The sequence below is a fragment of the Chenopodium quinoa genome, unplaced genomic scaffold, assembly GCF_001683475.1.
Source record: "Chenopodium quinoa cultivar QQ74 unplaced genomic scaffold, ASM168347v1, whole genome shotgun sequence".
NCBI lineage: Eukaryota > Viridiplantae > Streptophyta > Magnoliopsida > Caryophyllales > Amaranthaceae > Chenopodium > Chenopodium quinoa.
The window spans coordinates 2,494,472-2,638,650 of record NW_018744072.1 but is presented as its reverse complement, the minus strand read 5'-3'; the positions used below and the strand labels follow the sequence as shown (position 1 = coordinate 2,638,650).

Sequence of the window (144,179 nt, the reverse complement as noted above, 5' to 3'; positions counted from 1 at the left end):
AGAATAGTAGAATAGAGAGAAAGATAGGAGTGAAGATAGAGATAGTGATAGGATGTTGTAATTGATTTCTTAATCAAAATATTACAGCTCCTTTTGTTTTAATATGCCTTAGCAACTCACTACAGTCACACAACCTATAACAGAAAAGATTCTTTTCTAACAGCCAGAAAAATAACAAACTTGAAAACAGAATTGAAAGTAACAACTTAACAGATTTCCCACCAAAGTCAGCAGCACTAGTTTTGATTAAAAACCTCCTATATCGTTTTGATTAAAAACCTCCTGTCGCATACCCTCCCCCTTTAAGAATGACTTGCCCTCAAGTCCAGGGAAGATAACAGCAGGAAATTGAGCCCCAACATCATGAACAATACCTCATGAATGGGCTTATTCTTGTTGGAGTAATGGCTTTAATACCTTGTTGAAGATCCTTTGGGATCCAATATTTGATATTATGAGTTGTTTAAAACAACTTTTGTAACCCCCTAATTAATGGTGCATTATGAAGGTATTAGTATACTTATGTTGGAGGTTACTAACTATTCAATTGATATTATCAATTGATTGTTGAGAGACTTGTAACATCTTTAGGATTACAAGTAGTCTATATAAAGCCATTTTTATGGTTGGTAAGAGACACATTACATGATGTTGTGTTCTTCTTCTTGATTATTGAGCAAAAGCTTGTATGGCTCCAATCCCTCACCCTTAAGTACATGAGTGTGTGGGAGTGATGTTAACCTTGGAGAACGAGCCAGCGGCCATAACGTTTTGTACCTTGGACGGACTGAATCTCGTTTTCAAGGCAGTAGTTTTCCCACGACATCACATATCCAAAATCTTCAAATCTTATTTTTAATTTATCCTCCCTACTTCATTCATCTCCACTCTCTTTATTTGTAGCCTTGATATAGCCTTTATTTCCTACAATTTGAAAACAAGATTTGATATCTTTGGCTACTATATAAATCGTGTCTTGATCGGGAGGTGTATATTTGTGGCTTTGTGATCTGCAATATGTGGATATTGGAGGAAAAATACCGGTGGGAAGTTGTGATATACTACAACAAATTTTGACAAATGGGAGGTTCTTCCTAAACTAACTCTTATTTAAGTTAAACAATATGTTTGAATGATGTTCAACATGTGTCATTTTATGAAACTCTTGCTTCTAGTACCGTTTTTCAACAATGTTAAAGAAATTTATTTCCTAAAATTGACAAAAATAAATAATAGCATGTTGTCATAGGATATATATGTTGGAAATAAGATGCTAGAATTGTGAAGGACCATTGGCAGTATCTGTTATTGCCAAATACGTTAGTGTAATTAAGTACATCCTTTTATTGCCTAGATGATTTGATCATGATATGGTATCATATATACAAGCGTAAGTATGTCTTAATCTATAATTACTAAGGTGAAGAACTACAAGCATGACTCTTAGTAACTGTTATATGGTGAATGAGTATGATGTTTGTGATCATTGCTGATGAATAATATTCATTTTAATTGCATATCTATAGATGATTTAATTTGTTTAGTGTTGATAATCATCGTAATTTTTCATATGGCTGATTACTTTATAAGCCATGTCTTCTTAATATGAGTATGAAGTGACTTTTTGTTTAAAGGAATTTATATGAGTTTTAGTCCTTTTATTAGCAAAATGTGGGGAGTGTAAATAATGAATTTTATCACCACTAATTTTTAATTCTAGTACCCATGTATTACATTGTGTAGCAAATTAAAAGACCGAGGAGAAATTGAGTTAGGAACTAAGATGAGTTTAATTTGTTTATTTGAATTGTATGACTCATCACTAGTTCATGTAGTAACTCTTTACATCTCTCCATTATTGGAGTACTTAATTTGCATATCTAAAATATTTTTGTAACGGCAATATTAATGCTCATTAATCTTGTAACTTCCTTGGTAATTGGATCATAGAATTATCTTTCTTGATTATAACGGTTACAAAATTTACTGGTGACTTGGTGAGTTAAACTTTCTCTATAATGAGTTTTATGAGCATAAATATTTATTGACTATGATGGTTACAAAAGTGTGTTGCTTGAATCCTTGAATTTATCGGTCATGTGACCATTGACAATAATTCTCATATAAATGTTGTATGTGGCTGGTTTATACGATTACATTGAAGTTTACTAATTAAAGTGGATTGCATGCATGCATGATATATCCAATATACTTTAGTTGTTCTAAAATTTGTGGAATTTAGAGCAAAGTGACTAAATTATTTAAAACCATTGTGTCATTATGAGATATTTTCGACAATTCTTACACGTGGTTGTGTTTTCCTAATTAAGGATATTTATAATCTTATGAAATGTAGTGCTAATTGAGTTGCACTAGAGTAATTCACCATTTTTGGTTATAAGAAGGTTGAGTTTTAACTAAACTCTATATGAAATCATAACCCAATATTTGGGTGGTCCTATAGAGGCGGACTTGATGAATTCATCGCTTTGATAGTGTGAGGTTGAGCAAAGGCTGTTAATGATTTCATATCCCAGGGTCTGAGTGGTTTATGTGATAAACTTGATGAAATCACCTACATGAGTGTGAAGGTTTGGCCGTCTTTTATGGCGTTTTCTCTAGAGCACTCATGAGACCCAAGGTTGAACGCATGGCCTTATTAAAAGCGCTAAATATTATCGAGACATAACATGTGTTGTGGGGTCTCAACTTAAATCTTAGAGTTCAAGACTCGTTCACTCTTAAGATCAAGAGTTTTGGGAGTTCAAGACTTGTTCACTCCTAGAACTTGTAAGTTGTTGCCTCACTTTACTAAGCGTTTGATTCAATTATATCGACGTTAAGTGTTTCGTCTCTTCTTTTGCTCAAGTTAGGTTTCCCTCATATGTATCCTTTCAAAGCCATTTGTGGGTGATTGTTGGAGTAGGCTTTAAAAACCTTGTTGAAGATTCCCTTGGGACCCAATCTTTGATATTATGAATTGTTTAAAAACAACTTTTGTAACTCCCTAATTGATGGTGCATTATGAAGGTGTTAGTATACTTATGTTGGAGGTTACTAATAACTATTCAATTGATATTATCAATTGATTGTTGTGAGACTTGTAACATATTTGGGATTACAAGTAGTCTATATAAAGCCATTTTTATGGTTAGTAAGAGACACATTACATGTTGTTGTGTTCTTCTTCTTGATTGTTGAGCAAACGTTGTATGACTCCAATCCCTCACCCTTAAGTACATGAGTGTGTGGGAGTGATGTTAACCTTGGGGAACGAGCCAGTGGCCATAACATTTTGTACCTTGGACGGGTTGAATCTCGTTCTCAAGGCAGTGGTTTTCCCACGACATAACATACCCAAAATCTTCAAATCATATTTTTAATTTATCCTCCCTACTTTATTCATCTCCACTCTCTTTATTAGTAACCTTGATATAGCCTTTATTTCCTACAATTCTGCCATTGCATAGTACAATTCTTTAGATCTTCCTGCCTTTTGAATAGGGCTCTAGCCAAGCAGGGGCAGACTATAGAAAGGGCATATAAGGGCTTGGCCCCTGATACATTTGGGAATTTTTTTTTGCAATGAGTAGGAGTACAATAAAAGCTTGAAGTGTGAGCTCTCAGTCCAATAAGGTAAAAGAACGTGTAAAAAGCCAACAAATTGCATAATAATGAGTATGACTAAATTCCTTTATGTTTTACCTAGGAAACCAATTCCATTTCCCAATTAAAAAGTTTGACACGTACTCTTCCCTATTTGCTTCCTACTACTCTCACAAATAAGTAGTATATTTTTTAAGATCCGCCACTGTGGCCAAGTACTGCCATTGGCACCGAGGGAAAGTTTTCATGAGTCTCTTCCAAGGTATGGATTATAGTTTCTGGGTAAGCTGCCCCTAAAAGTTTTCAGCTGCCAAACATGAAAAATGTCATGGTTTTGTGTTCCTTTAGGCAAATGTGGCAAGTGTAATGGTGGAGGCTGATTGTAAACAACTTCATAGGGTGTAAGTTGTATTGCAGAATAAATATGAGGCTGAGGCATGACATACTTATTCTCAAATTGTTAAAAAATACTCCCATGTTGCTTCATGTTCTGGACAACCTTCCCCGGGAACCAAGTATTGCACTTGAGCCTTGTGCTGAAACTGTACCACTTGGTTGTCAAAGATTGCAACTGGTTGAACACTTAGCCCTTTAGTGTTTTGCCTTGAAAAACTATAGTGATGTGTATGGCAGTAGGTAAAATGCCTCCAAATCCCTTAAGTTGAGATACCTGGTAGACATCAAGTGTCTTGGCATCATTTAGAAGCTTTAACTTATAAGCTACCTTTCCAAAAGTTGACCCAATCTAAAATGGATCAGTATATAGTAAAGCCAATTTCTGATTGCTCATTTTCTGCAGAGATTGCAGCTTGTAAGGTGGCCATTGGAGCCATACCCAATCACAAACCCCGAAAATTCTTTCAGTCTTGGGTCTATCAGCCTGCATTCGTTGTCGAGCTCTTTTTAAGTGAAACTTAAGATCAGCAATCAATAGCTCCCTTCTATGCATGCTTCTATTTATTTTTGCATCATGACTCTTCCCTACAGACTTAGTAAAGCCTGTTTGAGGTGTTCTGGTTAAGGCCAAGTTATTTGGTGTTACAGTAGGTGTTAGTAGTAGAGGTGCTTTAGTGTAGGGCAGCAAGAGTGTGGATTGTGTGTTTGGTTCAAGTTTAGTCCAAGAGGAATTAGACTTATAGGGTTTAAGGCATAATTCAAAGGATTCAAAGGCTACTTCTGTAACCTTAAATATTCAATTGCAGCTACAACAATAGTTAGCTTAAAAGCCTTCACAAATGGTTTCCCATTTGATTTCAACCCTCCAATAAAAACTCCCTAAGATATGATCATCAAGTAATACATGGCTATTCATCAACATTACTGATTGCAGATTCTCAAAACCATCCACATATTCTTCAATAATAGAATTATGTTGTTGCAACTTGTTAAATTTCTCAACTACATCGAGATTAGAATTATCTTTAAACCTAGCATATAAATCAATTACAGAATCATTCTAGTCAATATTCAAAGTTCCTCTAGGTGAAAGGTAATCCTTCATCCAACTTTCAGCCTTATCTACCATATTAAGAAAAGCTAAGTCTACCTTCTTCTCATCAGTAATTTTACACAGATTAAAATACTTGCAGCAATTTTTCACCCAAATTCTAGGGTTAGATCCATTGAATTTAGGAAATTCGAGTTCTGGATTCATACCTAAGGTCTCGGTTGGAATGGACCTATCACAAGGAGTCGAAGGTGAAGTATCCGGCTAATTCGAAGAAGAATCCGAACATTTACTCACATTAGTTTGGATAGATTGCACCAGATTCATCAATTCGTTGAACTTCTGATTAAACATCTTGCTCCGATCGTCCATCTTTTTCTCCAGATTTCGAAGGTGTTCTTCTACCTAAAGATTCCTACAAGTCTGAAATATAATAGAAGAATGCAACGGTTGGCTCTGATACCACTGATAAGGGAGGAATCCTTATCTAAGCTCTGATTTGTAGAGCTTAAGGGATTTCAAGAATTTGAGACATAGAAAGAGCCGGAAGAAGAAGAAGAATAGCATAATAAAGAGAAAGATAGGAGAGAAGATAGAGATAAGATATTGTAATTGATTTCTTAATCAAAATATTACTACTCCTTCTATTTTAATATGCCTTAGCAACTCACTACAGTCGATTCTTTTCTAACAGCCAAAAAATATTACCTCAGTATCATATTAGTTGCAACTTTGGGGTATTATTTGTGAAATAAAAAATATTCCAAAGTTGCAATTAATATGAAACGAAGGTAGTAACAAACTTGAAAACAGAATTGAAAATAACAACTTAACAGATTTCCCACCAAAGTCAGCAGCACTAGATTTGATTTAAAACCTCCTATATCGTTTTGTTTTAGAACCTCCTGTATCATAATATTGAAAATAACAACTTAACAGATTTCCTGTTTATTTTTTTATTACAGCTTTTTTTTTATAAACTACCGTTTTTTTAACACTTTTTAAAATGAAAGTATGAAAATACTTTACATACACTATTTTATTACTTCTATATATCTATCTCCTCACGTGGTTCTTAATCCCCACTCTTGCACCACTCACACTTTTTTTTTTTTTAAAAAAAATATTTCTCTTCTCTTACATTCCTTATTTTTTTTTTAAATTTTTTTTTTAATTCCCAATAAACTCTGCTACTTATACACTATTTTAAAAATTCAACTCAAATTCCAGTCGGCAGAGTAACTCTCAGTTAAATTTTTATAGCATAAAATTTCGTGCCAATAAAAATGGAGTATAAAGTTTAGAATTTATTGAGTATAAATAAAATATTTTACAACTACTGAACTACTCGGAGAATATATATGTATATATATGTTTCTTTTGAAAAAAAGGAAAAAGAAGAGAAAAAAAAAAGGATATTATTAATTTATTATGCATACACAAAGTGGATGCATGGGAGTATCACTCATGTACGGAGTACGTAATAAAGGCTTCTAGAGGGAAATTGTAGCGAGGCATGCATGAGTCATGATGCATGTTTTGTTTGTTTGAATCAGATTGTATCATCAACAGTACAATTTAACTTTTACTACGGCATTTAAGGCCCCTGTTCTTTTGAGCTGCTGAGATCTGCTCTATCGAGCCTACTCTGCTTAGTATTAATAATTTGCTGATACATGTTCTGCTCTGCTCTGCTTTGCTCAGAAATTCAAAAAAACAGGGCCTTAGAGACTCTAAAGACCATACACTTGCTTTTATCACTTTTATTATTCAACTAAACCTCACAAATTATATTTCTTTTACTTTATGTTTAATTAGTTAACTTCTACTATATATCTAGCTAGGAATGATACTCTAATTCGAATTCGACCCTAGACTAGACTGGCTCGATCCAATTTGAAGAAAAATTCCGAATGAAATCTAAGAAAAATAATCGGAATCCGAGTTCGTTTTAAAAAATCTAACTTTGAGTTAGAGGAGAATCGAAGTCGAATTCTACTATCCAAACCGATTTCAACTTTTACATGTACTTGTACATTTTTAGTCATTACCTTATGATTTATAGGCGCCACTCCTTGACATTGATTATGTAGTTAGTTGCTTTTGATAATTGGGTCAAAATAAAATAAAAGTTGGGGTCAGAAATAGAGCTAGAATTTTTAGTCGGATTGGAGTCTGATTATCGAAGTTTAAGCCGGGGCGAATTAAAAATTCGACGGCTTATAGAATTGGAGTCGAATTTTACCGAACCCGTCCCGTTGCCATCTGAATCTTATCCAATCACCTTCTTAAGTACCCTGTATACGAATACGTGTAAAAGACAAATCAAATGCTTGGAGACGAAAAGGAGTCCGAGTAACAATTTTTAAATACGGAGTAAAAGCCTAGGAAACTTGAGCCATCAGAATATCAAATTGTTTGGAAAAAGATACAAATGGCCGCAAATTAAGAAGAAGAAAAAAAAAAAAGACGACTTAGATGATGTCAACGATTACAGTCAAAATATGTCGGCATTGTGTACTGTGAACTGTCACATGAATAATATCATGATAGTATTAGATGCTACAGTTGATTTGACAACCATCACGTACAACTATTCAACTGTCTTTTTATTTTATTTTATTTTATTTCTTATTATTATTGTAGTCGCTTTTTTCAAGCTTAAGGTTACTTTAAACCTTAACTTTTTTTCCTAAATGTGGAATCATCTCATCCTCTACTTATTATCTGAAAACAATTAATTAGAATTATTACATAAGTTAAAGCGGCTGAAATTATAATTTTATGATCATTGGATGGAATATAATTATTGTGAGGTTTGGAAATTATACACTAACAAAACTTCCTAGAAACTTCTTGCGAAATATATTTATGTTGATAATCATCACATTCTATAAGATAAGATAGAGGTGTCGTTAATTAGTGAAGACTTTAGTTTGACATAATTAGATTAGGTCTTCAATTTGGTTTAGGAATGATTGTGATTAATTCGAATCAAGCTAGCTAGTGTCATATATGTATCTATTAAATTTTAATATCTCGTCCCTTTGTCAACTAATATAAGTTGTATTAATCTTTTGGTTAGTTCACTTCTAGTTCAATTGAAAAAAAGTTATCTACCCGTCAGTTCGAGTTGAATGTTGTTCAAGTAATGAATATTATATAATGAGTTAGTTAATAGTTTTTTGACAAATCTAATCAAATAATAAGTAGCTTTTGTCAAAATTATTGGTGCATTACGTGCTTAGTATACCTCCACATACATCAAATAGCTCATAAATAATAGTACAAGTACGTATTTGATTATTGTATCTTTCATACAATCAATTAAAATAAAGGACATAGTAATTGTTTTTCAAACTTATTATTTTGTCCAAAATACATTAAGAACTTAAATTTACAACAACATAAAACATTATTTTAGCTAAAATAAGTCAAAATAAATTCGTACAACAAATCCATAACACATAATTTAACTATCAAAGGATAATAATGTAATTTCAACAACAAAAGAGTATAATTAACACACTAGTTGGAAATGATATTTATTTGTCTACAACAATTATCATGATCGCAAGGTGCCAGCAAAGGGCCTCGTCAGAGTCTACATCACAGCAACTTGGTACGATATCCAATTATATAAGATTAATAGATATTAATCTTAATTAATTTAAGGTAGACCACAACATATAATATAATCTCTCGCATTTAATTAAATAAAATAAATAATCTATGGCCAGTTGGATTTTGTTTTGTAGCACATCTGAATGTGGTTAATAATAATATAATGACATAGTTGTGTTTATATTAATACTAATTCATAAAATCATAACTACGACCCACATGTTATATGTACGTATTAGGAAAAGACACATAAAACATTTCATCTTATATTATTTTTAAATTATATGATTGGTCGTACTTGTTGCAGATATTCAAGGGTCCAACCAATATAATGTTTGACTAATGACTAGTAGCCCTTAATTGTGCTTGATTTACGGGTTATATTTCGAGTGATGTAAGTACTTAAGTATGCTTAAATTAACGCATACTACGTGCTTAGGTATTGGCCAATAATTAAATATTAAGGGTCTTATCTTTTAAGATTTATGGCTAAGTAATGTACACGAAGTCTTGAACCTTCTTAAGTCCTTAGTCAACGATGCATGTACTAGCTGGCTACGTTATCACTTGGTAGATAAGTTGTAATGAAGTACATAGTAGTGTAGGGGAAATTCTAAGCCTCGACTAGCTATAGTCCAAAAAGGACTCAATAAAGGTTATTTTCATAAATTGACCAAAAAACAAAAAACAAAAAAAAAAAAAACCCTATCTGTATACTAAAATTTAGTACCAACAAGATATATAGGCAATACCATCCGTAGTAGTATCTAAATACCATCCTACGATAAATTGGTATCGTTCTAGTACTGCGGTTGGTATCATATTTAATAAGTATCGTTGTTGGTATATGTTATTATATTGTTGGTATCCTAACCACGTCTATTTTGTATTTGTTGGTATCCTAGCTACGTCGATTTGGTATCAGAGCCATACGGTTAAATGTTAAACTAAGTTGTTAATAAAGTTGATGATTAAGTAAAACTGGAGAATACTAGGCCTTCTACTGAGTTTAAGAAACCTGATTTTAAGAATTATTATCATATTCCTGAAAATACTAATAATTTTGGTCCAATCCTTAATTATATAGTAGATCAAATCGGTGAATTAATCAGAAGTTGATAACATACATGCTTGTTGTATTAATGTTGAAAATAAGATATCAATAACCACAACTGATGTAAATAAAAAAGTTAGTGATCTAAAAGAATAAGTTCAACTTGCTTTAACAAACGAAGTTAGACATCAATCCAATAAAGAAGTATCATCGAATAAGGAAAAAATCGTCCCTTATAAATATAAATGTCCTTTTCAAAATTTAGATTAAAAAATAAAAAGTTTACGGTATCACTCCCTAAAAGACCTACTAGTAACCAAGAAAAAAAACAAAGAAACTAAAGATGAGCCATCATTTTCAGGATAAAACGATTAAAGAATTGCAAATCTTGTTTGATAAAGAAGAAGACCCTGATAAGCTAAACGATATCATGAAAATAATTTCTGAAAAAGGGATTGCTTCTGATAATAAAGTAGAGGAGAATAATTATGTTACTTTAGAAGAAGAGTTATATCAACAAATGGGATTAATGAAGTTAGATGATCTAGACTTTTTGCCTATTAAAGTTGTCCAACAAAAGATTGAAAGAAAACTAGGTAAAAGGGTAATGGATAATAATGATGTTGGAGAAGAAATAATTAATGAAAATATTAATGTAAACAATGTTATCCAAAGACCTAGGTATCAAGGAGAAGGAAGTTGCACACGACCAAGATACATACCAGGGAAGACTACCCGGTTAAGTGTTAAGGTCATGCCTAACCAAATACCTAAACAAGAAGAAGTGACTCTTGAACTTATAAGTCAAAATGGTTATAAGGTTAAGTTAGATGGTGTAAGAGATAGACAAGATGTTTTAGATCAGTGGAAAAAGAGCATGAGCAGTGTACTCAATTTAAACACTGAATGGACTTCTGAAAATTTCTTAAACTATATTGAGCATAGTTTTTATGGTTGTGTAGAAGACTAGTATGATGGTATAGATGAAGAAGTCAAAATTACATTAAGAGCTAGTGAATCTCTTAAAAGAATGTATAGACAGTTATGTCAATACAATGAGTTAGAATTCATTGGTCCTAGAGCTGATCCTAATGAAAAACGAATGGAATATCAATGAAAGATAAGTAAATTGTCTATCTGTAATATGAAATATGTAGAGAACAATATTATGGAATTTGAAACTTATTATTATAAAATTGGTGAAAATGAAACAAATCTTGGAATGTTCTATGATAAATTACCAAGTCCTCTTAATGAAGAAATTAGTGAGAAATATCAAGAATGGAGAGAGAAATTCTTAGCTAGGGATGCCCTAGGTAATAAAACTGCTTTTCTAAGAAAATGGATTGAAAAGAAATGTAGAGAGGTTGTAGAAACTCAACAAATGAAGAGACGATTTCTCACTTGTTGGGATTTCCCAAATAATTATGGATGTGAAAGAAAAAAACTATAATAAGAGAAGGTATTATAAGAAAAATAAGTTTGACAGATCAAGAGGAGAAACCTATAAGAAGAAGTACTATAAACATAAATATAGAAACCCAGTAGATTTTTCAGAAAGGCAACATATTGTCCTGAGAAAAAGAAAACATGCAAGTGTTGGTCTTGTGGAGATCTAGGACATTATGCTAATGAATGTAAAAAAACTAATCATAAACTAATGGAAGCCTTAGGTGGTTGGGACTACATAGAAATACTAGAAGAAAAGGCTTTAGATTTAGCTTTTAAGTAATAATAAAGGAATAGTAGAAATAATAGAAGAAGAAAATGAGTATAATGAAGAACCTGAAGACAGTGAGTTTGAAGATCAAAATTATGAAGAGATAAATAATATGATGGAAGGGGAAGTATTAGAAAACTCAGAATCAGATGATGAGGATGAGGAGAAAAATAAAATGACTATAGGTCAACTAAAAAGAGCTGAGTATTCAATTAAAGATAAAGACCTAGATCAAATGAACAAAGAAAGTTGGAATTTTCCCCAAATTACTAAAGATAAATTATTTAAAACTTCTTTCTTTAAAACTAGAACTAAATATGTATGTGAAGAAATGGAAGGAAGTATAGTAATCGAGGATTGTGAATAGAAAGCAGCAGAAATTAATATCATAAACTGGAAAAGCATTAAGAACCATAAAGAAAAAGGAAATTATAGTTACATTTGTATTGGTGTTGTACAAGTATACATAACTCCTTTACAAGATTTTGGCAAGGATGTTAAATGTTTAAGCTTTGTTTGTGATATTAGACACAAGGAGTTCTATGATCAAATAATTAGTGGTATCACATGCAACTTAAGTCAAGGAACAATAAGTTACATATGTGAACCTAGATATTATGTGAGCTTAGAAGATTCATTTGCTTCAAAGTTTCTAGCTATCAAGTTATTAACAGATGAAGTAAAAATGCATAAAGGAACTCGACCTATACAGTTAAGATGGAAGGTAGTCCATAAGTTGGTTAACGCTATAGATTCATCTTTCAAGAAACAAAAAGTAGAATGAGCAAGGAGGAGGCCCTAAGAAGAAAATTACACCTGTAAAAGTAAATCCTAATAAGATTGAAATTAGAAAAACTTGAGAAGAATTCTTCACGAATCCTGCTATTAATAATAGGTCAATTAAGTTGTTAATTGATGAATCATGATTGCTTCATATTGGAATAACTACAAAGCCTAAAATGCAGAGGAGTATGAGTCTTAGATCACTAAGTCTAAGTAGACAAAATTCAACTATAATAAAGATGAAAAAAGCTGAGGAAAAGCCAGAAGAGGATGAAGAAGAAATATTAGCCTTAATAAAGAAGTTAAATGAAAAATATGAAACTAAGAAAGCCTTAAGACAACCAGCAAGACATAGTATAGATATTGGTTCATATTCTAATTTAGAAATAAATGAAGATAATCCTATTATTGACAAAAGAAAGGTAATTGGATATAAGACTAAAACTGTGAGTGAACCAGTTTATGAAGATGAAGTTAATATGCAGATGGAAGTTTGTAATTAAATATCCAGTAATAATCCTAATAGCATATATATTCTAATTGATATATGCATTGAAGATTATAATAAATATAATTATGTGCACATATTGATAGCGGTTGTTCTACATGTTTTAGAAAAAAATCATTATTTCCAGAATTTTTGTGAAAAAAGGCTAAAAATCCTATGTAAGTTAGAATTGCTAATAATAGTGTTATGATGCATACGGAAATAATTGAAGCATTACCATTAGAAATTGGAGGAGTTCAAAGTGTTATTCCTATTTTATGGGCTACCGATCAGCCTAGTCATGATATGATAATAGGAAATAATTTTCAAAGATTATATTCTCCATGCACTCAAACCATTAACCAAATAATCTTTACTATTAATGGTCATTCTGTCCCTATACAGAAAATAACAAAAGCTTATACTCATCAGACAATGGAGTTTATGCACAGCGAGCGTGGTGATAGGGTTACACCTACACAACGAGAGGTTGCACTTAGAATTTCTTAGTGTGATTCATCATTAATAGATCAGATAAGTAAGCAGCAAGAAAAATTATGTGAAAAATTATATTCAACAAATCCATTAGAACATTGGGAAAAGGATAAGGCATTTGCTAAGATAACTCTAACAAATCCTAATAAGATTATTAGAGTAAGACAAATGGTTTATACCTACCAAAATATATTGGAATTTGATGAACAAATAAAAGAATTGTTGAATAAAAAGTTAATTAGGAATAGCAAGAGTCCTCAAAATAGTCCAGCATTCATGGTAAGAAATCATGCAGAAGAAAAAAGAGGTAAAGCTAGAATGGTCATTAATTATAAACAGCTAAATGACAATACTGTTTTTGATGGCTATTACATTCCTAATAAAACTGTGTTATTTAATAGAATACGAGCCATATGGTTTTCTAAGATGGATTGTAAGAGTGGTTACTGGCAAAGTAAAATGGAAGAAGAAAGCATTCCATTAACTGCATTTAGTGCTCCTCAAGGGCACTATGAATGGTTAGTGATGTCTTTTCGATTAAAAAAATGCTCCACAGATATTTCATAGAAGAATGGATAATATTTTTAGGGAACTTAATCATTGTTGTTTAGTCTACATAGATGATATTCTAATATTCTCAAAAGATTTAGAACAACATAAGAATGATCTTAAAGCGGTAACTCAAAAATGTGTTGAGCATGGTATAATCCTTGGAAAAGATAAATGTGTTTATGCTAAACAAGAAATTGAGTTTCTTAGATTAGAAATTAAAGCAGGACAAATAATCTTGCAAAACCATATTCTGGAAAGATTGAAAATTTTCCAGATTAAATTGAAGATAGAAAATAATCTTGCTCTGTTAAGGAAACCATTACAACAAAAACTCAAGAAAGAAATAACTTGGAACTAGAAGGAAAGTGATTCCATAATTGTTCAAGATTTAAAAGCTATGTGTAAAGATCTTCCTGTACTAACACTACCTACTAGTGAAGATGATTTAGTCCTTGAAACAGATGCTAGTAATGAGCACTGGAGTGTTTTGTTAAAAATCAAAGAAGGAGAAAGACTCCACAGATACAGTAGTGGAAGTTTTAATAAAGCTAAGTTAAACTATCCTACAATGCAAAAGGAAATTCTTGCAGCCATTAGAGGGATCGAGAAGTTTTTAATCTTCTTAGCCCCTAAACAGTTCTTAATAAGAACAAATTGCAAAGGCATACTTGGTTTTGTTAAAAAAATTTATCTAATATGCAAGCGCAAGGGAGACTCCTGCGTTGACAATTATGGCTTAACCAATTCTCTTTTACTGTTGAACATATACAGGGATCGAAGAATTCTTTGACAGATAGCTTGACCAGAGAATTAGCCAATGACGAAGAAGCACAAGACATCAGAAAAACCAACTGCCCATCAACTAGAAAAGATGGAGGCAGAGAGAAAAACTCTTATTGAAGAAACTAATAAAGTAATGGAGCGGGTTTCACCCTTCACTTGGGCCTTGATGGACGCCATGATTGTTTCATAAAAAAAGAGATCTCGAGATGGTTTGATTAAAAGTTTTTATGTAGTAGTTCGAAGGTTCCTAATGTACGAAGTAAGGGTCATTATCCTGCGACTTATTCCTGATATTCAGGATATAATACTAAATAAAATAAAATATAACAATTTTAGATTTTGGTACAATTTAGTTGTATCAAGGTCATACAAGTTGTATGATGTTTATGATCTATGGGGAAGTAGAATAATGTTCAACACTAATTTTAGAGTGGGTACTGTGTTGATTCGTCCATATTCTCTGGAATGGAGGACACCATATATGGCAGAGCACTACAGATCTTGGGATTATGGAATGGTTCATAGCATTGTACCATTTCCTAATAATAATACTACTTTCTTTGAGAATCTCACAAAATTCCAGAGGTATGTATTTTGAAGAATTTACGATGCAACAAGATACAAAGGAAGAGTTGAACAAGTCCAAGTGCAAAGTGCAAACATCGAAATGGTTGAAGGAAAAGTTAGCTCTCCACATTTCCTGATCATGTTTGAAGATGTTCATCGCAAAGTCAAAGATCCAATCTATATCTAGCAGAGACGAGTAAAGATCCTACGGAGGCAAGAGCTTATGGATTTTTCTATATTGCTCAGTATCTTAACTAGTTCATAGCTATAAAGGAAGAACCACCAGTCATAATACATGTGGGGAATACTATAATAGTAGCACCAGAATGGTTAAGAAATTATTTAGAAGAAGGAGTATTACATGGTGAATTAGTGTATGATTATCTTGAACAAGTTAAAGCTGAGAGATATTTATCCTAAGAGGGAAAAGAGCACTTATTGGAGATCTTTGTCACATGGGATGAATCCTATGCTGCCAAATGTGTGATAGATCTCGGTATAGAAGAAGACAACCAAATGTATGTCCATTATGAAGACAGTGAGGGTGGTCTACAAGATATGATGATGAACGAGAAATGGAATCCTGAGCCCACACCAGCAATAATGTATCCTACTTTAACTATTGTAGCACGTTTTATTTGTTTTAAAGTATCTTTAGAAAAGCAGTGAACAATATTCACTTGCTGAGTCATGGTTTTCTGTAAGCCATAGAAAGTGTTGGTAACCTTTGTGAGCCTTCCCCTATATAAAGGGCATTAGGCAAAGAAGTGAAGGCAGGGTAGGAAGAGTTAGATAAAGAATTTCTCTAAAAGCATCAGAGAGTCCTCTAGAGAAAAATACTCACCTTAAGAGACAGATTGGTTCTCCATCTCTCTTAAAGTAGAGAAAACTCGAGTTCAGCTTATGTCTGTTTAAGCTTTCAGTTAGTGTGTTGTGATATATGAGTGTTTTAATCTTTTCAAGTTAAATAAAAGTTTCGTTCAAGAAGGGAACGTTATCCCCTTGAACCCTATATATCAAATGAGTTATCTTTCCGTTTAAGAAGTTCCATCATAAACACAGTAAGAATGGTTTGGTTAGAGATTACGATCTAAGGTAAGAAACAAATTAGATTTTTTCTATGCTTGATCTAAAGAAGACAGGGTTGGTGTTAGCTACCTTAGTAAAGCCGGAAGCTCAAAACGTCGGAGGTTCCATTGTCGACTAAGTTCAGGTATTGGTCAAAACTCTCTAGTTAAAGAATTTTGATTGCGAAGCATGGTGGACTGTTAAACTGTTAAGAAAATTTATTTTGATATATAAGTAGTAAAGTTGTGATAACTAGTACCGTTAAAAGTCATTAATCGAGAAATAAGTGAACATTAATTGATATTAATATATAAATAGTATTATATAAAGGTTCGTTGGTATCAAAAGAAATACCATTTAGGAGTTCGTTGGTATAAAAGAAGAATACCAACTAGGCTTGTCTTGGTTATTGTTGGTATACCAACGGCATTAAAAATAATACCAGACGAATACCGCCAAGAGTGTCGGTAGGTAGAGTCCAAGAGGACGCAACGTAGTAGAGGTTGAGAAATCCTCAATATTGTAGTACATAATAGTTGTGGCCTTGTGGGTTGGTTTTTCCACTCGTTAAAATAGTTTATCGAGTTGATTTTGGGTTGAGTAACTTTTGAACAAGGTTGTTTTTTCTTATTCAATCACGAGTCGAATATACTTTATCATGACCTAAAATGTTTAACTATGAGTTGATTGAAATGTTTTACTCTTTCAAATTTTGGTGCTCATTTTAATATATATTTTTATTTTTATTTTCAATATACATTGCGTTGTCATTAACCTATACTAAAATAAAATCCTTCCATAACACTCATTACCTCGTAAAAAATTTCCTTGCCTTTTTCGCTTCTTTTTTTTTTGGCAAAATCTTTTAGTAAATTATTTATACCTTATGATATTTTCTTTCCAGTTTGACAATCATATTCCATATATACCCAAATGAAATATTTTTTAATATCTTTTATATACTTTATATTTTGTAATAATATTGTCAAAAATATTTAATAACCGTGCATTGCACGGGATTTTAACCTAGTTCAAGTCTAAGTGCAAATCAGATTGGACCGGTTAAGTCGTTAAGATGATACCGGATCTAAAAACTGATTCAAAACCCGAACATACATGGCTTGTTTAAAATTTTGTTTAGATATTTTAATAAAGGTTAGAACTAAAATTACTTCAATTTTCATAAGCAAGTTTAATTTGTATTTCTTTTTTTGACAACGGGCAGAATAGGAGTCTAGCTCCCCAGACTCGAGATTACAAGATAAACAAGAAGAGAGTTTAGCTCTCTTTACTAAACTAACACAAGAACACTATACTAGGGAGAGGGGATACAACTTTCATAACTTGCTCAAAGCTTGTTCCTTTGCGCTTTTTGGACCTGCAAAAACGATACCTGGAGTATATTTTACCTTTTTGGTTCTTTGCCCTTGACATGTGTGGATATATATGCTTCCTTGTCTTGGCAGGGAACACGTAGGTAAATGGTGAATGATAAGGTTGCACTTGGTCAGGTTCAAGAGCCATAGGGTCATCTTCATTAGAACCTACGGATTCCACTTCAGCAATGTCAGATGGTAAGATAGTCTCTCGCAGGAATTTTACTCCCCTCCTCTATACTTGAACCTTCATTGCAGTTGTCAGCTAGGCATGGAGAAATAGGCTCATCTTTCTTCTCGATAGCAGTAGTGTTGGGCTTACCACAACCACCAATATGGTTGATTGCTTTATAATCAGGTGAGATCTTGACCTTTTCCTTTCTGGTCTTTTTGTCGCGTCTCCTCCCAACTGGACTTACCTTCCTATTAGGAATGGACAAGGTTTTTTGACCTTTGGGACCCTTTTCCTTATAAATATCAAAATGTCTATACTGTGTAGTCGTGTCCTTCATCCGTACAGTCATCCATAAGTCAACAGAATTGTTAAAGAAACTCAAAGTCTTTCCTTGTGAGAGTTTCGAGAAAGACAAATCAGAGATCTTTAGGGACCGACTTCTATTCATTCTATTAGAGAAAACATGAACTTTCCCCTATTTCGTTGTCCTTAACATGTCTTAATTGCTGATTGTTAAGAGTGTTGCTTAATCCTTCCTCCTCAGTTTCCAAATAAGCATAAGTGCATAAGCATTGTGAGTGGGAATAGTGCTCTCTAATGCCATATCACTAGCAACATCAGTGACATATGAGCTTGTAACACCACTCTGCTTGTCGGTACAAGATGGTCGGTTACACACTAGGCTAGCTGACGGCTCATTGCTTTTCCCCTTTTTACTGTAGATGGATTAAGTCAGGATGGACTCCTCCGTACTCCTCTTGCAATCGACCTTGCTAGTCTTGCGAATTAGGCCTTTTACTTTCTCCAACTCACGAAGAATGTCCTGATTGTTAGGCTCAACCCTAGCTGCCTTGCCAAGATCCTCAACAACCTCTTTTAGTTGGTACAGTCTAGTTTCAGCTAAGGCTCTTCTATAAAAAGTTTTGACATTGCTACTATCAAGTATAATGACTAAGGAATTTGTAATTACTCCGTATATAAGAAATTTTCCTACAAAATATTTTATTTTGGTGCTTTTTTCCCCCTCACATAAGAGCATCCACATTGGTGGGAAAATAGGCTCCTCATTTGCCAAAAAATGGAAATGGGGACCTACTCACCAATGTTACTCCTTTCCCATTTGATAAATATTTTTGGAAGGTTAATTTGATGGGAAGCCTCCCAAAAATTCAGGTGTGCCCAATTTGCACACTTGGTGGGGTTTGGAAAGTAGGAGAGAGAAAAGGTGGTGAAGTATGGAAAAATAGGAGAGAGAAAGTAAATGGGGAGGTTAATGAATGTAGATATGAAATTGTAAAATGGGAAGGGTATGTGATAAAGTTAATGTAAAGTGATGTGGACTAATGAGGTGAGGAGAGAGAAATTATGAAGAGCCCCATGAATGTTGATGCTTTAAAAGCCCGCAATATAAGGTTTTGATAGGAACAATTTTGCATAGATAGAGTATTAGAGACTTAGAGGCAGTTATACATGTTATAATTGATGTAAGGTTGTTAGAATGACGACTATTATTTTATGCAGTTCATTAGATGTGCTCCGTGATGCTTTCCTAATAGCTTATGATAGTATTGTAAATGGTCTTTTTAACTCTATGTTTCACCAGTTCTTGCTATAAGTCATGTAGCGCAGCTGGGAGAAAACAAAACATAAAATATTTGGTATCCAATCAGACCATTTAATCTTATGTTTTCGTCTATTTCATAAATCAATTTTACATATTTTGCTTAAAATTTTATAATTTTCAAATGACTTTTAGTTACGAAGGATGAAAATTATAATCTCACTATACAATCCTATAATTTTCAAGTTGTTCATGTTATCATTTATGTAGTGTTCTGCACTCCATATGTTCCTAATAACCAAACATAATTGTCTAATGACTCGGTAGTGGTAGTTCGTTTGTTGGTTGAAGAGTGCCCTTTGACCTCCCCTTATATTCATAATCAACTTGTTGACTGGTTAAATAACTATGGTGTCAATAGCTCAATGCTAAGTAGAGGATGGTCATTTTTAAAGCGGTCTCAAACAATCTTCGAGTCGTTTTATTGGAGAATTTAAATGGAGTGGGTAGGGTGCGTTTTGTTCCTTCGAATAGGACTTAGTGTTATTTTTGTTTGTTTCTTTGCTTTTATTTTTGCTCTGTTTTGTTTGTTTCTTTGCTTTTATTTTTGCTTGCTTTGCTTCGTTTAGGGTTCGTTTGACATTGATGTGGTTTTCAATTTTTTGGTTTTTTGTTTTTCAAAACCATATGATATACTACCTCCGTTTATTTTAGTTGACATGTTTTGATTTTAGCACTATTCACACACTCCACTTTGACCGTGTTTTGTGGTTTATACATAATGAAAAATATGGTCATTTGGGATCTTGTTAGATTCGTCACGATATATATTTTCAAAATATCAAATTTTCATAATTTTTTCTTATCTGTAATTAAAGATATGAATGGTTGAACTTGTGCGTTGGCAAACGTGACTAAAGAAACGTGCCAACTAAAAAGATTCGGAGGAAGTATGTCATATAATGAATCAAAAATTAGTTAAACTTATAAAAATTATAATAACTTTGAAAACTGACAACAGAAAAGTGGAAACACCTTTTTCTTGTTTCCTATTTTGGGTTTTTTTGTTATAAAAAAAAACTAAAAACTGAAAAACAAAAAACAATGTTGTTTTCTGTTTTTTTTAAACAAAAAACCAAAACAAGAAACAAGAAAAAGGTGTTTCCACTTTTTTGTTGTCAGTTTTCACAATTATCATGATTTTAATAGGTTTGACTAATTTTTTATTCATTATATGACATATATCATACGGCTATGAAAAACAAAAAACTGAAAAACTGAAAAACAAAAAACAATGTTGTTTTCTGTTTTTTTTAAACAAAAAACCAAAACAAGAAACAAGAAAAAGGTGTTTCCACTTTTTTGTTTGTTTTTGTCTTGGGGTTGCCCCACTTGTTCGACAAATTTTTCCCTACCTTCTAGTCTAGGAAGCTTCCCCTACACCCCCCATGTAACTACGTCGTTTTATTCCCTGCCAATTTTGTTTATTTTTTTTTATCCTTTTTTTTTTCTTCTTTACTTTCCATTCAAGCAAGTATATAAGGTTTTTTCTAGACCTAATTTCCTTCTTTTTCTCTCTCCTCATTTTCACCAATTTTAATTTCTCTCTCCTCTTTTCACCGATTTCACTTTCGCTCTCCTACATTTTTTGATTTTCTTTTTTTCAATTTTTATCTTTCTTCTTCCATGGAGATTTCTAGCTCAATTGCATTTGATCATGACTGTGACTCTATTTTTCCTCCTGAAGTTGGTTTACTCGACTCGTTTAAGAATCAATGTGAGTAATTTGTCACTCAATCAATCGATTTTGATTATGCTCTGTTTTTCGCTTGTAATTGTACGTTATAATTTTTGATTTCATAGTTTTTGTTGTATTGATTTTACTTTTTATAATGCTCTGTTTTGCTAATTGTTATTGATGACATTTTTTGATTCATAGTTTTGGTTGCATTGTTGTTCTATGTCAATTGTTATTTGTCTTGTTGTTCTTATTTTATATTTTTTATTGTAATGTTAATATTTGATTGATGTTTTTTTCCAGTTTTGTGCATTTTATCTGAATATCTATAGCTTAAAATTTTTTGCTATTCAACTATTTTCACCATTTTTTTACGTCATATAAAATTAATCTTATTTAAAATAATGCTCACTTATGTCATATTAAATGTTCATTTACGTTTTATATATTTATTCTGTAGTAAGTTATATGTTTATTGTAGTTATTTTGTTTTGTTGTGTTGTTTATAAGGTTCATTTATGTAATCATATATGTTTATTTATATATATACTTGTGCTATGGATGTTTTACATGTGACTTTTAATGATTATTAGTGTTTTGTTGTTTCAAAACTGATGTCCATTTATGTAATGATAAATAATCATTAACATTTCACATGTGGTAATTTTTTTTTTTTTGGTAAGTAAGATAATTTTATTACCAAAAAAGCAAATTACAACTTACAAAAAAATGGGGTTGTAACCTCCAAACTACACAAGCCTTAAAAAGGCACTCAACCACCAAAAAACAACCCCTAATCCTAGATGAGACCACCTTCTAGGAAGGGTGCCTCAAAAGGAAAAGGGAACAATCTGAACTCAGGTAATGTGGCACCTTCTAGGAAGAGTACACATCACAAGGAGCAGGACTGAACACCAACAAACAGACCAAAACAACCACCCAAACTAGGGAAACTGGCCTATACAGGAACAATGAGATACAGATGATGTATCCACTTACATAAAGCTCTATTCCATTTACAATTCACTAATTGTTTAATCCTATCTATAATCTCTATACAAACAGCCATGCACAAGAGTCTTGGATGCAAAACAGCCTTGTTCCAGTAAGCTTGATTCCTAGCTAGCCATAAGTGATAGACCATAGTAGATAGAACAGCAAGACCAATTTTCTGAGCTTGAACAGGTTTGAGTTTCCTCTTCCAGTGTTTCCACGAAGCATCAATATCATAATGGATTTCTTTGACATTTAACCATTTGCAGATCAGGTCCAGACAATGCTTACTGCAAGTGCACTTGAAAAATAGGTGCTCTTTCGTTTCCATTTCCAGGCCACACAGAAGGCAGGAGCTGTCAGGACATACCCCATAATTAAGCAGCTTATCCCTAGTTCTAAGCCTGCCCTGGATAGCAAGCTAGGTAATAAACGAGTGTTTTGGGACATTGAATCTGTTCCAGACCCAGGTATCCCAATTCACAGCCTCCAAATCACGCTGTATCCATTTATAAGCCACACCAAGCTGATATTTACTGTTCATCCAGCCATTGTTCAGAAAGCCATTCTTTAATTCCTCCTTCACAGCACACACACGTTTCCAAGCCCAACCATCACATCTTTTAGGAGTATAGGTCCACCAATCAGCATGCTTAATATACACATAGTGCACCCATTTAACCCATAGGGAATCTTCCTTTTTAGCTATTTTCCAAACATACTTGCCCAAAGCAACTTTGTTCCAGCTGCTACAGTCCCTCACCCCCAATCCTCCATTTTTTGTAGGCTTACAAACCCAATCCCATGAGATAGGAGGAACCTTAGACAAAACAACATTCCCACACCATAAGAAAGCCCTGTAGAGTTGGGAAATTCTGTGCATAATAGCTTTAGGGAGCAAGACCACCTGAGCCCAATAAGTGTGCAAACTCATTAACACATCATTCACAAGAACCACCCTAGCTGCATAAGACAGATTCCTGCTAGACCAGCAGGTGATCTTAGCTAACATCTTATTTATAAGGCTGCCAAAATCTGTGACCCTCAAATACTTAGCATTAAGAGGGATGCCAAGATATCTGAAAGGGGTTTGGCCTTTAGAGAACTGAGTATCTTCCATGATTGACTGCTGTAACTCAGTATTCATGCTACCAAAGTAAATAACAGTCTTGTCAACATTAGCACTCAAACCAGAACATTGCTTAAAGACCTTTAGAACCCTAGCCATTAGCAGCACAGAAGATATATCCCCATGACAAAAAAGCATTAAATCATCCGAAAAAATCAAATGATTAAGACTCAAACTCTTGCATCTCTGATGGTACTTGAACTGTGTTAACCTCCCTGTTTTAATTAGGAGCCTAGACAACTATTCCATAACCAACACAAAAATCAATGGAGATAGAGGGTCTCCCTGTCTAACTCCCTGCTTCCCTTTAAAGAAACCAAACATGCCTCCATCAATCATAATGGAAAAGGAGGGAGAAGATACACACAACATAATCCAAGAAATGAACATAGGAGGGAAATTTAAAGCACTTAACATATCCTTAATAAAACTCCAGTGGACAGAATCATAGGCCTTTCTCAAGTCAACTTTTATTATGCATCTAGAAGCCATTCTCTTATTGTTATAGCTTTTTAACATATCTTGACAGATCAAGATGTTATCCAGAATAGACCCACCCTTAACAAAAGCCCCTTGCATCTCAAAAACAAGAAAAGGCAAAACCTCCTTCAATCTTTCACAAAGCATTTTAGAAATGACTTTGTAAACAACATTACAACAAGCAATAGGACGAAATTGACTCACCTCCTCAACACAGTCAACTTTTGGAACCAGGATAAGAACAGTGTTGTTTATTTATTTTAGCAGTTTACCAGAGGCAAAGAAATCAAGAGCAGCCTTTGTAAAATCAGAACCCACCACCTCCCAAGAAGCCTTGAAAAATTTGCTAGAAAAACCATCCGGACCCGGGGCCTTATCATCATCAATTTTCCAGAGAGCATCTTTCACATCCTTCTCATTAAATGGCCTACACAACTTATCCTGCATCTCCGAGTTCAAAACAGCACCCTCACTAATTACACTAGGATGAATATGCTTTTTAGGCTTAGAGTTTGACCCAAGAAAATTCTGATAATACTCAACAAAAGCAGAAGCTATCTGATCAGGGTCCCTAAGCCAAACCCCATGTGAATCTTTGATAATGTGTATACTGTTCTGCAATCTTCTCTTTTTAATACAAGCATGAAAGAACTCAGAGTTTACATCTCCCTCCTTCAACTAGTGTAACTTTGCTTTGTGCTTCAGAAACTTCATTTTTTTCGAATGAGCATCAGCATATAGTCTCCTAGTTTCAATTTCTTTCTCAATCAAAACAGCATTACCTGGATCAGACACAAGCTCCATCTGACACTTATACAAATCAGCAGCCAACTGGGAATCCTTACTTAAAATATCAGAAAAATTCAGCAAATTCATTTGCTTTAAGGCATTTTTCACTACATTAAGCTTTTTGATTACTGTGAACATAGCAGTGCCCTGCACAGGGGTACTCCAAGCCTCTCTCACAGCATCTAAGAATCCAGGACAATCCACTTAGGCATTGAAAAATTTAAAAGGCTTTTTACCATTGTCCTTATGATCAAACAGGAAGATGATACAAGGGAAATGGTCCATGAGACCTTCAGGCATAAACGTAGCTCTTGCCTCACAGAACTTATCAACCCAATTAGCATTCACAAGAACTCTATCTATCCTAGTACAGACTCTACTCCCTGCATCCTGTTTGTTATTCCAAGTATAAAAAGGCCCACCTGTATTCCAGTCCATCAACAAACTGTCTTGAATACACTCTCTAAACTGTTCTACTTCTTTCAAATCAACAGTAGAACCCACCCTATCCCCAAGGTTCAAAACATTATTAAAGTCTCCACAAACAAACCATGGGTCTTGAGTGTTCTTAATGATATCCACAATATCCTTCCACAACGCAACTCTCTCTTCACTCAAATTTCCACCATAAACAAAAGAACCACAAAAATTGAACCCGGTACTTCTATGCACAATTTTACAGTGAATTAGCTTAGAAGAAACTCGCAGAATATTCACCTGAAAAACAGAAGGGGTCCAAATAACCCAAATCCTACCTTTCCTACTATAAGCATAATTTGCCACAGCAGACCATTCATCACCCAACCTACTAAATACCTCACCAAATTTAGCACTTTTAACTTTTGTTTCAAGAAGTCCAAACAAGCCAAGTTTATGTTGTCTAAGGAACCATAGCACATCACTGGTTTTGTTAGGCATGTTCAGACCTCTCACATTCCAGAAACCACACTTATCCATGAATGGTATAAGTGCAAGCACCCCCTTGACCTGTGTTGTACAAAGTAGCCTCCTGCACCATCCTTGGCCCCTCACTGACTCTTACATTCTACATAACCACCTGATCATCATTCTCCTCTAAATCATCTGAGTTTTGATTTTTGCGTTCATGTTGCATAACATTTTGAACTGCTAGCCTCCTAACAGGCCTCCATTCTCTCACAACCCTCCTAGCAGGAGCATATGCTCCATTTCTCTACCTCTGATGTTGCTATTGTCTATGATTTGGACATCTTGGCCCCTCATGTGGTAATTGTACTGTATTTATCAAATGCATTATTGTAATTGAACATTATTGCTATTGTATGTGTTTATTTGTTACATTTCTTATTATTGCAGTGGAAAAAAGGATGTTGTTATTTTTGAACAAGTAACTAGTTCTGATTTTTTGGGGAAACAATTTCCTTTTGAAGATGTGGCTTATGAAATGTTTAATGAATATTCTTTTACGAAAGGTTTTGGAATTAGAATTGGGAAGAGTAAAAGGCAAATAGATGATTCATTTTCTATGAAAAGATTTGTTTGCACTAATGAGGGTTTTAAAGATGATAAGTGTAGGAATAATAGGTCCTATGAGAGACTTGACACGAGGACTGGTTACTTAGCTTTTGTGCAGTTTGCTATTGATCATTCAGGTGTATAAACATGTACAAGACATGAGATGGTCCATAATCATGAATCGATTCCTGTTGACAAGAGACATTTAATAAGGTCTCAAAGGAATATTTCTAAGGAACATATTAAATTCATTTCCACACTTAGATTGAGTGGAGTTAAAGTTTCTAATTCTGTGAGAGCTTTGAAGAAGGAGGTTGGAGGGTCTCCTAACCTTTGTTTTACAGCTCCGGATGCTTATAATGCTATTTCGGCTTACAAGAGAGCTAAACTTGAGCGAGGGGACAACAATCAACTAATCAATTTTTTTTCAAAGAGACAAATTGATGAAGCATATTCTATTACGACTTTGAACAAGATGAAAATGGTGCATTGGTTAGTTTTTTTTTTGAGAGATGGAAGGATGATGAGAGATTATCATTACTTTGGTGATTTGTTAGTCTTTGATACTATGTATAGGACCAACAACTATGGTATGATTTGTGCTCCATTTGTTGGTATGAATCATCATGCAAATAACTTGATGTTTGGCATGGGATTTGTACTTAATGAAAGAACGAAATCATTTGAGTGGTTATTTGATACCTTTCTAACTTCTATGATGGGAAGAAAATGTCCTATTACAATAATGACTTATCAAGCTCAAGCCATTGCAGTTGGTATAAGAAATGTTTTCCTCCCAAGTTTTCATCATAGATTATGTGTGTGGCATATTGAACAAAATTCCAAGAAACACATTGGGGCATTGAGAGCTTTGGATGGTTTCACTGATTTTAATTATTTGGTTATTTGCTGAAGTACCGTGAAACTCCAGAATTTGAGTATTATTGGAAAAGGTATTTCTATTATTCTTGAGTTTTTATACTTCTTACTTTGGATTATATTATTTTATGAATTTGAACATTTACTATTGTATATATGTTCAAAAAGTATTACGTTTGCTTGTTATTAGTTAAAAAAAGTTCTTTGTATCATATATTTTCCTAAATGTGAATATTCATTTTCTTGAATCCGTACATTAATCCTTGTATAGGTAGTATAATGTTTTATGCTTATTTTAATTGTTAAATACTTGTTTATAGAATTAAATTTAATATGAACATTTAATGTTTTTTTACATGTTTATTGTTAATGATCATTATTGCTATTCTTAATGTTCAAGTATGGTATACAGAATGGTGATGAAATACGATTGTGCAAAGGTTGATTAGCCGTGTGATTTGTATAAAATCAAAGAGATGTGGTGTCCATAAGCAATATTGGTCTGGAGATGTGCTTTGATTTCATCTCAACGTAGTGAGACAACTAACAAATCAGTTTCTCAAAGGCTTAACAAGACACAAGGTCTATGTGATTTCTATCAAGTGTTCCTTGATGTTGTTCATGAGTGGATAAGCAAGGAAAAAGGGAAATATTATAATACTATCAGAGGTAATCATCATCTGGCTTTTGCATATATTGAGATTCTCGTTCATGCTAGATCATTATATACGATTCAAGCATATGTGGTTTTTGAAGAAGAGTTCATTAAGGAACTGCATGTGATAATAAGGAATCTGGTTTGAATTTTCCTGAATATTCATATCATTTGTGGAGACCTGGGAAAGATTTAATCAAGCATGAAGTTGTTTTTAATAAAGAAACACATGCAATATGTGTACATGCATGTTTTTTAGTGAGATAGGTTTGCTTTGTTCTCATGCTCTTCGGATTTATCACATGAATTGTGTTCATAAGATTCTAGATGAGTATATAGTTAAGAGGTGGACTAAGGCTGCCATGTGTAGTCATGGTCTTGATGAACCTATATTGAAGTCCAATGTTGTATCTACAAGTGTTTGGAGGTCACAAACACCAAGGAAACTTGTCAAGTTGGTAACAAGTTGTCAACACTCTTTGAATGCTAGAGCAGAGGTTGAATGCTTTGTCAATCTTTTAAAAGAAAAGATTGAGAGTGTTACAGGTGCCATTGATTTTAATGAGCCTGTTAAAGGTATTGAAATTGTTGATCATGAAGTTAAAAATCCACCAAAATCAAGGCCTACTGGTGAGAGGAATTATAGGCCTAAGAGTAATTTAGAGAAGGCTTACAACAAAGCTAAGGGTTAGTGGATGAAGAAAAAGTCAGTATACACTCCTTATAAAAGGGCTAAAGGTCAAACAGTTGTTTAGGTAATAATGAACATTTATGTTATTTTGGTTGATCTTTATTGCCAAATAATTGAACATTTTTGTTTTACCTTAGGACTTGGATGAGAATGGGTGTCCTATCTCTTATGCTAATTCTCTTACCAATCCCAATGAATTGATTGTGATTAAAAATCCAACTAGTCAGGTAAATGTGAATTTATTTTCTTTTTTATTTATTTCTCTGTTTTTTAAATTTCAGAAATATTTAAAAGATTTTTCTATTTTTTATTGAAGGCTGGTAATAATAAATCAGCTGTTGTAGAAGATATTCCTTCTTCTTCTTCTAAAGAATATGATGATAGTGTTTCAAATGACTTTGAACAGGAATTATGTAAATGATTATATATTTATTTTCAGTTGTACATTTATGTTTAAATTATTTAACATTGGTTTTTTCTTATTTTATTAAAGGAATATAGAGAAATCTCTCTGCAATCAAACATTTCTGTTGATCTATATATATATCCTCTATTGTGAAGGTGAAATATTATTCATCTACATTCTTATTTTCAAATTAGTTTATTAAGTGTCTTAAATCTAATCATTTTGGTATCAAGGTAAAAATTTTGATGTTGGTCAAGGTGTTACGATTGCTCAAGTTGCTTCTACAGTTCCTAAAATGCTCAAGTTTCTGCTACAGTTCCAACAAATACTCAATTTCCTCCGAAGAAATCCAAAAATGTACATTTTCCCACAGTTGTTCAAGTAGCTCCTACTGTTCAAAACAGTGCTCAAGCTCCTCCTAAAATTCCTAGAAATTTTCAAAATGCTTCAAATATTCCAAGAAAGGTTCAAGTTGCTCCTACTGTTTCAAGGAATGTTCAAGATTCTCCTAGTGTTCCAAGAAGTATTCAAGGTGGTTCTGGACAGATTTCGGATAGATTTCTACCAAGTATGATATTGTTAGCTTTTTTTGATACACGTAGCTAAAAAATTGGCTAATAATGGTAAATAAGAGAGTACATCAATATACAATTACTTTTAAATTTACAACTATCAAAATATTCAATTGTCTCAATTGTTAAAGAGATGTTCAAGTTGCTCCAAGTGTTTTCATATACAATGTTGAATGTTATATTTTTAGCATATTAAAGAACTATGAATGTGTTTCTATTGCCTTAAAAAAATGAATGTGTTTCTATTAAATAATATTCTTTTTCAACTTAATTGTGTAACTGGACAATTTTATATTTGAAAATGAACAAAAACGAAAAAAGAAATTATAAATACAAAATACGAAATTGTCATATATTTTTAGTATCACCCAATTTCATATTAATTATATTTATCAAATATTGTTTTAGTTACAATATTTAAAAAAAAAAGCAAGAATTACTAAATTGAAATTTTAGTTACAAATAAAATCTATAAGTTCTATTATCAGATTTGAACATATATATGTTTATAAATGAACATATAGTATCATGGTTTGCAAATTTCCTTGCTCCTCTTCTATTGATCCTAGATTCGGTGTTCTCTTCAAATAGCATTAGTTGAGCTGTGTACTGCATTCTCAGCTTCCTGATTTGGTCAATCTGTTGATGAAAGTAAATTATTATTTAGTATTATATAGATGAACAATATGTGTTGAGTAGTCGAATATTCAGCCAACTTACATTATTTGGTTTCAAGTCACAAATCCATTCTTCACTTGGATCAGCAGTAAAAGTTTCCATATGCTTCATTATGTATACTCCACAGTTAGTGTGCTCAGCATTACTACGCCACTTCATCTTTTCTAAAACAACTTCATAGCTTTCAATTGAATCTCCATCTTCATAGCCCATGTGTTTTATGTATGCTCCTAGAGCGTTTAACTGAAATAAAGAGAATGAATTAAGAATGTTAGAAAATTATATTAATAATTATTCTCTGAATTTAAGAATATTATAGTAATAAGTTTACTTATTATCATTTGTGGTTGGTCAGAATACTTCGTTGGGACAGTTACATGTTGTGGCAGTTTTCTATTGTTAATAATATGAATTTAGTTTTCCATATGATTGATGCACAAGAGATAAAAATGTTAAGAAGTTGCTACTGGGAATAATGAAATGTTATTGAGCATTTACCTAAGCATAATTGAACAATTTTAATTGAAATATTTAGCAATACCTGTTTGTATCCAACAATGTTATCAATCTTATACAGCTTCAACTCGTTTTCAATTCTTTCTATGAAGCTTTTAATTTTTTTTCTCCATAGTTGAGCCTTTTGGACAAACTTTATCTGTACATATGATTTGCTGTGATTTGAAAATGCATATTTATTAATGAACTTTTTAAAATGCAAATTTAATATTATATAGAAATACAAACAATCATATAAAACAACATTAAAATTATGATTAATGGATGTCAACTTACATGAGCATTGTTGAGAAGAAAATCTTGCTTTTTAGCTTTTTATAATTAAAAATAGTTGCACATGCATCTATCACATAATCAGTCACTTGATCATCATCTCCAAGTGTTTTCATTTCTTTTCTATTGATGAGATTCAATCCATCAAAATATAGAAGTGCATTGCATTTGAACATTAGGCTATATCAACATGAACACATTTTTCAGATCCCATAATTAAACATAAGGTATATCATAATAATTAATTACCTGTCATTTTTTGCATTGAAAGCAAAGTCTGACACAATTTGGTTCATTATTATCTCATCTTTGAAAAGATCTTTGTACTTGACCATGTATGGAGACCAGAAAGCAAGAGGAAGTTTTTGTGTTTGACGTAGTTGTCTTGTTGTTGCATTGAAAAAAGTTCAATTTAATTAAACACATACTTCTTTACATAAATGAATAGTTAAAATGTATATGAGGAATTTTGAAATTATACCTTTCATCTATTTCCTTTTGAGATTTTCTAGGATTTTCAACAATAATCGACTCTTTCTTTGAATCTTTCTTTGTTTCACTGTAAAAAAAATTAAAAACAAATGAACATTTAAATTTCCAGAAATGATGAATTACAAAAGAAATTTTGAACATAATACCTTGGCTTTGTTTCCTTGTTTCTCTTCTCAATACTCCTAAACATATTAAATAATACAAATGATCATTTATCTTTTCCAAAATGATCATTTATATTTTTCAAATCATTAGGTTATCATATATGTATTTTTTAATTTGGTGACCTTTGAGGATGATATATCCTTCTCCTTGTGGTCACTTAAATGTCAAACAATATCAGTACATATCTAAAAAGATCAGGCATATAATACTTTATGTGCAATTTCAAGTCAGTAAATGAAAGACATTCATATAATTTAACCATACAATATTATACATGAACATAAAATAGTTTTTGAAGCACCAGTTAAATACAATAGTTCCATAACTTAAATTGTTCCATTCTAGATAAATCATCCTTACCAATTACATAACCTTAATTGTCCAATTATTAAATATTACATAATCTCTAATAAGACAGATCTTCAAGTTTGTTTTTACCCCTTGCTTCCTCCATTCTTGTTTGAGTCATCAAACACATCATTCATACTTGGACATGCTGAGGAGGCTAAGATCTTAGAAAAATCATCAGCAGTTTCCTTGTTTTCAGTTTCCATTTCAGTTGGTGTATTGGGATCATCAATTTTTGCACCAATTTCTGCATTAGATGCTGCAAATAAAAAAATTTATAATTATAATATGAACATTGTTTCTTTAAATATGAATATTTTATTTTTTATAAGTGAACATTGCACCATTCTTTGAAATTCCTTCAACATTTTCTTGTGATGCTGCTGAACTTGAACCTCCATCTTTGTCTGATGATTTAGTATTAATTAGCATTATAACATACATAAACTTATTATTGCTAGAAATGAACATTTACAATTTGGATATGTACATTTGATTCTATATAAGTGAACATTTTACCATTTTTTGAAATTCCTCAAACTTGTGGTGCTTCTGAACTTGAACCTCCAACTTTGTCAGATGATTTAAGTATATATGAACTTATTAGTGTTGGAAATGAACAATTACTATTCTGAAATGTACATTTTATTTTACATGAGTAACCATTTTACCTTTTTTTGGAATTCCTCCAACATCTTCTAGTGGTGCTTCTGAACTTGAAGCTCTAACTGTTTCTGATTTTAATTATAAATGGTTATTATATGTAACATTCATGAACATTTTATAAATTACACATAAGTAAGTTACTTACTTTGAACCTTGTTGGATGGAATATCAATACTACTTGTTGTTGAAGTTGGATGTCCTTCTTCTGTTTAAATAAAATATAACTTGCTAAATTATTTGGTTTAAAATATAGTAATTAGTATATTGGTTTACTTACCAGTTAGCATAGGAGATGGTGGAGTCAAATTCATCCCCAAACTAAAAGCTTTTTTGATATTATATTCCTTCTCTTTTTCTTTTTTATTTTTTTCTTTTTCACTTGCTGCTTAAAGATCCCTTTCTTCTTGTGCAATGGCATTCAAAAAATCTTCTGAACCATAGATTTCTTCATCTTGGCTCAGAATAGATTGCTCCCTTGCCATTTTTCTCAAAACTTCATCCACTTTTTTAACCAATTCATTATCTGGAAATAATTCTTTTGCCTTCACCAATTTTGCATAAAGTTTTGATAAAGATCCACAAACTTCATTTCACCAATGTGACAAAATCATCCATAAAGATCTACAATATACAGAACCATATAAAAAAAGGAAAAATAAGACAAGACATTTAACATTTTAATATTAAACATCTAATTATATATGAATGAACATTTTACAAACCTTAGGACTGATTTCAGTTTCCTCTTCTATTCTTGGAAGGATTTTACCATACCCAAGCCTCAAGTCATTTTTTGTTTTTAGTCTTTCAAGGGCCATATCTCTAGTCCAACAAGATATGATTGGAATTGTTTTTGGGGGTTTCTTGTTCAACCTTTGAACTCTGTCAAAGTAGAACAATTGCAACAAAACCCATGTTGATGAGCATTTATACTAACTCAAATGAACGTTTATACTAATTCAAATGAACGTTTAATGTAATCTACATGAACAAAATAGATGAATAATTATTAGTATTCAACTCATGTAAAAATATTTTTAATAATGAACAATTAATCTAATGCAAATGAACATTTATTAAATTAATATAGTTCATTATGGACTTACCATAAGAAATTGCAATGAACCTTTGAAAAATCCTTTGCTCTCTTTCTTTCTCCATAAAATATGGCGGTTGATTAGTGAATCAAAAACATATTGACACTAATTCAAGTTTCTTATTTTTTTTCTTTGTCCATCATAAAGTGAAGAAACTTGTAATGTCATTGGTTGTTTTGAATACACTTAATTAAAGAGTTCACAGCCACTACCACAAAATTAGTGACAAAATCCTCTTCCGTTGGCCTTTTCTTTTCAAATTTTTTGTTGATGTATTGTGAAATTATTTGGTTTATTGAAGGAATTTTCCCTCCCCACTTTCTCTTCCACTTCCTCATGCATAAACCAAATTCTTCACTTGCTCTATCAGATTTGGCTTCAATAATAGGTATTTCTCCTATTGGCAACCCATATACAACCCTCAGATCATCTACTTCAATCTTAATTCCACCTCCCTTAGGCAGTTCAAAAGTCATGCTATTCTCTTCAAAGCTATTCAAAAGCCAATGGCTGAATTGCTTATCAATCTGAGGCAGTTTTATATCTAACAATTGCCCAAGACCTAAATCATGAACCATTTTCTTTTGATTAACACTCATATTTTTGACCCATGTCATGAACTTCACCTGACCTCCTCTAGTACTTGCCTTTTCTTCTTCATCATCTTCTTCGACCTTTTCAATTAATTCTTTCTTAACTATACCTTTTCCCTTAGAAACAACCTTATGAATTGGCTCCTTGCCATAAACTACCGACCTATTTTCTGATTTTGCTTTCTTCAATATTAGTTGTTCCTCCTCTAATTCAACATCTTCCTCACTCTCTCCATCATTCTCTTTTTGAGCATTAAAATTTGGATCCTCACTATCTTCTCCACTGTCAGTGGTGTTATCGGAAGATTCTTCCTCAGAGGGTTCATCATAAAGTACTTGTTCAATTATTTTCCTCTTCTTCACATTCTTCTCTGGAGGTTTTTGAATTGTTTCTGTATTTTATAATGAACAACAAAGTAAAAATATATATGATTGTCTACTTTATTGTAAATGAACAATTATTAAGAGTTGAGATATTTAACCTTCTTTCTTTCCAATTTTTTTTCTTCCTACTTTTGCAGTAGAGGTTCCATCGCTGGTTTCTTTATCTTCAGCTTTCCTCTTTCCAACAATTTTCTTCCCAATGCTTGCAACTTATGTGAACATATCAAATGAACATTTCGAACAATGCATATGAATAGTTCATATAATGAAACTGAACAATTATTTTAAAGTAGTAAAATTATACCTTCCTTTTTTTCCAAAACTCCTTTGCTAATGGATTTTGAACCACCTAAAACATATAATATTCTCAGTTTCTTTATCTTATATTAAATATACACAGTTCAATATATATACAATAAATTAAATATTAATGAACATTAAGCTAAATTAATATGAAAAATAATTACCTTTCTTGGTAGCAGGAGCAATTGCCTTTTGTTGCACCTTTTTATTAGGGACATTATCGGCAATAGTGGCAGTGTTCGAAGCAGTTTCTTGTTTTGCCTTTGCTTTCAGAGGAGTTTTCTTATCTTTTGAAGCTTCAATAAGAACACTCTCATTTCCAACAGGCACATTTGCAGCAACATTGGCACCAAGCAAATCAAAATCTGCACAATTAGGGCCTACACTTATTATTTTATTGCATTAATTTGATATTTTCTTAATGTATATTATCATTATTACCTTTTACTTGACTTCTTGTTTTTCTTTGAGTTGTACTCTCTTCTAGTGCATCATTTTTCTTCTTCAACAATCTCCTTGCAACCATTTTCCTTCTTGGTTGCTTTACAGATTGGGATGATTCTTCACTTCTCTGTGATGAAATATTTTCATCATCATCATTTATGCCAACCAATACATTTAATAACTCCTTCTCTCTAAACTCTCCTTTCTCTAATTCTGTTTCATCCTCAATCGTGATTTCTTCAAACCATTTCTTCTGATTTCCTTTATTTGTATTTTGTTGACCTGAATAAATCAATATATTAAAAACATTTTATACAAAATGATATGAAAGTGTTCATTATACTTACTAGATATGAACATTTTACCTTTCTGTGCTGTCTCATCATGGGTCTCAGTTTTCTCACCTTCTGTATAAATCAATTTTGGAATTAGAATAATCAATATTTAAGTAAAATTCAAAACAAAAAGTTCATTAAATTTTATAAATATGAACATATACTTTCTTTGGTTTTTCTTCAGGGCTTTTCTCCTTTGTTTCAAGGATTTTTTCAGGGTTTTTCTCCTTTGTTTCAGGAATTTTTTTAGGGATTTTCTCCTTGGCTTTAGGTTTATTGGTCTTTGCTTCAGTTGTTTTTTCACCTCCTGTAAAAATTTGATGTATTATAATAAAAACTTTATAAACATTCAAAAGAAAATATTCATTATATTTTCTATAACTTCTCAACATCCTTCTCAATTTTCTTTTTTACAGACCCTTTTTCAGATTTCTCCATGTTTTTGTACATCTTGATTGCCTTTTCCCTTCTCTTCAGATTTTGCATAATTATGATAGTTGATTCTTTGTACTTCCTGTAAATGTGAGATAGTATTATATAATTATCATATATGGACAAACTTTATGTAAGATCATTTAGTTATTTGTAATAGAACATACTTTGGGTTATTCTTCATATCTAAATGTATATCTTCCATCTAGCTAAAATTTTTTATATATAAGTAATAATATTAGAATGATTATTTATATAATTTATAGATAAATAGGAATATCATAATCGCAAAACAATTATTCTTGTAGTTGATATGTCTATTTTATATGGTGATTTACCCTCATCCCTTGGTCATATTTAGGAGTATTTTTGGCTCTAGGAGCTACTTTTATTACTAATATGCGTTTTTTAGTGTTTTTGTAGCTTTGGTATTGTTTTATAGGAAATTGCAGATTTGGAGCGATTTCCCGGACTTATTTGAGTCACTACTAGCATTGGATTAAGATCGCATTCATATGACCACATTCCGAAGCCCAAGACCACATTGGAGCAATCAAACCGGTGATTAAGGGCTCGGTGAAGAAGAAGAGAATGAGGCAATGGACCGAGTCTTAAAGACTCAAAGAGGAAATGCGGATTGGGCTAAGAAATAGCCCAATCAAAGAAATCCATGATGCCTGAGAGCTCACCCGACCGGGGAAGCTCTCGCCCTAAGGTGCGCCCGACCGGACGTGAGAAGAAGTATCCACCAACCGAAGGCGGGCCCGACCGAGCGAGATGGCGCCCGACCGGGCGTGTGTTTTTGAGGGCCGTTTAGCGACTTTTAATCTTTGTTTTAGCTTAGGATTTCTAACTTGAGTATACGTACACTTTGTTAAGCGAGATACTTACGTCTTTCATTAGTTAAATTCCAAATTTTTAGTTTTAAGCTTTTGATTAATACTCTTGTTCTCTCAACTCTTTTGGTTTATGCAAATTATTATTTCCGTTTATTTTGGTAACAATTTCTTTCCCTTTTATTTTTCGGTAATTTAATTGCTTTGATTAATCATGTCTTGTTTTATTGCTTTGTTTGGTTTAGATTTTAATATGTATGAGTAGTTTTATTTCTAGGGTTTGTGGGGATCCATAAATAATATGAAGAGGTAATTTATTATTGTTGATTGTCAATGCTTGATTGATTTCCTATTGATTGATTTAATGCTATGCAATTAGATTTGGCCAGGTTTAATTGTATGAGTTATGCAATATTGATTCGAGAGATGAGAATTGATGTTTAGGCTTAGTTTCAATAGGCAGGTTAATTTATAAATGGTTAAGTCAAGATTCGAGAGATGAGATTAAATACCGGTAGATTAATTTTGTGATTGTAATACGTAGCGAAAGCCCTTTAATTATGATCTGATTAATTGATGCATTGATGATTGATTATTGTGTTTTACCTTGGAATATTATTTATTGGTGAACCTATACCCTAGGCTTTGATTTATTGATTTATCCTTAGTTTTAATTGCTTTAATTTATTTATTCTCCTTAGTTTCATTCTCTCAAAACAACTTGGTTACTTGATAGTTTAGATTATACTAATTATTTAGGAATAGAAAGACTTATTTCCCTGGGATTGGACCTTACTTCCCCATCTGCTTTAGCTAGAGGACTTAGGTAATTCTTTTGATTTGGTGATACGACTTTAGCCTGTCAGTAGTATAATTTATTTACCTCTTTAAAGTTTTTGTCTGTGATTGATCATCAGCTATGGGTATTTCCACGATTGGTTGTACTTGATCATCAACTGTTGGTTTTCTGATAAACCATTTGATATATTTATCAATTTATAATTGTAAATAAGCAAAATATGAAAAACAAACATAAAGTGTACTGAAAATGAACATGTCATATATCTCACTTTGGATTTATGGATTCAGAAGGAATTTGATCGACAATACTTGATGTATTCTTCTCTTGCTCACCAAAAATAATATAATTGTCAACAGTCAAATGATGAAAACAAAATATTAGACAATAATTTCTATAAAATTGTACTAGAGATTTATACCTCGTTGATTGATTTGTCTCTGGCCTTGACTTTGAAAGTTTAAATGTCACTTTCAACTTTTTTCGTTCGCTAAAATTTTAAGAATTATTACAATTATAAGTTTATGAATTCAATGAAATTATTGTATGATTAAAATTATGAACGAATATCACAATTTATAAATATATCTACTTACTTGGGATGTAATATGTATCTTTCATAATATGGTTCCAACCCTTTTTTCACATGATTATAATCTAATTCATTGTCTATAATTGATGACACTCCCTTCAATAGAACTATAGGTATAGAATTTCCATCTCTAAAGTTCAGCAAGTATTTCACTTTATGTGGTACATCACTACAAAATTGAGGTGAAATTATGTGTTTAGAAAAGTGTATATTTAAAAAAGTTTATATATGTATGTGGAAATGTACATTTGCGATTAGTCTATAATTGGTTACAAATTTCTTAAGGTTTAAATTGCATGATTTGTTTCAATTTCTATTAAGAAAACATTGATTTGTTTTGTAGACATAGGTGATAATTTTTTATTTCATAAATGTTCATATGAGTTCCTGAAAATGAACATTTTAAATGAACAATCAAATAAGCAAATATGAACATTTTTGTGACCATTAAGCAAATCAAATGAGCTAAATTATGAACATATGTATATAAGTAAACATGTAAAAGTACTCATACTACTAAAATGAACATATAGCATTTTGTAATTGTTCATTTTACCTTGGCTTTGGAGACATTTTTGTGTCATCTGTATGGCTGTACCACATGACTTTTTTATTTCATTCAAAAGTTCTTGATTTACTACTAGAAACTTTTGTTCGCGGTTTTCTTCACATTCTTTGATTTTTTTTTATTTTTTTATTTTTGAACTATTTCCTTCGCACTACCAAAAAAAAAAAACAAAATGATATACGATACTTCATACTCAAAAATCAAAATGTACTTGTTTAGATTACTAATTTTTAAATGAAAATTACTAAAATGCAATAGTTCATACTCTTTTTCCATGTTTTATGCTTTGATGATGTTCCTGTAACACAATTGCAACAAAAAATTATTAAAATTAGGGTTTATACTCTTTTTCGAACTAAATAAGAACAAAATCACTTATTTCTTCGAATTTTGACCTTGATCTGTTGAATTTTGTAGTTATTGGACAATTTTTTTGATAATTTGTCACAAATTCGTAGAAATTTTCGGATTTGAAAATGCAAAAACTGGTTTAGAGAGATAAAATGCAGAAAATGGGTTGGGAGAGAGAAAGTAAAATGTATAAAATGGGTTAGGAGAGAGAAAATAAAATGAGAAAGACGGTTTGATTTTTTTTTTTTTAATTATATATATATATATATAAGGGGTAAAATTAGTACAATTATTGTGCAGTTACTAATTTTGGAGGAAGGGGTGTTAAACGAAATGACGCGTTTAGGGAGGGGTGTAGGGGAACATGCCTAGACTAGTGTCTAGCCTAATAATTACACTATTCACCAACAAAAAATAGTTTACTACCATTTCCTTCAAAAAATAAAATAAGTAGTTGAATTAAAAGGGCCAAAGCCAAATCCCAAGCCCAAAAGCCCAAATCCTAAAGCCCAAATTGTCTAAGCCAGATATTTGTTTGAAACTGTGGCTAAACCTCATTATCTCAGTTTTTTCATCCTCTCAAAAACACACACAAAAAATGGCGATTTCTGCAAATTCTTCGCTTCATCTTTCTTCCTCCTTTTGCAGAGATGTTTTTCCAACCTCTTTATCTTCCATTTGCCCTCTTTATGGTTATTTTCTTGCTTCCATTTTTTAAATTTTTTTGGGGTGAAATTTAGAATTGTGAATGAATAATAAATTTTCAATTATATTAACTAAATTATGGTGTTGATTGTTAGGTGGTTCGATTTCCAGAAAAGGGTCGGTTGTTTTTGCAAGGAGGTTATTTGGGTTGGAGGAAGCCATGCGAATTCAGAGGTACAACTTATTCAATTTTCTGCTACTATTTCTTCTAATTTGATATCATTACTGTGGGTTATATCTTTAATATATAAACAAATTAAAGATGTAAAGTAATTTCTTCTAATTTACTTAGTAAAGTAGTTTATATCTTACTCTTATATTTAATTAGTTATAAAAGCCAACATTACAAAAGCTTGACACATTTGGATTTAAGGAAAAGAAATTAGTTTTGGAGGTAATTAACAGTGCGTGTTCTATTCAATTTTACTTATGTGAAAATATCTTACCTTATTTGAACTAATTAGATTTTATTAAAAGTTATTTTAGTTATAATTTGTACTTGAGTAATCCTTATCGAACTTAATTTTCTTCAGATGGACTTATTTGAACTTGAAATAAGTGAAAATAAGATAAACAAAACAAATTTAAAATATAAAAAAACATTTAATGAACTGTTCTTCATTTCAAGCGGAATAATAATAGAAGTTATTAAGAAAAACGATGTATACTAAGTAAATAAACACTATAAGCTTAAATGACAATTAAGAAGGAAATATTAATTTCTTTTCAATTACTTTAGCATTTCCTTTTCTTTTTACATTTTGGAGATGCTCAAGAGGTGCATTTCTATTTTTGGTGTCAACATGATTATCAATTTCAAGTTTTAATGCAGATTCTTTTATCATGTCAATTCTTGGAATTTGGGTCATTGGTTAGTTGTCAAGTCAGATGAAGTTGAAGTAATCAAATTATTAATTTTACGAGGCTAGTTATTATTATGAGGGCACCCCATTACACCAGGGTCGAAGCTAGGATATTAAAGTCGAAGGGGTTGGTTGATACCATAATATAAACCTAAAATTGGTTAGTGTTACAAAGGAAAATTTAATTGAATCGTACTTTGGGTCTTTTAATATAGCAAAATAATTAATTAGGAATTCTATTTATATAATGAATCCTTATAGTCTAACATATTATGAAGTATCTTCTTATATTTTCTTGCTCTTTCAAATAATAATCGTAAATAAATTTATGCAGTAAGAGCTCATGGAGTATTTTTATCACATAATTAATACTTTTGGGGTTGATTAATTTCAAATGTTGAAGTAAATCTATTTGTACCTCTATAAATTTGGGTTAACTCTCTTTATTATTAATGAAATTAGTCTTGAAATCAAAGTTTAATATCAATAATTAACGTAAAATTCTTTTGTTACTGACTATTAAGCTTTTTATAAAAGAATCTAGTGATGTTATTTCATCATACAATCTACCAAAAACAACAATAATTATTAGTAATTCCTGAAAAAAAAAAACAATAACTATCAATAATTGGACTTTTAGAGTATTTGGTATTTGGGTTAAGCGTGAAGCCCATCAATCTACCAAAAAAAATGGTAAGTGATGTGCTAAGGGGAATCGATCATGGAATCTAAGATCCATTAAGTTAGATGCTTTTATCACCATGCTTGGTACCGCTGTGGCCAATACAACAATGTGTTGTTTAGCCGAAAAGATTTATTCATATTCAAACGTTCGTAGGGGCCGGATGCAAAAAATAAAGGTTGTCGAGCTTGGTCACGGGGGCCAGGCCTACACCGGCCCCCCCTTTGGCTTTGCCTTGCATTACACTAAGGCCATGTCGAATTTGAGTAATAATCAGGGGTATATAATTAGGGGAAGTTCCAAGGAGATTCATTAATAGGTGAAAAATTACTTTTTACAAGTTAGGGAATCTAGTAACAAATTCTTTCACTCTTCTCAAAAATTGAAATCCATTTCTCCAACCCCTCTCTCTTTCTCCTCCCTTCATTCAAGTTCCCCACACAAAGTAGTCAATTGCTATTAAAAGTGGTTTGAGTCTTGAACTCTTAGCTAGTTAGAGATTTATGGCAATGAGATTTGAAGAAGTGATACTAGAATATTTGAGATGAATAGAGGTCAAAGATAACGGGTGGAAAAGTTATATGGGTGAGGGTGGGTATGATATCCTCATTTTGAGGTAAAGATAAAGAAGTATCGTTAATTTCTTCATGCTCTTTCCAAGTTCGAAGTACCATTCAACAATTTGCTTGTGTGGGTGGGGATCCGGTATTTTCGGAATCCTTATGTAAGGATTTACAAAAAAAATTCTTTCAACAAATTGTTTTTAGCACATTTTGATGTCACTGCTGAATGCGATTGGCGCCGGCTCATTCTTCAACAGGCACGTGGTCAGGGTTGTGCCCTTCGGATTGAGCTGACATCCGTTACGGTCGTTATTCGATTCAAAGAATCACCATTTTTCTATTTTTGTTTGGGTCAGAAGAGTCCTCCGAATTTTCTAGTCTTGATTAATGATCGGTTTCTTTTTTTCGCATATTGAGTTACTTCATATGTTTATCTCTCTTGCATTCCACCATCTCAAAATTTTTAGAGATTTTAACCCTTTACTTCTGCCCCTCATATTCATTGCGATCCATAATGGTAGATACTTCATACTTCGTATAAACAAAGGCATATCACAATGCATCTTGGTTAAATTTGTTAAATATTCAAGGGTGTATTAGTCTAGAGCTTAAAATGTTCTATGTTACAAACCAAATCTATATATATATATATATATATATATAAGAATGTTATTATTTATCTTTTAACCATAACCCTTTAAATCTTTAATCCTCAATTTTTGTATATTCTCCCCCACCCCCTCTACCAAAAAAAAAACAAAAAAAAAAAAAAAAAAAACCCTTACAGTGTACCACATGCACAAGATATAACATTTGTAAAGAAAACCAATCTTATATGGTTATTGGAAAAATTAGTTATGGGAGAGTTATTGGGGGATAAATAGCTAGATTATTGGGGATTAAAAAAAGACGAAGTGTGTAGATTTTGAGTATTTGAAGTTTGAAAGGTTGTGGTTAAAAGTTGGAAAAACCATCCCTTTAATTATTATACTTCCTCCTTTTTTTTAAATATTGCACAAGAAAATTTCTCAAATATTGCACCATATCCATTTTAGGAAAACAAATATTTGTGTTTTGTTGTTCACACTAAATATACCCTACATACCCTTCTTTTATAACATTTATTTCTATGGTTATGTCTACAATCACATGGACAAATTTGTACTTTTACCTTTCTCTCTCCTCCTTTTTTCCACTACTAAAAAATTTGTGCCAAACCCTTATGGTGTAATCTTAAAAGAACGGAGGAAGTATTAGATACCTAAATAACTTCCCATAACTTTCTATAACTTCTAATAGTGTTTTCCTTTCCAAGTATCTGTGCTCGGATACATTTTAGTATACTACTAGTATAATTGCTTTACACTCCCTCGGTTTTTTTTTTAAGGTATACATTTCTCTTAAACATCCGTTTATTTTAAGTGGCACTTCTCCTTTTCGGAAACATTGTACCATTTTAAATCATATTTCACTCTAATTTGGTTCTCCTACATTTTAAATTACTTCTCTCTCCTCCTAGTCCCTGCTTCTACATTCTTCATTATTTTTTCATCTCACATCCTAATATTTAATTTTTCAACAAACCACTCTTATACACTATATATTTCTCCTAAAACTCAACGTGAAAATTAGTGTGTCACTTTAAAAAACGGAGAGAGTATTAATAAAAATATCTAATGTATATATTACGTAAGGGATGCAGGAGAAAGATTTTTGTGGATGACTATTCGGAATAATCACTTTTGATTTGTGTATCCGACTCACTTATGGGATTAAAGAATATTTGTAAAACGGAGAGAGTATTAATCAAAAAGAATTTTTGTAATTTTTATTTTTGTAGGCAAAAGCTAATGTGATTAAACAAAAAAATTAAGTGATCTAGAGATCACAATAATTAAACACCGGACTTACATCTAATGTGGTATATAAACATCCAAAAGACTTAAAAGAAAAAAAAATTATTTGCAAGTTTTCCACTGATTATACAGTTACGTATATATCAATCAAATTTTAAGTTCCCTTAATATAATTGTGTCTTAGTGAAAATATTTTTCAATAGATTTTGTCTTGCGCTAGTTCTTCATTGAGTTGAAATGAATGAATATTGTTTTATATGGATAGGGTAACTTTTAGCTTGAGGGTATGGAAGATGATGTCCACGAACATAATCTATGTGAGTTCTACATAGACTTTCTTTATCTTAGTGATATGTAGTGGAAAATATAAGGGGTAAATTTATGGGGGAATATTTATGTATTATTTTGCCAATGTTGGACAATGCATGGAAAGAGTAGCTAGTATAATGAGCACAAAATTTATAGTTTTGTGTAATTTTCCTGAATGTTGCTTTATGTGGGCGCCAAGTTTTTTACCCTTCACTCACAATTTCCAACATTGGCAAATACTCAAAAAAATTTCCTCCAATCTTTTCCCCCTTTTATCTTCACTATTATTGTTTTGTCACAATAGTATTGGAAGTCTATGTGGGGCCCACATAAACTATGACTATGTGTATCATCTTTCTATATACTTTACAGTTTACACTAATGGTGGTGAAGGGACTGAGATTAGAGTGAAGTGGGACTATGGGAATGATCCCATTGCTGTTTCTGGATAGTAGGAATTGTTTAGTTCTATAAACTATTGTACTCCTAACTGACTAGTAAATGTGCAGGGAAAAAGAACTCCAAGATAAAAAGCCAGTAAAACGATCCCCATTAAGGCGAGGAAAAGTATCGCCCCGTCTTCCTGTGCCTGATCACATACAGAAACCCCCTTATGTTGGCTCCAATAAATTGCCTGAACTTTCAAATGAATATCAAATTCATGATTCTGAAGGTATCTCTCATATGAGAGCAGCAGGTGAACTTGCTGCTCGTGTTCTGGATTATGCAGGAACTTTGGTTAGGGTGAGACTCGTGAGAGATCAATATTGGCATTGTTGATTCCTTGTTGAATTTTTTTTTTTTCATGCATTGTGTCAGCATGCGGTAAACCTATACATGTTGTCAAGCTGTTATCATGTTTACTGCTTTTAGCTACTTATTGTTCTCAATCTTCTCATTTATGCCAACTTTTCAATTCCGGTTGCCTGATTGTGCAGTCATGTTTGCCTTTGGGTTTTGCATGCAAGTGGAAACATATCAAAATTATTCTTGTAAAACTTCTAAGTAGGAAAATAAATTTGCTTGTCCTACACTTGGTAGGTTTTAATATCCTCTTGAATAAAGCCTTTTTTCCCCTCAACCTGCTTCATCATTTAGAATTCTGGGGTACTAAAATTAGCAAAAGTAGAGGCGCACACCTTATCTTTTTTTTTGGCTTATGTTCCTTCTATTTGGAAGTTTGATGCTTATATTTTAATGTGGTAAGGGGTCCTAATCTAGAGTATTATTCATGGGGTAAACCTATCCTTTTCTTATAGTTCAAGCTCCAAATTATTGTGTTGTTATACTTTACTGAAACCTAAGATAAACACGTGTAGTGATTAGTGATTTTCTTATGAGATTTTGTCAAGTAGATTTTTTTTTTTTTTTTTCAAGCTTCTAGTTTAATTTTATTTATGTAGTTTTCTCCTATGAATTTGGACTGCTGTTGTAAATTGGTGGAGAGAAAGCTCCAATGTTGCAGCACACTAAAATTAAGACACCCACTGATCTTAATTACTTGAATGAAGCCTAACCTATATTAACCTTCAAATAATCCACACAAGAAAGTTAAGGGTGTAGACCAATTGAACAGAAACTTTGTGATGAAGAGAAAGAAAAATGGAATATGTATATATATATCGGAGAACCAATTCAGTCCATGGTGGGACGATCTACCATATAAGCCATACATCTAAGGAGGCAGATAGTGGACTATTTTTGGGTGAGGAAGAAGTATGCACTTGATTTTCATTAACTTATAAAAGGCCTATGAGCCTATGAGGAGGTCTCTAAATAATTTTACTTGGCTAGAAATAAGTATTGAGGTATTAAAAACAATTAAACAAATGTAAGGACTTGTGTAGTAGTAACGTAGGATTTTCCTATTGATTGTTCTAGGCTACATGTAGTCCTCCCTTTGCAATAGTTTTAAAGGAATTATATTTTGGTGGATAAGACTAGCAGTAGAGTTTATTATAAATTACAGCATTGGAGGCAAAAGTTAGATTTTTGATGGTTTCAAGTAAGTTCTCTCAAGTAAGTTCTAGGCTTGTCAAATAGCGAGTCAAATGAGTATGTAGCTACATTAGATGTATAGATTGCCCATTAGTGGGTGTTTTATGTACCTTCAATTGGTTGAAAAGAGGAGTGTAGATCTTGAATAAGGATGGAGGCACAAGTTAGAACCTTGATGATTTTGAATAAGTTATAGAAAATGAGTACATGGAGTATTGATTTGAGTATTTGACATTTAATTAGAGAGTCAAATGATGATGTGGTAATATTGGATGGTAATGTTTTTCATGAGTGGGTGTTTTAAGTATCAAATATGCATAGTGAGCAAATAAGTTCATATAAGTGAAAATCAAGCAAATAGAACACACCCTAAGATATTGTGCAACCATAGCATACCTTTAAGGTTAAGGGGAAAATTCTATAAAATGGCTATCAACCCAATGTTTTTGAGTTGTTATATGGGTTGGAATGTTTGGCAATTAGAAAAGGTTTTTACTACAAAGATTGTAATATAGAAGTGTGAAAACACCTGAAAGGATAGGATTTTAAATGAAGGAGTTTGGATTTTTGATGATACTCCTATTTGTCATGTGTGGGCATGGTGTGTGCCTTTGAGCTTTGGTAAAGGTATACTAGCATATTATTTTGACCTAAGGAAAGGTTGGTACTTGTAAAAATTTGAATTAGCTATACAGTGTGGGTGTTTTTATGTCATTATTAGATTATTGTATCGTATATGGGAAAAAGTTTAGTATCTTTAGGCATGTTGAGAGCCACAAACTTTAATTTTAGAATTACTATTATTACATTACTTAGATTAAAATTTGATATAAGTTTGAGAGGTTATTATTAAGTATGATTCTCATCCTCTATATATTTAGTTAAAGAGAAGCTATATATGTAACATGTTTATTCCATCGTAATCAGCACAAGAGTAGAAAGAAAAGAAAGAAAAAAAATTAAGGAAGCATAATAGTGAAGAAAAGAGAGAATGAGAATTAATAAAGAGAATTTTATTATTTGGGTTGTAACCCACATTTATTCCTCCTATATATCTCATAATTATTTGAGTTAGCAATTTGTAAATTGATATAACTCCTACATTTAGTATCAGAGCCACGGTATTTTAATCAAAATCACAAAATGTCTACCAACTTTGTTCAGCCACAAGTACCCCAATTATCTAAAGACCAATATGAAGATTGGTGTATTAAAATGAAAGCATTATTTGGTTCCCAAGATTTGTGGGAAATTGTTAATGATGGGTTTGAAAATCCATCGGATGAAACAAAAGCGGCGTTAACTAAAGAAAAGGAAGATGAGTTGAAAGAAAATCTGAATAAGGATCAAAGAGCACTATTTTTTATCTACGCAGGATTAAACCGCGAAACATTTGTGAAAATCTCAAATGCAACCACAAGCAAGGAAGCTTGGGATAATCTTGCAACTATAATTTAGGGAGTTAGAGAGAGTTTGAAAAATTCAGCTACAATTACTACGAGGTGAATTTGAGGAAATCAAAATGACTAGTAATGAATGAGTCAATCTCGAAATTTTTTTCTTGCCTACTTACAAATGTTCACCAACGAAAATTAAATGGAGAAAAGATTGAAGTTAAAAAGATTGTTGAGAAAGTACTTCGATCATGCAATAAAAGATTTAACCATGTATTACCTGTGATAAAAGAATCAAAAGATATTGATTCATTATCAATAGAAGAACTTATGGGATCCCTTCAAGTGCATGAACAAAGAATTCAGAAGAATGATGAACCAGGGAGCAAGCACTTGAATCAAAGTTGTCATTAAATGAACAAAGAGGTGGAAATCGACGAGGCGGATTTCGTGGACCAGGAAGAGGTCGTGGTAACTACCAACCTCGCAACCAAAGTAATGAGAGAAGTTTTGGCGAAGGGAGAGGGTTAAAAAGAGAGGAAAGAGTTTTAAAGAACGCGGTAAATCAAAAGACATTCAATGCTATAATTGTCAAAAATATGGACATTATGCATTGGAGCAAACAAAAGGATCAAGGCAATCGATTAAATTTTGCTAAATCATCAAGAAACAATGAAGAAAGTCCAACATTGTTACTAGCACATGAAGAAGCTAGTAATCCAGCAAGACATGTTGTTTTTCAATTCCGGAGCTAGCAACCATGTGTGGGAGAAAAGAATTTTTTATTGACCTTGATTAGAAGATTCAAGGTTATGTAAGTTTGGAAGACTCATCCAAATTACAAGTTGAAGGTAAAGGAAAATTACGATTTATTCTTAAGAATGGAAATGAAGAATTCATTTATAATGTTTATTATGTGCCTAATATGAAAAGTAACATTCTCAGTATTGGACAACTTTTGGAAAAAGGATATATTGTTCATATGGAGGGTAATAATCTTCAACTAAAAGATAATAGTGGAAGAATTATTGCTCAATCGAAAATGGCGAAGAATTGCATGTTTCCGCTGCAACTTAACATCGAGGTTCAAAAGTGTTTCTACGATGTTATGGAGAATGAGTCATGGAAATAGCATAAACGTTTTGGGCATTTGCATTTCAATGGCCTAAAACTTTTGCAATAAAAGAATATGATGCATGGATTACCTACCATTGAAGACCCTAAACAAGTTTGTGAAATATGCACAACGGGAAAACAAGCTAGACTTCCATTCCAAAAAGGATTATCATGGAGAGCTAAAGCACCATTAGAATTGGTATACACAGATATATGTGCACCATTGGAGCCAATATCTTTGGGAGGTAATCGCTATTTTATTACCTTCAATGATGATTATAGTAGAAAATTGTGGGTGTATATGCTGAAGGAAAAGTCGCTGCATTTGATACATTCGTACAATTTTGATGTAAGTTGAAAACACTTAGGTCTGATCGAGGGGGCAAATATACATCAAATATATCCAAATATTTCTGTAGAGCTGTAGGAATTAGACAACAATTTACAGCCTCCTATACACCACAACAAAATGGAATTGCTGAATGGAAGAATCAAACAATTCTAGACATGACGCGAAACATTTTGAAAGAAAGAGGATTGCCAAAGCAATTCTGGGTAGAAGTTGTTTCATGGACAACTTATAATCTAAATTGTTGTCCTACAAAGAGTGTAAAGAATATGACACCACAAGAAGCATGGAGTGGTGAGAAGCCAAATGTTAAACATTTTCGAGTATTTAGGTGCATAGCTTATGCTCAAATACCCGAGGCAAAGTGAAATAAGTTAGATGATCGAGGTGAAAAATGTATCTTCATTGGATACAATTCACAATCCAAAGCTTATAAATGGGATGATCAAGAAAAAGAAAAAGAGAAAATTGTGTTTGAACACTATTTTGATATTACAGAGAAGAGTTCTGAAAAAACTCAACCAAGGACTCTAACAAATAATAATGATACATCATCATCATCCCCATCAATTGAAGGATCGAATACAACATAAAAAACAGCTGTTAAAATGAGCATATATGAAGAAACAAATGAAGTTAATGAAGTTGATTTATTCTAATTATATGCAGACCACGAACCCATTAATTTTGAAGAAGCATTAGGAGAAGAGGAATGGAGATCCTCTATGAAAGAGGAGATCCGATCAATAGAGAAAAATGATACATGGGAGTTGGCTACATTACCAAAGGGCCATAAGGCTATAGGTGTAAAATGGGTTTATAAGATAAAAAGAGGTGTAGATCGAAGCATTAAAAGATACAAGGCAAGACTTGTAGCAAAAGGATACAAGCAAAAGTATGGTGTTGATTATGATGAAGTATTTGCTCCTGTAGCTCGTTTAGACACTCTCACATGCCGCACATCACAAATGGAAGATATATCAACTTGATGTTAAGTTAGCATTTTAAAATGGAATTTTAGAAGAAGTTTATGTGGAACAACCAGAAGGTTTTGTCATCAAGGGAAAAGAAGATAAAGTGCTTCGTTTGAAAAAGGCACTTTATGGTCTAAAGCAAGTCCCACGAGCTTGGAATACACATATAGACGGATACTTGATCCAGAATGGTTTTATCAAGTGTTCGTATGAACATGCAGTCTATGTGAAGATTAATGGTGATAATATACCATAGTAAGCTTATATGTTGATGATCTATTATTCACCGGCAACCGTCAAAGTATGTTTGATGATTTCAAAGCGGCAATGTTCAAAGAATTTGAAATGACAGATTGTGGGCTAATGAACTTCTTTCTAGGCATTGAGGTAAAGCAATGTGAAGATGTACTTTTTATTTCACAAAAGAAATATGCAAAAGAAATACTTGAGAAATTTAAAATGGGCTCATGCAAACCCATGAGCACTCCCGTCGCAACAGGGTTGACAAAAGTTGGAGAAGGAAAATTGATTGATCCAAATTTATATAAGAGTCTAGTTGGAAGTCTGAGATACTTAACTATCATTGTATATGGAGTCGGGCTTGTTAGCAGATACAAAGAATCAAAGAATCGCATTGGTGCACTACAAAGAGAATAGTTAGGTATATTAAAGGTACCTTAGATTATGGGATGTTTTACTCTTATGGAGATGAAGCAACGTTATACGGCTATTTCAGATAGTGAAAAAGTACAGCAGGATATGCGTTTTATCTAGGATCAACTGCTTTCACATGGAGTTCGAAATAACAACCAGTTGTGGCATTGTCAAGTTGCGAAGCAGAATATATAGCATCTTCATCTGCCATATGTGAAGGGTTATGGTGAAAGAAATTGGTCATGCTCAAGAAGGACCAACTACGATCTATGTAGATAATATGTCAGCAATAAAACTTGCTAAGAATCCAGTACAACATTGAAGAAGCAAGTATATTGATACTCGATTTCATTATTTCGAGATCAAATTAAACAAGGAACAATCACTCTGAAGCAAGTAGCTGACATATTTACAAAGCCCCTATCTTATGAAACATTTAAAAAACTAAGAGAGTTTCTCGGGATGAAAATTAAAGTTTATGGGGGTGTGTTGAGAGCCACAAACTTTAATTTTAGAATTACTATTAATACTTATATTAGAATTTGATATAAGTTTGAGAGGTTATTATCAAGTATGATTCTCATCCTCTATATATTTAGTTAAAGGGAAGCTATATATGTAACATGTTTATTCCACTGTAATCAGTAAAAGAGTAGAAAGAAAAGAAAGAAAAAAAATAAGGAAGCATAATAGTGAAGAAAAGAGAGATTGAGAATTAATAAAGAGAATTTTATTATTTGGGTTGTAACATACATTTATTCCTCCTATATATCTCCTTATTATTATTTGAGTTAGCAATTTGTAAATTGATATAACTCCTACAGGGCATTGGGTTGTGGGGATCATTACTTTTGTTCACAGAAGAGGGGAGTTTTTTTTTTTTTTTAATTATTTTCATAGAACTCGGGAAAAAAAGTGGGACCTATAAAATACGGGACCTATGAATGGGACCATTCTATTGGCTGAAAAAATGGACGTGTCTGTCCACTACCTAGGGACAACTCTACAAGTAAAGCATGTCAACACGGAGGGAGTATGTGCCTAACTAGAAGGCACTGAGATGGATACAGGGACAAATACGGGACGTGGGCGGGAACGGAAAACGGCAAAATTAAAAATGTAAAAAACAGGAGCGGCAAAAAAAAATGTAAAAATTCAGAAATTTAAATCCATACTTAAGTCATAACCACAAATTCAAAGGCAATTTGGATTTTAGAGTTGTATTATGTGTTAACCAACCCCCCTACTCGTGCTACTACCAACACTGTGAGAGTCCATTCAGGTATAGCTACTGTATTATTTTCAAAAATAAAAATAAAAAATCTTAAGCTGAAAGAACAGATTAAAATAAATAAATAAAAAAAAAAAGGAAGTAGCTTTCTCAAAATAAAATAAAAAAGGAAGTAGAAAGAAAAGAAAAACAAAGGCAAGAAGAGACTACTGGTCGCCGGAGACTGAAGATCTGACCGGTGTTTTGGTTTGGTCGACTAAATTGCATGCCCTAATTAAAATTTTCAACTAAAAGTAACTAAGTATATTCTATATTGGGCCCTTCTTTATTTTTGAATTGGGATTGAGCTCTTGGAATTGCTCTTGGGGACGGCCAAAAAGAGGTGAACGTCCCCTGAATTTGCGCAGTCCGTACCCAATTTTGATTGCCATACCCAATTTTTTGGAAACGTCCCGGGGACGTATTTTTGCCGTCCCCGTCCTCTAGCCGTCCCCGGTATGGGAAACGGCCATAAAGTGCCGTACCCGTCCTTCCTAGGTGCCTAATATGAATGAATAACGCTTATTACTTGGCATTTGCATTTTAGTGGCCTTATACTATTACAATTGAAAACATGTTACATGGATTGCTTACTATTGATAATTTTAAATAAGATTGTGTAATATTCACTATTGGAAATCAAACTAGACTTTTACTTGTATTGTAGAAAGGGCTTTCATGGGGAGCAAAAGCACCATTAGAATTAGTAGTTTCTATAGAGGTGATCCTAAAGCCAATATCTCCATAAATATACATACTCTCCATTGAGATAATGTAAAAAGGGAAAAAGGCCAAAAGAGAAGATTAGCTTATTTTTTTATTTTTAATATAAGTTTGAGCCAGAAATTGCCTCTTAAAATAATATATTTGACTGTATTGTGTATAAAGGAATGATTGTATACTTTCACCTCCACAAACCATGCCTTTGTGAGATATGTAGTTTTTTGCTAGGTTCAAAATTTAGAGTGACTTGTTATTTACTTTAAAGCGCTACACCGCTACATAAATTCTTGATCATGTAACTTACTGTTACCTACGAATTTTATCAGCCATCGGTGACTACAGATGAAATTGATAAAGCTGTACACCAGATGATCATTGATGCTGGAGCTTATCCTTCACCTCTAGGCTATGGTGGGTTTCCAAAGAGCGTATGTACTTCAGTCAATGAGTGCATGTGTCATGGCATACCTGATTCTCGGCAGCTACAGGTTCATTGATTGTGGTAATTACCTTTTTCTGGATTCACTAACCATTTTGACTTTCGACTTATCCTGATTTTTTTTTTCTTTCGAATGCAGGATGGAGACATAATAAACATTGATGTGACAGTTTACTTAAATGTACCTTCTTGTCCTCTCGTGTTCATAGATTTGATTTGTGGGCTGTCTTAAAAATAACTGTGTACATAATTTTTAGCCTCTTCAGTGCTTAATTTAGTAATGCAACCTCTATGTTGCTATGTCCTCTATCTGGTGTTTACCTACAACTGTTTGTCATACATTCGTCTGTTTTGTCTGTACATAATAGACTACACTGGATTTTATCTCAAACTTTTTTTTTTTGATAGTTTATAGATTTATAATCTGTATTATGGTATAATAGTAGAATTGATTGGTTAAAATTGACATCTTTTTCATAAGAGTCACCGAAGGCTTGCTGTTTGTGAAGAGTAATATTTGTGTTTTCCAGGTCAATGAGACAATGAGTGTTTAATCCTTTGTTTATTATTTTTAACTAGGGTTATCATGGAGACACATCAAAGACATATTTATGTGGTAATGTCAATGATGCAATGAAACGGCTTGTGAAGGTATAGTCTTGTTGTGGATGAATTCTTTAAGGTTTACATGTTTTCAAATGCTTGAGATCATTATTCCTCTTGGAATACACTTTAAAAAATGTTGATGTAAGTGCTTGTTTTTGCTGATTATTGTAGTAGCTGTGGCAAATGTCTTGTATGTTCTGCTTCTTAATTGGCCTTGTAATATTTACTTGATCTACTCTTAGGTAACACAAGAATGTTTAGAGAAAGGAATAGCTGTATGCAAAGACGGCGCTAGCTTCAGGAAAATTGGAAAGGTTATCAGGTACCTGCTTGGAAAATTTTAGTGCTTAGTCAACTACTGTATGAAAAATGTGGATCTTGGAATATATATGTTAGAAGTGTACTGTACTTTAGGAACAATTTTCAGTAACAGCTATGTAATATTCTCTTATTTCAGTAATTGAAAGCATCTTCGGCAAAAAAAAAACCCCTCTCTTTTTTAGTTTCTTACCTGTTTATTCTGTGAGGGTTCTAACTTAAATCTTTTGGAAACAAATTCCTGAGGTATGACAAGGAAATGATTACCAATGAATTGATCACTACAATGTTTTACCTTACAACAAAAGGCGAGGCAATGATGTGTCTAAACTTTTTGTGTATCTGGCTTTTATTGATCTAGTGGACAAAATAGTTTGTGTCATATGATCATCATATTTCAGTTTAATAGATTATTTATTATTCCCTGGTCTTCAGCTAATTTTAAATAGTGTAGTGTGGCCCATGGTTAGAATTGTGATATCTTGGTAGACTTATGTGATCACCCAACAGAGATATGATGTTACATTAATATCAATTGAGTTTTAATTTGGACCAACATAATGGATTGCCTAAATTAATCAAGGAATGGCTAAAGTGTGTATTTTAAACTTTCAAGTGTTCATGATTTGATTCCCGATTTGAAGGAGGTTTGCTTTTTTCTTGACGGCATATCAGACCTCATATTTAGGCCTTGTTTTGTTCACTTTATTTTTGCTTATTAGATCTCATCTGAACTTAATTTTTCTGATTTAATCTTATCTAATTTGATTGTCTAATTTGACCAAACTTTGAACTTATATGTAAGCTAATCTATAAAGAAAAAAATAAATATATCAAGTGGGGTCTTATTAGATTCATAATAATGTGCATTTTATTAATATGTAATTTTCATAATTTTTTTCATCACACAATTAAAGATATTAAGTGATTAAAAACTGCACATAAAACGATATTGTTTGTTTATGACTTATTTTTTTCTTGTATGAACTTAATTTTTCTTATCTGATCTGATTTGAACTTATTTTTTCTGATATGATCTGAATTAAGTAATAAGGTCTTGAAATTAGTTGAACTAAACATAGCCTTAATTTTGCCATATTTTAGTAGATTGGCTTGTTTGCATCTACTAATTAATGGCCACTTGCATCACATGTTTAAGCCAGCTGATAGAAATGGTGTAATTTGTGCAATCTTGTCTTATTTTCCAGTGATTTATGCTAGAAATTTAGTCCAAAATGTTTCTGATTGGTTATGTCTAATGTTGTTTTCAAATATGCTTAACAGTGAGCATGCTGAGAAGCATAATTATGGTGTGGTGGATCGTTTTGTTGGCCATGGTGTTGGAACTGTGTTTCATTCCGAGCCAATTATTTACCATCATAGTGAGTACTTTGTATACAATCTTTATTATCAACTACCAAAACCATGGAGATGATGCTTTTCGCTTACTCTTATCAGAGTTTATAGATTATATATATACCATCTGTGATTGATAAAGTTAAATCATTGAGAAATGAATATCTAATGTTTTACTGTCTCAGATGTATCACTTGGCAGCCCCTCCCTTTATTGGTACTTTTAGAATGCAGCAGGTTTTTTGTTTCTTATTTTAGTGTGCGTAGGTTAACTGACTGTGGCTAACTTGGCTAACTTTGAGGTTGAAGTGTTGCTTAAGGACCATGGAGAGACTTAAAGATAGAGACATCAAAGAAAGTCATTGAAGTATCGGGTTTTAAAGAGCTATGCTTTGGAAATTAAAGATTAGCAACAGCAATTCAGTATATATTAAGGAGACCATTGGTTACCATGGGTTTTTTTATGCTGCTAATATTGTTAGTTAATTTTTCTTATATAAATTTGCAACAACTTAAGGTGAATTAAAGAGAAAAGTTATAACGGAATTCTAGATTTTGCAATTTATACTTACAAACACTCTTATAGGCTGTCTCACTATGGCTATATCAGACATGAAGTTCCAATGTGGGTATGAGCATCTGGCTTTACATATTAGGCCTAAAGCTTACTACGAGTACATTTTTGGTAAATGGGCAAATGTAGCACTTGTCAGTTGTCACATACCCTATTGTATTTTTGTTGTTCAGTGCATGTATCAACGGTGTGTAGTAACCTTTTATTGATATATATGTATCTTTTTGTGATTCATATAGCTTAAAGTACGCAAGAAACTGTATGCAGTATGGTAACTCTTCATTCCTAAATGTTTCACTCACACAATCAGTTCGATCACTAAAAAATATTATCTTGCTTTGATGCTTCATTGCCTCTCTCTAAATTTATTCTGTATGATAAATTGACAGGAAATAATCATCGAGGTGAAATGGTTGAAGGTCAAACGTTTACAATCGGTAAGGGTATCTGATCTATTTCAATATGGATATCTAAACCTGGTGTCTGAATTTAACTAGTGATACAACCAAGCATGCACAATGTTTCACCATCTTGCACCCACAAGAAGAATGTATATTTTACATTTCTCCAATTGGTTTAAAGTTTGAATTTATATTTAGGGTTTTTCTAAACTATGCTCCCGTGGTTGTTGAGTTTCTAAGTCATGCTTTTACAAAATTGCAAGATGTATCCTCCAACTTAAGATGTTTATTTAACCTTACCCTCTGACGTTAACCCAACGTTAGTGGTTGTGTTAACTGATAATTACCCTACTTTGGAGAGAAATTTCACGCCCAAATTGGGTTAGAGTTATACAAGATGATTAACATTAAGCATTTTTTCCACATTTTCTCATCTACATTTTCTTCTTTCTTCTAAAAACAACTATTGATGTGTCAAACTCTTGGTGTACTTCTTCTTTTTTTCTCATCCGTTTCTATTACTTCCTGTGTTTTTTTACAATTACTAACATCTAGTTAACGTCAGAGGGTGCGGTTGATTAAACCTTAAGTTTGGGGGCACAACTTGTAATTTTGAAAAAGCATGGGCACACCTTAGAAACCCAACAACCTCAATAGCATAGAAATCCCTTATTTTTATTTATTAGAAAGAAACTAGGAGTATGCTTCTGTTCTTTTGCATTGATATGATGCTATGGTTTGCATTACTTTGTTTATTGAGCTTACATTTATCTATCTTCACTATGAACCTAGCTCCAAAATCATTATTATTCATGCCAGAGAACACCTCAGTATGTTTCTCAGTGAATCTTATTTCACTCTTTTTAAATGCAGAACCGATTCTTACGATGGGAAGCATCGATTGTATTACATGGGGTGATAACTGGACGGCTGTTACAGATGATGGCAGGCCTGCTGCACAGTTTGAGCATAGTATCTTGATTACAAAGACTGGTGCTGAAATTTTAACCAAGTGTTGAACTAAATGCCACGGAATCTGTGCTGTGTGCATTGCATGTATACATTAAATGTATCTATGCTGTATATAATTTTTCGCTATGCTCCAAGTCCGTATGTTTATGAACCAAACAAAGCTAAGTGTGGTGATAAGCTGTGACCAACCTAGAGGTCGTGGGATCAAACCCCTTTAGTCCTCTTGGCAATGGTTTTCTGTACCTCCCCCTCCCTCGAAAGTTCAACTAGGTTGGGATCCCTCTGGGTCCTGGCAATGGCAATCTGATAGAGTGGTGATAGGCAAATAAAATATTTTGTTATCATTACTCATATTGCAGATTCTGTAATTTGTTGTAGTCCTGCTGTATGCAAATAATCATTTTGTAGGTTTCCAAAATTAAGGAATAACATTTTGAAGGAATAATGTTTGTGAATTTTTTTTATTTTTTTTTCCTTTTTGTTGCATAGTCTTTTAACTTTCGAGGATTAGTGTCTTCAAAGATTCTACCTATTTGCACAACTATTATGGCCAATAAAAAAGGGTCTTACTATTAACCAATTTGGCTTAAAAGGTCCCAGTGAAATTTGGTATTAATTTTTTGTTTTTTGGAAATTATCATTGGTACATATCTAGTATGACGTATTGACTTTTCTCATTGATCTGAACTTTTTGCCTTCCTACTCTTACACTTGTGGTTCGGTCTTTTTCCCAATTGTGACTAACACTATTAATAACTAGCAAATTAAGCTAACTAATCAAGGTTAAGAGTATAATACCCTTTTTAAACATCTAATTATTTGGGCCGGGCAATGTTCCGGGTCACTACTTTTTTTCTTATAATTAAATTGTTATACATATTAATATTTTGTATCAAAAAATATAACATAAAATATCACATAGCTTGGTGGTTAGAACTTCGCTTCTAAAATTAGAGGTTGCATGATCAGACCTTGTAGAGAACTTTTTTTTATTATAAGTGCATGGGGTCATTTTAGCCCTTAAGGGTCTATATTGACCTCAAAATTAGCAAAAAAAAATAACGCAAATGTCTCGTATGCGTGTCAAGAAATTTCTCGATATGCATGTCGGTATTTTTTTCGTGTTAATAATTGTTCAGTTAAGCTCTTAGGGGTCCTTTTGGCCATGTATGGACCTATTCGAGCTCGAAATTAACAAAAAAAATATTGTGAAAAATTCCTCGATTTACGTGGTCACAGTATAAATCGAGACTTTTATAGGATTCTTCAAAAATTCTAACCCATTCAAAAATTAACAATGCTCACAGCGTTAGAAATAATTACTATGATGACTTGTTTCTCAAAAGTATAAACAACTAGATGAAGCCCGTACGATGTACGGTTTATTTGTATTTTTTAAAACAAATATTTTTTTGTATTTGCGTGATAAATTTGTTATTTTATTCGTTGTATGTTGTATATCATTTAATATTTTATTTTAAAATAAATTGTGAATTTCCGGTAAAACAGATAAAGTTCCTAATTTCAAAAGATAATATATTATATTTCTTAAATTTAAACTTTAAAATCTCATTCGCCAAATTTTCTTATGTGGCATTTGAATTATTTAATTCTTAAAGAATTTACAAATCTCTTATTTGATTGGCTATCACTAAAATTTACTATCTTACATGGTGCGTTAAGAAAATTTTATTCTACGTGGCTCTCTAAATACTCGGAAAAAAACTCCCCTTTATATATATACCTCGGATACCCATTTTAAAGAGTGCACTTATTTGTGGACATGTTTTGTATTATTATTATAATTATAATTATCATAATAATAACAATAATAAAAATTTTATTATTAGTATTTATATTTTTTAAAATGTTAGATACAAAAAGAGAGTAGAAATACTACCTATTATTCTTTTTTCACGTTTGTTATTATTTTTCGTTTTTATAAGTTGCATTATATTCACTTGGTTTACTACGACCCATGTTTGTGAATTATACATAAATATATATAATTAAAATATTGTTTATCAAAGTTCTATGTTGACATAGGGCTAAATTTCAATGGGACACTAAAATAATAGAGGGATGTATAATTTTGTGAAAAGAAGAGTGCGTCGGTAAAAAAAAAAAAAAAAAAAAAAAAAAAAAAAAAAAAAGGGTTATATTATTGGTTTAATTGGACCATTTGTAATATAATGGGTGGTAAATGGGCTACGGAGGCTTTGTAAAACCCTTAAAGTTCTAAGATCTTGCTAACATTGATCTGAATTCACTTTAAGATTCCCTTGTATTATACAGTTTATGTTGTGTCCTAATTTTAGTAGTTTTTTACTTCTTTAATTTCATTAACAAAATCACAAAAATACACAAAAATATTACAATCGAATATGAAGAATACCTTATTCAAAAGTTTTAATAATGGTAAATCAATGGTAGACTAAAAAAAATTAATGATACATGGCCATATTTATAATTATAAATACGTGGTTATTCGTATAAGAGTAAAATTCTATTGTTAATTGGATATTCATATCAATTATAATATGTAGTGTGTTGCTTTATGTAAAATTCTATTGTCAATATAAAAAGATAATAATTATAAAATATTTATGTATACTTTTTTTTTTATTTATAAATTATAAATAATGAAAACTGCCACTAATGGTCGTCGAAAACGACCGGTTTAGGGCCTAAGTGGTCGAAAACGGTGGCCATACACCGGTCGTTTTCGACCCTTAGCGGTCGTTTATGGTGGTCGTTTTTAGGGGTGTGAAAAATGGCCACCGTTTTTGGTGGCTGTTGTGGTTGGGTTGCTGGTTTTAGGGAGAGGACAGAGTGGGGGTAGAGAATCCGGCGGTTGGGGCTGGGAACAGCGGTGTTAGGGTGGGGTAGTGGCGGCGACGTGCTGCCGACGGTGGCCGGAGTGGGTGGCTGGGTTAGTTTTAGGGGTTTTGTTTTATTTTTAATTTTTTTATTAATTTGGACCAATAATATGTTGACACGTATAATTTGGACCAATAATATGTTGACACGTAGGCATTATGGGTCCCACTACGGATTCCATGTTAAGTGGTGGTAAAACCTTTTTTTTTTTTTTGTAGTGTTAAATAATTTTTTTTATTTTTTTTTGGTTATTTTTTTGTGGTGTTAACAACCATTTTCGTGTTTTTTTTGTGGTGTTACAATTCAAAATTTTCTTTATTTTATATCTTATAAATGTTACTCTGTATGGCATATCTTTAAATAGTACAATACACATATCTTCCTACTATAGCATATTTCTTGGACAAAAATAACATTATTGTATTTTAATTTTAATTTTCAGCTATATATGTATTACTTATTTATTTTTTCCACTACCACAAAGTGTATTAAATGCACAATTATTTAAGTTCCGATACAATTTTTATTTTCTCAATATTTTGATTAGAATATTTTTTTATTATCAAATGGGAGAGCTTTTTTTTTAATGTTTTAATTGGTTTCTCGCCTAATTATAATACGAAGGACATAAGAAAATAAAGGGAGTATAACAATATAGCTTAAGATTGTGTCAAAAAAAACAATATTGCTTAACTTTACAAATCCAGATCTATATATGCATGAAATCATGTGCGAAGTAAGATAATTTGATTAATTAAAACTTCATCTTTTTATATTAATCTCCAATATTTTCTTGTTATTATATTTTGTTAGGGAAAAAAATTAACCAAATATCATTAAAACGGGGCTATTATTCCTTTCGATTTGGTGTAACACATAATTTAAAATACTTATTTGGCTAATAAAAAGGAAAATTATACTCATTTGTCATTGAATTTTTTAATCGACTCTTTCGTTATATATATTCCATGTTTTATTTTATTATGTATACGAAATAAGAACAAAATAAATACGAAGTATGTTATATTTATATTTTGTCCATGTTATTTATTTTTTAAAAAAAATATTTTTAAATTAATATAGTAAAACTACCTTGTATGACACGGATCCCAACCTAGTTTTAAATTAATTGTCACAATTGTGCATTGACAAGGAAACAGATAATCTGGATAGGATAGAGTATAATAAAGCGGCCATATTTGCCAAAAACCCCTAAATAACAAAGCCTTACCATACAACCTCCATTAGAATAAATTACATGATTAGTACCTCATTAATCTCATTACAAAGTTTTTTTAAAAAAACAGCTCATTCACTTTGTCTTTTATTGATCATCTAACACTAATCACTTTAATTAAGCCCTTAATTAGTGTAATTAGGGGCAACAGCATGTGGCTCACAAGCTTTAGCAACAGGAGAAGGCTCAACAGCAGGAGAAGGAGTCACAGCTTTTGTCACCAATTCTGAAGGTAAATCCTTAATCCCTTTTAACTTAAATGTGTAAAATAATTTAAATGGGAAAATTAACTGCTGTAATTTTACTGTCCCATAAACTCCTTCAAAAACTCCCGTACCTCCAGTAACAGTCAAACACGTGTCCTCGTATGTTAAGTAGGGGCCTTGAACTGACAGGTGTCCGTAGTCCCCAAAGTAGAAGCTGTAGATTGCCTCGTATCTGTCACCTTTTTTTTCCGGTACATGTTGGATTAAAATGCATAGTCCTGCTGTCACTCCTAACCGTTTCTGCAGGTCACCGGTGTAAATCTTGTTGCTGAATGGTACGAGGTCTCCAAGTGAGTTAACCTGTTTCTGACTTAGTCTTAGGTATGCTGGACTTCCTCTGTCTCTCTCGTTTATCTCATACACACACAACTCTTGTACCTTAGCTGAATACACATTCATTATTCAATTAGACAAGTTAAGAGTATGTATGTACATTATGCGATACGTTGGTGTAGCGGCGTACCATGCACACGATATATTCAGTACTCGTTATTTGGTTTTTTAATAAACTCAAAGCTCTCCGATAAATAAAAAAATAAAAAATAAAATCTTGGGTTTACAATCAGCGGTGGATCTTGAACAAAAAAATTAAGGGGTCGGATTTGAACGGTTCAAATAGCTTGTTAGAAGTATACTCTATAAATACTTAACTAATGTGTCAGAACTTCTTAAACTTTTATCGTTACCTTTTAGTTGAAATGTTTTGATTTTATACATATTCATATGAGCTTAAAAAAAAAAAAAAAAAAAAAAAAAAAAAAAAAAACATTACTCATATGAGTTACTTTGACTTCTTTTGGGATTTATACTTAAGAAGAAACACATATAGTACAGTCATCTTAGTTCTTGTCAAATTCGCCTCTGTATTTTTCCAAACGTATAATGACAAATCTAATTTTGAAATTATATACTGACAAATGATGAGCCTAAAGAGAGGACTGGCCTTTGGTCCTTGCAAACCTCAACGAAGATCCTCCACTATGTAAGATGTACCTTGATGGAGATGTATAATGAAAGTTGGCGCAAATCACTAGCGAAATTATTGTGTGTTGTTAGTGGATTTTATTTAAGTCAAGGTACAGTGTGGACCGTAGAGCACTTAAAGGTTGAACTACATTAGTTCTAGTCTCATTCAAATTTTGATTTATGTTCTCCATTTATGCAACATCAATTACATCATTACTGATCAAATTGGCAAATAAACTCTCTAAAAATTTATGTATACTTCTTACATTTTAAAAATAATTGACAAACTTGTACTTGATAAAATATATCAACTCTCTAAAGAGCAAACATCATGATATTTTCGTAATTATATTAACAAACATGGACCCTTATTTAATAAAAATAATGTTGATTTATTTACAAAGATGATGAACTTGATAAACATATCAAAGGTGATCAACTTTTATTTTTAAGGTCAACCTATTGTATTATATTAACAAATATGTCAAGTTTAATCCTGTCAACTAGCACTAAATACAATCGGATGTATAATACATTCCCGAGCATTTAGCATATTTCCTGGATCTAGATTAACCTTATCTAGTCATCATAAGCACTTCAATATTAAACAAGGAAATCTAACAAAAAACATGCATACACTCATTATAACAAAAATTAAGCAAAAAAAATTATTAATAAGATGAGACAATTTTGAAATAATTACTGAACTAATCTAAAAAGGGAGAAGATCGATGACATACTATTACTTGGTCGTGAATCAACAGGTTCAGGCTCAGGCTCAGGCTGAAGGTCGGACTTGGTTTTTTTGAAGTAAAAACCAGTGATTGAATGTTGTTATTAGTGATCATTTTCAGAGATTGAGATGAAAATGAGTGGCAAATCTTAAGGTTTTGGGGAAGTAAAGATGATATTTTTGTTTTTGAGGGATTACATTTGAGAGATGATAGAGCTTTCATGGATGCCATTAATGATGAGGAAGCCATTTTTTATAAAAACAGAACTCAAAAAGGAAGAAAGAAAATGGAGAAAAAATTGAATAGTTAAGGTTGGAGGTATAAGAAGTGTAGATAATTGTTGATCTTATATAGAACGTGAAAGTCAATTTGTTATGTTTAATGTTTAGATGCTCTTTCCATCTAGTTTCTTCCCATGTGTGTGTTTCTTTCCTCTATACCTCTATACGTGTACAATTAATATTTCCTTTGTTTCTTTTGTTTTTCTTATTTTGATTTTTAAAAGATTAGATTCGGAGGTATAGATAGGCAAGTGTGAGTCTTAAAAACCATGCAAAGTCAATATGGGAACAAAATGCAAAAGGAGCATTTTGAATTTCTTTTTTCGTTCAATACTCCCTTTGTTCTTTAAAAATGTACTTGTATTCATTTACTTTTGTAGTTTTGTTTGTAAATAAATATGTATGTTATTATTGACTTGAAATTATTGTTATTGAACTTAAATTATTTTCACTTAACCGAAAGTCTTCTTACCAAACCAAAAATATTTTTACTGATTAAAACTTATTTTTATTGATTCTTTGTTATTTTTTTAACCAAATTAAATATATAATAAATGGATCTTATTTTAAAGAACTTTTTGAAACGAATTATATGATGGAAATAAAACCGAGTTTTACGATATTTATTAAAAGTTATGATTAAGTTTGTATATAATGAAATGTTAGAAGTATATATAGTGATAATAAAATTCAATACAACAATTTTATCTTAAAAAAATCTATTCTAGAATCGTTTATTTAGCATCATATGTCTGACACAATAATACATATTTGTTGCCTATATAGTGCGACACTCAGCGAAAAACTAAAATGATAAGTGTCGTTGTCTCGTAACCTGATTGCGAGACCGACTTTATTTATTAGTGATATAATATTAGATTTTAAATATGTGCGGAACATTTATGTAGAAAACAAACGTGGTATTACGAATTACTCGATGTTAATAAATAGCGAATAAAGTCAATATAAAATTATTTCATCAACTCGACCAAAACCATAGAATAATAAACGAGCAATACATTAATTCGCGTAATATCTTGTTGTGTAGCGTGACTATGTCTATAATAAACGTCATTGGTGTCCAAAACTCACCAACCATCGATATAATTTGATGAGAAGTGGTAAATTAAGCATATGTTTAGACTTTAATATTAGCCGTCTGATTAATCATTTTTATGATTAATTAATATTGCTAACTAAATCCAACGATGGTAACTGTTTCGAACATATGGCAACTGACGAAGTTACAAAAGGTAAACCTATAGAAGTTGTTTTAAATATAGGTGAATTTATAGCACTTGGCATATTGTTTGTTTTTTAATGAGCAACTAGTATTCAACCCGTGCGATGCACGGGTTAAATTTGTATTGAATTATTATTGAAAGAGTAAAATGTGATAATATTACAACACCAAATTATAGTGATAGAAGTTAATACAAAAGTTAAGCACAAATTGTGAATTTAATGTTGCCTATCTATGCACAACTTATTTCATTCTACAACATTCAATGACCTGTAAACAAAAAAAAAACAAAAAAAAAAATCAATGACCTATAGTGATGATGAGTAACAATATACTAATGTACTATACATACAAATTCAATACATATATGTGCTGTTGAAAAACCAACCTTAGTTCATGTACCATATCAATTTGATTATGCCAAGTGTAGTGATTAAAACTTAAAGATTAAAACTTGTATGATATAAAAGGATTTGAAATATTTATGCCTTTAGGTTGAATAAAATTATTTTTCAAATTTGTATACAAATATATAAAAGGAAAAATTACTTTAAATAATACCACCTTTCACCCGTCCGCTAAACAAGTCGATCTTTTGATTATCTCCAAATAATACCACCTTTGGGGGGTGTCCGCTTTAAACAAGTCATGACCTGTTGTTGACTTGATTAATAGGTATATGGGACACAAGTCAATGTTTAATTGGGTTAAAAAAATTTATTTTGTTTTTTATTTAATATTTTATTTTTTAATAGGTAATAATATTAATTATTATTATTATTATTATTGTAAAAAAAAAAAAAATAACTCCAAGGATGGGTTTTTGGTGGTTTTGCGGGGAATGAGGGTTATGGGGAAGGGGAGTTCGGTGGTTCAGGCCTGCGCCGAGGAAGGGTGAAGGGAAACCGGTGGTCAGCCACCGGAGTAGCAGCCCACAACGCTAGCCAGAACATTTCCGGTCGAAGCACGAGCCCACGACGCCGCCATCCAGAACGTTCTCGGTCAGCGCACGACGTCTTCGGCAACTTCAACCACTAATGTTGTTGCTGCTACCCTTCCCCGAAAAAGCCCTTAATCTGAAGGTGGTGGTCGCGGCCAGGCCGAAAACCCACCACGACCACCGTCTGCCTTTATCGTTGCAACAATTGCACGACCACCTACCGGAACTCAAAGTTTGAAAACCGTGCAACAGTTGCACGATTTTCCAGCGATTCCTCGATCGCTCGCCGGAAACTACTCGCTGCCTTACTTCGTCGCCGGGGGAAAAGTAATCCGGATGAAGTGGCCGGCGCCAGGGGCTGGGAGAGAAAGGAGCGCCGGTGGTGGCTGGTGGATGGTGGAGGAGTTTTTTTTTTAAAGAAAATTTTAAAAAATATTTTAATTGTTAATTAACCATAATTAAAGTTGTTGTTAATAGTTAATTACATTGTTAAACGAATTTATTAAAAAGAAAAAAAAAATTAACCGGTTATTCAGGTTATAGGTAAAATGACTTGTTTAAAACGGACACCCCCCAAAGGTGGTATTATTTAGAGATAATCAAAAGGTTGACTTGTTTTTAGCGGACGGGTGAAAGGTGATATTATTTAAAGCAATTTTTCCTATGTAAAATTCAATAGGTTTACATGTACAAGCTATAGGAACTAAGAATGACAATATTCTCGATCACCTCCCAAACTATTCCATGATCAGGATTCTCCAAACCTTTTGCAATTCATCTCTAACTTTCTGCAACTAAAATTCACTAGCAATTATTAATGATCGTAAAACTATATAAAACATGCTAACTTTCAACATAATTTCTCCTTGTGATTATTCTCATCATAACCTTTACATCATAATTCAATTACTTGTAATCTACACGACCAATTAGTTACATTCTCTTCATCGAACTTAAAAGTCAAAATTTGGAGTATAAGATTAAAACTAAAAGTCATATACTCACCACGACAGCGACTTCCTTGTCCCGTAAATCTTCCAGATTGGCCAAGAAAGACTTATCAACAGTTTTCTGAAACAACAAGCAAATACTTAGCCAATACACGAATGAGGCAATATGACTATGCATATAAAAGTTTCATATGAGTAAACTAAATATTCTGTAAATTGATTAAATTTATATCATCATATTTTTGAAACTTACATGTTGAGAAAGTCGACATCCTAAACAATTATTAATACAATCCACTAAACGTTTAGCATGTCCATATCCAAAAATACAAAATACTAAGTGCACAAGAGAAATGAATACAAACCAAATAAGCTGACCAATTTTTCATCCCATTCATTAAAATATTTCTGTATAAAATGATTTTAATAGAAATATTCATTAAAGTATTTCTTAAAAAAAATAAAACCATCAAATAATATTACTCTTTATGTCACCCACAAAAAAAAAAAAAAAAAAAAAAAAAAAAAAAAAAAAAAAAAAACAGAGAAAGAGAGAGAAAAAGTTTAAATCAAAGAACAAAATCAAAGAACGAACAACATTATTCATGATGGAAGATATCAAATGAACTAAAACTTTCCATCATCCCTACAATTAAATAAATTTGGATAGCAACCAAGCTTCATAAACATTTACTAACCACATATGTTCAATCCTTTTAATACTGTAAAGATAAAATGATTTTTTTTTTTTTTTTAAAAAAACACATATGATCGAAAGAAATTCAACCTTAATCACATATATATATGCAACACTTAGAAGAAATCGGGCAATATAGAAATTGAAAAGAAACATGCAAGACAATATGTTCTCATAAATATGTTAAGTATTTTTTTAAAAAAATAAATTAAAGGAAAAAAAACAACAGTTGAATCAAAATAATGGAATACCTTTACAAATAAAATAATTGATTGATCCCAATCGGGGAAGAGAAATAGTAATCTAACACATATTTAATAAAGATTTGAAAAGAAAAAAGAAAAAGAGAAAAAGAGAAAAAAAAAAAAAAAAAAAAAAAAAAAAACTAAAATTGAATTGGGGAAGAAAAATAAATTCATTACCAATTAATGAAAACAGAAACTTTGCCGGGCAAAATCCATGTATCATAGCCCTGCACCCAAAAACATCATTTTAAGAATTGTCATCAACACCATCAACATTCAACACCATTATCAGAAAAGGAATTGAAATGTTCGGACAAAATTAAAACACAAAAATTGACAAATTTTGAGGAATTAAGGGGAAGAAAAATTACAACTAACCTTGTAAAATCAGACAGGTCGTTAGGAGAGAGAAAGAGGATTGATCGGGCAGCAGTGACGTATTTTATGTTTTTAGGAAAGCAGTGAAGAATTTGGAATCAATTTAGGATGTAGGAACTGAAGGAGAATAGTGTCGCTTGAGAAGAAGAAATTGAATGAAGTGTTAGTTTTTTTTTTTTTGGAAAATTAATGTGGCTCTTTAGATTTTATTTATGAATATTGAATGGAGAAACAGAAAGGAAATAGCGTTGTTTTAGAATCCTAAAAACTTAAAAAAAAAAAAAAATAAAAAAAAAAAAAAAAAAAAGGTGTTGTTTTAGAATCCTAAAGACTTAAAAAAAATAAAAAAATAAAAAAACTAAACAGAGAATGAAACTGAAGCGTTGTGTGAAATTTTTTTTGGATAAATCAAGAAAAAAAAAAATCAGGAAAACAAGAAGTTGGAAATTTAGGATAAATTAAGAAAAAAAATCAGAAAAATAGGAAGTAGACAAATGTCTTTCCAACTTTCTGTTTTAAAATATTAGTATTGATTTGGAAAGTTTGAAGTGGATGGCATGTTGCATGTCGGCATGTGAGATTGTGAGACTACTAAGACCTAGTATCAACACTCATAGTCTTTACAACGAAGCACAATACAATGTGCATACAAATATACAATGTGCAATTGTTTAACGAAAACATAAGACAGAATTTTTATCCGAAATAAGATCTGTAAAAGTTAAAATACTTTGAGGGAAGAAATTTATATAAAACCTCCGTTTTATATTATTTATAACAATTTGACATAAATATGAGTAATAAATATTTAATCATTGCAAATAATATAGAACGGCAATAGTAGACTGATTTAAAGTTATCATCTTTATCCCATCTCACAGTAAAGTGTAGGCCAGTGTGGCGTTTATCCGCAAAAACATACTCACCTACATATGCACGTTATTTGTTTCGAGTGTTGCACATTTTTCTATTAACAATTAGGTTTGGCTTTGCCAGCAAATACTTTATTTAAATTTATTTTTAGGTTTTTGGGCAAGGATTGAACTTGAACAGCAAAATAAAGATTGAACAATAATGAAAATGAGCAAAAACACTTTTATACTTACGAGAGCTACAATTGTCCTAAAAATTCTACATTAGGTTACTCTAATCTAAAGACATCGATAACTACTATCAAACGAGAATCTGTAAAATCCATTCTCCGACTGATTTTGCATTGATTGCTACTCTGCCATAAGAAAGTGGAGCATGTCATTAACCCAATGAGCAGGTCACCAAGAAGACATCAAGTTTCGATGGAAAGACAATGCAGTTGTCGAAGCTTTTCCCCGACACCTAATTCTTCCGTCTTCTCCAGAAGGATAACCCATGAGCAGCAGATAAGGAAACAGTAAAAAAAAAAAAAAAAAAAAATAATAATGAAAACATAGAACTACTAATAGAGTTATAAAAAGAGATGCTAAATCAGATCTGTTCAAACAATTAAAACTCAAGTGCAGCAAAAAGCCAAAAAAGCCAGTTCCCATGCAAGCCACACATCCCAGAAACACAGAATTTAGTATCTGCACACAGCACACTGCAGTAAATCACACAACTCCAGTGTCAGTGATGATGCAACTTTCTAGGAGATCTGCATCCCTTCAGCATGATAGGTCTCCAGCTCCTTGTCAAGATCCTCAGCAGATTTGTCTAAGTGCTTCTTTCCACGGCCCCGTCCTCTTCCCCGAGATTGACCACGGCCTGCACCTCGGGTTTGCGCTTGTGCACGTGCTGGGCCATTTCTAAATCCACCTCTTGTTCTTTGTTGTCTACATGTGTCAGCAAAACACAATCAATAACAAAAACAAAATCAGAGCCACACATTTCAAACTCTCAGAACACACACTAGTTATACTAAGGCGACATCAACATGTTGATTACATCTAGCAACAACAGTTTATACACAAAAAGAACATATATATTCCGTGCATAAATTTGTACTGGCAGATACAAGAAGCATCCAACATGGCTTATTGAGAAGTACCCAATCAATTAAACCAACAGATCAAGTGACATTTGACGAAAACCGTAAACAGCAAAAAATTAGAAAAACGAACTAAATTATCAATAAAGCAAAGTATATAAGGAATATTAAACTACTTCCTGAATATATGAATATATTTATAAAAACAAATGCAGCTACTAAGAAGCAACAAGTGAAAACTACAAGGGGCGGGGCGGAGGGATTTACACAAATAAAAGGAGTTGACATGAATGCAATGTCGATTGGATTTATCTACTTATGGTTCAAGAGACTGCTCTGTCATATGACATGGAACTATCTAGGACAAAATGTGGCATGGTGACATTGAGAAAGGGGTCAGATGTTATTGATAGTACCCTCGTACTACAACTTGTTAGTGACAAAATGCCCTTGCGATTTGAAATTTACCCTAGGTATACACAATTTTAAATTTATTGAGTACCCAACTGAATTTTAATGGGGGGAGGGGGGAATGTTAATGTTTGGGAAATTCATGAAAAGTACTCTCGTACCTTTTGACTCCTACCATTGGAAGATTGGACCACATAATGCAACTGTAATACAAGAAGTGTGCTCAAAAATAAATTGGTAGAGAATGTAATATTTATTCTTCTATTTTTTACTTAATACATTGTGCAAGTGAGAGCACAAAAATAAAAGTCAAAAGTACAATGGTACCATTTGTTACGAAATACTCGATCTATTTAAAATTTTAAATTAACCGTCAAAATATCCATCCAATCTAATCGACACACTTTCTATCAAGGCATGAAGTATTTTATTATTTCTCTTCCAACTACCAAAGTTAGGATCTCAGCATCTAACATCCGCTATCATTCAACTAAAAAAATCATCCACCATCCATCACATTTTTTTTATATTAAACATAATAGATAAGGCAGAAAATCATCACATAAAACTCTCCACAAAGGTATGTGACAATTAATTAGAGAGACAAAGTTTGTATAGCAACACAAGAAGTCAAAAGCACAAGGGTATCACATGCAATAAAAAAGAATTGTGAACAACTATAAAAGTCAAAAGTATGAGAAAACTATCAAGTAGAGCCAATGCATTCAAAACCATATTCGATTTGAAAAAAATCAAAACATCCAAAATTTCAAATCTAATAACCAGATATCAAATCCAAAGATCCAATCAACCTTTTTTTTAATGCTGAAGTTACTCATTTAATTTTCTAAAGTTCACACATTAATTCTTTTTTTTTTCCTTATGCTAAAAAAAGGGGAGGAAAGAGAAAGTGAGGGACATTCAACTAATTTGGATGACAAGGGAAGGAAATTTGCAGATCCATTTTCATTCTCCTCTTAAAAAAACAAATCACTCCATTGTTGAAATGATTAGGTAGGAAAATGAAAGCCCACACTTTTCCCCTCCCCTCACAACCTCTCTATTCCTCTTTTTCCCACCCCTCCTTTTTCTCCACAATTGCTAACCAAATAAATTGCAAGTTAAGAATTGACATAAAGGCAAGATTATTATCTCGCTTAATTATACAGCAACCAAACTATTCGACATTGAACTTCAACAATATATACTCCCTCCGTCCCATTTTACTTGCCCCATTTGACCTAAAAAACACACATTTTAAGTCAAATGGGGCAACTAAAATGGGACGGAGGTAGTATATCATTAAAGACTCTTACATAATAAATTCAACAACACATTCATATGATTTTTAAAGCAATGTTTACTAATATTTGTTGAAGCTAATTCTCATAAGATAAGGGCATCTTGGAAAATTAAATACAAGAGTTTATTGGACGAAAGACCAGCCTGTAGTACTATTAATAAATATAGGAGTGGGCTTTGCAGAATAGATGACAACTATCAATCTGCTTTTTGCTTAGCCACCAAAAAGAGAATTTTATATAAAAGAGAAGTCGGACAGCTAAAATGATCATAAATTTCCTAGTTAAACACTAAAATGTATGAGCACTAGCACCCTCAGTTCACAAAAAATGGAGAGGTGGAAACAAAAACGGTTTTTAGTACGTAGGGCTATTAACTTTCCTCCCTTCCTTGATCCATAACCTTGTCTGCAAGGTATTGGATAATAGATATGATAGTAAGTCCAGCCAAACAATCACAATATGTTGGCCAGAGATATCACTAGAACAAAAGAATCAAACAATTCAAAGCTATCAAAGCGCCAAAAACAGAAAAACTCACCCAAAACCACGATTTGTCTGAGCCGATGAAGCTGTACGGCCACCTCTTTGCCTGCATGAGATATAAGAAGATTATAGAAATCAAATGATGTAAATATATACAGAGCACCCAAGGGTGGGAGGGGGTGGGGAATGAACAGCTGCAAATGAGAAAACATTAGCAACATTCATTCACCTTCACAAGTATAAGAAACCAAAATGCACACACATTGCACCAATATTCCACACGAAAAGGATATCACATCTACGTCATCATCATCATTTGCTATCGGGAATATATCAGTATCGTGCAATGTTTCAAATGGATGATATGCGACCCATGCCTCAAACCCTTCTCAAAACAAACTCATCATCTCCTCTTTATTCTGTCCTCTACATAAAAAAAAATTCAACTGATCTTGCATTCAATCTAATCTCTCAACCCATCACTAAAATCCACTTTCCACTCATAACATGTTGCCATAGTACATATAAAATATTTGATACTAAACTTTATGTCCATTCTGAGCATAATAAACAATGAACTATAGCCACGTAAATTGTCGCTTTTATGCAACCAAATGCCCCAGATGGAATGTTATCTGTTTGTACGTCTTTAAATTGATGTTGAGCGGATTATTTTTGTTTTTTGGGCAGTTATGTTGGTGATTATAAGAGGAAATTTGGCAATTTAATTGTTAGCGATTCTGGTGTGCAAATCCACCACTTTCACTTTATTTCATTTTTCACGAACCTCTTGTACTAACTTACCCCTCTTAACCCACAATATTTACACATTTCCGCCAACTCTCTTTTACTTTATCTACCTTTTTTCTTACAACGCATCTTTTAACACTGTCTACTTTATCCACTTTTCCTTACTCCCACCCACAATATCAGCACTCTCCCCCCCCCCTCCCTCGCCAATTGCCTTAATTTTTTTGGAAACAGCATATTTAGAGAGCTTTATGAAACATAGATAGTATATGGCAGCAAAGAAGCACATATAAATTAAATCCATCCTAAAAAGAAGACTCGTACTTGTAGTAACCCACAAAAATCCTATCACGCAACTATTTACTATATAGGGCAAAGTCTTCCATAAGCTTCAAGTCCCAAGTGTTTAACAGTTCCTACTATGACTCCTAGTCCAACTATTCTTGATCCTTCCTCTTCTCCTGTGGCAACCATGCAAGGAGAGTCTCAAAACATCTCCTTATTAGAGCATCAGTTTGCCTTATTCATATACACCCAAACTAATCTTGTTTCTCACACATTACAGTAGATAAAGTGACCTATGTTATTAATTTGTTTCATTCCACAACCTATCTTCTTATACAAAACAGCCATATTTAAGACATTCCTCTAATCTAGGTTTTCCATAACATGCAAGTATCTTATAGTATGGTCACACTGTTGTATGTTGTATAATGTTAATCCAAATTATGATTAAGACACAACATAGCAATGACTGATATTACAAAATAATAATTTCAAATTTCATGTGTGATTCAGCACAAGGCAGGTGACTGTGCAAGAGATACTATGTCATCATGAAAACAAACTAATCAGATAGACAAGATAACTGCTGAGAGACACAGAAGATATAAATATATGAGCTCTAGACATAGGAACATACGTCATAACTCTTCTTGATGCCTTTCCATTAGTGCCTCCTACGATGTTTACACGAGCAGACACAGGCCCTCCTGAGTTAGGGCTTGCAACTTCAATCCGCATAGGTCTTCCGTCAAGCTGAACATTGTTGTATCTCTTGTGGGCGGCAAAAGCATCACTCCTTTTTGCATAGACGACTTCAGCTGATCCCTGCAATTTAAATTCATCAGCAAAAGCTAGATCAGTATTCTAGGGTAAAACCCACACAAGCAACCAAGACACGAAAGAACTGCATCATGGTGTATGAGAAATAGCATATATTGATATCACAGTGAAGATAAAGCCTAAAGGAGCAAAAAATATTTAGGATGAGAATAATACGCCTAGTAAACAAGGTAAAGACTGAACTCTTGATTTCTGAATTAAAAACCAACAGGTTAAGATGCCATAAAACAAAATGAATTGACCAAGAACCACTTGATTGCTATCATATGATAAATAAAGTTAGAGATATGTATAGTTCTAATTGGATGCAATCATCTCTGCCTCTGACAAGAGATGAGGGGGGAAAAAAACATACTTAAAAATGAAACAATCACTGTGTCAAGAATCACCGAATTTCAACATCAGAGACAAGCAGAATAAAAATGAAACTGTTATGGGTAACCACAGAAAACATACTTAAACAGGTAAATTCTGAAGAACAAAAGAGGTATAGATAATGGTACAAAAGCCTAACACGCAAATTCCAATAAACTTGGCATCAAAAGGGAGAAAAACAAGGCAAAGATCATTGACTTACACTGGGTTGACCATTTTTGTCAAAGTGGATAGCATAACGTTTCAGCTCCCCGATCTCAGAAAAAAGCTCCTGATTCCAAGCTCAAATTTCAGGGCCAAAAGAAACCAGTCGCAATGTCTTTAATTGAAAATTAATGAAATCAGGCTGTACCCTTATATCATCATTGCTAACTGCACGGTCCAGATTTGTAATATGCAACTTTGTACCATTTTCCATAGCGGGTAGTCCAGCAGCTGCAAGGCTGTCTTCAAACAAATCTTGCTGCCATGGGAAGTTCTTGGTTCTGCGAAAAGACTGGCGATACCATTGGGAAACAGAACCCAGATGGAGGAAAAGTCGACGTCAGCATACTAGAAAAACAGCGAGTCGCCATTCTTGAGGTGTCAATGAGATATTTTCATATCATAAAATGTAAATGAAACAACTAATGATCAATCCAAATATATTGAAAGCCCAGATAAGCCACTGAGGAGACCAGACAAGCCATCATCATGACCAGAAGTAAGTGAATTCAAGATTAACAAAAGGGTGAGATGGAAAGTAGAAAGAAACTGTAGGAATAAAGCAATGTGTAACATCAGTAATAAGCTATAGAGATCTCTTTTCTGAAGTGAACTAATTTTGCTCAACAAAGGATGTCGAAGTAGGACAGCAACTTGCATAGAAGAATCCCAGACATAGCAAAATAGTTCACCATCCCACTTGGTCTATATACAAATCGGCAAAAGAGACAAAAAGATGGAAGCACTATCAAATATGAACTAATGATTGATCTGATTCAAATGGCTGACTAGCAACAATCCTCACTGACCATGATGATAGCAAGATTTAACAAGAGGCAGCAAAGGACTTCCAATATGAAAATCATCAGATGTCCCTCTGAACGATGTATAAAACTTTCCGGAAGAAATTACATGAACCATGATATGGAAACATTGGATAGCACTAATGATGCGCTGAATACATCAGAAGCCTTCTCCATATGTGAAATTAGGTTATGAGTCATTTCTTGTTTCAATTTCTATACTTAAAGATCACCATTCAGCACAGCTCCCTATACCACATGCCAGACTTAAAAAGAATGCATAAAACATCCGAAGTTTGGGCTTGCCTTGGCTATAGCGAAAGATGAAGGTCGAGTATTTACTCCAAGAGGACCCTGACGGCCTGCCCCTCTACCTATCCCTCTCATTCTTCCACCACTAACAGCTCCTCTAGCTGCACGCCCTCGAGGGGCACCACCTCGCCCTTTACCTCTGCCAGCACTTTTCTTGCTCTTTATGATATCATCCAAAGACATATCCAAAGCCTTATCCATAAGGACAAATATTTAAGAGAAACAGATGCTTCCTCAAGTGGGGTGATTAAATCTGAAAATCCACGAAAAAAGAAACTTAGTAAACTTATAGTACATATGAATTGTCATAAAGCCCATTCATTACTAAATAATATGAATAGTTATAAATCCCATTTATAAGTCTGAATCGCATAAGAATGATAATATCCACAATCAATTACAACAGAACATTAACTGCATTACAAACCATGTCCTGGTCAAATTCTCAAAAAGTCACATAAACCTGGGAGACAACATTGATTTATCATACAGCAGAGAAATACTATAATGCATACAGCCAGCACGGACCACATTCTTCATAATTCTAGCAAGGGAAACAGAAAGCACATAATTTGCATCGATAGATGAGATTTACGTAGCTGTGACTATTTAGTACACAGTAGCTCAGAACGATATTTATCCAAATTACTTGTACAGTTTTACATTAACAACTCTAGCTCCCACCTCCCCAAATTCTGATCATCCTCTTCTCTTCCTTTTAAAAAACCAAAATTAACTCGAGGATGTTGTGTCCTACCTACAGCTTTTACTCCTTGATTTTTTTGTAAAGCCCAAATCAAAAATCCAAGTTACTCAGTCCCAAATCAATAAAATAACGGAAATTAGTACACATCCCCTTATACTGTGTACAAAGTCACGACACCAAGCCCAAATCTTACTCTACTTGTCGCTCTATCTCCCTCTTTTCTGCTTGAACAAATGCATGTCCTTATCAATAGGTATGGTTATTGCTTTACTTTATTTAATTTTCCTAATTTCCAGAATCAAATTGAAAAAAAAGGCTTTTAAAAATTCAAATATACAATTATAAATTTAATTTTCATATACCATTAGAGGTACTATTTCAAATTTATGTTTAGATGAAACATAATAAATTAAAATAACCTAGTTGAAATAGCAGAATCTTCAGAAAAATTAACATATTAAGGAACAAGAAGATCCAATTGCACAGGATATATCAGATCTCAATTACACGGGATTCAAGAAAATTAAAAAATAAAAAAAAAACCTAAACCAAATCTGCTTCAACTTTAACATATAAAACCAAAATAACACACAAAATCAACCTAAAAAACACAAAACATCATCAAACACAGAAAATTAAACTCAAAAACAATAAATCAACCCTAAAAAAACAACAAAATCATAATTAAAAAAATTAAAAATAAAAAATCAATCAAAATTCAACGAGAAAACAAACAGCGAAAGAAACGAAACCCTACCACAGAATTAACGAAGCAAAACGAAAGTTGAACGTCGAGCGCAGCAAAGGTGGGCGACTTTCTCTCTCCTCTGGCCTCTGTGTTTATCTCTCTAAAACCTGGAGATTAATACGAAGTATGAGAATGAGATCTCTTAACGCGGAAGTTTCGCTTTTATTGCTCCTTTGGGTAATGGGCCAGCAATGTTAAGCTGTAAACCAACCCATTAAGAAATTTAAAGGTTTTCATATGGGTGGGCTGATCCGACCCTATATAAAAGCGGTGCTCTTCACTCTTCAACTATCCATATCCCCGCTGTCATTTACGTTGGTTTTCTTTTTAGCAAGGAAGAACAATTACATTACTCCTTTGGTTTCGTTATAATTGCAACAGCAGGGCTTGTAAAAAATTTAGGAATTTTATAAGTATTAAATTTAATGGTTAGTTGGAGAAATCTAGTATTGCATAAATAAGTAAGCATTTTTTTAGAGGATTCGGAGCGTCACGTAAGAAATATACTTATTTCGACCAATAAGAAGAAATATTTGTATTTTATTTTTGAATTAAAAAATTATGTCGCCACCTAAATAAAAGTAACGAATTAGATTTGATATATCTAAAATTTTAATGTCACGTAGATTATAATCCACGAATTAAATTATTTTAATGAAAAAAAATAAAGTAAAAATATAGGAAAAGATAAATTTATTAATTCAATACTACGAGTATAAGAAATCCAAAAAAAATATACTAAAAAATATTTAAATGATAAACGCTTATAATAAAGTTTGATACCTATCATTATAAGATAAATTCTGATAGTATTTATGATAAGATATACAAATTGTTCGTTAATTATAATTAACTTAAAATTTGTGACACCTACCATTATAAATTATAACACCCCCAAATCTCCCTCTACGTAAATACTATATTTATACGTATGAAATACCATAGAGATAGATTTGGGCGTATTATCGCCACGTGAAAACGTAAGGCTTACTTAACTATTAAAAATGGCAGTGGAAAATAACTGACTTTATTAATGTTATAATAACCATAATATATAGTTTGAAAATACTCTAAATAAAAACATGTCTGACTCATGAATGAGTAAATTCCTAACTAGGTGATCCCAATCCCAACTCAAGTATGTGCACGATCAACTCCACACCTAAAATCAAAACTGCTTACTAATAATGGTAAACAGGGCGAACCAAAACAAAAAGGAAAACGGATTAACAAAAACTCTAAGTACATTTAAGTGCAAGGCATGTAAATACTTTTATTAGGTAAACATGCTTTCGAAAATAATTTAATTTCTTAAATTTAAACATGCCAAAATATGACTTTCTCAAAAATCAACACTTTCCAAAAATTAGACTTATTTCCAAAACCGATTTTCCTCACCTAAGTATGCACAACCCCCAAGCAAGTTAAACTATACTCGAGGAAAGACCAGATCATACAAAGTTCATGGTCTTACTTAACCAGTCTCGGGTAGAGGGACAATAAATATCAAATACTCAGGCCCATAGTGAGCTGCAAATTTAATTCAATAACCTGTAACCAGTAATTTATAAACAACTTTTATTAAACTAATCAAACCTTGAAGTCGTAAAAATTATATATTTAACTCATCAAGAAAATTATTAACTCAAATCTTGATACGAACATTTATTTAAACAATTATAAACATTCACCAAAACATGCATTCAAAACTTATATTAAGGACCTAGCCACCTATACGTACCTTGATCACGAGAAATAAAGGTACGACTGCACTTGGTCACGATCAAAAGAATCCTCCTACAATTTAAACAACCTTAATTTGTTGTTTCTAAGTTTCGGGACGAAACTTCTTTTAAGGGAGGTAAACTGTAATACCCCGAATTTTGAGAAATACTTTCTTAATTAACCCTTTGATTATTTGAATTTGGAGCCAAAATACGTGTATTTAATTATTTGAACAATTAATTATTTTTTTTGTATTTCTAAATTAACAATAATCAATTATCTTGGTCGGTCCATATTTTATTAATTTCAAAATTTACGTTGCACGCACTTTTAACTTGGACTTAACTATATTATTTTCTGAATTTTATCAATTAATAATATTCAATAATTTTAATTATCATCTTATTATTTACAACTACTTTTAGTTTAGATATTATCTAAAATATTTAATACATTTGTATTTTTTATCAAAATCATTTATTTTATTAATTAAAATCTCGATTTTCGTTAAACAACCTTAATTAATATACGGTTAACAAATAATCCCAAAACTATAAACAATACACTACTTGTGCATGAATTACCGAAACTATTAACCTTATATTAAATCAAACTTTAATAGTTTATGTTAGTATCAAAAATAGTGATATTAGTATAAAAAAATGTAACGTTAGTATCAATATAACATTAGTATAATATATTAATGATATTAGTAATTAGTAATGATACTCATGATGATAATAAGATAGGAAGCAATTATTATTTTGTTGTTGTTCTAGTTTCTTGCGGCAAAAGAAGGTTGAAAGAAAGAAAGTGCCATTACACCTTTGCTTGTTGGCAGCAAGTTACAGCAACAATGAGGTGGCGGAAGGCAATGGTGAAATAGCTGTTGTTAGGGCGACAGTATGACGGCAGCAATGGTGGTGCGGTTGCGGTGTTTATTTGAGCAAACAAGAAAGGAAGATAGAAGAAGAAAGAGAGGGCCATAAGTTGAGAAATAAAGTAGAGAATTTTCTGAATTTTTTATGTGAGTAAATGGGAGTAACTAAGGGTCTATTTATAACTGTTTAAGGGTAGGAAGATAGAATTCAAGAGAGTGTGAGTTTAGTACGAAAACAAGATAAGTTTAGGTTAGTTAAATGAATTTGAATGTAATTTGGCCTAGGTTAAGTTACGTGAGAAATCAAATAAAAAGATGAGAAAATAAGATTAATATTGATTTAGTTGGAGGAGTAAGGACAGAAATCAACAATAATCTAGAAATTAACTACTTAGCGGTTAAGAAATATGATATCATTCCCAAACATACGGCCAACAAGGTTTTTTTTATTTTTTTATTTTTTTATTTTTAAAGAAAATCATATTTTAATTAATAAAATAAATGATTTTGATAAAAATACAAATGTATTAAATAATTTAGATAATATCAAAACTAAAAGTAGTTGTAAATTATAAGATGATAATTAAAATTGTTGAATATTATTAATTGATAAAATTCAGAAAATAATATAGTTAAGTCCAAATTAAAAGTACGTACAACATAAATTTTGAAATTATAACTACTTTCATATATTTTAACATATCTTTCATATATTTATAATATGTATTTTTTTTATAATAAACAAATATATACTACGTATAAGGTAATATATTAAAATAATATACTATCCCATACTCCGCATCATTCTACATCGTCTTTTTTTTCTATGAAAGTTTTTTTGCTCCAACCAGATCGACACTTCAGCTTTTATTATACAAAGTATTTGTTTATTCATTTATAATAATAACACTAAAATTAAATAACTATAAATATAAAATAAAAATAAAAAAAAACCTTGATTATTAATTGTCACAAAAAAAAGTAGTTATAATTTCAAAATTTATGTTGTACATACTTTTAATTTGGACTTAACTATATTATTTTCTGAATTTTATCAATTAATAATATTCAACAATTTTAATTATCTTATTATTTACAATTACTTTTAGTTTTGATATTATCTAAATTATTTAATACACTAGATGGAATGATAAACGAAAGGTTGTTCTATTATTTTGAAATAAACGAAAGGTTGTTCTATTTATGGAAGATGGCTGAAGGGTTGTATTGTTTACGACAAATTTTCCTTTTATTTAATCCGTTTTTGTTTTAAGGTTTAATAGTCTTATTGTTGTTAATGCAATGGCCATTTAGGGCGTGTTCGACACTAGCGTTTATGAAGCTTTTGAGTAGTTTAGCTTTTTGACTTGATCAGAATGCTACATAATAAAAATTATGCGTGTTCAGCAAGACAGTGGTGAAAGTAGCTTTTAGTGTTTAGATAACTTTTGCCAAAACTTAAAACTTTTAACTTTTGAATAGCTGTGGGATTATTTATTTATTTATTTATTGAGGAAATTAGGTAAAATTTTTATCCAAAATTTTAGGGAATAAAATCCAATTTTTTTTTATTTTTATTTTTTTCAAATCTGAAAATACTGTTTTTAATATAATACTTATCTCATGCTAATGTTAAAAATTTATATAGCTATATACTTCTATATGATTTGGTCTGACATTATTGTGTTTTGCATTCTTCATTTCAAATTAATATAATTTATATACCTTTTTTTTTTTAAGAGAATTTATATACCTTTTTGTAAACTACGTACATATTAAATTTTGTTATAAAAATTTGACTAATAATATAAATAATGATTTATTTATTACTGAAATAATAATTTTAATTATTTCAAAATTATTAAAACCTCAACCACTATTTACTGAACACTCCTCCTAAAACTTAATTTTGCCGAACACCTTAGAAAACTCAATACCCCATTCATAGCTTTCTCTCCTCAAGACCTCAAGGCTCTGAATTTTCACACCGATCAGTCGAGAACGCACGGCGCCACGCGGCCACGGCCTGACGGCTGACGGCCCTATCTCAGTGTTTCAGTTTCATGCCATTCACGGTAGGTTCTAGGTTTTTACTTTTCAATATTTCATTCATTTTACTTTTTTTCAAGTTTCAATTTTTAATTCATATTATCTAGTTGTTAGATTAATTGCTTATTGCCCCTAATTCATATTTGGTGTTATTGATTTATTTTTGCCGCTATTTGCGATTTTCTTAAATCTTTCAATTTTCCCCTTTTAACTACTCTGAATTGGTTGTATCTATTTTTTTCACATATATTCATGCTTTAATCTGATTGCTAAGCTGCCTGAAAATTATTGATTTTTCATTTCAACCATTAGAACATCATTCAATTATAGGATGGCAATTTATTCCAATTCTTTTGTTTCGGTAGTTAATGGATTTCCAATTTCTCGAATTTTAAATGTAAGTTCTGAATTCCCCAAACCCTTGTTTCGAATTTTTCAGGCTAATATTTATCCCACATTTCGTTTTTATTTCATGTTACACTGTACTAATTTTTCTTTTCTTGTATTTGAATGTTTAGGTGGCTCTTTGAAGAAATAGAATGAATATGAATATGAATGAAAATGTAACACAAATCCAACAACAACTCACTGAGCTTGAGATTGAAGCCGAGCATCTAATATTGGCACGGCTTCAGGTTGATATTATCTCTAAGCTTTGTTTTTCTACTATTCAATTTGTTATTTCGATGTTCTGTATGCCTGGTCATATAATTTAATTTTAGCATTCTTGCTGTTTGATAGTAGTATTGTCAAGGTTTGTGAGCTAGTTGTAGGGTGGTTGATTGTTGGTGAAAATGTTTTATTATTGTGGTATTAACGCAATGAGTTGCTTGGGGTTAATGTTGGCTTGTGTGTTTTGAGTATGTGGCAGGAATGTGATAATTTACGGTTCATCTGTGTTTCAATTTGCTATGTTGTCTCTTTCTATATTTTATGGATGTAATTTGTTATAGGGGTAATTTGGATAAAGTTTAACGGTGATGAATATGGGTTTGCTTAAATGTAGTGCATCTTTCATTGTGTTTGTGGTTTATTAGAAATTGATCTTGTATCTGAAGCCTTGCTAACATTTGTTTTTCATGGAAATTTGATTGTGGTTGTCTGAGATTTTCTTCGGAAAGCTGATTTTGTTTTGGACTTACGTTGAGCTCACATTGTCAGATTTGTTTGATGTTGATGATGAGTTATGAATGACCAAGCTTGTTTGTGAAAATGCATGATCTGTTGTCTGTAATTCTTCCCGACCCCATGAGCTATCTTATTGCATTGGTTCTGTTCTGGTTACTTAACTTACTAGGATGCTTAAGTTTGACGAACAAGTTATTAGGTGATATTGTGGTCTAAGTTTACACTGGATTCTATGATTTTCAAATTGGATAGGTTAATTGGTAAGGAGAAAAATTTCTTTGTCATCTTAGTAATTAGGTTGCATGTTAGACCACCCTACCCCACCCAAGTAAAAACGTGGAATCTTTGGAAGCATTGGGTAATATGTTGGACATTGTTGGAAGTGGTGCTGTACCGTCTTGATTTTAGGATAAGTATTTAGTACGGAGTAGTAGTCCTTGTACACGACCATTGGATTTTTTTAATTTTTTTTTCTTAATCCATACTTTGTTTTCCTTCTAATTTGACATGATAGAATGCCTGTTCGTGTAGTTTTGTTGAAGGGTAAATCTTGAAATGGTATTAAAAGTTGTTTCACCACTTCGTAGAAACTTTTGCAATCCAAATCTCAGCTTGATTAGTTAGCAATGTGCTAGTGTCATAACAGTTGTTCCAGTTGGCCTTTGCACCAATTCATGAAATCTAATAAGAGAAAATTTAGTCACATAACACCTCAATCCCCCACCCCCAAGAAAGAGGAGTTTGTTTTCTCATTGTGAAGATGCAGGTTGTGGAAAATGACAGGTTAAGGAATGGGAACAGGGAGGCATTAACAGCACTCAGGAAAAAGGCACGTACAACAAAAGCTAGTGTTCCTTCTCCGTTTGAGTCCATTATGAAGGAGATTGGAGGGCATGGTTCCAAGACATTGGTTCAAGAAATCTGCCCAACTTGTGGAAATCATGATGCAACTGAAAATATGTGGATGATGTTCCCTGGAACAGATGTCTTTGCTCAGGTCCCATTTCATGCCGCTCATACCATATTAGAGGAAGGTGTGTTATCGCATTCTCTTCTATTAGCATTATTAGTCTTCTTGTTTTGTTACATTTTAAAGTGACTACATGAACATTATCTGATAAGGTTAGGTTGGGATAATATTAAATCGTAGCAGTTTAGTAGAAATACTCATATCTTAGTAGGATGGCTTTAACTTTCAAAACCTTGAACTCTTGCACTAAATTCAATAATTATCTATGCTACTTAAACTCCGACACTACACAGGTACAAAACCAAGTGGCAGACAAGACGTGATTATCAGTAGTATTAGATATGATCTATCCATCCTTTAATGTACTGTGAATGCATTACTTGCTATGATCGCAATAAAAAATAAAAAATAAAAAAAGTTTTTATGAGTCCCTAGCTCTTCACCACCTCACAGATTACACGTTCTAGCATAGCCAACCAAAGGCTGAATCTATGTTTGGGCAGATAATCTGCACCATATGATTGTAGTCCACTACATTCTTTGCTCTTTCCCTAATACTTAAGTATATATGCCTCCAACTGTATACTTAGGCCCTAATCTCCAACATTACCCGGCTAAGCCAAGCTCTGATCATGCTTAGCTTTACGAATGCAGAGCTATTAGAGAAACTTGACAGAGAATGAAGTGTCCATATCCATGTCAGAATGTGTAGGATCTGACATGAATTCTTAAGGTGGAATGAAAAGTTTTGAGTCATAGATGAAGCTCTAAATTTGGCCTTACTCCTGGTGAATTCATCTTGTAATGGCTCAATATAAGCTGGGTAATTTGACAGATACTCTATGACCTGATGTATATCATATGTTTTAGAAATTTTCTTTCATCGTGAGCTATGCGAAAACAAGGATTTACTTTTGTCGTTGATGCTACTCTTGCACTTCAAAAGAAGGTAACTCCATACAAGAGACCAGTATATTATTCTAATCAACATCTTATAACATGTTTGTGCTATTAGATTTTAGGCCAAATCTTTTTGAAACAGACTTACAATTATTTGTCATGAAACTGGGGTGGAGGGTGAAAGTGTGGAACCTTACTTTTTATGAGAACTTTAAATGCCTGACAGTAAGCCAACATATAATTCTAGCTCACCAATAGTTTTTACAGCAGCTAAGCTGTAGCTAGGGCTTCGTTGATGGAGTAATGTTTAATTTGACATTTTGTTTATGCTGTTGCAGATCAAGAAAGGCTCGACTCTGAATTGAAGGAGCTGCAGAGTCTTGTCAAAGAGAAGTCTCTGATAATCTCAGACAAGGGTGCTATTGCCGACAAGATTAGTCCAGGGATACTTAGGTCTTTAGTGACATTAACGGACAAAAAATAAACATTTGTGACAAAATTAACTACTAGTTTTTATCCTACTATGCATAATCTGATTTTGTATATCTATCTAACAGTGTTCACATTGGTTTAGATCTTTATACATCAGGAAGTTCTAAACTTCTAATGGTTTTTGGGTCAGACATTTAGTTCAGAAAAGGTCTATGGGCCACGGCCCTCTACTGTTTTTGCAGCCTAATGATTATTGAGTACTTCCTATGTTTCTTTATAATTGCAACAATTAACAATGGCAAATCTTCTATTAAGAAAAATAAAAAGAGAGAAGGCTTCACCTACTCTATATTATACATCTGTCCATGCTTATCCCACTCTTACCTCCTGTTTCTTTTTTTTTGGACACTCCTACCCACTTTATGTAAGGTATTTTCTGGTACTTTAATTAATAAAGCTTACCAAATGTGGAAGTGTTTAATTTTTGAAACACCTGTTTTAGCCAAGTGTTGCAATTTTAGGTTTTTGGTGATTAAAAAATTTATTTTAAGCCAATCATAATCATATCATTTACTCTTTAAATGTCAGTAGACCACCGGCACTGTTCCTTATGAACAGTAGGACAGTGCGCGGATGATTCTACCCTTCTTCTGGGGTTTGTTTCACGGTTTTGCCACCTGTTGTCTTTTGCTGTTGTTGCTTTCCCGTTTTTCCTCACCATCACTCATTTGGCTCACCCTCTTCCTACTCTCTTTCTCTCTCCTCTATTTTGATTTTTAATTTTGATTCTCTCTTCGTACTTGCTTCTTCTTTTATTTTGGTGATCTTCTTTTTGTTCGCCATTGAAGCTTATATGAGGTGATTTAGTGTGTATTTGTTTAATTTTTTGGGTTTATTATTTGAGTTTTGAATTTTACTGATTTTGATTGTTTCTCTCTGAATTTTACTGATTTCGATTGTTTCTCCAGGGTCATTTCTGGGTACTCTTGTAGACAATCACTCAGGTTTTGAAGGTGTCAGTGAGATGGGTGTATCTGCTGTGAAGGTACTAATTCTGAATTCACAATTGATAAACTCTATCAAATCAAATTTAGGTTTTCTTTTTACATTTGATTGAGCTAATTTAGATTAAAAAGCGTAATATAATATAAGAGCATGCAATTGATGTTGGAGGTCTAACAGTGGAGGATGAGGTTTAACAATGGCGATAATTAGATCTTTTGGCGGCTGTTTGCAATTTTGCATGCTTGAGAGTTGAGACGAAATGAGGAAATATAAGATAGTTGCAATTGAGGTTTCTGACTAATAAAATTCAATTAGATTATTTCGTTAGATCAAGTAAAACAGAAATTTTTGAACGCAAAAAAAAAAAAAAAAAAAAAAAATTAAATAAAAAAATGAAACATGCAATTGGGTTATGTATATTAGTCTGTTAATTTTTTAGGAGGAGTTGTAGTTGATTTGATTAGTATGACAAATATAAGAGCATGCAATTGATGTTGAAGGTGTAACATCGGAGGTTTTGAGTTTCAACAATGGCATTAATTAGATTTTTTGGCGCTTTAGAGCACCCATATACAGAATCCTGAGTGATTCCAAAACACTTACACCTTTGACTGAAATTGTTAATTACGGTTTCTGATTGTGAACACAGGTTTAGAGATAATCGACATGTCAGCATGGGTTCTGAAAAGTGGCTAGATTTAGAGGTCTGGAACTCTACTCGAGATTGCTTTAATGTTCTGAAGTCATGTGGTTACAGAATAGCCACTACACATCTCGGAAAAGATAGAGTAATAATCAGACTTCTTAAAATTTTATTTTAGCTCTTATTTTACAGGATCTCCTCTGTGCCTCTCAGTCATCTTTCTGTTGCATATTGTGGATTACTCTTTGATTTAGTAGTGCTTTATGTAATATCCTCCATTACAATCAGGTTTCTATATATGACATTGATTGGTCATGCCCAACTGCCATTGTTGTTGGGAACGAGAACAGGTAATTGTTGTTCTTCAGCTTCGTATAGTTAATTTAATTTTGTTTTATTCATTTCTTCCAATGTTTCAAATTATGCCTATTTATTACCGATTAAGCATGATAACATTATTTTCTCCCACAGTCCCACCTGTTATTTTATGTCTGTGAATTACTATTACACTGTGAAAAGAATTGTGAGGCATATTCATGTCACTTTCTGTTTGTTAAAGTCTTTTTATAGTGTAATTGAGGGCATTTCTTTTCAAGGGCGAAAGATTTATGTCTTAAAATCCAATAGGATATTTGACACCCTTAGAATTGGAATATTACTTGAAATTATAGGGAAAGAAGAGTACATAGATGCTTCACTTGCTCTTGTCTTTACTGATCTTCATTATTATCCTCAAAATTTAATTTGGTGGTTACTTAATTCCTTCTCTCCCTCAACAAAATTGTTATAGCCCATTTGATCAAGTGGTGATGTTACTTTGGCATTGCAGTTCTCATCTAAATTCCCCTTATTAGAGTTTAAATGTATATATTTGAGCTTTGTGAAGTTGAACTTCTATTCAAAGAAAAAAAAAAAAGAATTAGTTGAACTTATTTATAGTTTGCAAAATAGACCTGGTGGCCCTTATCTAAACCTATTGCTCTGTCCGAGCTGTTTTTTTCTTAAACTTCTTTGAGGTTAAAAAACAAAGCTTTTAATACCCTCAAGGCGAATGGGATCAAAGCCTAGCTCTTGAGTATGTAGTATGTACTGTGAAGTTGTAGAGTTTAAAGTGTGTGGCCTTCATATGGTAGAATTTCCAATAATTGGTATCCCTTGCAGATTTCCGGTTGCATGTCTCATGGATTTTCACATCTTAAAACTCTTTTCCTAAAATTTAGGCTTGTGCTTTATAGTTAATTTACTTATTATAATCTATTAAACTTGAGTATTGCCTGCTTTAGATTTAGCAGTAGAATGTAATATCCATTGTGTGTGTACAATAATATGAAAACTGTTAATCGATGTAAGGGCTGCAATTGATCATACATCTGATGTTCGTATCAGCTTGCAACTCTAGACTCTAGAGCTTCCTAATTTATACTCTGAATCTATGATAAATTATCTTGATTTTTCTTAGTTTACTGTATTTATCTTCGTTTTGTGTCAGAGGGGGAAAAAGAAATTAAATGCTGGCTTAAAAATGATTTGGTTATGTGAACACTTCATCACTTGGCATTTGTGAATGGCTTGGGGGATGATTATGGAAAAAAGAATGCTGATAATATATGCATTCTTACAGGGGAATTAGTGAAGAAGCTTTAGAGTTTCAGACTTGCACTGCAGTATTCCTATGAACGGCATGGTTGATTCTTTTAATGTTTCTGTTGCTGCTGGGATACTGATGCATCATGCTGTTTTTGACAGAACATCACGCATGGTGAGATGACACAGCTTCAATTTTTATATAGGTCTGCATATAAGTGTTTCTAAGGTGAAGTGTGAAGCCTGTAATCACCTCTGCTTTTTAATGGCTGCTTTCATTGCACGGCTCAATTCAAAAGAATGTCTTGGCTGCTATGCACAAGAGTTCTGTCGTCCATCGTCTTCGCAAATATTGTTTGGTTCCTCTTTCTCTCTCCTCTTTTTTGATTGATTTTGACCTAATTTTTATGATTGATTTTTATAGCAATTATGTGTTTTTTTATGGAGTGAATTTGGGTAATTTTGTTTTGCTTTTGAATCTTGGTGTCCTGTTGGTTTAATTGTTTTTTGCATGGGATGTTAGGTGAGTTTGATTGGTTTCATTTGCTGCTTGAATTCGTTAAGTGAGCTTGATTGGGTTCGTAAAGTGTATTTTTGGGCTTAACATGTTTTATTTAGCTGTGTTTTATTTAGTTGGTGGATGTTCTGTCTGTAATAAACCAGCGTTATGCTTAAACCTTGCAACTTTATTCTCACTACTTGCATGTTTAAGAAACGCTAGGCAAGTAAAATTAAGTATACCTGCCAAGAAAATTCATTTTGTTTTGGGGTTTTGCAGCTTTTACTTGTACTGTTATTGTTTTTGTTATTGTTCAGGTATGATATTTGATTTGCATTTGTTTATTGTGGTATATATAATCATAAGAGAGTGGTGTATCGTAATATGCAGTTTTTATTTTTTGATGGAGAAAATCTGTGTAATAGATCATGAATTTAACTGATGGAATAGATCTACAACTCTAAATCTAAATTCATACCTACATATAAATAGATTACCATTAAAGGGTACAATTTCTAATTGAATTGAAGGTCTGTTTTTCATTGAAAAGGCTAGATTTCAGGTTTGGTGTTATATTTAAGTTACGATGGCTTATTTAGTTATTTCAATTCTAAATAATGCTTCTGTAAAAAAAAAAATTCTAAATAATGCTGTAAGTCTTGCTTCTGATTATTTGGATCTGCAGGATCATCTACCAGGCATGGACTGAATCCAGATTTTGTGGATCTAGAAGGTCAACTCACTCATGAGGCACCACGGGAAGATGAGAAAGATCTTGAGAGTGGTCTTGGTGTGTAACCTATTCTTGACTTCTTGCTTTATTTATTTATATAATTATTTCATTTATTAATTTTGAGTAAATTGAGTGGCAATCATTGTGTGCGGTTCCGGTTGGTTATACTAGCTTTGTTGATCGGGTGATTTGTTGGGATGAAGAGACCTGATAATGGTTCATGCTCTAATAAGCATCTAAATTGGATATTGTGTCAAGTACCATTTGTAATTCTACGTTGGATTATTGAATTAATAGTTATAATTATTGAAGACCTAAATGCAATTTTTTTTCTTTTCTTAGTTTCAAATTTTGCTTGATTTTGAACTGTGTGTAGCTTTAATGGGTTGAGCATATTTAAGATTGTAGGCTTCCAAGCTTCTCCTTTTCTATTAAAGTGGCTTATGAGGTAACCACTTGATTTGTATCTTGTGTGAGTAAAATAGTGCAAGCAATCTGATCATATTCCTAGGATCTAATAAACTCTCAAACAAAAAACAGGCAGATTGAAGAGTGTTGTGTAGGTTCATGCACATGGAGTGTGCAGTATAGGTAATAGTTGACTCATCTATTTACAATATTGGGTGATGAAGTGACTCATCAATTTCTTTTGTTTAATGCACCTCTTTAAAAATTTGGTATGTGACGTTTGTAGCTTATAGACAAGATGCTAAAATTGTTTAATATGGATTTATTGAAGTATTGATGGAGTAGTTTGCTTATTTTTTCTTTAGTTTTTTCCCGGGTCAAATTTATTACTTTCAGTATGTCAAGTTTAGAGGACTCCCTCAGTTTCGACAAGCTGCCTAGCATGGGCACTCTTGACAGGAGGTTTTAATTCTTTGACTGGTATATTTCCTTGATTATTTGTGTTTAGTCCATTTCTCATAATCTCATGTTTATTTTTTGGGCGTTTATTTTTGAATTTTGGGATTTGGTTTTATTTATTAATGCATTTAGACTGAAGTTGTGTCGATGAGTGTTGTTGAATTTCCGTTTAGAGGGGAAAAAAAATTGAATTTAGTTGTGAAATTTGATCCAAAAGTAGTCACTATATTCCGATAGTTTTCTGGTTCTCTTTTGATTACTTGGATCATCCATGTTTAATTTTGATTTGAGTTTCTCTATTTTGATGGGAGTATTAATGAGAAATTGGGGAAAACAATTACTCATACTTTATTGATTGGTGACGTAAATTAGCTTTACGTTGACTTGAGAATTTATGTATATGTTGACAACATGGCTGATAATAGTTTAAACTTTAAAGTGAGTGGTGAGTAGTGTTTATATGGCATAGTATGTGATTGATAGGCTAGGCATCAAAGATCATTGGTGAAGAGTGGAAAAGCATGTCAGAAGAGCAAAAAAAAAAACGACAATTCATAAGCACGTAAAAAAAAGAGAAGTATATTTGTCCGTTATTATTGCCCTGGTGATGCTGATTCTATTTCATTCTTTGGATGTCAAGTATATATGTTGCATTGTTTCTGCTATTATATGTATACACATGAACTCTGGATCTGGATTGATTTATGAATATCTGGTTTATTATTGCTAGCAATTTCCTGGAGTGTAGTGTTAAACTATTAAACTAGAGAATTGAATAGAGATCAAGTGGTTAAACCCCTTAGCTTCCATAAGTTCACAACTTAGGTTGTCTTGGGTCAAAGGTTGTTATATACACTCAGGTGCACGGTACACCTAATGTATTTTTTGCAAAAAAATAACCTTGGTGCATCTTGCTCTCGGGTGTATATAACATTTCAGTCCGGGGTTCAAAACTCCTTTCCCCCTTCCCCTGAATATTATTCCTCATCAGCCACCTTCCACAGACCACCTTGAGATAGGGATTCATCGAGGGGGTAATTGTGCACCTATCCTAGAAAAATAGTGTTAACACTATCACTCTATCAGATACTGCATAGTTTGTTAAAGTGCACTGAATTTACTACGTATGATTGATTTGGCCCAGAGAATACAGCAGCTTCATCAGAATCATGACATCTAATCTACTAAATTTGCTTAAATAACCCACACCAACTCATATTTAAGCCAATCTCATAAAAAAGCAAAAAATTTCCAGGTGTAGTAAGAATTGGTGGAGGGGAAGGGGGATGGGAATAAGGTTATCATTGTTTCTCTGTTTTTGAGATCTACGTTGAGAAACAGGTGAAATTGGTTGTATAAATGGATCCAATTGTACTTTGATCTTCTTATAGATTTAAAGGATTTTAGTAGATCTACTTTTAGGTTGGCAGTGAAGGGAAAATGACATTGATCTTATTTAGAATTATTGACTTTTGAATTTAGAAATTTAGATATGCTTCTTTCAAGTGGTATGTGTGATTGTAATTAGTGAGTAAATTCTAAATTGTTTGTTAATAATTAGGATTTACGAATAATTTTCCTATGTTTTTAAACCTAATACATGATTATGTATGTGCCATTTATCTAGGATGAAAACTACATCTGCTACAAGATGGTGGTTGATGAATTGGAGGAGCTTATATTAGGGTAGGATTGGCATATTGCCTATATCCAGCTATTCTCATAAGTTTGCATTTGTTATACAAATTTAGGACCATGTACCAATTTCTTTTACTAAAAGCTCAGAATTATGTTATTGTAGTGGATGTAGACTCTGCAGGACTGTCCTTTTTTCTGCCATTATGTTGGCATAGAACAGCAACAGTGACTTCTCAAGGTAATTTTCTCAACATGAATATTCACAGAAGGAAGAATGGTGATTGCTTGATGTATAATGTACTGCTAAAATTACCAGACTGTAATCAAAGTCTTTGCTTTTATATTTTCTTATTCTGATTGCACCAACCTTGGAAAATTGGGTTCCACCTTATGCTGCAGTTTTAATTCATGTTCTTGTTCATGTATTTGTGTTTGCTATGCATATTTGTATTAGATACAAGTAACAACAACAAAGTTAACTTTAAAGTGCATTTGCAGCAGCAACAATAGTAACAACAACAAAGTTAACTTTAAAATGTACACAGAAACGATGAGGGAATGAAGATGAGATAAAAAGAACTTTAAGTCAAAGGGGTAGCTAACATGAATCGACTTTATAATTTTAGCATTTTAAAATGACTAAGAGGCATGGTGACAAAAAAAAATGTTTAGGGATTTTGTAAATATACTGTATATTATCTTCCTAAGGTAAGTATTTCTGTAAAATCTTTTAGGGATTTTATAAAAATTCTATTACATTGTAAAAGTAAATAGAGGAGAAGAAATTGAGTCTTTCTTAGAATGAATTATTAATAGAGTGTATTTTATTTGATGGAAATCCAAAATCATGTACGAATAACTCTCGATAAGTCGTATAAGTCGTAAAAGTTGGATTAGAATTTGGCGAAAAAAACAGTGAAGAGGAGAGAAAAGGAAAGAATGAAGCAAAGGAGACAATATTAGGTAAGGAAGATACAGAAAAGATACTTATAAGAGATCTTTTTAAGGTATAAGATTAAGAAATAAGCAAAAATGAGAGACTTTTTTAAACGCACATAAACCATAAAAGAAAATTATATAGAGAGAAAAAGGATTTGGGAGGGGGGCTTAGTTGGACAAGCCTCATCAAAAGAAGGAAAAAAAAAAGAGGAATTGAGGAAAAGGTACAGGAAAAAAAGTTTGAACAACAAGGAGGGAACGAGAGAGAATGCGTGTATGGGAAAAGGAAGAGAAAAAGAGATATAATCGAGATAAAGTGGGGGTGGTGGGGAGAGGACGTAGCTCATATTATACTTCCTATGAAATGAAAAAAACATGGAATACATGTAATAGGAAGATAGGTAGACGGATATCAAAGGAGGGAGGGGAGAGCTACTCTTATTTTTTTTTCCTTATATTAGAAAAAGATGATTTAACATTTCCGGATTTTCCTAAAATCTTAATTTTAACCTGGTTATTTTATAGATTCAGGTTTCTTCTATTTTATAGATCCAACTTACCTTATTTTGATATTGAGGGCATGATCTACAACAGAAATTTATGTGTAGGAATACCAAATCCTCCATTTAACCGAGTTTATTGTGTAAAGATCTAATGAAGAAGGCAGCTCATTCAATGTATCTGCAACGTAGTCTGTTGCTTTGTATCTCGTTGTTACTCTTAATTACTATGTGGCCGTAGCATGCTTATCTTTCCTTTGAAAATTTGGTCTGTAGGTGGTAAAAGGCGTGGCCCCTGTGTTTGTATTTTTGTAGCAGCAAATTTTTTATTATAAGTCTTGTAATTTGTAAAAGTGATTTGATTTAAATTTTGTTTCATATTACTCATGGTTAGAATTATGGTTTTGCTAATTAAGATTCCTCGAAAGATGTGCAGGAATGGGGGATTGTGAAGTCAAGTGCAAGAGTGGTTTTTTTCTTTAATGTCCCTAAAGATAAAATGCTTGACCAAGTTGATCTTGATCTATATACTGTTCATAACTTCTGAGATTCATTAAAGGAGATATTAAAGCACACAATGCTTGATCAAGAGTTTGCTTTTAGGAGGCAGATATTAATTTTTATTCAATTTGCACAAAAATGGTTGATTATGATGCTTTCCTTAGTTATATATACTCAAGTTATGACAACCATCAATTTTTTTTTTATAAATTCATAAGTCCATAACTATATCAAGCAATATATCCTGTGCAATTCTAAGTTATTTGTCGCAGAATCTGGATGTCCTTTGTGTATCATGTCATGTATGTTTTTGTGCATATATGAGATTTTCTTCAACTTTTGAATTATTTTCCATGATTCTTCATGAACTTTACAGAGTATAAATAGCTAGGATGGAAGAATTAAAACAGAAGGGTTTAAATAATTACAGTATGCACGAAGGAGGCTTCAACAATAATTTAAGATGTTCAATGGTGACTTTGAAGCTATCTTCTACAAAGTAATTCAATATCCCTTCACGTTAATGGCAGTGCCACTTTTATGTTTTCAGCTTTTGCTACTTTTGTTTCTATTGTTGAGGAATTGTGGATTGGGATGGGGTGTTTCTTATGGATTAAACAAATGTATGCCATCTTGCTGCAGTAATATCTGTGAATAGTTGAACATGTAACAATTTCATACTCAAATTTCCCTTGTTTCTTACAAGTAGATGACAATGAAACTAATGTTTTTTTAGGCTGAATACATGCAATTTTCGAACTTCAATATGCATTATGAGTTGCAGACTATGCAGAAACCTCTTGATCTCCAACTTTCAGCCGATGAATTTATTAACCAATGTGTTGATGAATTTATAAAGAAGATTATAAATGATAGAAATAACAATTATATTCTCGCTGGAATTATATAATTAATTTTCACAAATTTTTACACTAAATATTTGGCTTGTGCTAATATTATTAAATAACTTAGGATTGATTAATCTAGCAATTACGCTCTCTAGACCACTACCATGTAGTTAGGTTGTTACAATCAATTTGATCAAATTTAAATTAAATTTAAAATGGCTAGAGAGTTGGTTGAATGAGGCTCACTATTGATGAATTAAAAATAAATAAAAAAGAAAGTAGGAAAAGAATATATAGATAGGAAGTCATGCTGGATGAGGCACCCTATAATTTTCATATCCGTACAAAAAGAGAGAAGGGGATTAATGGGAAACGAGGTGGGAGAGGAAGTATATGAACAAAGAATAAGAGGGAGAAGAGAACGTGAGAGAGGAGGGAAAGAGGTAAAGAGAGAGATAGTCATTTCAAGGGGGTTAAAAGAAGGAGAAAGAGATGAAGAGTACTTTAATTAGAAGAATATTTTTTAGAACTAAATCATAGAAAAGACAAAGAGTAATTTTTTAAAAGATTCTAAACTTTAATTAACCATCTAATTTAAGTGTAAACATGTAAAGGAAGATGGAAAGGGAGAGGAAAACAAGTGAGAATTAGGGGGAGGGGGGTTGAACACAAGTAAAGATTAACTTTATAAATTTTAAAAAATTATAAAATAGGGAAGGAGGGAGAGAGGGATGGAAGAAAAGAGAGAGGAAGAGAGATATGGTTACAAAATTGCCAATTTTATATGCTCTAAACTCAGGCCCTGTTCTTTTGAGCTGCTATGTCCTGCTCTGCCTTGCTCTACTCTGCTTTGTTGAAATCTGCTTTGCTCTACTGAAATCTGTTATGCCCTGCTCTGCTCTGCTCTGCTCTACTCTACCCTGATCTGCTTTGTCTGCAGTGTGTGGAAGCCTTGCTCTGCTCTGTTGAAATCTGCTCTGTTGTGGTAATCCTTGCTTTGTTCTACCCAGAAGCTCAAAAGAACAAGGCCTCGATATTAATGAGATATTTTGTATAGAAAGTCAAATTGATTAGCAACACATTTAGAACAAAAAATTCAAACTTAAGGTAGAATCGTGTTAACATGGAAAGGGAGTGGGAGAGAGAGAGAGGAGAGGGAGAGGTAGAGGGAGAGGGGGAGAGAGAGATGAGAGGGAGAGGGAGAGGGGGAAAGGGATAGGGAAAAGATAGAAAAGGAAGGGACATGGGAGAGAGAGAGAGAGAGAAGGATATGTCGAGAGAGAAGGAGCAAAGTTAGAGAAGGGATGGCAAAGAGAAGGGTCAGGAGAGAGATAGGGTATGAGAAAAAAAGTCTTGGGAATGAGGAGCCAACAAAAAGGAAAGAAATAAAGAAAAAGGAGCTGGGAGAAAAAAAAAGTGAAATAAAGAGAGAATAAGAAAAAGGGCCACAAGAGAGAGATAAGGGTTAAAATAGAAAGAAATAGAGCAATAAAGTGATAAAAGGGTAGGAAGAGATAGAAGAGAGTGTGTGTGTGTGATAGAGTGATAAAAAGAGAGATGGGTGGGGAGAGAAAAAGAGATAGGAGGCCGAAATAAAGAAGGAGACAGAGAGAAACTAGGAGATATAGAGAGGCCTACAGAGAAAAGGGAGGGGGGGGGGGGGGGGGGGCGGGGCGGGGGCTGGGGGAAGAGGGAGTATAACCTATAATTTTCAAAGCCTTTTAGAGGATGGAATAGGAACAAGAAAGATTTGAAAGAAAGAAAATAACTAAGAGAAAGAGTATGAGGTCATGGGCTAATTAAGGAATGAATGAGTAATAAGGGAGAAAGTATGACCTATAATTTTCAAAGCCATAAAAAAAAGGTGGGGGAAGAAATTGAGTAAGAAGATGACTAAATTTTTAGAAACTTTCTAACATGATCAAAATGAAAAAAGACGAGTTAAATAAAAAGAAAGCTAAGAGAACGAGAAACAAAGTAAATAAGAAAGGGAAGTAGCTTTTGACAATTAGATTTGGACAAGGTTTTGTCAATAATCAATAAATGTTATTAATTAACCAACGAGATTTTGTGAAAATTATAAGAAACTCATCTGATTTTAGTAGCATCCTTATATAAAAGTTTAACATCATGCTAGAATAGTGTTAGATTCATGAGTAAGTGTTTTTTTTAAATGTTTGTACAATCACAGAAAGAGTGGGAGAGAAAGGGAAAGATGAAGATACATGGGGAGAAGGAGAAGGAGAAGGAGGGAGAGAAACAGGGACCAGAAGAGAGAGATGCATCAAGAGAGAGAAAGGGAACAGAGAAAGAGAAGGGTTAGAATAGAAAGAGGGCGTGTCAAATGACAAAGAGAACAATTTGAAAGAGAGAGGGGGTAGGTGAAAACAAGAGAGATAAAGGCCGTAGAGAAAGAGAGAAAAAATGGTAGAGAGGAGCCGGGAAAAAAGAGAGAGATAGAAAGAGGGTTTAGGAAGGAAGGAAAGGGGATGAGATAGAGAGAGGGAGAAAAAATAAATAGGGTTAGGAGAAAGAGAGGGGGTTGGAGAAGAAATAAATAGAGTGATAAAGAGAAAGGAGGACTGAGGGAGAGAGAGAAAGAGTGTGTGATATAGTGTTAAAGAAGGAGAAGGCTCGGGAGGGAGAGAGAGCGAGAGATAGGGGTAGGCCAGTAGAAAGGGGGAGATAGAAAGAAGCTAGGAGAGAAAGAGAGGACGACGGGAGAGAGAAAAGGGAGAAGGGGCCAAGGGGGATAATAAGCAAATACAACCTACAATTTTCAAAGCCTTTTAAAGGATGGAATGAGGTCAAGACGTATTAGGAAATAAAGAAAGAGAGTGAAAGACAGAGTCTGGGACAATAAAGGAAAGAATACGTTAGAAGCGAGACAAGGCCACGGGGGAGATAAAAGGAAAGAGATAAAGAGATGTTTTAAGGCAATAAAGGAAGGAAGAAGAAAAGAATTTCAAGAGACCATTCTTAGTATTTAATTGTGGAAGAGACTTCGAGGTTATAGAGAAGGGAAATGGAGAGAAATTAGGATGTAAAATGAAGAATGAAAGAAAAACGTGAGGAGCTTTGAGGAAAGAAAAAAAAATGAAGAACTTTTTAGATGACCATAAGTAATAGCTTCTATAGTTGCAAATGATCTAAGTTTTTTGTAAGGTGTACAATCATTTGATGGAGGTAATGAAATATTGGGGTTAGAGGTTGAAGGTAGAGGCAACTATGGAAGAAGAAATATTAGATGTAGTGTTAAAGAATGCACCAGAAGGTGTGGATTGGAGGAGGCAATATTTCAAGCACCTGTTGTGGTGGCTAAGTTTACTAATTGTTTAAATTGGTTGGAATGGACTACTTTAAAGGGTACGTCTGTCCTACGCTAATTGCCTTGATTTTTTAAACTAATATTTCTTAAGTAATCTCTTTATTTTTTTAAGCGATCTATCTTTTAAAGTTATTTTTCTTAAGGGTTCTCTTTCTCTCTCACTATATCCTTATCCTACGAAAATTACCTCGATTTTCTCTCCTAAGCTAATTGCCTTGATTTTCATAAGTGATCTTTCTTAAGTGGTTTCTCTATTTTATAAGTGATCTTCTTTTGTTCAGTGACCTTTCTTCATTCTTAAGTGATCTTTCTTCATAATTGATCTTTCTCGAGTGAACTATCTTTTTGAGAGAAACAGAGATAGAGACTACACTTACCAAAGATCACTTAAGAAAGAGAGACTACTTAAGAAAAATAGATCATTTGAAATAGACCACTTAAGAAAATAAGAGAAATTAGCTTAGGAGAAAGAGTTACTAAAAGCTATAGAGAGAATGGGAGATAGAGAGAGAGAGGGAGAGAGACCACTTAAGAAAGATCGATCATTCAAAAAGAGAGAAATATCACTTAGGAAAGAGAGAGATAGACTACTTAATTAAGAAAGATCTCTTAAGAAAATCAATTCAATTAGTTTAGGGGGAGAGAGAGAGACTACTTAAGAAAGATCTCTTAAGAAAATTAGTGTAATTAGCTTGGGAGAGAGAAACACCACTTAAAATAGGCCGGGCAATTAGCTTTGGAAAAGATTTACTAAAATGCTTAAGAAATAGAAGAGCACTTGTGAAAATAATAGCAATTATTAAAACCACAAATGACCACCTTATCTTATACGTCCTTAGCCCTTTCGCCATTAGCTATAACAAACTTTTGCATTTACCCCCACAAACCAACAAATAATTTTAAAATTCTTATTTGAATGATTATTATAACATTATATCATTAATTTTAATTCATAGCCAATATGATATTAAAATTAGAACTATTTATACTTCTTATTGTAACAACATCTTTTGATCCGATTCTAAGAACATTACTTCTTTTTAACATGATAATTCAAATTACTTCTTTTTAATAACATAATTTAAGTTACTTGTTTCTCATATAATAACTTAGAATGCAACATTTCCCTCTTAGATTGCCTTTAATACTTTAAATTCTTACAACATGCACACACTACGCAAACATAATTACCGTGTAACAGAACCACCGGATACATTACTTACTAATAATAATCACCGCCATTGGGGTACCACGCATACTAATAATCACCATCATTTTTTCTCACTGGTGATTGTTAGTATTTTGTCTAAATGGCATTAGTGGTTCCAAAGTAGTTTGACACCAAATTATAGACTGTAGATCATATATTAACGAAGGATTAAAAGAAAAATGAGATACATCGAGATGATTTGCTTTCAACATATTTATATTCATTTGCAAACTGGAGATTCGTTTGAAGATTCGCAAAGAAATAGATTTGTCACTTTTCAAGTTATGGCGATAAATTATTGAAGTGAGAGTTAGCTCATAACTTATCTAACTATTAATCATGAAATATAAGCTATGTTAAGGTGTTTACACATAAACTATGTTAAGGTAATTTAAATTTTTAGATAGTTTATCTTTTTATTTTGAATTTAGGAGGAAAGGAAACTTGGAAGGAGAGTATTTTTACAGTAATTATTCATGAAATTGCATATTTACACATAAACTATGTTAAGGTGTTTTAAATTTTTATATAGTTTATCTTTTTATTTTGAGTAACCTATTATGGTACTAATATTATTTTTATCTGGATTTGTATACATTGCCTCTATTAAGGTGATGCAGTATAGACAAGATTTGAAATGGATGAATTTGTTTGATATGAAATTAATTATTTTAGGATTATAATTTAGATTTTGGCAATCAAATTTCAAACTACTCTATTTCATACCTATTTAGAAGGTTAAGATTTCAAAGCTTAGTTTCTAATACAAAGTGTATAATAGCACATATAAATTTTATATTCTTCATTTTGCTTTGATCACTTTCCAGAAAAGATTTCTTATTACTAAACAACAAAAATTATTACACCATCCTATTAATGTCACCTCAAATGGATACGATGCATATTTTTGTTGGTTAGTATGAGTAGTGGGTTTGCAATATTTTAAGGAATGAGAGAGAGCAATATAGATCACTTAAGAAAATACGGGTAATTAGCTTAGGAGAAAGAGACCACTTAAGAAACAATTAGCTTACGAAAACACAATAAGCTTAGGAAGAGACTTAATAAAATGCTAGAGAGAGAGAGAGAGAGAAAGAGAGAGAACACTTAAGAAATCAGAGCAATTAGCTTAGGAATGTGTAATTAGCTGGAAACAGTTTACTAAAACGATGGATCACTAAAGCTAATTAATTAATTGAGAGAAAGAGAGAGATAGAGACCGCACTTATGAAAGATCACTTGAGAAAGAGAGAAAAAAAGAGCGAGAGAAAGATTACTTAAGAAACATCATTTAAGGTAAACCACTTAAGAAAAAATCACATAAGAAAATAAGAGAAATTAGCTTAGAAGAAAGAGTTAGTTAACGGCGTGTGTTCACGAGGAATATGTAATTTCTATTTCTTTTTAATTTTTTATTCTTTTTATTGAGTTGGCTCGTAAACATAGGGTTATAATCACAAATTTTCCATTGAGATAAACGAAAAACCTGGGCCTCCTCTTTTATGTATACCTACAGCTTGTAATGAAAAGGTAAACTTATCATGTGTCTCTACATCTCATACAATATTCATTGATTATTACTGTAAACTATCAATTATACTTGGTAGATAAACAATGTGGGACCAAATAAAGGGTTCAGAGTCCTTCAGACCCTTGTTGTAGTTCACTAATGAAGATATCAAGCAGGTGCGCTTACAACTCTAATGTTCAGATAATTTTAGAAAAGTTGTAGTCCCACTTTACATTATGTCAATGTCGATTAGAATAGTCCCTAAATCTTTTACTTGTTGCATCTTATGTGTACTCAATGTTTGATAGTATTTTTCTCTAATATCAATATCCATTAGGTGATAAATTATTTTGTTGCATTGCTAATGCAGGACAATAGAGGAACATGAGTGCAGCAATTCAAGACTTTAGGGACAGATTAAGGTCTCCAAAGCCAAAGCCTGTTCAAGATGCCCTTGCTATTTCTTCAGCCCCTATGTATCAGGCTCCTGTTTTCTTCCTGGGCCTGTTGTACTTTGCTGGCTAATCATGTGAAGGATGCTTTTTTTTTTTAAAAAAAAAAAGAAAAATAAAATTATTATTATTATTATTATTATTAATTTTAATATACACTTTATAATTGCAATGGTAGTTACACAAGAATATGTTGGGCATCAAAGAATGGACTTTTGAATTTGATGTTACCAAAATGGTTTTCATAGATTATAACAGGATAATTAAGTGCTTTAGGTATTTAGTTAGCTCTAAATTTGGTAGCTTCTATTTGGCTTATTTTAACAATATTGTTAGCTTTAAGTGCTTTAGGTATTTTGTTACATTTTTTTTTTGAATTTTAATTCAAAAACATTTTTTTTTTGGAATTTTAAATCGGTGTTTGTGACTTTTTTCTTTGGTCGAGTATTGAATGCTGTATTGTATTTGTTGTACTCCCTCCGTGTTTTAATAAGTGTTAGCATTTGTGACTTTTTTCTTTGGTCGAGTATTAATGCTGAATTGTATTTGTTATACGAGTAATGAAAAAGTTTAATACAGGATTTGGTGAAGATATTCAGGTGACTCCAAATGCTCTGATTTTTGGAAATTGAATGGCAGATTTGTGAGTTGTGCTTAATATCTATTTCACAAATTACACATGTCGTTCATTTATTTGTGAATGCCCGTGGAACCATAAGAGGAGAGTGATGGAATGAGTTAGCAAAGGGGAAGGAGCTAAGTGGGACAAGACTTCTTGAAAGAGGTTTGGGGGGAAAGGAGAAGATGACGACAGTAGAGAGTTAAGAAGACAAATAATTGCAAAATTCCTGAAAGAGAATGACATTACAAGATGAAAATACATAATTAGAAAATGAAGATTTAAAGAAATTCAAATTAAGAGTGAGGAAAGAAGGAGAATGACTTAGAATTTCTGAAGGTATTAAAAAGGAGCAAGGATAGGAAGGAAAAAGATATCAAGACCGAGAAAAAAAGAGTGTTTGGGGAAATAAAAGAAACATGGGGATTCCTTTACCTGTATGCACCTCTTACAAATGCTTTTTGAATAAGGGAAACCACATGACTACAATAACACTGGCTCTTGATAACTTCCAATAAACACATCAGCAATCACTCTCACGTCTTTAGCTCCAATCTTTTTAATGTTGTAAACATAATTAGCCCTTTTATAACCAACCTTAATTAAAATTACTACTTTCTTTGTGATTATGAAAGACAATCGCAATTAAATTCCTCGGAATTAGCCTCTAAATTACAACTTACAAAGCAATGTTCCTACCGCTAAGCTTGCAACAAGTATGGGCATTTTTAAATAACCTTTGATAATATATTTTATAAACAATTAACAAATGTGGGGAGTTCGAAATTCCGAATTTTAAGGGTCTAATTTAAATATACTTAAAAGTATATACATATCAAAGTACTTCGGAACCATAGATATACGGGTGTGTATTATGTGTCAAGTAGTACAGGTATGATAATCAATACAAGCCTTCATACTTGTACTTAGCAAGCAATATGCACCCGTGAAGAGAGAAAGACAGACAGAGGAGGAGGATCAAAAATAAAATTGAAATAGAAAGAGGGATATAGAGAAGAGAAATAAGATAGAGAAAGGATAGGATCAAAATAGAGAGATTAATAGAGAAAGGATGGATCACTTAAGAAAATGATGGATCACTGAAATGATGGATCACTAAAGCTAATTAATCAATTAAGGAAGAGAGAGAGAGAGAGAGAGAGAGAGAGAGAGAGAGAGAGAGAGAGAGAGAGAGAGACGACTACACTTATCAAAGATCACTTGAGAAAGAGAGACATTTGAGATAGACCACTTAAGAAAATAAGAGAAATTAGCTTAGGAGAAAGAGTTACTAAAAGTTATAGAAAGAGTGGAAGAGAGAGAGAGAGAGGTCACTTAAGAAAGATCGATCATTCAAAAAGAGAGAAATATCACTTAGGAAAGAGAGAGATAGACTACTTAATCAAGAAATATCGCTTAAGAAAATCAATTCAATTAGTTTAGGGGGAGAGAGAGACTACTTAAAAAAAATCACTTAAGAAAATTAGGGTAATTAGCTTTAGAGAGAGAAAGACCACTTAAGAAAATCAACCGGGCAATTAGCTTTGGAAAAGGTTTACTAAAATGCTTAAGAAATAGAAGAACACTTATGAAAATAATAGCAATTATTAAAAAACACCAATGACCACCTTATCTTATACGTCCTTAGCCCTTTCGCCATTAGCTATTACAAACTTTTGCATTTACCCCCACAAAGCAACAAATAATTTTAAAACTCTTATTTGAATGATTATTACTACATTATATCATTAATTTTATAGCCAATATGATATTAAAATTAGAACTATTTATACTTCTTATTGGAACAACATCTTTTGATCCGATTCTAAGATTATTACTTCTTTTTAACATGATAATTCAAATTACTTCTTTTTAATAATATAATTTAAGTTACATCTTTCTCATATTATAACTTAGAATGCAACATTTCCCTCTTATATTGCCTTTAATACTTTAGATTCTTACGACATGCACAAACTACACAAACATAATTACCGTGTAACAGAACCATCGGATACATTACTTACTAATAATAATCACCGCCATTGGGGTACCACGCGCGTATTAAAGGCGTGAAAATCAATTCAATTAGTTTAGGGGGAGAGAGAGACTACTTAAGAAAGATCTCTTAAGAAAATTAGTGTAATTAGCTTTGGAGAGAGAAAGACCACTTAAGAAAAATCGGCCGGGCAATTAGCTTTGGAAAAGGTTTAATAATAGCAATTATTTAAAAACACAAATGACCACCTTATCTTATACGTCCTTAGCCCTTTCGCCATTAGCTATAACAAACTTTTGCATTTACCCCCACAAACCAACAAATAATTTTAAAACTCTTATTTGAATGATTATTATTACATTATATCATTAATTTTATAGCCAATATGATATTAAAATTAGAACTATTTAAACTTCTTATTGTAACAACATCTTTTGATCTGATTCTAAGAACATTATTTCTTTTTAACATGATAATTCAAATTACTTATTTTTAATAATATAATTTAAGTTACATCTTTCTCATATAATAACTTAGAATGTAATATTTCCCTCTTAGATTGCCTTTAATACTTTAAATTCTTACGACATGCACACACTACGCAAATATAATTACTGTGTAACAGAACCATCGAATACATTACTTACTAATAATAATCACCGCCATTGGGGTACTGCGCGCAAAGCGCGCGGGACCACAACTAGTTTTATCAAAAGTTGCTATACATGTTTTTTAAATGGAGTTGTTTGTATTAAATCGAAGGTGAATAATGGAGTATATAGTTGGAAATGAAAATTTCAAGCCAAACACCATGTTAATATATTGTGCTATCTTGATATCTTCAATTTTTTTTTTTTTTTTTTTTTTTTTTTTTTTTTTTTTTTTTTGCGGTAAGGAGAAGGATCGTGTATGATATCAAGTGGCATAAATATAGTTGTTTATATTATTTTGTTTTGAATATATGTTATTTCACTAAACATTGTTATAATAGGTTGGAGTATAATGAACATGATACTCCAGGAGTACCTAATACTAACTCAAGAAGGAGGGAGAAATATTAAAATATTTATACAACTGGATGGAAGCCCGTGCCATGCACGGTTTTTTCATATAAGATTTTTAATTATTTGTTTTATTGTATTTAATAATTTCAGATAAAATTACAAAAAATTAAATATTTTTTTACTATAATTTATAATGAATTTATTAAATATAAATAAATTGTAAATATGATATTTTTTTCCGTTATATAAAATCTTTAATGTGAAATGATAAATTTTTAATAATTTAAATCCTAAATCATTATTCATTGTTTTACCATATCTTTTATTTCGATAGAATCACCATCTACAACCAACCTACTACATCAATGGATAAATTGAACCTTGAAATGTTAGTCAAACTGAAATTGATATAAATTAAATCTTTACATTCATATAAAATAAATCAATATATTTACCAATAAATGAAAAATTATTGCGATATAAAATCAAATATATGTATTGGAATTTTTTCATCATCTCCAAAAATAACCAAAGTCATCCATATATTAAGTATACAACATCTAATCGTATGCCATTACATAAACAAATAATCGTTAAGTATCCTAAATAAATAAATACAAATATAAATTTAAACATAAGATTTTAAAAAATACCCCGTACATTGATGACTAAAACTAACACATAATTATTAACACAAAATTCGCTTGATGGGGTTTTGTATTGATACGAAATTTTATTTGTGTCGTATGATGTGTTAGATCTGCATGTAAAAAAACATTTAGTAAATAAAACTTAAACATATAATCGTTGAGTATCCCAAATTAATACAATGTAAGTAATAATTAGAAGTACTAATTTAAACATAAGATTTTAAAAATTAAGCTAAAAATCACCCGGCCATTGGTGGCCAAAAATTAACACAAAATTACTAACACAAAATTCGCTTGATGGGGGTTTTTTACTGATACCGAAATTTTGTTTGTGTCGTATGATGTGTCAATTTATAATGGTAGGTATCACAAATTTTAATTTAATTATAATTAAAAAACAATTTGTATTTTTTATCATAAATACTATCAAAATTTATCTTATAATGATAGGTATCAAACTTTATTATAAGCGTTTATCATTATTTCTTAGTATATTGTTTTTGAATTTCTTATACTCGTAGTATTGAATTAATAAATTTATCTTTTCCGATATTTTTACTTTATTTTTTTCATTAAAATAATTTAATTTGTGGATTATAATCTACGTGGCATTAAAATTTTAGATGTATCAAATCTAATTCGTTATTTTTATCTAGGTGGCGACATAATTTTTTAATTCAAAAATAAAATACAAATCTTTCTTCTTATTGGTCGAAATAAGTATTTTTCTTACGTGGCGCTCAAAATGCTCTCCAAAAATGCCTACTTTATTTATATATATATATATATATATATTAGATTAGGGTTAGTGGCCTGGGAAAGATAGATTATAAAATGAAAAAATTGACCAGAATAATCCCAACTTTACCTTATTCGATGAAAATAATCACAACTTTGGATTATTTTTAATACTCTAAACTTTAACGTGAATTTTCTTGTAGTGGCCAAAGTTTGCTTGGAGACATTTACGTTATTTTTTTTTCAATTTCGAGCTTAATTTGGAAATATAAAGGGTCAAAATAACCCCCAAAACATTACTCGAACAATATTCCAGCTAAAAAATTAACAACACGTAAATATAGAATTTTTTGCTACGCGTAAAATGAGGCATTTAGGATACTTTTTTGTCAATGTCGAGCTTTATTTGGACCCATAAAGAGACAAAATGAACCCCAAAATCTTACCCGATTGAGACATTAACTGACACGCTAAACGAGGCTTTTTTGCCAATTTCGTTTTTACCTTGAGCCCTTAATTATTTCTGACAATTTTTCCTTTTTAAAATTAATTAGTGTTGGATTAATTAGGATTTAATTACTAGTAATTATATTAGTTAAGGATTATTTAGGAGTTCTTTAAGTTAGTTAAGTGTTAATTATTACCTAATAATCATAAGAATAATTACAATCATAATTATTTCTTTTTAAAAAAATAATAATAATTTAATCGAATTAGAAAGCAACACGTGGCATAAGAAACCGGCTACCGCATGTTGGTGACCTGTTGGGACCACGACAAGCAAATTCAAGTTAAAGTCCGGATTATTTAAAAATAATCCAAATTTGGGATTATTTTCAACGAATCAGCAAAGTTGGGATTATTCTTGTAATACTCCGTATTTTTATAATATTATATATATATATACACTAATTTTATTTATAAATTAAAATGATTCATTCCATTTTAAATGAATTAATTATTTAAATATAAAATAAGTGTGTATAAAATAATATGAGCTAATAATTGGGGCAATACAGTGTTTTAAATTGGGTCAACATCAATAAAAGTGTTGGAATAACTTGTTGGGGGTAAAAGAATTTTTAAGGGCCCAACAAGTTAGCCCTAAAGGAGAATTCAAGGAGGAATGAGATTAGTAATGACAGTTTTGTAAATAAGTAATTTTATTTTAAAAGGGGATATAAATATCCCAAAAACTCAAGAATTTCACACTTAAAAATCATATTGTCAGATTTTACAAAATCCCAAACTTTTCCTCTTAATTTTCTCTCTCATTTTTCCTCTCTTTTTCTCCTCCTTTCCCACGCCTCTTTCTCCTCCTCCAACGCGCCACCGACGATCACACTGGCAGCCACCTCCGGCTACCAACCCACTCTGGTGACTAGCAACAACTGCCAGCCACCGACCATCCTCCCTCTTCTCTCTCCTCTTTTCGGTTTGGTACAAAAGAAAAAAAAAAAACCCCTTTCTTCTCCTAATTTAATTTCTAAGTTTGTTTTAATTAATTCAAGGCATGATTTTAATTATATTTTGATGTTGTTTTTAGGTAGTTGATGTTGTTAATTTATTCCTATAATTTTCATATTTTAAATTGATTAAAAACCCCAATTTACAAACCCTAGAATTTGGAAATTAATGTTTATGATTAGGATTTGATTTTAGGTTATTGTGGTTGTTAAACTAATGATTAGAACATGTTTTTAATGAGTTCTAACCCCTCAATTACTGCTGAAAATTAATTATACACACTAATTTTTAATTATTATGTTAGGGTTTGATTACCTATAAAAGGAAAAAGGTCTTTGATGAGTTAAATATGATTTCCTAGTTGATTAGTGATGTTTTATACTAAATAAGTATATTGTAATTTTATTTAAGACATGAAAATTATGTCTTTTTGAAAGGATTTTGAGTACCCACTTAGAGAAAAGGTTTTAAGTCTTTTAAACCATTTAATCGGGTTAATTAGTGAGGTTTAAAGTATGTTATAGTTGCTGGAAATTTGGGAGAATAGTGGATTGATTGTGGTTATGTATTTTTATTTGTAGGAAGCTTTGAGGTAGGTGATTTCTAGCGAGTGTGGCCGAGTTTAGGCATTATTCAAGGTATGTATGCGCATAGAAATATTTATGTATGCGTAGTATCGTGCTAGGAATGTAAAGTATGTTTCAAGTGAGAATTTAGTAGCATGTTTGGTTGAATATATGCTTGAATTTGATGTTGGTTGATCATGAATTATTATGCAAGCATGTGAACATGTTATTTGAGGCACGATACAAGTTGAATATGTATGAATCATGGAAGTATGTTTTATTTTCAAGTATCAAGGAAACATGAATTTAATAAGCCTTGCTTATATATGGTTAAAAGAGCTAAAGTTAGAATTATTGAGCATGATTCATGATTTATTTCTCACCCATATATTATTGGAGTTGAGTCAAGAAGTTAGTTTATTTATTTTACTCACTCATATAAGTTGAGAATGAGTCAAGGAAGTTTATTAGTGCATTTTATGTACCAAGGTAGTAATAGTGCAATTTTATGCACAAAACTAGGCAAGAAACCTTAATTAAAATAAATTGTAAGTGCTCACTAATTGATTCAAGAATGAAATGGAAGTATGTGTTGGTTATTGTTATGATTGTTCTTGATTGATTGGTTGGAGTCATCACAAGTTAAATCGGTAAATCACGTAAAATGTAAGAGGATACGCACCCAAACTCTTGGAACGTATATACCTAGAGTATGAACATATGGGGGGAGTTATTGTTGGGTTTCGTAGCGTCCAACGCTACGCGGAAGAGAAACCCGCCCAAGACCCGCCCCAATAATTAAAGCAATAAAACATGCATAAACATAATTAAACAATAATTAAGAAAAGGGATAAAGAAGTAATACCCTTGAAGCGTGCTTCGCTCGTAAACCGAGCTCTTACTTCGAAGCTATTAAGCCTCACAAGCGTGACGGCCTCCAACGGCTCGTACCCACGACCCGACTCGAACGATTTTCGCCTCGAGGGTTAGTCGAGACTTGACCAAGTAAAAAACTAGAGTTTTGCGAACTTAAAGGTTTTCTCAATAATAAGAGATGCCTTTTTGAGTTCCACTCAAGTTGTATTCCTAAATTCCCAATCTTGGGGTATTTATAGGGAAATGCAACTTACTCTTCCCATTTATGATCAATGTGAGATAGTTGCATTTTCACTAATTTATTTAATTCCAAAATAAATTATAAAGCAAATGCAATCACAAAGCAACAAGTGTCAAGAGGAGAGAATTGGTTAGGTAAGGACCAAAACCAATGGGTGGGACCATTGCCTTGCTCCCCAAGGGAAGCCTTGAGGCCTTGGTCCCCACCTCTCCAAAACCGGCATAAGGATTGCTGGGCTGGCAGCCTTCCTTGGCTGCCAAGGCTGCCAGCTGGCGCCTGGCACCAAGGCTGGGCAGCCACCCAGCTAGCATGCCAGCATCACTGCCTAGCATGCACTAGCCAGCACGCACTGGCCAGCACACCCAACATATGCGTGCTGCATGCTGCTGGGCGCTGCCTGAGGTAGTGCTGGTGCCTGGGCGATGCCTGGCGTAGTGCTAGCTAGGTTGGGCCTTGCGATAGCATTAGGCAAGCAAGCTCGCATGCTGCGGTGATGCTGTGCCATGTGAAGGCACGCACACACGCAAGCACGCTGCTACTGCTTGGTGCTGCCATGCGAGGCACGCACACATGCAAGCACCTAGTGCTAGCGATGGTGCACCTAGGCTTGCGCCTCACCATGCAAGGTGTATGCTAGATCGAGCTAGCCTAGCGTTCACATGGCTAGGCCAATGTGATGCTACGGCTACGCTCGAACTTGTTGCTTGTTGATTTTGCGACGCTCGGTCTCGACGCCATAGGCTCCATATCCGACGTCTGTGTTCGTAATACTCTAGTGACTCATCAAATCCTTCAGATTGATTCGTCTGTTTGGATCGGCAGTTCGTTTGGGTTCGACCCGAAGGGTTCAGTCAAGACAAAGCTGTAATATTAATTATTCACTAATATTACAGATCGAAAGCGGCCTCCACCCATGCATTCTGATCACTTGATCTCACTAAAGAATTAGCTTCCTGATAATTCTGAACCTCTATCAGAATAATACACTTGTTGGAAGGACACCATTCCTTTCAATCTCCCACTTGTCCTTCCGGACAAGTGTGCATACAGTGTATAAACTTTTTCCTATGTCGCTTAATGTCTCTTTGTGAACTATAAGGTAAGAATCTTCGTCATCCTTATTACGTTCAGAAGTGTTTCTCGTTCTCCGAGTTCGACTGTCAATAAGCAGATGATTTCTAAAATCCATCTGAGCACGACCATGCATTTTAACAGTCTCACTCTTCGAGCGGCCTTGTAAACAACAAAGACATATTCCCTATTGTTAATAGGGGGACATTCCCAATCTTGTATAGTAAGCTTCTCTTACTATGAGGACCTAATCTCCCGAGTGTTCCTGTTATAATCCCCAGTTACGGAGGACATTTGACAACATCAAAGAGACTAGTACTCAAACAAGAGAACTTCCCAATACTCATGGTTGAGGAAACAGGTTCCGATAGCTATAATGAGAAATGCACTTATGACGTTTTAAATCTCTTAAAGTACTCTCATAGGTCAATCCGGTGCAGTTCCAAACTGGCACCTGTGCAAATGATTTATGACTACTATGTCCTTGCAGCACAAGAAACGGTGCTGTAACTCATACTACACACTAATCTCTAGTGGTCATTAATCGTCCATCGGTTAAATGACCTCGATTAGGGATACTTTTCGATTTAAATATTCAATGTTCACTTAACAGGTGTTTCTTTATCCAAGACATGGTCTTAATACCCTGTTTTGAATCTTCTCAGAAATCGAATGGACTCATTATTTAATTCTAAACCACAATTAAATAGCAATGGAGTGAATAGTAATTTTGCATAGAAATTAATTACTCCATAAATGAATGGTTTCAACATAGTGTTTTACATTAAGACATCTAGTTTAATAAAACACATGTATAGGGAATTCAAAGCCAATCTCCAACGTGCTTGATTCCCATTGCCTCGACGTGCTTGTTGTGTTTCACTTGAGGCAGAGGTTTAGTCAAAGGATCGGCCACATTGTCATCCGTTCCGATCTTACAAATTCTGATTTCACCATCGGATTTCCGTTCCCTTATCATGTGAAATCGCCTTTGGACATGTTTGACCTTCTGGTGCTCTCTTGGCTCTCTAGCCTGAGCAATAGCTCCATTGTTGTCACAATAGAGATCTATTGGACCCTTGATGGAGGGTACAACACTAAGTTCACTGATGAACTTACGAATCCAAAATGCCTCCTTAGCTGCTTCGAAGCTGCCAAGTATTCGGCTTCAGTTGTATAATTTGCAGTGGTGCTTTGATTGGCACTCTTCCAACTAAACGCTCCTCCATTTAAGCAAAATATATACCCTGACTGTGAATTGAAGTCGTCTCTGTCAGTCTGGAAGCTAGCGTCATTGTAACCTTCAACAACCAAATCTTTATGGCCACCATAGACCAGGAATTTATCCTTATTCCTTTTCAGGTACTTTAGGATATTCTTGGCCGTAGTCCAATGCGCCTCTCCTGGGTCTGATTGGTATTGACTCGTAGCACTTAAGGCATACGATACATCAGGCCTAGTACATATCATGGCATACATGATCGATCCAATTAGCGAAGCATATGGAATCTGATTCATTCTCTCTCGCTCAACAGTTGTCTGTGGACACTGTTTCTTGCTGAGAGTTACGCCATGGGACATGTGTAGGTGCCCTCTCTTGGAATTCTCCATGCTGAATCGTGCTAGTACTTTATCAATGTAAGTACTTTGGCTCAATCCAATCATCCTCTTAGATCTATCCCTATAGATCTTGATGCCCAATATGTACTGTGCCTCTCCTAAGTCCTTCATTGAAAATCACTTTCCCAACCAGCCCTTTACGGACTCTAATAATTTTGTACTGTTTCCAATAAGCAATATGTCATCGACATATAGGACTAGGAATGCGATGTCACTCCCACTGACCTTCTTGTAAACATAAGACTCATCTGGATTCTTGATAAAACCAAACTTACTGATGGCTTCATCAAATCGCAGTTTCCAACTTCTGCTTGCCTGCTTCAGTCCGTAAATGGACTTCTTAAGCTTGCATACCTTTCCAGCGTTGCTTGCATAAAAAAAATCTTCCGGTTGTATCATATACACAGTTTCTTCCAAAATCCCATTAAGGAAAGTGGTTTTGACGTGCATTTTCCATATTTCGTAATCGTAATATGTATCAATCGCTAGGATGATCCGGACGGACTTAAGCATTGCAACTGGCGAAAAGGTTTAATCATAATCAATCCCGTGGATTTTCCTGTAACCTTTTGCCACCAGTCTAGCTTTGTATACTGATACATTTCCATCTTTGTCTGTTTTCAATTTGAAAATCCATTTGCAACCGATGGGTGTGTAACCTTTGGGCAAATTTACCAAGTCCTAGACTTAATTTTCAGACATGGAGTCCATCTCAAATTTCATGGCCTCTTGCCATTTAGCAGAGTCGGGGCTCGTCATAGCTTGTTTGTATGTCGCTGGCTCATCTCCATCCATGACTAGTTAGTCCTGATCTTCGGTTAAGACAATACCAAGGTATCTGTCTGGTTGAGATCTTGGCCGTTGCGACCTACGAAGGGTAATAGGCTGAGCATTTACATTGTCTGTTTGATTCTGACCAATCTTATCAACTGCTTCTAAAGCATTTTGATTGTCAGTTTTATCAGGTTGACATTGTTGCTCGTCCTCTTGAACTTCGTCGAGTTCGATTTTCCTTCCACTTGTCATTTTGGAAAGGTGTTCCTTCTCCAAAAAGACACCATCACGAGCAGCAAACACTTTGTTCTCGGATTTATTGTAGAATTAATACCCTTTGGTTTCTTTTAGGTAGCCCACAAAGAAACAGTTGTCCGATTTTGGGTGAAGTTTGTCAGAAATTAATCTCTTGACATATGCTTCGCAACCCCAAATCTTAAGAAAAGACAACCTTGGAGGTTTCTTAGTCCATAATTCATATGGAGTCTTTTCGACAGCTTTTGACGGAGCACGGTTCATTGTTAGTGCCGCAGTTAGTAACGCATGTCCCCAGAAAGAGATAGGAAGTTCACTAAGACCCATCATTGATCGAACCATGTCTAACAAGGTTCGATTTCTCCTTTCGGATACTCCGTTCCATTGAGGAGTTCCAGGAGGTGTCAACTCTGAAATAATACCATTTTCTTTCAAGTGATCGTCGAATTCATGGCTCAAATATTCGCCACCTCAATCCGATCATAGTTATTTTATCTTCTTGCCAAGTTGATTCTCAACTTCACTCTGAAATTCTATGAATTTCTCAAAGGATTCAGATTTATTCGACATAAGGTAGACATAACCATATCTACTATAGTCGTCGGTGAAGGTAATGAAATATCGATAGCCTTGCCTTGCGTGTGTACTCATTGGTCCACATACGTCCGTATGTATTAGACCCAGTAAGTCACTTGCTTTTTCTCCCAACTTGGAGAACGAATGCTTTATCATCTTGCCTAATAGACATCCTTCGCAATTTTCAAACGACTCCAAGTCCAAAGAGTCAAGAACACCTTCTTGGAGAAGTTTCTTGATGCGTTTGACGTTAATATGGCTAAGACGACAATGCCACAAGTAGGTTTGATTCGACTCGATGGTCTTAGCCCTTTTGGCGGTATCATTAATGTTATAAACTTGTTTGTCAAGAGAGAGCACATAAAGACCATTTTCAGAATATGCCTTACCATATAAAACATTATCGAAATAAAATGAATAACTATTGTTTTTAATTCGAAATTCGAAACCCTTGGCGTCCAACGCCGAAATTGAATTAATGTTTTTGGTAACTCTAGGAACATGATAACAATTGTCAAGTTCTAAAATAAGCCCAGAGGGCAAAGACAAATCGAGAGTTCCAACGGAGACGACATACATCTTTGCTCCATTGCCGACCCGAAGCTCGACCTCTCCCTTCTCTAGCCTCCTATTTATCCTTAGTCCCTGAGCATTGGAACAAAGGTGTGAGCCACATCCGGTATCTAATACCCATGATGTTTTGCTAGCAAAGTTTAAGTCTATAACAAAAATACCTGATGAAGAAGCAACGGTGCCGTTCTTCTTTTTCCTTGAATTTGAGGCAATACCGTTTCCAATGTCCCTTCTTCTTGCAGTAGAAACATTCGGAGTCGGATTTTGAAGAGGCTACCTTTTTGTCCTTGCTACTCTTGGCAGTGTTTAACTTAGGCAGAAAATTCTTCTTTTTCCCTTTAAAGCTCTTCTTTTTGCCCGAGCGCTTGAATGGCTTGCCCTTTCTCACCATGAGCATATCATGCTTTCCCTCATCCTTGAGGGTTTGCTCGGCTTGCTTCAACATACCATGAAGCTCGGTGAGAGTTTTCTCCATGCTGTGCATATTATAGTTCATTTTGAACTGATCATAGCCTTTGTGCAGCGAGTGGAGAATGATGTCAATTGCCATCTCGGTTGAATACCCAGTATCGAGCCTTTCCATGTTCTCAAACAATCCAATCATTTTAAGAACATGCGGGCTTACCGGCTCTCCTTTCTTGAGCTTACTCTCAAGGATTTTCCTGTAGGTTTCGAACCTTTCAGTTCGGGCCTGCTCTTGAAACATATTCTGAAAGCCAGAAATGATCTCAAAAGACATCTCCTTTTCAAACAAAGTCTTTTGAAGGTCCGGAGACATAGTGGCCAACATGATGCATTTGACATCCCGATTGGCACTTTGCCATCGGTTAAGGGCAGCCTGAGTGACCTCCTCATTGGGAGTGTCGGGCATTTCCTCATCAAGGACGTATTCCTTTTGCTCTTGCATGAGAACAATACGCAAATTTCTTTGCCAATCAAGAAAATTTGGCCCACTCAATTTCTCCTTGTCGAGAATTGAGCGCAATGAAAACTGGTTGTTTGAGTTACTTGCAGACATGGTTCTACAATTGAAAGAATTTGAAATGAAAAACCATTCATAAACCAATAATTTTGAAATTTTAAAAGCGTTCATGCAAATTTTTAATCTTATTGAGCATTTTATCCACGCATTAATAATTGTCCCTTTTGGCGAGAATAAAATGATTCCGAGATCCCAAAAATCAAAAAGTGATTAAGCATGCTTTGGCTTGTCTTAATACTAGTTATTTTAGGGTAAGCAATCCAATTGCTAATAGCTCTAAGCTACTCTCGGTTTGATAAAACGTCGCATCTAATGCATTCTTGACATTTTATCTCTTTTACCACGACATCTAAGGACTCCTTACTAATATCGTTGAGCTTAACCAAGACCAACTCGTATACCTAGTATACCTTACGTTCATAAGGAAGTAGTGATGCCTCGCTTTGGTGTAGCCCATCACGTACGCGCATTAGTTCGGTAAGTGTTGCTCTTGGAACGATAAATTTTAGCTCAATATTTTAAGGGACCTAGGGTTTCTATGTCGGTTGATTTAAGTGAACTTAACTAATCATCGCAACATTTGAAATCCTAGACATGCATCTAACATTCAAATATATATAAGCAAAATAATATATATGAAGCATAAAAATAGATGCATTTGGCAACTAGCATGACCCCTTGAAATCTTCAAATCTTTAAATCTTCAAGGGTCCTCATCTTGGCTCGTATTCATGGAAACGCCGTCTTGAGACATCTTTGCCAAAATAAAATTACTAGCTACTACGACTAGGATTAATCTAAATATTAAGGTACAAAAATACTCAACTGTACGCAGACCGTATTTAGATTTACAAAAATACATAACGGAACGCAGTTCGTATTTTCTATCCTAATCAGGCCCCACTAGTTGCCATTTTCACGAAACCCTATGAAATAATATATTTTCCATTCATCCATTTACTATATGTGAATGGCCCATGCATTTTATGACGAAAAACAAGTAATAATGCATAACACGCGAAAACTAGTAACTAACTTAGGTTGTTAATCCGATTAACACGCCTAATTAAAACTAGTCAAAGTTGTTTAACATATTATGTTTATTAAGGCGCAATTTGTTCACGAAAATTCATAAGCTCCCACTAATTTCCGCTTCCAACTTAATTAATCTAATTAATTGAGCTGGTAAACCCAAATTTTGTCAAAATTAAAATTTTGCAAGAGCCGGAAAAATCGAGGTCTAACCTCGTTAAAATTTTTAAATAAAATTAAAACGGAAATTTTTTGCAAAAGACGATAGCCCAAAATCAAGCAAAACAACCCACCAACAAAATGCGAGGGTTGCGCACCATGGCTGCTAGGCAGCCCATGCGTTGCGTGTGGTGCTGGCTGTTAGCAAGCTCGCCTAGCGCAGCATGCCTTGCTAGCTAGCACCAGCAGCACGCTACGCATGCTGGATGCTCGCTGGCGCTGGCAGTAGTGGGCTGGCTGGCTGGCTGGGGCTTGCTGCCTCGCTGCCCAGCAGCACGCACAAGCACTCCAGCAGCCTAAGGCCCACGCATCCATCCATCTCCCGCAACAGCACCCCTTGCCACACACTGCATAGCAACACCTCGAGGCTCAAACACCCTTGTGCGCACCTAAGGCAGCCACATGTGGGCTGCTAGGCAGCCCGGTTAGCCTTGGTGACGCTTGGGTGTTTTGCCTCGATTTGCGTGCCGTTTTTCGGAATTTTAATCCCGATTTACGTGTGACGTAAAATTAATTCTAAATTTATTTTAGAATCAATTTAGGGCAAAATGAAATTAAAATAAGTCCAACTTAATAAGTTCAATTTTAATGGTGCACAAGCTTAAATCATCCAAGATTTCCTTTTGAAATAATTTAGGTCTTTCTTGATGCTTAAAATTGAAGGGCTATACCCAAAATTAATTTGACCAATATGCAAATTAATAATAATTTTGACAAAGTAGGGAGTTGGAAAAATAAAACCAATCATCCAATGAATTTTTTTCCAACTTTTAACTTGTGTAAAATAACAAAATTACATCTTCCAATATGAAGATTAATCAAAATTTAATCACAAGTACTTGAATCTTAAGGACTTTAATCAACACAAAATGATTAAATCCAAAATTAGTTCAACCATGGAATTTAGAATCAAAGTTCCAACCATTTAAACACTTAAAGATTGGATCTTTAATATACAAGGAACTTAAAATTTCACATTCACAATTCACACTTTAATGCAATTTATTTGCATGATTGTGAAATAACAAGTTTTTGTGAGAAATTGAACATACCAACTTAAGCACACATTATGACTTCATAACCATGCTTAAAAAGGTTTATAATTGCAGTAGATTAGGGATGCAACCATACATTTAATCTACCCTTGACATGCATAAATTAATCAAGGCATAAAGATTTAAAAATTTTCGTCAAAAACAAAAACCCATCGAAAAACATATTTTAGGGTGGATTTTGGCTTCTGGACAATCCTAAAATGGTCAAAAACGATTTAGAACATCGATTCCACCCAAAAATCACTATTTTTGAGTCGAAATCTGGGTTCGACAGCCAAAATTATAAAAAATACAAGTTTTAAAATTAATTAAAACGAGCTTGTAATCCAATTAGAAAATACAACAAGAAATTTAAATCCATTTTAAATCACCTTAATTAATTACAAATTGCAATAATTAAAAAGAGCGCGACTCCGATTCCGCTGTTGGGTTTCGTAGCTTCCAACGCTACGCGGAAGAGAAACCCGCCCAAGACCCGCCCCAATAATTAAAGCAATAAAGCATGCATAAACATAATTAAACAATAATTAAGAAAAGGGATAATGAAGTAATACCCTTGAAGCGTGCTTCGCTCGTAAACCGAGCTCTTACTTCGAAGCTATTAAGCCTCACAAGCGTGACGGCCTCCAACGGCTCGTACCCAGGACCCGACCCGAACGATCTTCGCCTTGAGGGTTAGTCGAGACTTGACTAAGTATAAAACTAGAGTTTTACGAACTTAAAGGTTTTCTCAATAATAAGAGATGCCTTTTTGAGTTCCACTCAAGTTGTATTCCTAAATGCCCAATCTTGGGGTATTTATAGGGAAATGCAACTCGCTCTTCCCATTCATGATCAATGTGGGATAGTTTCATTTTCACTAATTTATTTAATTCCAAAATAAATTATAAAGCAAATGCAATCACAAAGCAACAAGTGTCAAGAGGAGAGAATTGGCTAGGTGAGGACCAAAACCAATGGGGGGGGGGACCATTGCCTTGCTCCCCAAGGGAAGCCTTGAGGCCTTGGTCCCCACCTCTCCAAAACCGTCACAAGGACTGCTGGGCTGGTAGCCTGCCTTGGCTGCCAAGGCTGCCAGCTAGCGCCTGACACCAAGGCTGGGCAGCCACCCAACTAGCATGCCAGCATCACTGCCTAGCACGCACTAGCCAGCACGCACTGACCAGCAAACCTTGCATATGCGTGCTGCATGCTGCTGGGCGCTGCCTGGCGTAGTGCTGGTGCCTGGGCGATGCCTGGCAAAGTACTAGCTAGGTTGGGCCATGCGATAGCACTAGGCACGCAAGCTCGCATGCTGAGGTGGTGCTGTGCCATGCGAAGGCACGCACACACGCAAGCACGCTGCTGCTGCTTGGTGCTGCCATGCGAGGCACTCACACATGCAAGCACCTAGTGCTAGCGATGGTGCCTAGGCTTGCGCCTCGCCATGCAAGGTGCATGCTAGCTCGAGCTAGCCTAGAGTCCACATGGCTAGGCCAATGTGATGCTACGGCTACGCTCGAACTTGTTTCTTGTTGATTTTGCGACGCTCTGTCTCGACGCCCTAGGCTAGATATTCGACGTCTGTGCTCGTAATACTCTAGTGACTCATCAAATCCTTCGGATTGATTCGTCTGTTCGGATCGGCAGTTCTTTTGGGTTCGACCCGAAGGGTTCAGTCAAGACAAAGCTGTAATATTAATTATTCACTAATATTACAGATCGGAAGCGGCCTCCACCCAGGCATTCCGATCACTTGATCTCACTGAAGAATTAGCTTCCTGATAATTCTGAACCCTCTATTAGAATAATACACTTGTTGGAAGGACACCTTTCCTTTCAGTTATGGGGTTTTATATTTAACCATAGCTTCTACAGGGGTACAAGACGCTGTACTTTCTTTTATTATTAATGCGCTGGAATTCCGTCACAAGGTGACATAGTAGGTGCCAATTGGGGTAGCTCCCTAATTGGAAGCTCAATATTTTAATGGGCTATTTTTAAGGAAGGAAACGCGTTCGATGCGTAATCCAAAGCTATTTATTAATAATTAATATTGTTATTTATGAGTCAAAGGTAAGTTAAGTTGTGAATTGTATGGTGAGCATGTTTTATTTATTATGTTAGGATATTCATGTTAGTGTGGTGCATATTTACTCAGTTTTTGTTGATTCGTACTTTTGTGTTTGTGTTTGACTTTCCTTTGGATTGGCCGTACTATGACCCATTTATATGGTGAGTAGATGGGTTAAAATAAAGAGAAAGTGACAGGTACTTGAAGCATGAAGAGCATGAAGGGAATGAGTGCAGAGAGTTATCTGTATGCTTTTTTAGTTTCACATTTATGAATTGTTGATTTATTATTTATAGACAAATATTGTATGTTTTATTTTAAATTGGTTTTGAAGGGCCATGTTTATATTGGTTCCAACTTGTGGATGTTTGATTTTACTTATGTTTTGAGGTTGTGAACTCAAGTTATTTATTTTGAAAAGTAGATTTTTAAGTTAGACTTCCGCATTGTGACTTTGAAAATAGCCTTAGCCGTTATCAAAGTGGCGGTAATATTTTCGTTATTTTCTAAAATGAGTTTTATTTAGAGAAAAAGAGTATTTTAAAATAAGGAAATTTCCAGGGTATTACAATTCTGGTAATATTTTCCTAATAAAATAGAGACGTCTTTACTAAATTAGGAAGTGTTGCAATTATTATAAATGGATGTGTGTGGAATTTTTCAACTCCTTGAGCCTTACTGTGGTTCATGCTTTTAGGCATGGCGGCATTGCTAGAGATAAAAACGTCGCCAACAAGGTTTAGGAACTTGTAAACCGTTCACGAGTGTGAAGGTTACACCTCATTCACGATCACGAAGATCGCTAACTCCATAGTGGTCCGGAACCATGACTGGATGTTAGGGGATGATGGTACGAATCTAACCTTAAAAGAGATTGAACCCGTCCTAAATAGGCCTTTACTCAATTCTTATGATATTCATGTGCGCTTTTCGATCAACATACATAAATCAAGTTAATCCTAAACCTGTTTAATCTACGTTGGTTGATTATAATGCGCAATCAAATCTAATATTGGTGATCACTTGAATTAAAAACATATTAGCCTAAATTAAATTATTAATTATCTTATTAGGCATGATTTCAAGTACAATTTCCTTTAAACCTGCAAAAAGGTAGGGCGTGATCAAGCAATGCAATAAATCATGGATAATCAAGCAACATATGATTAATACAACAATCATCATCAAAATATCGTTAGTAGCAAGATCCTAGGCATGATACTAAACGGATTAATAACAAATCCTAGCATGTCACTAATAACAAAATCAAAGCATTATCCTAAACATGATACTAGAAATTATAAAAAAACATCCTAAGCATGATGATAGGAATTAATAACATCCTAAGCATGATTTCTACTCCAAAATCAAAAGAATAATAAGAAGGATAATTGAATTACTCACTTTGATGTCGATTTTCTTGCTACTAAAACAATACACATGTTAGTAAACTTCAAGAAAGTTTAATCAATAAAATAAATAAATCAAATACAAATTGAAATATAGATTTGGAACCAAACCCTCAGAACTATCAACCTTTCACGTCGAGGTCGAAGGCAATGTCGAGGATGGCTAAGAGTATTCGAATCTCGTGAATGAGGTATTGTGATTGCTTTGGGAGAATATTAAGGATGTGTTTAGTCTAAGGCTAAGAACATGGGTGTTTAAGAGCTTTGAAGCTTATGAAGAATTGATGATGATAATTATTGATGATGATTGGAGCTAGGCGGTTGTAGCTTATGATTGATGGTTCTAGCTGATTTGAAAACAGGGAAAACGACCTCTATTTATAGGGAAAAAAGAGAGTCTGGACGATCAGAAAATATGAAAATTTGGAACAAAATAGAATTCTTTCCAATGCGGGGCGACAACTGTATCGCGGCACGTTGGACCTTATCGCGGTGCGATAGTTCTAAAGCAGCGCGTTGATTCTATCATCCTGCGTTGGATTCTTAGGATAAAAAAAGCCGTACAGAGTTTGATTTCTAATGGAATTAGATTTGTGAAATATATCCGGACGTCTTTGAATTCGAATGGAATTAGGATTATCAAAAGAGATGTTTTATTCGATCTTGAATTCTTCGATTTTTATCTTTTCAGAAAGGATAGATTAGAACCTTCTAGGGAAACCTAGAAGTTCCTAAAGAATCCTAATTGGTGTAGGATTAGGAATATGGTTCTTGAACCCTCACATGATCATTGGGTCGTAGGTAAGGTGGATCTAGGTTCGATTTGGGCTCGGTTTAGTATTTTGGCCATAACTCATTCGTTTTAAGTCGGATTTGGGATTATAATATATCCTTGGAAAGCTCTTTTTAAACCTCATCCAACTAAGCAATGATTTAACAAGGATTATAGACCAAATAAATTTGGTTTAGACGTTTTTATGAGTTGGACACGAAATGAACGATTTTGAGGACATGAAATGAATGTTTTTGGGTCTAAGAACACGAAATTTATGATTTTGGCTTAAATTTTTTTAATAAAGGTAAGGGATATGGTCAATGCTTAAGGAAACTTCACGAGACTCTTCAACTCTTTACCAAACTCGTTAATCAAAGAAGTGAAACGTACTTATAACTGGGTTTGGTTTATGGGGAGACACAATCAGGTGTCTATAGAAGCCCCCACTTTGACAAAATTTGGAGAATTATAAGTTTCGATAACGTTAGTCAAAGTAGATCGATAACGACGAACAATGATTCAGAACGTTCTGCGATCCTAAATCATCCTTTTTAACGCCGATAGAAAGTGTTAGTTCTACCAATAAAGGAGTTAAGGGAAAAGAAACGCGTATCTGGGGGTGATGACAATCCACTTTAGGAACAGTTGCCAACACAAATCTTGAATGATGAGCGACAATCCGGTTTAGGGAAATTTGTCAATGCCACGTAACAATCTACGATGAAATGACAATCCGCATCTCGGAACAATTGCCAAAGTCCAATTTGGGAAAAGTTGCCAATGCTACGCAACAATCCGCCGCAGGAAACATTGCTACAATCAACAATCCACGCCTTGAAACATAACTCTCGAAAGACAATCCTCTTCGGAAAATTTGTCAATGCTATGCGATAATCCATTTAGGAGAATATTGTCACAATTGACAATCCGCGTCTTGGAACATTTGCCGGACGAGCCAAACGACAACCCCCTATGGGAAATTTGCCACTACTGAAATGAATGACAATCCACGTCGGGGAATCTTTGCCGAAATATTGAATAATAACCTATGACAATCCTCTTTGGGGAAATTTTGCCATAGTGATCTCGGTGAATGACAATCCAATCTCGGAAAAAATTGCCAAAGGAGATGACTTATGACAATCCATTTTTGGAAAAAAAGTGCCAAATGAAGAAGGTGCGTGACAATCCACTTTTGGAAACATTGTCAGTTGAGGTGACAATCCAATCTTGGAAAAATTATCAGTTGAGGAAGATGCGCGACAATCCACTACTCTTGGAAACATTGACAATTGAGATGACAATCCGATCTTGGAAAAATTGTCAGCGGGGTAATGTACCTAAGCCCTCTAAAAAAGTCAAATTTTGCAAAAGGACCTTGACAGTTGATTGGCTTGAGGTTGACTCAAGGCTTGGTGTAACTCGACTCATTGTGTAACTCAATGTACTCAAATCAATTCGATATGATATGACTCAACTTGTGTGTAGAGTGTGGACTCAAATCGATGTGATGTGACTTGACATGAGTCAATGTGTATGACTCGTGTATGCATTATGCTGTGATTTTGCTTGTGTGACTCGAAAATGCAGAAAAGTTGAAATTTCCCGTCATTTTTGTGGAGGGTACCGACTTTCTCTCGAAAAGAAAGACGTGAAAATGAGGTAAAGTATTTGTGAAAAGCGAAGTTTTTGAACTTCCCTAAAAGAAAAAGGATGAAAAGAATGAACTGAACTGGTTGATCAAGTGTATGCATTAATCATTGTATGTCATGGTGTAGGGTGTAATACCCTGTATTTTTATACGTATATTAAATTAAAGTATTATTTTATGGCGTATTTAAATCATTTGAAATGAATTATTTTTTTTTTTGAGAAAAATTTGAAATGAATTATTTATGGTATTTTAATAATTTAAAAAAGTTCATTTTAATTAAAAATCCATTTTTATTTATTTATTTATTTTGGAAATATTTTAATTCATTATTTAGAAATTTTGGGGGCATATTTAATATATAAAAGAAATTTTAAAATCAATGGAGTTTTAAAGAAAGTCAAATGTCAATTTAAATGGTAATAGGAATCATTAAGGGTAAAAAAGGGAAATTAAGTTAAAAGGGTTTGAGAGGGAGTATAAATACCCATCTTATGAGCAAATTAGACTTTGACCATGGTGAATAACCAAAGGTAAACTCTCCCTCTCCTCTTATTTTTCTCTCTCCTTAATTTTCCTTTCTCCCCCACAAACACTCACACACACACGCACACTAGGGTGGTCGGCCGCCACCACCACTACTTTCCACCGACCGACCACCGCCACCGGCAGCAGTAGCCGTCGGCGTGGAGGGCGGCAGCAACCCCCTCCCTCATATGTGCGTGTGTGCGGTTGTGTATATAAAAAAAATCTTCTTTTGTTTTAAATCAATCTATTTTTGATTAATTATAGTTTTTAGGTGTGTGTGATGTTTTAATAATGATTAATATGTATATAATTTTCAGATTTGGTTTTTGAATTAAAAAGCCCCAAATTGGTAAACCTTAGGTTTTTAAATTGATGTTTATTAATTGAATTTAATGGTGGTTGATTAAAACTATTGAAATTAATGTTTTTAAACTAAATTACAACAAGTTTAAGAGTTTTTATAATGCTGGAATTTTTATGTAGAGGCTAGAATTAAGTTTTCTTGAAGGTATTTTAATTACCCATTAATTGAGAATCTCAGCATGTTTTAGAAGATTTAAAAGTGTTTTAAAGAGTGTATATATTGCTGGAAATTCATTATGAGTAGGTATTAATGTCTCTTTGTAATTTTGGGTTGTAGGAGACTTCCAAGTGAGTGATTTCGTGTAGTCGTGGCGATTTTGAGATCATATTCAATGTACGTTCGCATACTCGGTAATTATTTAAGTGTGTAGAAGCATGCTAAGACTTGTTTAATTAATTCCAAGTTAGTATCATGATAGGTATTGGTTGAAATTATTGGTTGGATTGATTTGCGAAGCATGAATAATTTGAGGTGAATTATTGATTGGAATTAATTATGATGGCATGTTGAATATGGACTACACTTTTTTATTGGCATGATCAAGAGCATGTTTGATTAAACTAATTGTTTAATTTGGTTTGGATTATGAAAAATGAATTTTATTATGGTTCATATATATATATTTTTTGATGCTATAAGCATGGGAAATGAGCTATTTAAGTGTCTATGTACACGAGTATTAAATTATATGTTGGTGCCTAAGTGCACTTAAGGTGTTCTAAACACCAAGGGATAGGATTTGTGGTGCATTATGCGCTTAAGGTATTATCTAAGGCCGAGATAGTTTAAAAAGGATTCAACATTAAATTAAATGTGGTCACTAATAATTACTCAAAAATTTATAATGATTGATTGTGTTGTGGACTGAGAGTCATCACTAAGTTTAAAATATGTAAACAACTTAAAGTGAAAGAGATTACGCACCAAAACTGTTGGAACATATATACCTCGAGTATGAACATATGGGGGAAGTTATGGGGTTTTATATTTAACCATGGCTTCTACTGGGAGTACAGGACGCTGTATTTTCCTTTTTATTATTATGCGCAGGAATTCCGCCACTTACGAGTGGTTCTTTTATACTGGCATAGTTAGCTCCCGTGTTAGTACCCCTTTATTGGGGCAGGTTAGGGGTAAACCTGTTAGATGCGTAATCAAATCAAATAAGCAATGGAAATGTCTATTGAATGAAATGTGTGTTGTATGGTTGTAAACAGGTGCAACAAGGTAAGTCGTGTGATGCTAGGATGTATGCATGTTAGTGTGAATCATTTACGCTTATGTACTCAGCATTGCTGATTGTGTGTATTATATGTTTGTTTGGCCTTATATTTATCTTGGCCCTACGACGACCCATTTCTAATAGCGAGTAGTGGGGACAAAGTAAAGTGAAGCTTTTCAGGTGATGGAGCATTTTCATGATGGGCATGAGTGAAGAGCGAATCTTGTTTAGCTTCCATAGAATATGATGTGTTTAATTTGCTTTAATTATTATATATTTGCTTGTAAGACTAACGCAATGATTTTAATATTTGTTTGGGTTTTGAAAAGGGCCTACAATGGTTTCAAGTTGTAGGTTGACTACATTTGACTTTAGTTTCGTTTGGTTGACTTTTAAGTGTTGGTTTTATTTTTGAATGGTTTTTAAAACAAGTCTTCCTCTGTGTGTCTTTGATAATTGCCTTAGCCATTTTCGCGGTGGCAGTAATGTCTTAGACTTTCCTATTTCGTATTTTATAAAGGGAAAACCAGGTATTTTAAAGGAAAGGAATTTCTAAGGTGTTACATAGGGTTTGTAGCATCCTAGACTATCTCTGTTGATGATTCGATAATGAAAGTATTTGGGTAACTTAGGCTCGGAGGCTAAGTGTAACACCCCCAAATTACTTTCCCATAATAATAATAATAATCATAATGCAACCTTAGGGAGTAACTTGGGGATATTACCACCACGTGATTATGTAAGACGTAATAGAGACTTGCACCGGAAGAAAAGTACTTATCATTTATTATTAATAGTAATATTAGTTCAAAACATTTCCGAAGCAACTAAAACAATTATACTAGGTTTCAACACTAAATTGAACTAGGTGATCACCGCCCATCACCCCCAATGCAGCATTTAGTTCACGTTGCTTGTTCGTCATCACCTATCTACTCATCATTAATGATAAGTAGGGTCAAGCCAAAACAAAAGAGAAATACGTATTAGCAAAAATGCTTAGTACATACAAATGCTAGACATGTAAGATCAATTGGTTAATTAAACATGCTTTCGAAAGATCCGGCTGTAATAAATCACAATTGATTTAAACTACTCGTGAGTAGAAATTCTCATATTCAAACATATCAATTTCCGAAATTAATAACTTTTCAAAGATAGTTCCGAATAGAATATGGATTCAATCCTCATTTCGTAAATCATTTTTCCACCTAAGTGTGCACACCCCCCAAACTTGTAACTCCTTTACATAGTGCTATCAATGGGAAAGACTAGGTCATATATAGCCCATAGTCTTCAATTTTATCTCCGCATAGTAGGAGTCATAAATCCAAAGATCCAATAAATAAATTCGATAGATAATTGTATAAATTCTCAATATCCCATACCCGGGATAATTTAAACAGTAAAACTTCCTTTTTAAACATCTTGAATATCGATACAAGTTTATAATCAACCATATAAAACATTTAAACATTTAAGATCAAACAATTAAAACATGCTTCACCGAAATATATTTCATAATCATTCAAACATGGTTCGAAATCACTTAACATGTAAATCGCGTTGCATATAAAGGTCACTTTATAAAAGATCTAGCCACGTGTACGTACCTTGATCTTTGCACACAAATACGGAACTCCTACTTACGAACTCCAAATTCCTCCTATAACAAACCAATAATCCTAATCAAATAATTTTCAACCCATAGACACAAGGACTAAAAATATTGACCTTTGACTTAGTTGTGCATGGATATTTGTCTTAACTCTTTATAAAATTAATACTTATATTTTTAAGTTCAAGAAACCTTTTTAATACTAAGAAATATAGTCATACGTAAGTAGTGGTAGTAGTAGTAACATAATAAGGGACAATTGAGATAAGAGTGATAATTATATTAACATTAAATGATAATAATAAAATATGTAGTATATAGTAGTGTAGTATTAGGAGTAGACATAGGGATAGGAGTAGTGTAGTAGTATAGTAGTAGCAAAATAACAACAATACATACGTAAGGTAGTAGTAGTAGTAGTAGTAGAGTAGTGGTGCATGGTAGTAAATTAAGAAGTTTATATTCACTACTACATTTTTTATCTAATCCAACGGCAAATTTCGTTGTATTAGGTGTTAAAAACCATTGTATTAGACCTAATCCAACACATGTATACCGTTACATCAGCTGGCGTTGTATTAGGCCTAATACAACGACTTATTGCATCTAATACAACGGCTGCCAATATGGAGATGGATTAGGTACATGCCGTTGTATTAGCTTGATACCTAATCCAACGACATTTTGGCTTTCGTTGTATTAGATGAATATGCAACAAAATCATGATCTATAGACCTAATCCAACGACAAAGCTAATGCAACGGTATTTTCCACCTACTACAACGGTATATGTCACCTAATACAACGGTATATGTCACCTAATATAACGGTATATTTTCACCTAATGCAACGGTTGTACATGAAATATACTATTATATTTTTTTGAGGGAATACATATATATTTTGTTAGTTAGTTTAAATTTAAAAGGTAACAATAAATATAAAATATATCAATATATTTATAACAATAAATGAAGTATATATAATATGTGCATTACATTACAAAATATTGTTTCCATATATATGTGACACTACCGATACTAACTAATAATAAATAATAATAGTTTACTAATTAAAAATCGTCCAAAATTCAAATTCTAATCTTCACAAGCTCGAACTAAATAAAATTAGTCACCGACGTGTACGCTCCATTTGTTGGATGACAATATATAATCATTGTACTTCATTCATCTCCATCTAGCTCGCCATGCACCTACATGTAAAAATAAAAGAAATTAATACTTGAATATAACGATACAAATAAGACACTGTAAATATCATGTTGTCATTAAGAAGCATAGCTGGATACAAATAACAGACATGCTACACCAAATTTCACCCACACCTTGATAAAGTATTATGGCCCATGCACTGATGAATCATTATGAATATAACAATGGTAGAGCTCAAGAAAAAAACAAAACATGTTATTAGATTCACCTTGTATTGTTTACTTAGGTAATAAGAATACACCTGGAATTACTAAACCACTCAGAATTACCCAGCCAGTCCCATGCTATACCACTTTCAAGGAAACTATATCCAGGACATTCCCGCACACCAATCTCTAACTCTAATTCTTTAACACGACGTCTAACAGCACCATCAAGCCAATGATCCAAGCGAGACTTCAACTCAAACCCAAAACCCGGCACATAGAGCTTAACATTATCAACCTCCAAACTCGACTCAAAAACTCAAAAATGCATAAATAATGACACAATTATACTGTACACCAGAAAATTTCAAACCCAGATTATATACTCCTTTGTCTATTATTTGACATAAACCCGAAAAAATTAAAACCAAACCATTCACCGGCATAAACACAAAGACAAAATTCAATTAACACAAACCCTAATCACAAAGACACCAGAGATTCGAGAAAATTGAGGTATACCTTACAAGATCCGAGGAAATTTGTCACATGTAAGAGTCGAGCAATTAGCCACCACCACCGCTACCGCCAGCGCCTTCCTTCAATTCGCCTGATCTACTTGTGAACAAAGCTTGGCGAATCGTGAATTGGGAAAAAAAATGTGAATTTGTGAACAAAGCTGGGCACTGAATTGGGAAAAACGAGGAACTGAAGGGCGTGGGAATGAAGACAGCTAAAAATGAAAATTAGGGAAAAATGAGTTATCTTCTGGGTAATTGCGAGCGTAGTGAGATGTATTTGGGGAAAAATGAGGAGGGACGTTAATAAATGGAAATTTCGTTTTGGCGCCAATATAAAAACAGTGTTGTTGCATTAGCCATTTTGCCGTTGGATTAGCCTAGGCGGGCGTAGGATTAGAATGTGCCGTTGGATTAGGCAATATTGCCGTTGTATTAGCCAAAATGAGCGTTGGATTAGCTGGCCTAATGCAACGGTTTTTTAAAACCGTTGAATTAGCCCAGTTTTTGATATAATTAATATGATGCCGTTGTATTAGCCTTGTCTAATACAATGGTAATAGAAGAGCCGTTGTATTAGCTTTGTCTTCACCGTTGCATTAGATAAAAAATGTAGTAGTGTTAAGAGAATTTTTTTTTTCTTAGGAACTTACGGCAGCAACAAGGGAGGAGGGACCACCTTCGGTGGTTGGTAGCTGCCGGCAGAAAGAGGCGGCAGGGCGACAGCCGGGCGGCAGTGTCGTGGTGGCTCACGTCCAAAGGGAAATAGAAAGAAAGAAGGAGATGAAGAGGAAAGAAGGAAGGAGAAAGGGAGAGAAAAGAGCTTTGGAGGAAGGAAGATGGAGTAAGAATGCCTTACTTCCATGGCTATTTATAGCCTCCAAATGGCACTATTCAAACCATATCATCAATGTAGGAAGTGCCTTTGACTATGAAAGAAGAAGTATATGGGTGGTGGTTGGATAGTAGTGTTGAACTTTTGACTTTGACTTTGATTATGAGGACGGAAGAAGATGGGTGGTGGTTGGGTAGTAGTGTTAAACCTTGACTTTGACTTTGATTATGGAGGAAGAAGATGGGTGATAGTTGGGTAAATTTGACTCGGAAATAAGTGTTTGACTCAAGATTTTGGGCATAGTACTAAAGGTTAAAAATCCAATTTTTGGTTACGACAAAATTTAACTTGACTCATATAATTAAAACCTTTATAAAGAATAATCATAAAATTATCTTCGTAAAATCATATGTTGACTTAAATAAATATTTTATTATAATAATAAAATATTTCGAAAAAATCCATAGTTAATAATTAGTAAACGGCTTAAAAATACGGGGTATTACACTAAGTACTGATACAATGATGATCGTGATAATGAGTGATTCAAAGATGACAAGGCATGCTTAGAGTTGTATCAAGATTTCAAGTCAAAGGGTTCCTAAGGGAAGGATTATTTGGCTATGTATTTGTGATGTGTGTGAAAGTGACACTAAGGTCAGGCTACAAAGGTTAAGGGTGTGGAAAAATATTTTGAGAAGAGCCAAATGATGGCGACTCTTAGGCTAGGTAGGCTAATGAAATAGGGATGAAGCCCCCAAGTCTAGCTCTAAATGGATAGGGATGAGCATTGGAGATCCCTTGATATGATCATGCATGAACATGTGAATATGAGTGAATGCATTTTTATTACGGCCGCACCTCGATGTAAGGTTGCCTATGTATCCATTAGGAATCAGGCTGAACGTAGCTCTAGTCGAACCTCGCACAAGTGTGTATATACCTCAAGGAGGTCTTTGAGGGGTCGTAACGGGGTTAGGATAAAGGTTGAAGAAGAAGGTATTAAGGCTCAAGACTCGAAATAAGCCCCCAAGGTGTGCAACCTTGCATTTGAATCTTGGTATTTGTACACTTGAGATTTCTCACTTTTGAACTTGTTTTTTTGTTTTTGCATTTGAGATTTGTATTTGAATCTTCTTTGGATAAGTGTGGGCGATCTCGATCATGCGGTCTATTACTCACTTAACATTCATGTTCTTTACGCACGGTACCGAGCACTCGATAAGAGAAGCAATCTGAGACGTGTTCATATCCAAAACATTGGAACACTTGCCCTTTTGCAAACTTTTATTGCTTTTTGAACTTTCAAAAAATTTTGGGTAAAAATCACTCAAGCTTTTGCTTTGGCAATTGCATAAGTTGCACACATCTCATCCCAAGGTTAGGTAGATGTGGGTTGAAAAAATGAAGGTCTATCGTTAGACGACGCTCAAAGTGGTTTATCACGAAGAGATTATGTAATGAAAGGGTAAAGGTAATATGATGTGGCTACAAGGGGTGCCTCAAATTAAATCATAGGTATACCTTATGCTTAGTTCGGCAAGGATTTTTATTTTTTATTTTTTATAATGCAATGCAATGATCATATGCTAGAAGATAAAATGTTCATTTTATTGAAATGGAAAGGGTAAAAACAAACTCATTAAGTAAACGATAGAGGGTGCCTATGCTAGACTTATTAAGGGAAAGGGAAAAAAAAAATAAGAACGAAAAATCATGAAAATCCTAAAAATCGAAGTGCCTTGTGCCTCGTTCCATTATCACTCGGTCTTCTTGCCGGCTGGAGGGAATGAAAGCTTGTTTGCATCGTTGAGATCTCAAATGAGGTTTTGAAACCTGTAACATCCATCTATGGTATGACCATTGCCTTGATGGTACTTGCAATAAGAGTTGGGATTCCATCTTGAAGATCGCTTTTTTTGGTGTTGGATCCTCAGTTGGACCAATAGCCTTGATTGAACCTCGATCGTAGATACGATTGAAAGCAACATCATAGAATATTTCGATAGGTGTGAAATCTCTTTTGGGTTTCTTGGCTTTTGAAGCATCTTTATCAAGGGCCCAAATTTTATCGGCATCGATGTTATTAATGTAGTTTCTATGGGAAGAAGCGGAAGAAGGATTATCGTTCTTCCTGCTCTTGCCATTGTTGCCGTTGTGATTGGCCTTCAAGAGGTCATCTTCAATGTTAATGCCTATGTCATAGACAGCCTTGAAGGTGATTAAAGGTTGATATTTTAGGTGTTTGTAATACTTGTCTTGAAGGCTTTTGATGAACATTCTCATAGAGTCTTTTTCATCTGGGGCCTTGATCATCTTAGCAGAAACTTCCTTCCACCTATTATAGAATTCGATGAAGCCTTCATTGTCCTTTTGCTTAAGGATTTCGAGCTCTCTATAGTCAGTCTCTTCTTGTATGTTGCACTTGTACTTGTCAATGAAAGTATGCGTAATACCATCCCAAGTAGCCATTTTCTCAGAGTCCATAGAAAATAACCATTGTTGACATGCTGGTTCCAAGGAAAGAGAGAAAAGTGAGGGGAAGGTTTTCTTATCAACCCCCTTGATTCCCATAACTGTTTCAAAAGTTCACATGGAAGTAGGGATTATCTGTGGGTTTGAACTTACGGATGTCAGTAGCTGAGAACTTGTGCGGAAGAAGTTCTTTAGCCAATGAGATTCCCTTGGTACTCATATCAAGATACTTATAACTATTGGAAACTTGGCTTATTGTCTCTTTAATGCGTTTGATTGTCTCTGGTGGAATTTTCTTGCCAGGATCTTTAACTTTCTCTATTCGAATGGTGAGCCCTTTGACCATCTCGGTAAGATTCTCAATGGTCTTTTGAAGTTTGTCAACATCTTCCTGCTTAGCTGCCATTGGTTTCTTATTCCTTCAAATCGTGTTCCTAAAGAGGATCTCTTGAATGTAGGAGTTGTCTTGAACTAATCGTCCCTCAATTCTTGACCAAACGCTGTAGAAAGTGAAACCATGGACATTTATTGTCAATTACTTGACTCGAACTCGATTCAACATGCATAGATGGGGAAAGATTATAGTGTACGAGGGGAATGATATGTATTAGGAAGCATGTAGGAAGAAACTGTGTGAATGTGGAAAGTGTCTAAAAAGGAGAGTGTATTCATGGTAAGGTATGTGATGTATGAAAGGTGATGTAGAAGGAAAGGGTGTATTTGTGGAAAGATATAGAAATTTTCAGGAATGGGAAGGACCCTTAACTCGAATGACGGAAAGGATGACTCATGCATGGACCTAAGACATGGCCATGGTGTGAAAAAAGGTATGTACAAAGTGTGTGAAGACTCGTGAGTGTGAGTGATATTTATAAGACTCGTGTCATGAACATGTGACTAGACATGTGGTTTGACTCGAACAAGACCAAGAAAAGACCAAGTATGGACATTAAACTGGTTAATCGTGATAGCGGGACTCGATGTGAAGACTTAGAAAGAGAAACTAAACCAACACATGCCGTTGGAATTGTCGCATGGCGTTGGTTCCATCGCGGCGCGTCAAGCCTGACGTGTCACGACGGTTCCAAATGTCACGCGCCACAAGTTAAAGGTGGTACGCCAAAGCTAGAGCATCACGTTGACTTGTTTTCAGTCGTCCCTTCGAAGGCTTAAGCCTAAAGGTCTCCTAGGTCCGAACATATTCATTCGTTAGGTTCATTTTAATTAATTAAGCTAAGTCCTTTGGGTTAGTATATACAAGTCTTATGTACAAGAATCAAGTTAAGACAGGGTTAGTTTAATTACAATCAAAGGGTTAGTTTAATCACAAACAAGGTATGCACAAGTAAGATATGCACAAGTAGTCAAGTAGCCACAACATGATGCAATGAGTTTGCAACCTAACCATGGCTCTATTTCTCTAAGGTCAAGGATTATGGTGTCCAAGAGGGTCCATGTTTAAGAGTCTGGATGCATCACGCGGAAGCCTTACCTTAGAAGGGTTGGCACGATGAACGGGACTCCGCGAGTTAAACTCAACTCCATGGTTTGGTGAATTCAACAAACTCGGATGCCCCCATTATTGCACGGAGCGTTTATTAGGGTGGACGGAGCGTGAATTCCCAAGGGCTAAAACCACATGTAAAACACATATGGGTTCAGAAAAGTTGGAAAAACTTAATCAAGAAGTAAAATCGTCGGGACAGTACTAGAATCGGGCAAAACACGAAGACAGAAAGCTGGCGCAGAATCGCCAGATCATATCGCTGGACGGCAGGAACCATCGGCCGGCGACAGCTCTGTCACGGCGTGACAAAGCTGTCGTCTGGCTTTGGTTTCTAACGCCTCGTGATGGTTCTAACGCTCTGCGATAGTTTCTATTTTCAACGTTTTTTCCTATTTTTTGTAGCGTCTTTTCGATTTTAGTTGTGAAAAATATTTCCGGCCTTTCCTACGTGTATGTCTTATGTTTTTGACGTATTACGGATGGTCTTTCCAATGCGAACTTTTTTATGCTTATGCTACAATGTTAATCAAAATTACGCACATGAATATCTAAAATCTTTCAGGTCTCATCCTCTCATTCTAAATCAATTGCTAAACAAATTAGGAATCAATCTAGAAATCCACCCCAGTGGAGTCGCCAAAAACTGTAGGGAATTTTTCAACTCCTTGGGCCCTACTATGGTTCATGCTTTTAGGCATGGCGACGTTCCAAGGAATTAAAAGCTAGAGATAAAAGAGTCACCAGCAAGTTTTAGTAACTTGTAAATCCTTCACGGGTGTGAAGGTTACACCCCATTCACGATCACGGAGATCGCTAACTCTATAGTGGTCCGCAACCATGACTGGATGTTCGGGGATGATGGTATGAATCCAACTTTAAAGTGGTTGAACCCGCCCTAAATAGGCCTCTACTGAATTCTTATGATATTCATGTGCGCTTTTCGATCAACATACATACATCAAGTTAATCCTAAACCTGTTTAATCTACGTTAGTTGATTTTAATGCACAATCAAGTCTAATATTGGTGATCACTTGAATTAAAAACATATTAGCCTAAATCAAATATTAATTATCTTATTAGGCATGATTTCAAGTACAATTTCCTTTAAAATTGCAAAAAGGGCGTGATCAAGCAATGCAATAAATCATGGATAATCAAGCAACATATGATTAATACAACAATCATCATCATAACAACATCATCAAAATATCACTAGTAGCAAGATCCTAGGCATGATACTAAACGGATTAATAACAAATCCTAGCATGTCACTAATAACAAAATCAAAGCATTATCCTAAACATGATACTAGAAATCATAAAAAACAACCTAAGCATGATTTCTACTCCAAAATCAAAAGAATAATAAGAAGGATAATTGAATTACTCACTTTGATGCCTAGACTTTCTTGCTATTAAAACTATACACATGTTAGTAAACTTCAAGAAAGTTAAATCAATAAAATAAATAAATCAAATACGAATTGAAATATTGATATGGGACAAACCCTCAGAACTATCAACCTTTCACGTCGAGGTTGTAGGCAACGTCGAGGATGACTTAGAGTATTCGTATCTTGTGAATGAGGTATTGTGACTGATTGGGAGAATATCAAGGATGTGTTTAGGCTAAGGCTAATAACATGGGTGTTTAAGAGCTTTAAAGCTTATGAAGAATTAATGATGATAATTGTTGATGATTGTTTCGGGGTTTTCTGTGTCCCTCGGGAGAGTTACAATTCCAAGACTGGATTCCGAGCGCCTGTACCTGCAAAACAACTGAGACTCCAGTTGGGTGGAGTTCCGCCTCCGACGATCAAATTAGAACGTGTTCGGATGATGTAAAAAGTGCGGAAAGTAAAGTATCCTCACGGATTCCGAGATCGGAGTAAATATCTGCAATTAATGATTACTCTGTTTTTGTGAATATTTCTGAATGTGTCCCCAGGTGGGAACATCTCCCTATTTATAAGGTCGTGGGGTGCGCGCCGTCATTCCTAGGTTACGGAAACCTAGAAATGATGGGCTATCCCGGGAATTGGGCCAGGAAGGCCGTCTTTTTTCCAATGATTGGGGATGCCACATGTCAGCAAAAGATTAGTTCATTTTAAACCTATCAAATGGTGACACGTGTCACCATTTTATTGGGCCACGTGGCCTTGGGTATTTTTCATCCAAAACATTTTCCCCTCATAGGTGTGACGTGGCGTGCTACGTGGCACCTGTGACACTTGTTACTGGGATATTGGTGAACAGTTTTAACTGTTCACCTTCTGGGAGAATTACAGGAACACCCTTGAAATTACCCTCCTATAAATAGGTTTTTACCCTTCCCTTTTTGGTCATTTCCAAAATTTTGAAAGGGTCAACCGTTTTAGAGGGAAAACGTCTGACAACCGCCTGTGTCTTCATCAAGCAATTGCCTTCTTTTTCCTTTAGATATAACCGTCCATCGTCTGTTCATTTCACCAATGGGGGACCATCTGATCCGTCTAAGTATCTTTCAGACAATTCTCACTTTCCAAGGGGTTACAGACGATATAACGTCTGTATTTTTAGCAGACAGGAGAACTTCTGAGAACCGCCTAGATACTCTCCAAGCAATTTTCTTTTTCAACGGGGTACATTCGTTTAACCGCCTGTGCGTCTTGCAAGCAATTTCTTGATTTTTGCCTGCTAGCTACAGCCGGTCAATGCTTGACTGTATTTCAGCTCATCTTAGAGGTACCGTCTCTCCTCTTCTCAGCTCTTTCATATTTTTCCATTTGCGTACATTTTGTTCCATAAATGGATTCACCAACAGCATACACGACACAACATAATTTAGCAGGCAGCCGGTCCCCTGGTACGACTGAGTCTAGGACTGGGGCTGCTGCCTCTGGGTGCTTGGATCATTCTTGTTTATCTCCCAATCCGACATTCTCCGTGTCTGTGAAGGACACTATGGCTTGGACTAGGTGGACGGCTGTGGATCCGGAGTATATAGAAGAGAGCACAGCAGGTGCACCGCCTGAGGTAGAATGGGCTGAGGAAGCAAGAGGATCCCCTATGGGTGCAACTAGCACTCCTAGTGACGGGATCTTCAAATCTGAGAATGGAGACGGTGAAGAAGCCGTCTCTATATCTAGCACTAAGGAGGCGGAAGAGTCTGCTTCTAAGAGAGACGGGAGTGAGTCCGCCTCTCTGTTTGGGTCTAGCTCCGAAGAGAGCAGCAACTCACTATCATCGGTTGAGGATAGTGAGGCAGAGGAGAGATCAAAGTGGAATAATGAGCGGGACCCTTTCCGGATCCAAGTTTCTGCCAGAGACAGGGCAAATATGGGGAAGCACTTGGAGGCCTTCACGTCCAAACGTCCTCTTGGTGAGGGTTATGCCATCCGGGTGCCGCCTGAGATGGGGACCATAGCTTGGAAAGATGACCAGCCCAACGCAAACAACTATTTCGGCTGCTATGAGGCGGCTTTCCTAGCTGGTCTCCGCTTCCCCCTTCATGATTCAATAAAGGCTATCCTGCGAGAATATGGCCTAGGCATTTGGCAGTTATCCCTAAACTCCTAGGTTAACATCCTAGGCTACATCACCGCCTGTGAGATGTAGGGTCTCCATCCCGCCTGGGAGGCCTTGGCTAACATGCATTATCTGAGCCGTAGCCTAGGCGGGTGGAGAGCATGGTATACCCTGACCACCTACCCAAAATACTTGATGACCCTAGACAAACCGTCTAAGTGGTCAGATTGGAAGAACCGGTTCTATCTGGTTTCTGCTACCAAGGAGCGAGAGAACTATAAACTCCGCACGTACAACCGGAAGCCGGATTTGCTGGGGCACAAATGTAGATTTCTACAAGTCCCACATGAGGACTATGAGAAAATAATAGAGGCGGGGTTTTCCGAACTTACAGCCATCGCTCTCTCAACTGGGGAGTTAATAAGTGTACCCAAAAATTGGATACCCAGACATGAGTTTTTAAGAGATGAGGCGTTTTTGTCCACCTGCGGGTTAAGCCCTAGATTTGACAGACGTACGTAGAGCATGTATCCGACAATATTATGTCGCCTTTAATGTTTTAAACTTGTGACTTATTGCTCTGCAGCAGACATCCGCAAAGAGAATGCGGAGAAGAAGAGAGCCACACTGGCGGCTAAAGGCCAGGTATAAACCGCCTGTCCCTTTTTATCTCCAATTCCTTATTTATATATGCACAGTTTTGTACCGACTATATAAATAATTCCTGGATCTTTCAGGGTGGAGACAAGGCTTCTAGGTCATTCTCCAAAATGATCAGACCAAGGCCTGGTGAAGAGGTCACCAGCTCCAACAAGTCCAGAAAAACAGCTTATGCTCAGACGGCCCCAAAGATTTCGCTTGATAAACACCGTCTGATTGTTGGCGGGAAGAGCATCAGAAACGTCAGTCTGGGGTTTGACCTTTCATTCCATTCGGGTGCCAAAGGGTGGCCAGCCACCCAAAGCTGCAAGCGATTTTGCAGCGGCTGCAGGCGATCTGAGCCTTCAGCCTCATCCCCAAGGTACTGCTGACCCTTTCAACTCCTCCTTTGAGCTTGGCTGGCCCATGCGGGTCAAGTCACATTCTCATCTTCAGTTAAAAGGTTCCTCTAGCAGCCGGCAATCTATTGGAGGCGCATATGTAGCTTTCTCACCATCTCTTTCTGGTGCAAATATATCCCTCCGGTGGCCGGATGTGCAGCAGTACTCTAAGGCCATGCTGAAGGACGTCTCCAAGGAGGACAAGGAGGCCATCTTGGGGATACATGCGTTCAATGTTGACTGCACCCTGGCCATGCTGTCTGAGGTATTATAGTTATACTCAATTTCTTCCAAGTATATTGTCGGTTGCTCTTCTAACACCGTTTGCATATATACAGACAATGCTGCGAGTAGAAGGCTAAAAAAAGCTGTATGCCCAGAAGCAGGAAGAGGTAAGACGGGCCAAGAGAGATGCGTCTGATACCACTGACGTTGCTCAGTATCAAATGCTAATTCATGATCTTGAGACTAAAGCTGAGCTCTTGTCACAAGCGGACTCCATCAAGCAGCTCAAGGCTGCCCTCAATGAGGCTAGTCTGAAGGCCTCTAATATCAAGGCGGAGCTTGACAATGCTTAGTTAGAGCTAAAAAATGCTCAGGCGGGTCTCAAGTCCTTGGAGGAGACCAAGAAGGAGAACGCCACTCTCAAAGCAGACGTCGACCGTCTGTAGAAGGAGATGGCCGCCTCCCGGGGCAACTTCAAGGCCACTCTAGAGGCTGAGCAGAACCGGCTCATTGAGGAGAATGAGCAATACTGCTAAGACCAGATGAGGATGGCTTGGGAACTGGTGTATCAGGAGCTGAGTACAACATCTGGGACCTAGCTTACAGATACTCAGATCTTGTTCTCTCAGCAAGGGCTGGAGGGGAGCCAGAACCTGAGCCTTTCCAAGAATGGGTCAAGAAGGAGCTTGCAGCCGGTGAGGAGGGTGATGATGATGATGATGCGGAGGAGGAGAAGGAAGAAGAGCACCAGGAGGATGAAGTTGAAGCCCAAGTGAACTTTGCCCCAACTTCGCCTGCTAAGAATACTCCCTCGGCTCCGCCTCAGTAGTTTCAACTTATGGTTGCTGCTTGTACTTCCGGCCTGTGTGCCATGTATTTCTTGTTTTTCCACAACATTCTTATTTCTTCGGATGTGGATCCGATTAACAGTTTCTCTCCCGGCCTTTTGGTCGGTTATTTGTATTATGATTTGCCGACTATGTCGATTTTTCCAATCTGTGCAACTTGCATTAATTTTTCAATTTTTGCAATTCTTCAATATGCACGTATTTTGCTAAGTAACCTAATACATGCGGTTTACCGGATGCAGTAGGCGTATTTGCCCCTGAACTGTTGTGCGCTTGGTGATTGCCCCAACCCAAGCGGACAGTCGTCCACTAAGCATCCGAATTGAACGTCAGATGGTCGTTGACCGCATCAGAATCAATTTTCATGTTTTAATTTTAAGTTGGAATGACAGGCGGTTTTTGCTATGGTGTCTAGGTTCCAACTTAGATTATTCAGGTCAACTGGCTATGAATTAGTCCTTGGGATAATCAGTCTTTGCCAATCGTTTAGTAGCAAACGGCCATTGGCCGTGTGTAGTTGCTTTAGAGTTTTGTTTTAGCTGCTAAGGTTCTGACTTAGCTTAGATCTTCAATTTTAACCGTTTGTAGTTCTTTTGAGTAACAACCGGTTAGATCCGACCTAGAAACCGATTACCAGCTATTATAGAACAGACGGTAGCCAACGTTATCCAGGTTTCAATTGATCATTCAAACGGCTGCGAGTTATCTTAATCTAGACAATCGGTAGGGCCGCTTGTTTTTAAGTTTATAGAGCAATATACCACCCAAATGGGAGATTCTCTCTGCGTCGAATTCACCCGGATGGGTGTTGCCGGATGCCTACTCATGTTAGAGCAGGCGCTGGTTTTAAGGAATGAATCCAATCTCCCCAAGTAGGATTCGAACCTACGGCATTATGAACACAAAGAAGAACTTTTGGATTCAATATTATCTGGCCATTGGCCTAGTTAGGTTGTTCCAAAAGGAACAACACATGGCTGCTAAGTTTTTTTACTTAACAAAATTTTTGAAGTCTTAGAAATAGTACTTTTTCAAGTTGTCTAGGTTCCAAGTTCTTGCTAGCTGCCTACCGTCTGGGGTTTCCAGGCAGTAGGTGCCGCCTCTTACTTCTTCATAGATCCTGTAGGGGCCTTCCAAGTTAGGAGTCAACTTTCCTTGTTCATTTGCCCTACCGGTTGCCTCTATTTTCCGTAACACAAAGTTTCCCACTTTCAAGGGTCGTTTGTGCACTCTTTTGTTGTAGGCTCTGGTCATTCTCAGACGGTATATCTCATGACGCAAGACGACATTGCCCCTGCGCTCTGGGAGTGAGTCCAATGCTAACCGCATGGCCTCCCAATTAGCCTCTTCGTCATAAAGCATGACTCGAAGAGTTGGCTCATAGTGCTCAATAGGCAAGACGACTTCTGCGCTGTATGTCATAAGAAACGGGTTTTCACCGGTTTCCCCTTTTTCAGTTGTACTGATGGCCCATAGGACACGAGGCAACTCATCTGCCCATAGACCGCCAGCTCTTTCATTTTCTTCTTAATACCGTCTGAGATCAGCTTGTTAAAGGCTTCAACCTGGTCGTTTGCTTAGGGACGGCCAACTGATGCAAAGCAATGTGAGATCCCTTGATCTCCTAACCAGTTCTTGAGGGTAGCGTCTCAAACTGAGGGCCGTTGTCAAATACCATAGACATAGGTACCCCAAACCGGGTGATAATATTCCTCCAAATGAAGGAGATGACATCCTTTGTCTTTATGCCTTTGACCGCCTCTGCTTCTACTCATTTGGTGAAGTAATCAACGGAAACTAGAATATACCTCCGTCCGCCTGTAGCAGGCGTATATGGACCTAGGATGTCCATGCTCCATACGACGAATGGCACTAGGCTTTGAATAACCGTCAGATCAGTAGCCGGACGGTGTATGAGTTTGCCAAATTTTTGACACTTGTCACACTTCTTCACCATTTCCATGGCATCTGCCTCAAGAGTGGGCCAAAAGTAGCCTTGCCGCCTGGCCCTTTTTGCTAGAGTCATGCCGCCTATATGTGATGCACAAAAACCCGAGTGCAGATCCTCTAGAACCTCTTTCCCCCAATTTGGGGTGACACATTTCAATAGCGGCTGGAGATAACCTTTCTTGAAAAGCTCTCCCTTATGAATCTCAAAGCTTACGGCACGCTTTTTCATTGCAGCCGCTTCTGAGAATGCATCCGGCAGAGTGACGTTTGTTAGATAAGCCCGAATGCCATCCATCCAGGTTGAACTTCGGTCCAGAATTCCAATTGGATCCTGTTCAATACTTCTTTTTTCCATAACTTCCCAAAATACTAACCTAGGCGTATCACAGGAAGCGGATGATGCCAACTTAAAGAGAGCATCCGCCTGATTGTTCTCTGACCTGGGCAATTGACTTAGATGAAATTCATCAAGTGTCCCGGCCTCTTCTTTGACCGCCTGCAGGTATTTGATCATAGCCGGATGGGTGGCCTCATAGTCACCATGGTATTAGCTAACGATCAATTGTGAATCAGAGCAGGAGTCAACTTTTCTTGCCCTTGGCGCCTTACACATGTGGATACCGGCTAGCAAGGCTTCATATTCTGCCTCATTATTTGAAGCTTGGAACTTGAACCGTAGTGCATATTCGTACCCGTCCCCTTCAGGGGACTGACATATAACGCCTGCACCACAGCCGTTCATTGTAAAGCTCCTGTCTACATACACTTTCCAAACCTGGTCAAGATTCTCCGGCTCAGCCGACCTTGTCATTTCGACAACGAAGTCGGCAAACGTCTGACCCTTCATTGCCTTCCTTTGGTTTGAAACAGATTTCAAGACTTTGCATTTTAATAGCCCATTTTAGCATCCTTCCGGATGACTCTAGAGTTGTCATTGGCCGCTTGGGGGGTTAATCTATGTAGACCACAACCGGATGTTCCAAGTAGTAAGGCTTCAACTTCTTAAATTCCATGAAAAGAGCAAGGCCAAATTTCTCAACCATGGGGTACCGTAGCTCAGCATTTCAAAGAACGTGGCTAGTGAAATAGACCGGGAGCTGACTGTCGTCTCTCTCAGCAAGGAGAACAACACTAAGGGCATGGTCTGAGACGGCTAAGTATATGTAGAGCACCTCCTGTGGCAGAGGGCTAACAAGCCTTGGCAATGAGTGCAAGTGTTTTTTCAACTTCTGAAAGGGCGCCTCAGCATCCTCCCCCCATTCAAATCTAGTCTTCTTTTTTATTGCTTGAAAGAAATAGAAGCACTTGTCACCTGACCGGCTGAGGAATCTCCCCAGTGCCGCCAGACAACCGGTTAATTTTTGTACTTCTTTGACAGTGCTGGGTGACTTCATGTCAATGACCGCCTGTATCTTCTTTGGGTTGGCCTCTATCCCTTTGATTAATCAGAAATCCGAGAAACTTCCCAGCCTCAACACCAAAGACACACTTCTTGGGATTGAACATGACCTTGTGCCGCCTGAGGATGGTGAAGGTTTCTCGGAGGTCAGCAAGGTGATCTGTCTGTAGCTTGATTTGGCTATCATGTCATCAATGTACGCCTCTACATTCCTCCCAATTTGATTAATGAAGACCGTATTAATCATTCGTTGGAAGGTAGTAGGCGCATTTTTCAATCCAAACGACATGACAGTATAACAGAATAACCCTTGATCAGTGACGAATGTCATCTTCTCTTGATCTTTTTTCCACAAGGGTATCTGATGGAAGCCTGACTAGGCGTTATTAAAGCTCATCAAGGCATGACCGGCTGTAAAGTCGACTAGACTATCGATCTTCGGAAGAGGATAACTATCCTTCGGACCTGCCTTGTTCAGATCTGTGTAGTTGACACACTTCCGCCAGGTGTCATTCGGCTTTTTTACAAGATTAACATTTGCAACCTACTCCGGGAAGTAACATTGCCGAATGAACCCAACATCCAACAACTTCTTTACTTTGGCGGCTGCCGCCTGACTTCTTTCCTTGCCGTGGTTCCTTTTCGTTTGCCTAACCGACTTCTTCTTGGGATCCACAGTAAGTTTATGAAGAGCTAGATCCGAGCTGACGCCTGACATCTCTTCTACTTCAAAGGCAAAGATGTCTTTGAATTCTTTCAGCAGGTTGTGCAAGTCTGCACCCAACTTCGCAAAAGCAATCGTCCCGACCTTAACAGTTCGATCCGTACGTGTTTCGTCCAGAACAATATCAATGTGCTCACCAGCTGGCTGGGGACGGAGTTCGTCTGACCTTTCTCTTTTTGTCGGCTGCTATTGGGGCATGCGCGGCTTCTTTAACGTCATCAAGGTCTATAGGCTCTTCACCTTGGCCGGATGAGGCCACAGTAGGCTTGACGTCTGAGAGGTAACACTCTCTTACCATCTTCTGATCCCCGTTCAAGGAACCTACAGACCCATCATCCTTTTCAAATTTTAGGAGCATGAGGGATGGGATAATAAC

At 34.1% G+C, this 144,179-nt stretch overlaps 5 protein-coding genes and 1 long non-coding RNA gene across 18 annotated transcripts; 2 read left to right on the top strand and 4 right to left on the bottom strand.

Moving 5' to 3' along the window:
* Positions 1-23,398: 23,398 nt before the first annotated feature.
* LOC110691188 lies at positions 23,399-25,384 on the bottom strand. Its single transcript, XM_021868105.1, has 4 exons — positions 24,664-25,384; positions 24,327-24,609; positions 23,911-24,209; positions 23,399-23,796 (listed from the first exon to the last, which is right to left on the bottom strand). The coding sequence occupies exons 1-4, from the start codon at positions 25,382-25,384 to the stop codon at positions 23,399-23,401; spliced, it is 1,701 nt and encodes a 566-aa protein (XP_021723797.1).
* A 14,088-nt stretch (positions 25,385-39,472) lies between these two features.
* On the top strand, positions 39,473-57,674 carry LOC110691263 (methionine aminopeptidase 1B, chloroplastic-like). Its single transcript, XM_021868188.1, has 10 exons — positions 39,473-39,688; positions 39,797-39,875; positions 44,484-44,718; positions 52,779-52,940; positions 53,031-53,072; positions 53,471-53,542; positions 53,740-53,819; positions 55,100-55,197; positions 56,134-56,181; positions 57,019-57,674. Exons 1-10 carry the CDS (start codon positions 39,595-39,597, stop codon positions 57,162-57,164), a joined length of 1,056 nt encoding a protein of 351 aa, XP_021723880.1. The 5' UTR covers positions 39,473-39,594; the 3' UTR covers positions 57,165-57,674.
* A 3,430-nt stretch (positions 57,675-61,104) lies between these two features.
* Positions 61,105-63,868, bottom strand: LOC110691262 (allene oxide cyclase, chloroplastic-like). Its single transcript, XM_021868187.1, has one exon. It carries the CDS (start codon positions 61,897-61,899, stop codon positions 61,360-61,362), a length of 540 nt encoding a protein of 179 aa, XP_021723879.1. The 5' UTR covers positions 61,900-63,868; the 3' UTR covers positions 61,105-61,359.
* A 1,627-nt stretch (positions 63,869-65,495) lies between these two features.
* On the bottom strand, positions 65,496-68,206 carry LOC110691261. The gene is made up of 3 exons (XR_002505274.1): positions 67,935-68,206; positions 67,734-67,783; positions 65,496-66,735 (listed from the first exon to the last, which is right to left on the bottom strand). It is a non-coding gene; the product is annotated as an uncharacterized LOC110691261 (long non-coding RNA).
* A 773-nt stretch (positions 68,207-68,979) lies between these two features.
* Positions 68,980-77,270, bottom strand: LOC110691260 (THO complex subunit 4D-like). Its single transcript, XM_021868186.1, has 7 exons — positions 77,128-77,270; positions 75,659-75,917; positions 74,698-74,841; positions 74,548-74,616; positions 73,768-73,955; positions 72,151-72,201; positions 68,980-69,742 (listed from the first exon to the last, which is right to left on the bottom strand). Exons 2-7 carry the CDS (start codon positions 75,863-75,865, stop codon positions 69,556-69,558), a joined length of 846 nt encoding a protein of 281 aa, XP_021723878.1. The 5' UTR covers positions 75,866-75,917; positions 77,128-77,270; the 3' UTR covers positions 68,980-69,555.
* A 4,348-nt stretch (positions 77,271-81,618) lies between these two features.
* Positions 81,619-92,589, top strand: LOC110691258. 13 transcript variants are annotated; one of them, XM_021868174.1, is made up of 11 exons: positions 81,619-81,798; positions 82,291-82,407; positions 83,667-83,934; positions 85,109-86,060; positions 86,171-86,247; positions 86,857-86,995; positions 87,139-87,200; positions 88,472-88,788; positions 89,619-89,723; positions 90,471-90,554; positions 92,161-92,589. In XM_021868174.1, the coding sequence occupies exons 2-4, from the start codon at positions 82,312-82,314 to the stop codon at positions 85,252-85,254; spliced, it is 510 nt and encodes a 169-aa protein (XP_021723866.1). In that variant the 5' UTR covers positions 81,619-81,798; positions 82,291-82,311; the 3' UTR covers positions 85,255-86,060; positions 86,171-86,247; positions 86,857-86,995; positions 87,139-87,200; positions 88,472-88,788; positions 89,619-89,723; positions 90,471-90,554; positions 92,161-92,589. The 13 variants fall into 13 exon arrangements, with proteins under 13 accessions (XP_021723866.1, XP_021723865.1, XP_021723867.1 ...); XM_021868173.1 differs by having other exon boundaries at positions 88,472-88,793; XM_021868175.1 differs by having other exon boundaries at positions 88,472-89,723; positions 92,161-92,219; positions 92,335-92,589.
* Positions 92,590-144,179: the final 51,590 nt, after the last annotated feature.

Bases quoted from the DNA above. Each gene is read 5' to 3' on its own strand.
- LOC110691262 (XM_021868187.1), bottom strand. From the start codon at position 61,899: ATGAATGTGTATTCAGCTAAGGTACAAGAGTTGTGTGTGTATGAGATA.
- LOC110691258 (XM_021868180.1), top strand. From the start codon at position 82,312: ATGAATATGAATATGAATGAAAATGTAACACAAATCCAACAACAACTC. The intron at 82,408-83,666 runs GTTGATATTATC...GTGAAGATGCAG, and splicing joins TAATATTGGCACGGCTTCAG to GTTGTGGAAAATGACAGGTT. The intron at 83,935-85,108 runs GTGTGTTATCGC...ATGCTGTTGCAG, and splicing joins TCATACCATATTAGAGGAAG to ATCAAGAAAGGCTCGACTCT.
- LOC110691260 (XM_021868186.1), bottom strand. From the start codon at position 75,865: ATGGATAAGGCTTTGGATATGTCTTTGGATGATATCATAAAGAGCAAG. The intron at 74,842-75,658 runs GCAAGCCCAAAC...TGGTATCGCCAG, and splicing joins CATCTTTCGCTATAGCCAAG to TCTTTTCGCAGAACCAAGAA. The intron at 73,956-74,547 runs GTAAGTCAATGA...TTTAAATTGCAG, and splicing joins ACAAAAATGGTCAACCCAGT to GGATCAGCTGAAGTCGTCTA.
- LOC110691263 (XM_021868188.1), top strand. From the start codon at position 39,595: ATGGCGATTTCTGCAAATTCTTCGCTTCATCTTTCTTCCTCCTTTTGC. The intron at 44,719-52,778 runs GTGAGACTCGTG...GAATTTTATCAG, and splicing joins ATGCAGGAACTTTGGTTAGG to CCATCGGTGACTACAGATGA. The intron at 53,543-53,739 runs GTATAGTCTTGT...ATCTACTCTTAG, and splicing joins CAATGAAACGGCTTGTGAAG to GTAACACAAGAATGTTTAGA.
- LOC110691188 (XM_021868105.1), bottom strand. From the start codon at position 25,384: ATGGATAAGTGTGGTTTCTGGAATGTGAGAGGTCTGAACATGCCTAAC. The intron at 24,610-24,663 runs GTAAAAAGCCTT...CTGGATTCTTAG, and splicing joins GTTTGATCATAAGGACAATG to ATGCTGTGAGAGAGGCTTGG. The intron at 24,210-24,326 runs GTTACACTAGTT...GGTTTGGCTTAG, and splicing joins TTTCTGAAGCACAAAGCAAA to GGACCCTGATCAGATAGCTT.